Below are 144,179 nucleotides of genomic sequence, written 5' to 3' on the forward strand. Positions count from 1 at the left end.
AAAATAATAAATAGAGAATGAACATATAGAATATATATTATGAAAAATTTAGGGTGTTACAACTCTACCCCCCTTAAAAGAATTTCGTCCTCGAAATTCAGAACACAAGAAAAAATGAATATAATTATTTCTTATATATCTTAAACTATAAATTATTTCAAACACCAACTCACCATAAGCCTCACAATAATATAACAAAATATCAAAACTAGTTTTTCCCCAAAGACTCCCATCAACGAAAAGAAGAACTTCAAAATAAATCAACCATAAAGCCCCAACACCAAGCTCAAAAAAAAAATAAAATCATGACAATAGCAAACAAGTAAATGAAAATAAGAATTATCAACCCGTCATAGTTCCACTCATAACAACATAGGCTATAACCCAAATATAAATTATGAATTTCAACAAATAAAGAACCAACACCAATAACTCACTTTCTACATTGAAGTAAATCGTGACACATAGACTCCTAATACTAAATTATGGAGAGAGAACAATACATATTTACACCTTAATTAAGATAGACACTCATAAGATAAAATTGATTGATACTCACACTAATTTTTATTTTATTTTTCGAACAAATATATTTGACAAAAATAAAATGTTATTTCATTTTAACACATGTAACGTGCATTGTATGTATATTCATGGCAGCACAAGGATCAAACAAGAAAATATCACACAATAAAAACAAAATCATTATTACCTTTTGAACATGGCTAGCACAAAGTCAAGTACAGTAGTTCAAGCAGCATTTTTTTTTTTTTAATTCTAAACATTATAACCAATTTCTTCTCAAAATAGGAGGTGATCAAATACCAATTTAAGAAACTAAAATATTCAAAATAAACAAGTTTAGGAGGGGGAAAAACAATATAGATGTTCCAGTTATTCAAAAATATAGATGTTCCAGTTGGAAGGTTCTACACAAAAGGACGAAGAGTATGTTGATAATGGAAAGAGGAACCAAATATCGTTTTTTTTTTCTTTGAAGGAAAATGTCATTATTTATTTATTTTTATTTTTTTTAACACCCAACATACTCATATATATAGAGGAGATACCATTACAAAGAATTGAGTACCTACTCTTATAGAGATCACATAAGTACAATAATAATCAATTCACGGGTCACCAAGACATGAAGTTCGCACAAGCATATTTGTTGCACAATAACATTACGTTAACACATACATATCATGCCCTTACTTTAATTATCAGGTAGGTCCATCAATTAATCAAGTTCAAATCATCATCCTGAGAAATTTTATAGACTAAAAAGAAAAGAAAAAAATCTCCAAAGCAACAAGAATGGTGTAAGTTAAATTACACAGGGTCAGATAGTAACTATGACATAAAATACACTCAAGGGAGAGCTAAACTCGGTACTAATCTAGTAACAAAACAAAATACGCAAATCATAGAAAACTTAACATAGTACACACGAGAAGTACAATGGACACAGATAAGCAGAATACACACGACTGACACAAGATCCACACGATCTATTTGGACTACCTTAGATTTTTTTTTGGACATACTCGTATTAGTTTCTTAGTCTTCAATGACAACACAATGGAAGGAAAATGAAACTAAATTTTTTTTACTATTTGCTGTTCTTTACTTGCAGTTCTTTAATGATCTGAGGAGTTGACTAAAACATTAATTTACTACAACTTAAAATTAAAATGAAAAAGATAACTCTAAGGGACTAATTAATTGCAATTTTATCACAGTAGCCTCACATGAACGAGGCAAGAAGAGCTAGCACTTATCATTCAACTATGCAACAAGTCAGCAAGAAAGCAGAAACATGGATCAATACAAAAATACATTATCACAATTCACTTAGTCAGTCAAAACACAATCTTTGAGTGGAAATAAAAGCAAAAATAAAGAAACAAGACTCGCTAGTCACTGGGCTAAAGGACAAACTGAGATAATCATAAAAAAAGTAACTCAAAGAGCACATGAAGACTAAATCAATGCCAATGTAACATCTTAATAAATTGTATGTCAAGAGCAAAATGATCAAATAAAATAAAACAAATATGACAGATAAAACTGACACCTTAGTGACACTGCACCCCTCGATTGGACAGACCTGCTCTGATACCACTAATGTGACACCCTAAATCCCAAAAATGATTATTACTATTATTTAATTAAAATTAGAGTTTGATTCGCAGCGGAAAATGTCAAATAAAAACTTCTCTAATGATATAGGAATTCTTCCACAAAATTTAGGATATCACATTGACTCATAACAAACATAATTCATATTTCACTTCATTAAAAATTATAGTAATAATAACATCGAATCTTTTTCTTTTGAAAATATTTCATTTTACATCATAGACAATGGTTTTCTTGCACAAAATTAAATAAGTAAGCATATCCCTTTTCCCGTGTCACTATCAGAGCGGTGCTTTTCCCCAAAATAACCGACGACACAAGACAAGTCCTCACGAAAGGCATGCACTTGACTCCAAGACTCATAACCTATATAACTACGGTTTTGCAACCGCAGGGCCAAGCCAGCAAACACAAACAACGAAGGGGTGAGTTCCGAGAACATGTAATAGTATAAAAAAAAAAAAGAGAAGAACACGTAAGCAATTAAGTCAAAGTCGTTTCACATCACAAACATAATATTCAGAACCTTGAAGAATATATTATATCATCTCAATCTATATTAGTAGAAAATATCATTACAACTTAAGAACCAAAAAAAAAAGCTTCACAAACACATTGTCACAATTCAATTCCAACTAGTCACAACACATGTAGCCACCAATAACCATCTTCATAAGAACATCAACATTAATCACCTTCATCGTCTCACACAATTACATTAATAGACATCACAAAGTAATTCGTTAAAACATCACAACTTAACAACTTGACTCGACAACACGACTCAACTTGACAATGCACTCTTAACAACTTAACAACTTAAATCATCGTGAAACTTCTTGATATGCAAATGCATGTGGTACCATTCAGCAACGTAAATGAGCGTAATTAGGCTCTCGACATGTGAGCACTAAGGCTGCCGGGCCTAAAGCCCCCAACTTTAATGAGCACAAAGGCTGCCGGGCCTAAAGCCCCCAACTTTAATGAGCACAAAGGCTGCCGGGCCTAAAGCCCCCAACTTTAATGAGCACAAAGGCTGCCGGGCCTAAAGCCCCCAACTTTAATGAGTATGCAATGGACTCAATCTTCTTACAACTTAGACAACAACGTGAACATCTTATACAATTCCATAATCATGGACAACTTCTTAATTCTTGCAACTTAGACCGACTCATGCAACTTCAAACTTTTAAATGATCAACATCATTAAACAGCACATATTAATTCATAGCATATCAACATCATAATATAACAGTATCAAATGATAATCAATCAACATTTAAGAATATCAAAAAGACATTTAGCAAAATACATATCATTCACACATGACCATTTAGAAGCACATCATTGAATATCACATCTTTAAATCACACATAATCATATTCCAATAGTTATCATATACATGTAGTATACCAATAATTACATTCAAATACATAACATCACATCTATATCAATCATTAAATAAGTCATCAATCTAAATAGTTGCAGCAATTCAAGCATAAGCACCCACAAATTTATCCATGACTTCAAGTACCACATATTCACATAATTTAAATCAAGCAACACCTTAATAATGTTTCTAATTCTTCTTTTAACCTCCCACATCTAAATTTGCACATTAATTAATTATTCTCTCAAAGGGCTACAACCGTCGCGGTGAGCCCCGAATGAACTTTGGGAAATACGGCTTTCCCGTTCATCTCAATTAATTTACACTCATGATCTCGAACTCTTCTCTCTCACCCCATACCTGGATTGAAGCTTTCACAATACTCAAGAGAATAAATAGGACTCAACGGTGACAATGAACTCGAACAACCGGTTGATATGCGTCTCATCTTCATCAATTACAAATAAAATAAACACAAATCAATACAAAATAATTCATTTTATTTATCATTGATATTATGGTCTAAACTCTAAAGCCTATTTTATAATACGAATATTACGTACAGACTGATATAGATTTAGTCAAAGCAACTTTAATTGGTTTCATGCCTATTTCATCAATTGCATAACCTATAATTTAATCGATACATTTTTTTTTAATTAAAATACAAATAGGTCAAATATATAGGACAAGTACTTTATTTTGAAGGAAACCTAAAATCAAACATAGTCATAGCCACAAAAAGATATTGCCGTCAACTACCATTAAATCTTTAAAAAAAAAGCATTACTAGCTGAAAACATTCACCATATTTATATCTTTATAGCTTAATGGAATCTTAGGAAGAATGTGAATTACTTACCCTATGAAACATAGAAATTGCGTGATGCCTTTTTCCTCTCAGTGCTATACTAACGTTTCACTAGTATATCCCGTGATAGTTTCTCTCCTCTATGTTTACCAATTCGTCTTCTCGGTTCTCACGCGGTAACGACGCTAATTTACTTTCAATTTTCTTCTCACTGCTAGGTTAGGGTTTTTAAGTCTCTCTTAACCTAAATACATTGTATAATGACCAATCAACTCTAACACTGATTGGTTCATATCTTCTCTTCTACTAATTACGTCCACTCGACTATATACACCCATTCATTTATTCTCTTCACCCACTAATGGTATAAACTTTTATTTTACTCACTCATAACTAATATTATCCCCAAAAATACTCATAGTACACTACTATCTTTTTTTTTAAATGATTAAAATAATAAATCTATAAATAAAATATAACATTTTATATTATTTATAAATCAAATAAATACGTATAACATTATCACATCATAGCAACTACGCATATAAGGAAAAATAATCAAAATACTACTAAGACACCAAGATAATTATTTATAAAATAAATAATTAAATAAAATGATAGTTAAAAATAGTTAAAATAAAATATGCACACAATTCTTATTAATTCACACGATGTCCCAATAATAAGCATCATACATGTCAAATTAAAACCGCTTAAAATAATAAATAGAGAATGAACATATAGAATATATATTATGAAAAATTTAGGGTGTTACAACTCTACCCCCCTTAAAAGAATTTCGTCCTCGAAATTCAGAACACAAGAAAAAATGAATATAATTATTTCTTATATATCTTAAACTATAAATTATTTCAAACACCAACTCACCATAAGCCTCACAATAATATAACAAAATATCAAAACTAGTTTTTCCCCAAAGACTCCCATCAACGAAAAGAAGAACTTCAAAATAAATCAACCATAAAGCCCCAACACCAAGCTCAAAAAAAAAATAAAATCATGACAATAGCAAACAAGTAAATGAAAATAAGAATTATCAACCCGTCATAGTTCCACTCATAACAACATAGGCTATAACCCAAATATAAATTATGAATTTCAACAAATAAAGAACCAACACCAATAACTCACTTTCTACATTGAAGTAAATCGTGACACATAGACTCCTAATACTAAATTATGGAGAGAGAACAATACATATTTACACCTTAATTAAGATAGACACTCATAAGATAAAATTGATTGATACTCACACTAATTTTTATTTTATTTTTCGAACAAATATATTTGACAAAAATAAAATGTTATTTCATTTTAACACATGTAACGTGCATTGTATGTATATTCATGGCAGCACAAGGATCAAACAAGAAAATATCACACAATAAAAACAAAATCATTATTACCTTTTGAACATGGCTAGCACAAAGTCAAGTACAGTAGTTCAAGCAGCATTTTTTTTTTTTTAATTCTAAACATTATAACCAATTTCTTCTCAAAATAGGAGGTGATCAAATACCAATTTAAGAAACTAAAATATTCAAAATAAACAAGTTTAGGAGGGGGAAAAACAATATAGATGTTCCAGTTATTCAAAAATATAGATGTTCCAGTTGGAAGGTTCTACACAAAAGGACGAAGAGTATGTTGATAATGGAAAGAGGAACCAAATATCGTTTTTTTTTTCTTTGAAGGAAAATGTCATTATTTATTTATTTTTATTTTTTTTAACACCCAACATACTCATATATATAGAGGAGATACCATTACAAAGAATTGAGTACCTACTCTTATAGAGATCACATAAGTACAATAATAATCAATTCACGGGTCACCAAGACATGAAGTTCGCACAAGCATATTTGTTGCACAATAACATTACGTTAACACATACATATCATGCCCTTACTTTAATTATCAGGTAGGTCCATCAATTAATCAAGTTCAAATCATCATCCTGAGAAATTTTATAGACTAAAAAGAAAAGAAAAAAATCTCCAAAGCAACAAGAATGGTGTAAGTTAAATTACACAGGGTCAGATAGTAACTATGACATAAAATACACTCAAGGGAGAGCTAAACTCGGTACTAATCTAGTAACAAAACAAAATACGCAAATCATAGAAAACTTAACATAGTACACACGAGAAGTACAATGGACACAGATAAGCAGAATACACACGACTGACACAAGATCCACACGATCTATTTGGACTACCTTAGATTTTTTTTTGGACATACTCGTATTAGTTTCTTAGTCTTCAATGACAACACAATGGAAGGAAAATGAAACTAAATTTTTTTTACTATTTGCTGTTCTTTACTTGCAGTTCTTTAATGATCTGAGGAGTTGACTAAAACATTAATTTACTACAACTTAAAATTAAAATGAAAAAGATAACTCTAAGGGACTAATTAATTGCAATTTTATCACAGTAGCCTCACATGAACGAGGCAAGAAGAGCTAGCACTTATCATTCAACTATGCAACAAGTCAGCAAGAAAGCAGAAACATGGATCAATACAAAAATACATTATCACAATTCACTTAGTCAGTCAAAACACAATCTTTGAGTGGAAATAAAAGCAAAAATAAAGAAACAAGACTCGCTAGTCACTGGGCTAAAGGACAAACTGAGATAATCATAAAAAAAGTAACTCAAAGAGCACATGAAGACTAAATCAATGCCAATGTAACATCTTAATAAATTGTATGTCAAGAGCAAAATGATCAAATAAAATAAAACAAATATGACAGATAAAACTGACACCTTAGTGACACTGCACCCCTCGATTGGACAGACCTGCTCTGATACCACTAATGTGACACCCTAAATCCCAAAAATGATTATTACTATTATTTAATTAAAATTAGAGTTTGATTCGCAGCGGAAAATGTCAAATAAAAACTTCTCTAATGATATAGGAATTCTTCCACAAAATTTAGGATATCACATTGACTCATAACAAACATAATTCATATTTCACTTCATTAAAAATTATAGTAATAATAACATCGAATCTTTTTCTTTTGAAAATATTTCATTTTACATCATAGACAATGGTTTTCTTGCACAAAATTAAATAAGTAAGCATATCCCTTTTCTTGCACAATGGTTTTCTTAATAACATGCTAAATTAAGAAATTATTCTTTAAAAATGTCAAAGTTTTCAATTTTCAATACATTGATTACACAAACTTCTATAAAAAAAATTACCATTTGAGGTCCTTAATCAGTGCCCCGGGGCACTAGTCAACATTTCCAAAAAAAAAATCCTAACTTGCAACAACAAGTAGCAACATGGCAAAGAAAAAGGAGAAGGAAAACAATACAAAGTTGTAAAATATTTTTCTGTAATCCTTGATTGTACCCTAGATTATTATTTTTTTGACAAATGATTGTACCCTAGATGTGAGCCATCAAAAACAAATGATTATACTCCACACACATCTGATCATTTCATTTATTTCCTCTAAAATTTCCTCCTGCGTTCTCTCTCATCTCTCTCTTCCTTGTGGGTGTCAAAACCATTCACATCTCTTCAATTTTGGAAAGAAAAAAAAAACTTAGTGAACAACATGAGTGGTGATCTATCTCAAACCCATAATTCAAACCGTAGTAATCATTGGTTCAACCAAACTAGAAAACTTTTCATATGAATTTCGATCGGTTTAATTTCAATTCCATAATAACAACCATATTTATTCCTAATTCTTTTTTATGCAACAATTCACTTGTTATTCCTTTGACAATATTTCTACAAAGGTGAGAAGCTACAACAACACTTCAAAAGTTAAAATCTACAAAATCTGAAAAGGAGAAAGGAGAACCGCCCTTAACGGCGAACCACTGATGTTCCCAACCACCATGAACGACCACCCATTGGGTTTAGGGGAAAAATGAGAAAATGAGTATAACTTTCTTGCATACAACTAAATCTGAAAAAGAGAAAGGAAACCAGGAGACGAAGCAAGAGAGATGAGAGGGTTCAATGATGGAGTTGGGGTGAGATTTGATATGAGTGGATCATGGTAAGGTTTGATAGATAATCCAATCTAACGGTGGAAAATAAGTGGTCCATGATGAACCAATATTTTTACTAGTCCATTTTATACATAACCATTGTTGAAAGTATGCAAGTCTTTTATTTAGTTTTTTTTTTTTTTTTTGAGAGCAAGTCTTTTATTTAGATGCTGATGATGTGAGGGGTCAATGGTATGATAGATGTTCTAATATATAAGGAAAACACCAAGACGTTCAAAAGAGACTGCTTGAAGTAAAAGTTATCCTCTTCAAGCTAATTATTTTCACACTTCAAAAATTTAATTTTTTTTATATACTCATTATTTAAGACCTAAATTGTAGGTTCGTCCTAGACCACCAAAATTACATTTTCGTATCTCTTTGAAGAATTACACCCTCCCCCTCAAATATGTACCATACTACGTTTAATTCTTCGATTAAATATACATATACATTGTACTACATTAATTAGTCCTCATGTTATTTTTTTTATTATAGGCATATAAATTATTTATACTAAGGAAGAAATATTTATAACAAGTTGACGAAAGATTCAAGTTCACATTCTAGATGAAAGATAAATCTAACTAAAATAAGAAGAGACGAAACCAAACAAAATATATGAAAATTAATATGAGGTGCTTCCAATTTGAGGTATATATTGTGGCACATCATCACATCACATATCATAGAACAACAAGGTGGTTCTTTCTAGTAAAGATAATTTAGTATTGTAGAGATATAACATGTTTTTTGTACTTTGTATTATAGACTATAGATGAGTATGTGGTTGGTTGATGGCGAGTCCCCAAAGCTACTGCTTACTTGCGGGAGTTGCAGTGGGGGTATAGTCCCAATATATGCTCGGACATGAAGTCGTGCCTTGTCAAGATCCCCACAATTGGAGGTCTCTGCATAACAACCACAAATATTAGTAATTGTTAATTAATACTCACTCCCAACCAACAAACAAGGATAATAATAATTAATGATTGCAAAGTCAGGAAATGTATACTTAAATGTATGTATGTATGCATGGATGGATATGTTTATTCAAGATTGTAATAGTATATTGTTTCTTACTCCGGATGTCTTTGGCACCACCAACAAATGCCTGAGGCCAAGCTCACGGAAAAGAACTGCTGTTTTAGCTAGAGACATTGTTTCCACAACTGTATACGATGACTTGTTCGTAATAGGATGCATATCAACATACATTTCCATCTCTTCCTCTGATATCTCTAAATCATCCAGTCTTATCCCTTTCCCCGAACCTGGCTTTCCAAAGTCATGTGCCCTCAGCTTGTTCATAATCAAGGACCTCTCATTTGGCCTCGTCGTAAATGCCTTATGTTTAAGAATTACAAGCAAATGAGACCTCAAAACCAACCCGCATAACTCTGGAGCTTCTGAGAATGGAGGCTCGTCAATCACAGGAAACCCATTATGTCGCGTCACCTTTAAAGTGTGCACAATATTCCCCACTTTTTCAATACCAGAGAATGTAAACAATGGACCAGAAACAACATCACCCGCAACTAAATGCCTCATGTACGGTTCTGCATGCACTTCCAAATAAGGCAACCCCTTCATTTCCACTATTTGATCATAAACACCTTTGTTAAAACAATCTGCCACAGACTTTGAGATGAGGAGAACCAACATGACCAATGGTAGCATGAGAAGGTTGTTAGTAAGTTCAAGAAGTATGACACACAGAGAGACGGTCATTCTCATTGTGCCACCAAGGAAGGATGCAGCTCCCAAGAGTGCAAACAAACCCACATCCAGAACTGTAAATGGACTTAACAGACTTCCAGCAACACGCCCATATGAAGCCCCTGCTAGTATCACTGGAATAAACAACCCTGAGGGAATTGCGATGCCATAAGTGATGATTCCAAGGAAGTATATTGCCACAAAGAATATCAAGAGACTGGAGAGCTGGAATCTTTTGTGAGAGCCAGCAATAAAGAGGTTGCGGATAGCATCATCGTTGGTAGTAAAAAAGAGAGAAGCGAGGTCATTGTAGTGATTAGGAGGACACTGGAAATTCTTGTAGTGTCCAGAATGCCCTATGGTTGGGCACTGATCCCCCACATTAGGAGGACAAGGGATGCACTTTGATAGCCATGGAACCCCAAATGAACAACAAGAGGTCAAAAATGATATAATCATCACAAGTATTATTTTAAATATAGGGCCTTTCCTGCAATAAATATAAATAATCATTCACACCGGGAATGCTACAATAAAAAAAAATAATTTCGAAATGGGGCGGAGGGGGAATGGCATACTCATTAATGATGTTGTAAGTGCGAAGGACCTTATCCACAAGATAATTATAAAGGCTTCCCAAGAGACCTCCAATAACTCCAAGAAATATAACTACTAGTAGATCAGGTATGCTGTATGCAGGCTTTACTGAATTAACATCAAACATTATCAAACCTCCTTCCCCAAAAAGACCGCAGGTTCCCCCCTTGCAATATTCCATAAAACCTCTCAGCACCACAGCTACTACAGCTGTAGTAAAAAATGTTCTCCACATAAGAGCACTTCTCCACCTGCAAATCATATATGCAGTCTCAGAAACATAACAAGACATAAATTGATGCTACATGATTTTCCATGGATTGTTTGTGAAGTAGTCTAATATTATATATATGCTTAAAGGGAATGACAAACATAAACCCTTTAGACATTGTATTTTATTTATGAAATTTTTTTCCCCCCAAAAGTTAGTTTCATTGATGTAGTAAATGTTCACAATTATAATATTTTATCTAGACTGTCCAAGTAGAGGCGAAACAGTTAGTCATATAATACTAGTTATCATATGTATACAAGACATGAGTAGATACTTATTGGAATAGTCATGATGATATTGCTGTTTGTTGTCACATATGAATTGCAATCTAAGTAACAACTATGGAAGTGCAAGATAATAGAGAAAGAAAGGGGACCAAGAAGCTGCTTCTTCAAGTGCAAAGAGGACACCACCGACTGGGGCACGGAAGGCACCAGCAACACCAGCAGCCGCACCACATGTGATCAAATCCCTTCGATCTCTGTCATTTTTAAAATCTCTGAACCCTTTCCAGGTCAGTCCATATTTTTTGGAACCACCTTGTCCAAGTAGATTTCCTATGCAAGCACCGGTATGCACCATAGGTCCTTCCTTACCCACAACAAAACCAGCTGCAACCCCGAAAATTGAGCCAAAAATCTGAAAAACTCAAGCCATTTTTCCACGTTAAAAACTATAATAAATGTCATTTAAGGATATGCATTTGTAACAGGAAGTAAAAGGGATGGCACAACCCCCACATATAATATTGCACCGAGTAGTTAATTAACCAATAAACTAACCTTTACAAAGAGAGTAGGTGGAGCCAATATAGAAGGAGCATCAACGCCATTAAGATATGCCTTGACCTCGGGTATGCCAGATCCTGCTGCTGCAGGGGCGACATAGGCGCATAGGGCTGCTGCAGCGATGGCTAAAACCATGTTACAACCAGCATACAGTGCAAAGGCCTGATGATACCTGTTCTGCAGTAAAAATGACAGCGCAGTTATTCCATTAACGTAATGTTGATTTAATTATTATTATTAATAAAAAAAAAAAACGAAGGAAACAATAACACGATAGAATGGTGCATGTATGCATATATACTTGTGGTTAAGCATGAGATGGTTGGTGAGGAGAAGCTTGAAACCAGCAATATTCTCAACACCAATGTTATTGAAGAAGGCAACAAGACCTGTGCCTAAACCAATAAGAAGTGCAAAAGTCCATTTGAGGATGGCATACTGCACAATCTCGGCTTTTGCTCCAAGCCTCCAGTCTTGCTTGAATAGATCATTCTCAACAATCCTACATGAAGGTTAAGTTAATTAATGAATGAAAAATTGAAACAGAAGCGATGATCATATGTCATTATCAATACATACTCGTAGTCGAGACTTTCAATTGGACAAACATTGGCTCCAACAATGGCGACCTGGGAGGTAGTATTGAGCCTGTTATTATTCTTCACAAGGAGAGGCTCTCTCAACGTCAACCCACCAGATGAAGATCTTGATGATATTATTATTCTATCTTCCTCCTTACCCATATGTTCCACGTCCCTTCCATCGTCTTCCATTTCCATATTTTGCCTCCTATCTTATCACAATTATTATTATCAATCATCTATCAGCTAACAAAGATAATTACCTCACAAATTAATAATGATATATCGTCATTAAAAAGACAGAGAAAGAATTGTTTGGAAGATGCACATAGTAACAACCGAAGAATGCGCACATTCTCATACTTATTACTGGTATGATTAATTTAATAATAAATAAATAAAAGAGGATGGAAAATAAGGGTTAATTAGTTAACGGGGAGAGAAGCTACCTTTGTGAAAAAATGTCAACCATTTGATTCTTCTTATTAATCTGGAGTTCGGTCGTGAAGCAAGTATAACATGATCAAAAATTGTTTCATTTAGGAATTGAACTCGGTTCTCTCGAACCATTCGTCCATTTGCGAAACTCATTAACCACAATTATCTGGTTTGTTCCCTTCCTCATTTTCGTATAAGTGGATAATGTTTCTTTCATTCCACATCATTAAAGGATCTATTTTATTTATTATTATTTTTTGTGCACTCGTAGGTTGTCACTCATTTATGGGTTGTCCGTCTATCTTTAGATGAGTAGAATAAATGTGTCTACCTTTTATTTTTATTTTTGTGTTAACACTATGATTCATGAGGCAAATGGACCCTAGTGATCCAGAGTTCGGTAAAAAGATATTTAAATACTGGTCAAGACTTGTTACGCACATGAATCAATCAAGACTTGTTACACACATGAATCAAACTTAGGTTGTACCAAGCCTTAGGAGATATTAAATTGGAAGTGGTGAAAATAATATTAATTAGGGAGCATTGTCAGAGGAAAAAAAAATTAATGTTGCATTGCAAATTAAAAAGGATTGTTTATTTTTTATTTTTAGGGAAAAAGATCATTTATTTTTGAACAACATATCTTTTAGGGTTAAATAATATTTTCCCCCTGTTTGAGGGAGTTTTGATTTACCCCCTTGTAATTTTTTTTTTGGGATCCCCATCGCCATTAGAAGATTCTTTGATTTTAAATCCTAATGACATCTCAATGTGTAAATGTGATGACATGACACGCAAATTCTGTAAATTATTATTTTTTTCAATTTTTTTGTTTACACGTGTATAATGAATTTAGAGGCCATTATTAAAAAAATTAAAATCAAATTTCATTAAACTTTTTCACAAACTCATAACATTCATTTCTCTTCATCTTCTTGTTTACTTCACAGGCCAAGGCTAGGGTGGGAGAGCTTGATAAGTCTCTCACCGTGGGAGAGTAAAAATATTTATTTTCAGTTGTTGGATAGTGAAAGCTCATGATTACTATCACACTCTAACAACACTAAATACATTTTATTTCATCTCACGTTCTCTATTCTCTCTCCTCTTGGTTCTTCCTTGTCCAAATCCACCCTTGTAGAAATAATCATCTTCCATAAAGGCACTGTTGAAGATTTGTGGAAAGAATCATTATGCTATCAGCTAAGAAACAAATCCAAAAACATCTTTGTCGCCATTATCATCGTAGCCCTTTATTGCTCATTCATCAATTGAAGTTGTTTAATTGAATTTTAAACATTTCTTATTCTAACTATGGAAATTTCTTTGAACATTTCAATTGAATTTGAAACTTATTGTCAAATTACCCTACTGGTACTTTCCAGTAAAGTTCAGATTCATACTTCTCTTGAAGAAACAATTTTGCCTATTTGATAATATATATAATGGGTATCCATCTGAAGTTTAGATCCATGGTTCTCTTGAAGAACCGTTTCTTATTCCAACAGTGAAAAAGTTAAAAGATTTTTTGCTGAAACATAAGAACTAGAAAAATTCTAGAAAAATAATGCAGTAATTGATATAAAATGGTTATGTTGAGAACTCTGTTCGGAAAACATTTCCATGTGTTGCTGGAGAAAAAAACAGGGAGAGAAGTTGAAGGAGTTAGAAAGGAGAGAGAGAACAGAAATTGATAAGGTGTGGGAGGGTGTACGATGCACTTGCTGCTTTTTCACTCACTCACGGTGGGAGACCTATTAAGCTCTCCCACCCTAGAAGGCGCCTTCTTCACAAACCCAAACATTCAAACCTTCACGCCACAATTCTAAAAATTCATGAAAAAATGCAACACAATTCTTTGACAAATAATCTTCAATCATCAACAATACAATTCTTTAACAGTTAATTACAATTCAATAAAAATCGCCAAATCTAGAATCAAGTTACACTCTTTATCTTCATCTTCTCAAAAAAAAAAAACCTAAGATAAACCCATATCTTCACCGTCCCACGACCATCATCATGTTATGTTCCTTCCCCTCTACAAAATCACCTCTTAATATTCTTCAGATATGACAATTTGGGTTATATGACCACTGTCAGAAGCATTGTTATCTTCTATTGTAAATCATTGTCCATCTTATCGCTATAACAACCCCAACAATGTTTAAAAAATCATTTTCCAACAATCCCTCTTTTCCCCCCACTCTCGGACTCTCCATTTTTTTGGTCTCTCTCAATTTTGTTATGTTAATTGTGGGGTTTTCTACGAGCGATACGGTGGAGTAAATTGAAGTTTTAGTCTATGATTGAGGTTTGAGTTTTTGTGGTGAAAGTTTGGAATTTTTCGTCATGAATTTGGGGTTTTTGTGATTGAAGAGAATGAATTTGATTGTTGATGTTGGTTTTCAACTCCCTAACACCTTAATTTGAATGTGGATGTTTGTTTGAGTTTTTTTTCTATTAATTTTTCTGGGTTTAAGTTTGGAGATGAATATGATGAAGTGTAAGGAAGAGAAATTAAAAAATAAATATTGAAAGGGGGGAGGGAAGAGAGGGATCAGAGAAAAAAATGGAATAGAGAACATAAAAGATGAATAAAAGGAAGATCAGAAAACAATCGAGAGGAAGAGAGAAAAGATTGATGTTTTGGTCATGTGTTGTTGTTGTTATTATATGTGGGTGAAAGGAAGGCAATGAGATAAATAGTAAAGTGATGAATCAGATGAATTTTGATCTACATTATGAAGAGATTGATATTTTTTACTTGATTTAATATGCAATTGTTTTTTTTAAATACTCATAATTAATAAAAAAGACACATGGAAAAAAAATAAATGGAAAAGAATAAAAAAACCAACTCATTGTGCAATGTCATCAATTATACACAATCAAATCCCAGTCAGCATGTCACGTTTTCACTTTTGCACAGTCAGATGTCATCAGATGTCACGTCTTCACTTTGAGTAGTGATATTTGTACAATTCTTTGGTACAACTTTCATGACAACTTTGGTTTTCTCTCTTTTCATTGGTCAAAAATAATAGAGAGAGAAAAAGGAAGAGAGAGAGAATAAGAAGATAATGTGAGTATGAGAAAGAAGAGAAATGTTATCTACAACCGCTTTGTCAATCACGGATAAACACACGCTCCTTTATTTGAGCCACGTTGCACTTTTACTAAACTTGGTTACAGGCTAACTGGTTCTCTAAGTTAAATTTATTACATTTTTTTTTTCATTTGGAAAATTACTTGTGCACATCAAACTTTAAACCTTTCACCATCTTCCTTAAGCTTTCTCCTTTGTCCATGACCACCATATGTACCTGGAAGCATCCTTTTGAAAAAAGACCACCATGATAACTTCAATCTCCACCACTCATTAACAGGGACGAGCCTCACCGCCAACATCTTCTCTGCCTCCGTGACCAAGTTGTCTAACAACTTCATCGGCGAAAAACCTTCGGGCCTCACCATAACCATTCCAACAGTCAACACCTCTTCCACATCCTTATACCTAGCAACCAGAAATCCAGAGTGTCTCCGATTAAACTTTATAAAAATGCAAATGATCAAAATTGCTAAAATGAACATAGTATAGTAGTTGCTATGAATGATCAGTTTTATTAATTGAAATATGAAAATAATAAGGATCTAGATCCAACCAAATATGTAGATATCATGGAGTTTTGATTGATTCACAGTTTTATAAAAAATTACCAACATTCTCAAAAAACCATCAACAACACCTCATCTCTTCAGATTTATAAAAACAACCAAGAACAAAAAGAAATAGAAAAGATGAACGCATCAACTATGGGATGAAGACAGGCCTCCACCTTTCGAGATGAATCTGGGTAAACACACAGTAATTGGGAAAGTACGGAATTAAGACAAAAAAGGGGGAAAGAAGCATTTTAGGATCGATGTTTTTAAGTGGTAGACATTACCCTTTAATTCTTTAATTAAAAAATAAAAATAAAAAGGAAAATGATTCATAAACACCCCTCTCCCATACCACTTTGTACACATCCTTAGGTGACAGGGTATTTTAGTAATTTTGCAAACCCTTTTTTTCAATCCGTTCACTCTCTCCAAATCCTCCTCTGCAAAACACACCCTAACACTTTAACAAATCTCTCTCACTTCCCTCTATCTCATCACCACATCATCCACACTCCTTCACCACACCACTGCAGCCGCCGCCTCATCCTTGTCCTTAGCCCCACCCCTCCCTTTGATGGCCGGCCGTTGGTGCTCCTCTCTCTTTCTCGTCGGCCGCCACCACCACCACCTTCATCACCGGTCACCACCATAACGGTGACTGTAACGCCCTATTTCTATTAAAGCGATAAAACAAGCGAATATAACAAATATTCAAGAAATAAACGCTACGTCATCAAATAACAACAGTCAAGCATATGTATATAATGTCTCATTTGTCACAGCGGATATAATCATACATCTCCAAATCAAAAACAATACATCTGCCATGGTTAATAATCTGAAGGTGAGAAAAACACAAGAAGGGGGGTTGAATTGTGTTTTAGAAAAATTCTTCGTTTCTCCTAAAAACTGAACACACTGATCAGAAGCTAAGCGAGACAGCTTCTGAAGTGATAATCAGAATCTAAATGCAGCGGAATAAAACAGAGAGAGAGAAGAAGAACGACACAAAGCAATTATACTGGTTCCTTCCACAATCCGGAAGTAGTCCAGTCCCCCTTGCACTTCCAAGGAGATTTCACTATGAGTAATATCTGATTACAAATGCTCAAGCACACAAGCAAGAGACTTCCAATGCTCAAGCACACAAGCAAGAGACTTCCTTTGCTCAAGAACACAATCAAGAGACTTCCTGCTCAAGCACAACTGCAAGAGACTTCCTAACTAAACAAAATTACACAGAAAATTGTTTAAGGTTGAACACTTGATATACAATCAGAGGTGCTCACAATACAAATCAGATACAGACTCAATGGACTTAAGAATTTCTAAGATATGACTTTGAGACACAGAAATTCTAAGTGAATGCAGAACAATTTCAGCAGAGGTTTGGTACTTGTGAAAATCTTGTGAGTCTTTCGTTCAGCGTTCTTGCATTACCAAATCTCTAGGTCTTCACTCCTTTATATAGAGGTGTGAAAGAGACGTTGTGAAATTGCCAGCACACCAAAGAGTCGTTGTTGAAGCTTGATCTTTCACCAATGATCTTTTGCCTGATTTGGTTGTTGTCCTATGAAGAACAAATTTGAAATCCATTCCTTATCCAAAGGAACATCTATGCAGGCGAAACCGTATTCTGGAGCTGTTTTCTTGTCCTGTAGCACGGACACAAAACAGAGTAGTGGAGAACGTGGTTGTACAATTCGTACAAAGTACAATGTCAACGCTTTCGTCCAAATTGCAAACACACGCCTTCAAACACCTTTGAAATGACCGTTGCAAACTCCACTAATCCTTTGTTTGTGTTTTCGAATCCAATAGACAGCTTTTGCATTGATAATTCTTCAATTCTTGATTCTTTGCAAATCCAGTTGATATTCAGCTTCTGGTGAAATGGCTTCTGATGATGCAGCTTCTGATGATGCAGCTTCTGATGACGCAGCTTCTGATGATGTGGCTTCTGGACCTCTTGTCTTCAGAAGCACTATTCTTCAGGAGCAGCCTACTTCAGGAGCGCTATTTTTTCAGGAGCAGCTTGACTTCAGGAGCGCTTTTTCTCTTCAGTAGCAAGTTGCCTTCAGGAGCGTCCAAGCTTCAAATTTTTGTTGTTTCCATAGCTCTTTATTTGCTCATTCAGAACCAATGATGATGTAACTTTATAATTATGGTCCTGTACACTTGAACAAATATTAGCTAGTCCAATTTACAATTTTTAATACCTTGTTATCATCAAAACCCTTTAAGGTTCATTGTTAAACACATTTTGTTCCAACATAATCAACACCAACATAAAATCCTCCAAAGTCTCAACAAAGAGTACATCTCAACATAGATAAAATCCAACAAATAAGGGACACTGACTCGACATAATCAGAGCCCTAAACTAAACTCCAAAATGATAGCGGAGGCTAACTCCAGCTATCCAAGCACTCACCGCAAGTGAACTACTCCTGCACAGCGTCTGCCCATCCATACAGACAGGTAGGCGGTCAAAACCACCGGAGGTTAGCATTACATTAATCATAATCAATATAATTAACTTGACATAAATAAACGGTTCAATTTTCAATTATTCATCATGAGCATTTAACCTCCACATCCACATTCATATAACAACTTCAATCATTGCAAGTGTATAATCATTTAGCACACTCATCATCATCATTCAATGCAACAATCCAGACTCATGCAATGTGATATGCCTAAACTTGACACATACATGCATGTGGTACCAAATCTCCTCAAGGTCGTCACCCATGATGCAACAAAAACATCATTATCAACGGCTATAGTCAACGGCAATATGGATATAACATCCGACACGACATATGATGCATGAACATATGACTCAATCCACTATGCATATGTTCACAACGATTCAACGGCTATCATCAACATTTAGTATATATGCAATCAACAACAATTCACCACCACTTAACCTATATATAATCATCAACAACATTCACCATTCAATCAACATATAGTTGTCACATATATACACCATCAATCATCTCCACATAAGTTACATCAACTATCCATAAAGGATTCATAAGGCAATCGACTCTTAAAATCATTTTCAACAAAGTTCGTCTCTCAAAATCACAACATTAGAAATAATTGAGCATTTGAGCCAAAACCAAGTAGTCAAGTTCCAATGCCTCAACTAAGTATACCTCTAGGCCACATATGAGTGCAGTAGAGGATACCTTGGCGTTTCACCGGCCAAATACGACGAAATCATGAAAATCACGAAGTTCGTCTCACTTTATCGTTTTTCAAGAAATTTCCATTTTCAAATCAAAACAAGTTAGATCCATCACACCATAGTTTAAATACCATTAAACACATTAATTGAACTTAGAGAACATAAGTTTGAAGTTAAGAAACATTCCATAAAGTTTGGGTTGACTTAGAAATAGTTATGCGGAATTTTCGTAAAATTTCCCTAAGACCTCCTTGGAGTATTTTCCTCATAACTCACAAACCAAAAATCATTTTCAAGTCAAACCAAAGCCTCTGGAAAGCTAACAAAATTATCTACAACTTTTATGTTTACGTCAAAAGCTAAATCAAAACAGAAGTGTGAGAAAAAGACGCAAGAACACAAAACAGGATGTGCTGTCTGAACAGTAGCTTCTGAACAGGATCAGCTTCTGATCAGTAGCGCTCCTGAACAGTAGTGCTGTTCAGAAATTGAACCTTTGTTTTCAACCCATTTTCACCCAAAAATCCCAATTTTGATCATTCGAAACCCCAAAACTTAATCTCAAAGATGTTTATAGGTCATATAACATTCAAAACACTTAAACATACACAAGTTTTGAGATTAAAACATCAACACAACAAAATTCATCAAATCACCAACTTCCACAACTTTCAACAACAAAAATTCTCCTCACCAATTCATCAATTCATGATACCCAATGCATCAATTCATCAACAACACATGTTAAAACAACAACAACAACATTTGAACATGAATCCAGCAACAATTCAACAACCACAACTTCATTCATCATCAATTTCATACAAAAACATATCATGTTCATATCTACCCATTTTGACATACAAATTCAACAATAACAACACAATTAACATTCAATTCATGTACATAATCATGTCAACAAAATTAAGCACGAAATTCTACAACCAAAATCAAATTAAGCACTTAACCACAATTATGCAACGAATTAGGGTAGAATTAAACTAAAGGATTATGATTAAAGTCTAACCCCCTTACCTCAATTCTTCACAATCAACACTACGGCTTCACTTTAGCTCCAATCCTAGCCCCAATCCTTGAAGCTTGACCTCCCTCTAGCATTCTCTAGATCTCCTCTTCAAACCCTTGTCTTCTCTCTATCTTTATCTCTATCTCTTCTCAATTGAAAATGAAAATGTTGGCAAAAAAAAAAAACCTATTTCCTCTACCAACTAGAGCTTATATAGGTTCACCTAATTTGGCTCAACTCACAACACCTTAATGGGCCTAACCCATTTCTATTCTAACCCAAAAATGTACGACTCACTTAACGGTAAAATGTAATACTAACGGTCACCTACCGGTAATAAAATAATTACTACACTCTCTCTATCACTTAGTAAAATAACCACTCTCACTAAGTACTAAAAATGATCCTCAACAAAATTACAAAATTACCCATACTCTCAAAACGACCAAAATACCCCTAAGTCCAAAATGACTAAAATACCCTTCTAACACTGAATTCTACAATTCCCGACCAAAAATACACACAGAGGCAATTAATCACATAAGAGCACATATAACACACATAAATAAATAATAAAATAAATCTAGCGAAAAATCGGGCTGTTACAGTGACCCAGAACAAGAAAAAGAGAGAGACGCCAGCAAGAAAGGTGGGAGGAAGAGAGACGCCAGTGAATGGAGGAAGACAACGGTGGTGGTGGTCGGAGATGGAGGAGGATGATTGGTGGTCAGTGGTGGTGGTTGTCGTCGCCAGTCCGGTGGTCGGGGTTGAAGGTGGTGGTCGGAGATGGAGAGTATGTAGAGAAGGTGAGGGAAGGATTAAGTCACATAGAAGAGAGAAACTGAGACTGGACTGAAACTCAATTTTTTTATTTTTGAGTTGGCACTTTGCAGGAATATTTATATTTTGTTTTACATGTTGGAAGGTGTATGAAGATGGTTTGCCACCTAAGGTGGTCCATCTATAACTACTCAATAAAAAAGAGGTAAAAGAAACAACCGGTAGCCAAGAAAGTAACAACTACATGGCCCATTAATTGGGCAAGTGTTGGTTAGCGAGTGTTATAGCGTTTGTCGCTAGCACAACTCGAGAAAGAAAGTTGTCAAAAAGTTGTTAGAAAATGGTTGTACAAATATCATTTCTCCTTCACTTTTGGCCATATATTTAAATGAGTTGTGTTATTTGAACATCTATTTATATGACAACTTTTGAGACAACCAAAACTTTACAAAGAAAGTGAGGTATTGACACAAAAACCAATACAATAGAGAGAGTAAGAACATAATGTGAGTATAAGAGAGAAAATTGTTACAAAAGTTGTCGAAAAATGATTGTTCAAATATCATTTCTCTATTTAAATCGTGTTAACCATGTAATAAAGCGTGAATAGTAAAATATGATATCTCATTTCCGAGTCAAAAATGTGTGTCTGAATAACATTGCGGTAAAAGAGACTCGATTGTGTTATTGAAACGCATAATTTGAGACATATACTTGAAAAATGGGTAGCTTCGTCATTTCAACGCAATGATAAAGACAAATATGTAAATTTATCAGCCCTTTTGTCATCTTCCATCTCCTTCACGTTTTCTCTCCCTCTATGTGCTTCATTCTTTTTCCCTTACCTCCGTCCACATCTCCCTCTCTCTCTCTCTCTCTCTCTCTATCTCTCTCTCTCTCTCTCTCTCTCTCTCTCTCTCTCTCTCTCTCACACACACACACACACACACACACACCTCACATAAACTACAACACAACCTCGACCTAACCACACCATCTCCGTTCTCACCACACCATTGTCTTCAATCTTTTCAGATCTGACCTCCACCACACAACCTTATGCCGCCCGCGACCTCCACCTCCTCTTTTTTTCCTCATACCCTCACCACACAACCTTCAAGATCTGCGTTTTTGAAAGATGGAAAGAGACGAAACAATGTTGCAGGGAGTGAACTTTGGTGATGGAGTCCGTGACAATGCGGTGGCCAATGGCATGTTAGAGAGAGAACTAAAATGACGATGAAGAGAAGAGAGTGTTGCAGGGAAGATGAAAGAGAAAGAGAAAAATGGAAGGAAAAAAACCGTATAGATATACGGTCTTGTCCCATATGTGTCTGAAAAAATATGTGGAAATAACACTTTTAAAACTAAATAAACCTTTTTCCGCATGCTTCTGCATTTATTTATGAAAAATGCTAAGTAAGCCTACAAAAAAATTATGTTAAAAATGACACTTTTTAAACTTTTAAAGAGTTATCATCACAACTTTCAATATTATACTATATTTGATTCATTAAAAAGTGTCACATAAACACTTATTAACATGACCCTTTATTCTTTCTTTTTTTAGGGGGTGAACCTTTATTTATTTGCATTTGTATATTAAAAAATATAAAATAATAATAATAATAATCATAATAAATATGATGTGAGGTCTCATCTCTAACCAACAAATTAAATTTATCAAAAGAATGAATAAAACGAGCTACAATTAAGATATGAAGTTTTCTTCTCTCACCCTCTAAAATAAAAGTTTTCTTCTCTAAAACAAAAAGATATGAAGTGTTTTTTTAAAGGAAAAAAGATACGAAGTTTTCTCCTAAAAAACAAGTTTTTAGTTATAAAAATGAGTTTAATTCTCAAAAATAAAATTTTTAATTATTATACACTGTCGATGTAAAAAAGTTTTACTTATATATCTAATGATGTATTGACATTATTTAATGAGTTAAAAACACATTATTTGTTTGCTTCAAAAAAAAAAAACACATTATTTGTTATACCTCATTAATTAATGAGTTGACATATCATTAGATGCTTGTGTAAAAATTTGTACGTGGTGTGTATAAATTAAACTCATGATCTTGACCCTGCATGGAGACTTTATCTCCGGTGAAGAGATTTTCTGCTATGACTTTATCTCCCGTGAAAATCTAAGCCTTTGAATACTTTCTTTCTCTTGCTTTTAATATTAAATGGTTTTTCATATTTTATTTTGGATGGTTGAGATTTCGCTAGTTCACCTCATTCATCGAAGAAGATTTGTACCCGCTACAAATATACATTTTTCTTTTTTTACTTTTCAAAACCACACACTTTCATCATATTAATTTATATATTTATTTTAGAGATTATATTTAAAAATCAGGAATTACATAACATAATAAAAAAAAAAAAAAATCAATTGCCTGGTACATGAAAATGAAGTAGCAGTGTAATAGTAGTAATTACTAAAAAAATATGGTAATGTTGGTCAGTTTAGTAAAACCACTCAGAATTAACAAGGAGTGACAACAATATATATATTACATGAAATATAAGTTGCATTTTGTAATGGTAAACATGTAGACATATATTTAGATAAACAGTTTAATTTGAATCTCACAGCATAAGCGTATATTATGATAAAACACTTACGTATAAGCTGGTTCCATAACAAAAGGCAAAATAAAGTTAAATTGTTTATGTATAAGTTATAAGCTGTTTTCATAAACTATCTTGGAGAGCTTACGAAAATAAATTATGAACATGCCGTAAACTGTTTTCATAACTTTTCCAAAGTGGTCTCACAAGTGTTTATGTCGATAGATAAATTTCAATAAACCAATCCAATCAGGCTCAAATCCTACACAACAAGGATATGTCATCTATTTCAGGTCATATACCTCTTGCAAGTAAAGTCATATATAACCTGAAATAGACTTCTGGATCCAGTCTCCTCCTTCAACTTTAGAAGGTGAGCTACTTTCAAAAAACCAGCATGGGATCTAGACATAATATCGTCCTCGTACACATCAGATTTATTACTCTCATAATGTCGAGCGAGCTTTGGTTTTGATAGTGCCCACTGCATTGCCCATATGGCTAATGGGCGCATGTAACATAAAGATCTATATTCATCTTTAGCAGTCCAAGCTTCCGGAGTTTGGAAAGAATAACTGTTGATGAGATATAACAAGAAGCTTAATTAGCTATTAGTGGTATAAAGAAAGCAGATACATGGATCTGTGAAGTACTAAAGGAACAAGCTATTATTAGGAAACTTTACCCGAGACCATCACTAGACCATGCAGCTTCATATATCCCACCAGCAGTTTGAAATGCCATATCAGTCATGTTTTCCTGGATCATTGTTGCAGCTAAGGCATATGTCACTCCTGACCATATTTCTCGTGATTGCATTGATGACATGTCAACATTCCCATCAGGTAACATCCCATTTACAGCTCCTCGTTTCCCACCCTTCACTTTCATAACGTTGTTATCATAAACCACCTCAAGTGCACTTCTAATCTTCTCTTCTCCAACAATTGGCAAAAGACCACATGCTCTAGCATACCTGCAAAACAAGAAACAGGAAGTTCCAATTTTGTTTTAAATATTACCAAGATCTATGAAGCCTGGCTACATGTGCAAAAATTCGAGGTACTTATTACATACCATTGTCCAGCTAATTGATCAGCTTGTATGGATGATCTTGAACTTCCACAACTGCTATCATAATTGAAGTAAGAACCATTCCATAATTTTTCAAACACAGCCTTTGCTTTTTGAAATTTGTGCCAAAAATAAACTTCAGAACCCTTGTCTCCAACCTCATGTGCTAAGGCTGACGCGGCCTGAAGTGCTGCTACCCACAATCCACCACTATACGCACTTACACCAGATACAGACCATGTGTCATAGGTTTGATCAGGGAATCCTTCATTCTCAATCATTCCGTCACCATCCTTGTCAAATTGGTCCATATAAGCAATTGCAATATAAACAGATGGCCAGACAGCTTGAGCAAACTTCTTGTCACCAGTGGCAACCACATCCCTGTAAACCTGAAGAACAAACTTTGGATTCAAGTCTTTCCACCTATCTGTATTATAAAGATTATAGCCATTTACTTCAGACCACGGGTCACTGATTCCAATATCATGAGGAACAGCACCAAGAACCTTCCTTGATACCAATTGTCCATCACACAAGAGTTTCATCTTTCCAGGATCATGCATCAGTACTGCTGCAGCGAAGTCCCTTTGAACACTAAGTTCAAGTTTTGGAAATAGTGTGACTAATGAAAAAGATGAGTAAAAATGGACATCATAGGTATTCCACATTTGATACTCGATTCCTTCAAGATAAAGAAACTGGCCAATGTTTTCTTCCCCTTCTTGGAGAAGACTTACTCCATATGCAGACTTTGATGCAGGTGGAGTTTGTATTTGCTCAACTACTGTGGTAAATCTTTCAAGAATGTCAATAGCAATATCATTTTGATGTGATATATTATTGTTATTCTCTAAATCAGAAATGAATCCATCCAAGGAAAATTTTCTTTCTCCTATATTAACTAAACTATGCACAGGAGATGAACCATCTGCGCAGAAGAAAAAATTATGAAGAAAAATCGACAATGGTACATACCGTTTTATGTGAGGTTAGGATGAATTTAAAAGAAATATAGACTAGGGATAACTATCTGATAAATAGGATTCAAACTTTAAGAGATAAAAATACCTGTCCAAATTGACCCCCCAGAATTCAGGTAGTAAAGTTCATTCAAAAGGGTAACAGGGTACCTGCACAGAACTCTGAAAGCTTGAGATTTTGACTGTAGAAGCAGGCAGTGAATAAATAACTGATAAGTACCATTCAGGAAATCTCTTGTCCTCAAGGATTGGTCTTTGCCAATCTTCAATCTGGGACTCCCACTGACAATGTTCTACATCACCAATTCATAGAAGTTTGAGTAAGTAATTTTCTTATGGTATAAACAATCACAAATAAGCATGCATCTGCATGGTTTTGCATATATGGTGGAAACTTCATCTAAAATTGACGTCAAGAAAAACTATATCCATACAGTCTGCCTCTTAAAAGTCTATAGATGGATATAGTTATGCTTGATATCAAATTTAGATGCAATCACCATATTACAGATGCAAAAGTTGATGGAGTTCAGCAACGAAGATTACCAATAATAGCATCATGTGCAATATTTGCAGCTGCATCTCCTTTAGTACCATAAAATTTAGTGTAACGCCTGTTAATCCAGTTTCATTAGTTATGTATAGTCTTTAAACAATAAATCTTCTTATACAGGTTTCTATCGCTAACCTGTAATAAACCCTTCCTCCAGGGAACTTGACTTCAGGGCAGTCCCATGCCAACGAAAATGTCACATTACGCTGAGCATCAGATGGAATAGTCACAGTTGCTGCAATAGCTGCCCCAATGGATGATCCTGGTTTTGAAGGCACAGGTGTTTCAGTAAAATTCAGATGGTCAAATGTCCCATGCTGAAAAGAAAATGATTACCATCATTCAGTTTAGTGAAATAAACATATGGATCACATGAAGTCTGATATCCTCAAACTTGTATCATTATAAAAATATATATTCTTAGACCTATTATTTTATCCAGGGACATGGCATCACGTTTAACTAACAGGAAGAGGAATTTCTTAAAATTCATTACTACTCGTAGAATTTGAGTGTCAAGCCTAATCCAGGAAAATAGCATGCTAAGCAGAAAAGGTAATCACTGTCAGTGATGCAAAAGGGTTTTATTAGTAATTTAGTAGTATTTATTATTTAGCCAAATCTTAGTAATTTTCTAGAACTCTCTATTATTATTACGTTTTATTTTATTTTGGCCCACAGGTTTGTTATTTCTTTCACTATATAAGCAGAACTTATGTAGCCTAAGAGGCACACTTTTTCATTCATTAATAATATTCGAGATTTTCTCTCAATTTCTGGTGGATTCCGGAACCCTTATTTTGATAGGTTTGTCGCTTGCAACCCTATTTTCACAAGTTTGTCGCTTGCAAACTTGTTCTTTTCTATCTAGGTTTAGCGCTTGCTAACCCTACGCTTCCGTACTGCGTCAGTTGGTATCAGAGCAGGTTTCTCCTGTTCTTTTCCTAACGGATCAGCCATGGGAGATCAACTAATGACGAGGGAAGAGTTTGCCGGCTTAACCGCGACTCTTACCACGGACATCAAAGCTCTGTTAGATCAGATGGCGGCGTGGACAGCTAAGGTTTACAACAACGCCAACAACAACAACAGAAACAATCCGAATAGAGGAGGAGAACCAATTCCGGTTATTAGGGTTTGTAATAACATCCCTACTATTGTTACGTACCGAAAATCAAAATATGCCAATGAATCTGATTTGGAATATTATGAGCGTAGATATTACAACAAGTTGACGGATGATTACTACGAGATTGAAATCTCCTATTCGGTATATCGTTGTCCGTTTTGTTACAACAAAGATTACTCCTTGTCCGACCTTTTGAGACATGCTTTCAGAATTGCAGGTTACCCGTGTTCGCGTAAGATGGTTAAAGATATTGCTAGACACTCTGTTTTGATAACGTATATTCTAAGAATTCTTACGCAATTGAAAGAGAAGATCGACGTTGCTCAGACGACCGAATCGTTTCCAACGTCTATGAAACCGGTCGAAGAACATTCAGTCACCGAACCTGTTGTTAGTATTGTGGAGACTGATGAGCACATGGTTTCACTTTGTGATGGAAAAAATAGGAATGATGTACAACCGAAAGAAGAACTAGAAGAAAAAGAAACTGAAGAGCCTGAAGTAATTGAGGAACAATTTGAAGAAATCAAAGAGGAAGAACCTGTCGAAAAGGAACAAACAGCGGAGAAGTTTGTTTATGACGCTGTCTTGAATGAAGAGGTTACGAATGATGAGGTCTATCATGAAACAGTACCCTTAGTTCCAAATAACATACCAGCTGTCAACAACACAGAAGTCCCACTATCGGAGGAACGTGAAGAGGAAGTTCACGACATTGTCGAAGTTTCTCAACCATCTTCTGTTTCGACACCAATTCTCACTGATTCAATACTGTTTGGCAAAGACGACATTGAAAATTCACAAGGTGATTCCAAACAATCTCGGATCCCAGCGAAACAGGTAGAAGATAATGAAATTGTTGAAGATTCTGAGGAATCTTTCATTTGTAAACAACAAACGCCGAGGTCAAACTTCAGATTCACCCATCAAGAGATTGCCAACACTCTTCCAATAGGAACGACTGTCTATTCAGAACAACAATTGGGTGAGGTAAAATTTCAATCACTCTCACCTAACCACTTCAATGTGTTTGCACAATCAATTCAACTGTCTTGAATGTTTCGATCCCGGTGGATCGATGCCACTGTCGTTTCTCCCACAATTTTCTGTTTCGAATTTGTTGTTCTCATTGCCGTGTACAATGGCTCCGCCGTGGGCAGCTTTTGAATGGTTGAATTTTTATGATGCTCGTCTATACACTCAAGCACCGAAGCTACCGCCGAAACCTCCGGATCGACGTCTTTTGACCATGCCTGGGGAATTTATGGCGACAGGGAACTTCAACTCACCTTCTTGTGTGGAAATAGCTGTTTATCTCGCTGTCAAAACTTTAAGAGTCATTATTTTGGAGGACAACACAATTGTTTATCAAAATGGTATTCGTTATGAACTAATGGAAGTGCATGGTGGACAAGGAGGAGAGTTTGCTAGAATGATAAAATTGCCACAAGTCACAACTAAGAATGATGACTCCAAATATGCCAAACTTCTAATAGAAGGAATGAACTCCACCGTGTTGGGCAAGTCTATAACCTCAGGTGTTAATTTCAGCTCTGGTTCAAGCACTTCAATGTTGTATCTCTTCAGCCGGGTATTTTCTATGGGGACGCCTTCATATTCCTCCATCCCATATGACCCTGATGGTCATATTTTTGAAAGTACAATGAAAATATCAAGTTATTTAAACCCTTCACAGTGGGGATTGTTTGCATTTGAGTGGGGAAACACAATGGGGAAACACGATGAATACATTTCTAAGGATCCATCCTTTGCCTTCATTTTCTTAAGATGTGATGTTTTTAATCTCTGCAATCCTATTCTTCAACATTATCACCTTGCTGCTATGGGACACCAATTGACTACAGGACTTAAAGAGAAAACAATATCAAAATTGATGATTTTTGAGATGAAATGGTGTGGTATTAAGGAGAACATAAGTACACCCAATTCAGAAGCCAATTTGGTAAGTTCACTTGTTGGAGATATGATGTTTTTATTGGTAACTTATGGGTCTGTATTTGACTACCCTGAAGGACTTTTGCTTATATTGAGGATTTCTCATGTGATGGATTTTATATCAGTTATTGGAAGCATGTATTCAACAATAGTATTGTTGAGGAATATACTATTCTATGAATCACAAGATAGTTCCTTAATTTTTGGAGGAGGACAACTAGAACCGAATTTGAGTGTTGGAAGTAATGTCTCTGTGCAATCCTATTATGTCAGTTTCTTGAAAAACAAAGCCTCCACTCTTCATCAATATTATGCATATCTCATGAATGCATTTTTAAGCTTTATTAAAGGCTTATATAAAGTGGGACCAAGAAACGTTAGACTAAGGGTACTCTCACCATTTGATGTTCTGCATGTTATTAAACCTTTACTTGGACTTCATGAAAAAGGATATTGGTTATTCGCTCAAATAAAAAGGAATTCATTTACTGTGTTGGTTTCATTCATTCCTATACTTCAAGTACAACAGGGTCAGGCATCACTCAACAATGCTTGTATAGAATTATCAAGTGCGTCTGCAATTGTTGGTACATTGCTCGGTGGCTGCTTTGTTCATAAAAAGGGACCCTCACAGTTCACTCAATGGGATCCAGGAGGATGTTCTCTTGTTTATTGGAGGAGCCAACATGCATGGAGAGCTCTTCATCAGAATGAGAACTCGAGGTCGAGTTCTTCAGAGGTGGAGGAGACTGATGCAGGAGGGTTTTATTAGTAATTTAGTAGTATTTATTATTTAGCCAAATCTTAGTAATTTTCTAGAACTCTCTATTATTATTACGTTTTATTTTATTTTGGCCCACGGGTTTGTTATTTCTTTCACTATATAAGCAGAACTTATGTAGCCTAAGAGGCACACTTTTTCATTCATTAATAATATTCGAGATTTTCTCTCAATTTCTGGTGGATTCCGGAACCCTTATTTTGATAGGTTTGTCGCTTGCAACCCTATTTTCACAAGTTTGTCGCTTGCAAACTGGTTCTTTTCTATCTAGGTTTAGCGCTTGCTAACCCTACGCTTCCGTACTGCGTCAGTCTGCATCAGTGTCATCTTCATTTAACCAGCTTAGTCATCTCTATCTTAAAATGTTCGTCGGTGGAGATTAAACCATGAACTGACAGTAATGTTGAAACAAGTTTCTTGACAGTATTCATACTTCAGATGCACAAAATATGATGAAACATGATGAAAGAGTGACGTCCAAAGAGACCTAAGTACTGATAATTGTCATGATAAAAAGAGTTTCAGATGCACAAAACAAAAGGAAAATGACAGAAAGGAAACTCCAAGTACTTGTGTTATAAAATGCTTAATAGAGCACGATGGTAGCTTATCTGGGAGAAGACAGCATGGAGGAAGGATGAATAGCATACCATAGTAGTAATACCAAACAGAGACATTTCAAAAAAATAAATAAAATCTAAAAGCAGGTCCATAACCTGTTTAATTTCATGCCACATGTCCTTCGCTGAGATACCCTCGTGAGAACCAGATATAACAAAGACAGGGCATTCTGAGACATGAACATGTTCGGTCTCTTCAGCTGCAATTGCAAATGTGACGGGAGATTGCTCATTTGCAGTCCTGTAAATGCATATATCAATTTATAAATTCAAGGATTGAATTTCTTTTCATCCATTGCCTAAAAAGATATTAACAAGTTATAGTTACTTGTGATGTAGAAGCACACCATGCACCCCATCAGGCATCCTAGCATGAGACAATATGTATCTTGAATGTTAGAATAAAGTACAGGCAATCTGTGGGGAGGGGGAAAGCAATCAAATTGGAACATCTTCATGTAGAAGGTAAACCAACTGAAATTTTTCTTACTTTATGTTTGAATTGAAGTGATGACCAGTAAATTCTGATTGTCCTCCAACAGAATTCTGAATGCACACAGAAATTTGTTTGCACTCAATTCCTCAACAAAAAGCACAAGTATTTAAAACATATCACTTACAGTCCATGTGAAAAGCAAGGTGACATCTGCTGTTGTTTTGCCAAAATTATTCAGCTGCATATCAAATGAAATTGACTTATTATTGTTAACTTGATATGTATAAAACTGCAACCCAAATTTACATATAAGTGACCTTTGCCTACCGTAAAAGTAAAAACTGATACAGGAAAGCTACTCTCCTTGTAATTATGGGGTATAACAGGTGAAATCTGGCGACAAACTATTTTTAATGCTGGATCAGGTTCTGCATTTGAGCAATAGAGATGATCATTATAAGAGATGTGATACAGTATAAATATCATAATGGACTTGAAAGTATTCCAATTAGCCTTGCTTACCCTCATGTACTGTCCATGCCCTTGGGTATAATGCATGATATGTAGAACTCTTTCCATTCATATTCCAATCCCATGTTTCAATTCCTGATGCTGGATTTTCTCTAAATAAAGTTCATTAATAAGTTTTCTTTTTTAAAATCAAATGAGTAATGATATTTTGACATCCATTTGATGACAACTTTGTTGACAACTTGTTTTTCTCACTTCTTATTGGTCAAAAACAATGGAGAGAGAAAAAGGAAGAGAGAGGATAACAACATCATGTGAGTATGAGAGAGAAAGTTGTCCAAAAGTTGTCAAAAAGTGGTTGTCAAAATATCATTTCTCAAATCAAATTCAGAGATTCTAAAATGATGAATTAGTAACTGTAAAATTACAAGACTATCTATAATGGCCTACTTCTTTATATCTGGCTTCCCTGGGCATAGTACGCTTGAATATTTTTCACCATTTGGACGTGAAACGAAAACCTGAGACAAAAATCTTTTCATGTCAAAAAGGGTAATATTATTAGCAGTATGAAGTAAAGAGGATATAACTAATTATGAATGTCCTTTTATCTATAACAACTTCTATATATGAACCAAAATTAAGTTGCAAGACATACTGGAACTTCAAGAAACATTCATCCTGAAACAAGTATTTTTGCAATCTGGATGAGATAGATAAAACTTACAGAAAACTGATTTGCTAAAACTGGTTTCTCTTCACAAGTTAAAGGCAATAGTTGCCAACGCTGAAATTGACCTGTAAAACTTCTTCCAATGCTTCCTGAACTGAAGAAAAGAAGAAAGAAATAATGTTGTGGAATGAAGGAAATATTAGAAAAGAGAGTGAAGAGAAGACCCACCCAACACCACCTAAAGGAACACCATGAGAAGAAGTTACATGACGCTTAGCAAAAGGATCAATCATTCCAATCTGAGAAAGAAAAGCAAAAAGAATTAATAATGGTTTGATATGATAAGATAGAAATGAATTACAGCTTATTTTGTGAAAAGAAGGTCTAAGATTAAGTACCCTTCCTTTGGCAGCTTCTTCACGAACATGGCGCCATAGACGATAACCAATGGGAGCCTATATAGAAAATAAAAGAATAATTGTAAATGTATGTATGTATGTATGTATGAAAATGAATGAATGAATGAATTACGTACAAGATGAATCATCTCTTTGAAAGATAAGGTGAATTCCGATGGAACATTTGCATTTGCATGATTGTTTAATTTGCGCTGCCACGTAAGTTGTGGAGGTTTCCCTGGGTCAACAACCTTAATCCAAATAAAAAACAAAGGCAGTGACAGTGAGTGTCCGACTAAAATCATCATGATCGATCCTAGACAGACAGTCACATGTACTTACATATATACGTACCTTTATGGCAACATCAGCATCAGCAGCAGAAGAGTTGTTGTGGCCATGTTCTTGTTCATTTTCTTCTACCATCTTTCCTGCCAACATTTATGGATTGATTGATTAGATCAATATGAATGCAGCAAAGTATATATATTAATATTATTAGTGATCGATGAATGCATTAATTAATGGAATTGATTTGAAGAATAAGTCAATGCAACCACCTTCCGATCGATCCAATTTGAACCAACAAACACTACAACATCATCATCATCATCATCATCATCAATGAATTATGAATGAGTTAGTTAATTGAAGTAATAAAGAGTATATATATAACAAGTGGACGAAGAAGAGGTTTGCGTTTTGTAGTCCCTAAAATTGCGAAAGTTGGTAAGTAGGTAGATGATGAATTGGAATTGGAATGGTCCAAATCTGACTAATTTAGTAGATTAGATCCAATCCACCTATGGCTATGTAATGCATGCCACGGAAATAAATAGTAATTCTAACATGGACATATCACCAACAATTCACGTGTTTTTTATTTTTATTTTTTATTATTTCTCTAAGATGAAAAAACAAAATAGTAGTTGGTTTTGTATTATCTACTAGAGGAATGTTAGGGTCACATCCTCTAACGAAGCCTTCTAACACACTCCAATCACAAATAAACATGTCATCTATTTTTTTTATGCATTTACCTGCTGACTGGTAATTTTTGCATTTTTTTTTTATTATAATTAACTGTCATTTTCAAAGTTCAATACATAATTAAATGTTGTTTTACATATATTACCCTTAAATATTTATTGTAGAGAAAGAAATATGTGAAATGAGATATTATATGATTAAAGTTATTATAGGAAAAATATACTAGTAAAAGTATTTGTTGTCTTGGTTATAATGTTAAAAGTCAAAATGTGACAATTACAATTAAAAAGAAATAAAGGGTGTATCTTTTTAATCATTAGATCAGATAATTTAATGATGAAATAATTGATACATTTATAAATATTAATTTGTATGTAAAACATGTCTCATTTATGCAACACATAATTAATCTTATTTTAAGTATTTGCCGTCTTTTGTACAAAAAAGAAGAAGAAGAAATCGACCTTATATTTGTATTTTATTTTTTGACAAAATTGCGGATATATAGTTTTGCTAGTATGGACACCCGTGCCAATCACGGGCTGGAATTTCGTCATATTTGAGGGAGAGAATGTTGTGATGTAACAAATGTTAGTTAACAAAAATCTTATAGGCAAGCCTTAAAGTTTTGGATGAAGATGTGGTGGTATCATTTTCTCTAACCATATTTGACTATTTTTATCATATCATAGACATAGAGAGTCTCATACTTAAGAGAAATGTTTATGTGTCATGTGTGAGTTATAGCTCTTCATTGACAGCAAGATTTGATATTTACGAACATATAAGTGAGATCAGGCACGGATGCACACTGTGTCAATTGGGGTCAGCTGACCCCACTTCATTTATTTTTTTATAACAAAAAATATGATATGTTCATATGATGACCCCATTTAAATTTTTGTGTTAACCCCACATGACAAACACAAATCAATGGCATGCATTTTATAGGAAAGGATGAATGGAGTTACAATAAAAAATGGGCATGTGTCTTAGTTTTTAAAATAAAAAGAAAATGCTCTAATAAAAAAAAAATTAAAGTGGCAAGTAGATGATAAAAAGTTTAGCGTCAATATTTTAGGGAAGGAAATCATACAACAGAGAGAGAACTTATGATAGGTGTTTAATTTTTCGATTTAAAATGGTACATTTTTTCTTATCTTCAATTTTTGTTTACCGATACTAATATCAGGATGGCACTTCAGTGCTTTTCGCCACCGAAGCCAAAGGCACTGAAGTGCTACCCTTAATATCATCACTTATTTTAAGGTTAAATATGTTTTTAGTCTATAAAATTATGATTTTTTAAGTTTAGTCCCTCAAAAAAATTTATTCAGTTCGAGTCTCTATTTGCATATTATATGAACTATTTTAAGGACTAAAAATATTCATTTTTATAAAATAATTCAAAATATGAATATTTTACAAATTACAATATTATGGAGAACTAAATTTTCTCTACCAAAAAATTATCATTAAAATTGTAATAAGATTAGACTTGAAAACTCATAATTTTATAGACACTAAAAAAGTATTTAACTCAACATTTTATCAGTTTTGAATTTATATATTTTTATATAAATATTATGATAAATGATATTGACCCCACACGTTGAAATTTCTGGATTCGTCCCTGAGTGAGATGCCCAATATTTATTGTCTTTAAGTGTTTTCAATGAAGATGTTGGGTTTCTCTTAACCAAATATGATGATCCAACAAATTGTAGACTCTCTTGGAACTCCAAACGTTATGATGAAATGTTTTGTTATTTTTAGGTGTCATTTTCTTATTTGTATATATTAAATATAATTTTTTTTAATTTTTTATAGTATTTTAAATTCCTTCACTTTTGGTCTTTGGTGGAAACTAATCATAGAAAGACATGAATGTGTTATGCTCAGTTGACAAAATGTATGTTTATCAGACATTTTTATGATTGATGAATTATGAGAATAATTTCATACTGATAAGTCACATATGCATGGATAAAAAAACACAAATTTTGGTATGAAATATGTGAGATGCAAATAAAGGAACTAATGGTTAAAGTTTTAAATACTATAAAATTGTAATTTGTCAAACAATTTTTTTTGAAATCACCTTAACAACTTGGTCATCTAATGAAGTCTTATACTTCCTACCAACTTGTTTCAACTCTCATCGTCTCTCTATTTCAACATTTATTTGTTTCTTGAATTTGGTTGAGTTTTCTTAGACAAAATACTAATAAACATCTCTACAATTTGGTCCGCAAATTGCTATTAAAGTATCAACTATCATGTACATTTACTTATCTTATTATTGATAGAAAGTTTCTACCGGTTAATAATGATTAATCTTAATTTACAAATCCAAAAGCACTTAAAACAATTTTTTTTTTTTGAAACAATTTGTTTATAAGATAAAAAGAAGAAAAAAGAGAAAAGGAAATAGAATGTGGGGTGGAAGTGACAACGGTCTCTCAATATATCAAAATTCTAAAATAACATTTTTTTTTTTGTGGTGGTTGGAGTTCGAACCCCAGACATTGCATATATTATTAGGGTCTTATTAACCAGTGCCCCAGAGGCACTAGTTAAAGAACCAAAAGTAGAAAGAAAAGTTAAGTTTTGCATTGAAGAAAACACTTTTTTAACATTCAAAAAGTAGAATACACAATTTCCAAGACAAAATTCCCTTTTATAATTCCTTAACTAGTGCCCCGGGGCACCGATTAACATTTCCCGTATTATTATTATGCATTGTCCATACCAACTGAGCTAGTTATGTACACCCTCCGGTCACTATTATAAACAAAAATTCACTTTTTAGGTTCATTCAATAAATGATGTAGGTGGTCTATCCGAAAACCACGTACATAAAAACGAAAATGAGTATTTGTAAAAAAAAAATAAAAAAGGAAAGGAATATACTAGTACTAGTAAATCGCATAGCAGTGAGAGGAACTGAAACCCTAAATCACCCCGCCGCTCAAACTAACTGCCTCTGTAAGTAAAATCTCTTCGCGGATTCGCTTTCTTTTCAGTTTTCATCATCATCATCTCTCTCTCTCTCTCTCTCTCTCTCTCTCTGATTTTGATTTTGATTATTATTTGCAGCAGCAGCAGCAAGCAGGTTCAGTCCAGATCGACCCTAATATGGCTTTGGTAAGTGACTCCCTACTACTCTTTTCATTCATCCACTTCATCGATCTGATCTAATCTAACCTAACCCTAATTATCAAATCAATTAGATTCTTCATTCTGGTGAAATCAACAAAAATGCTTATAAGGCACGCATTGCAGCTGAATATGCTTCTGTCCAACTTCAATTGACCCCCAATTTTGAGATGGGTGTTTCTAACAAGACACCTCAATTTCTCGACATGAATCCTCTTGGCAAGGTTCCTGTCTTGGAAACCCCTGATGGTCCTGTCTTTGAGAGCAATGCTATTGCTCGTTATGTTGCTAGACTCAACAACAACACCTTGTATGGTTCTTCTTTGATTCAATATGTAAGTCTTGTTTTCTTCTTTTAATTCTATTCTATTTTTTTTTCTTTCTTTTTTTTATTAATTGCTGTACTCAATTATTGATTCATTCTCTGCATTCAGGCTCACATTGAACAATGGATTGATTTTTCATCCTTGGAGATTGATTCTAATATTAACAAGTGGCTCTATCCAAGATTGGGATATGGGGTTTACCTTCCTCCAGTAAGTCTTCTCTCCTCAACATTTTCCATACACTGAACTCGATTTAGAATCAATAGATGATAAGACATATCCACCCAATCCATGCCACACCGTATCCCAAACTTATTTTAAAATTAATTGGATATTACTCAGATGTGTATGTCAGACAGCGGCGAAGCTAGCTATGTTTCCACAAGGGGGCCAAATTTAAATAAATGAAATAAAATATAATTTAACTAGCTTTCTTTGTATTTGTTTAAGAGATCTGAAGTGTCAAAATAATACAAAATATATCTATTAAACAAGTGAATATATTTTGGTTTTCCTATTTCTACTGATTTTTGACAAATAAACTCTTTTGCGGTAGCTAAATATATATTATTGGGATAGCTAATATCAAAATATACTAACTTAGTCAAAGAAAAAAATATTTGTTGGGGTAGCCAAAGCTACCCTTTGGCAACAAATAGCTTCGCCCCTCATGTCAGAGAATCTTAAGAGTGTCAGATATGCACCGACACATATACTTCACCCAAGTTGGTTTATTTCTATGAAGCACGGACACTGACACATTCCTCGGACCGGGACACACCAAATCTGACACATATACTTTACACTGAATTATATGATTTTCGCACATTGTTAGCGGTGTCAATGTGTCAGTGTCTGTGGACATGTGTCCGTATCCGTGCTTCATAGGTTTATTTACATCTTCAATATTTTTGTTCTTGTTAACATCTTGTTGCTATGATATTTTATCCTGATCTTAATTATTTGTCTGGATGAAGGCTGAAGAGATTGCAATTACTGGCCTGAAGAGAGCTTTGAATGCTTTGAACACTCACCTTGCCTCCAATACTTACCTAGTTGGCCACTCTGTCACCCTGGCTGACATCATAACGACATGCAATTTGTATGTTGGTTTCACTCGTCTCTTTGTCAAGAGCTTCTCCTCAGAGTTTCCTCATGTCGAGAGATACTTTTGGACCTTGGTCAATCAGCCAAACTTCCGCAAGATATTAGGCCAAGTCAAGCAGGCTGAAGCTGTACAACCTCTTCAATCTGTAAAGAAGCCTTCCCAGCCTAAAGATTCTAAGGCCAAGGTAAACGACGAACCCAAAAAGGAGGCCAAGAAGGTGCCAGAAAAGCCCAAAGAAGAAGCAGAAGAAGAGGCACCCAAGCCCAAACCCAAGAATCCCCTTGATCTTCTTCCTCCAAGCAAGATGATACTGGATGACTGGAAAAGACTCTACTCGAACACTAAAAACAACTTCAGAGAGGTTGCTATCAAAGGTATTGTTACTGTGTCCCCCTTTGATGTTATTGTTTTCAATTTTGTGATTGTACGCAGGGGCGGATCTGGACTCAAAATATTGGTGAGGCACAATTTTTTCGCGGTTAAATAATTAAATAAAATATACACATAAGTAGCGAATGTGAGTTAATTGCCGTTTGTAGCGAGTGAATTTTGGATGTAAATGAGCAATTTTAAAAATGAGAAGAGTGATTTTAAATAACATATGCAAATATAAGGCCCAAGCCCATAACAACAAACACACATAACCCTAAATATTTGGTACTCATAGTCACATTTATCACAGCCGCTGCAATACTTTTCTTTTCTGCTTCTTTCTTCTTACAGTTCCATGGTTTCTTCATCTTTTTCCTTTCTTACCATGGTTTCTACATATGATTTCTTCTTCTTTTCTACTGGTACTCTGCTTGTGATTGATGGGTTTACATTAAGTTTATTATCTCAGTTCAATGTTTCATATATGGAGGGAAAAAAATGAAAAAAATCAGCTTGGGCTGGTGTGGCACTTGCCACACCAGGACCTGTTCAGGTCCGCCCCTGATTGTACATTGTGAAATTTGCGGTTCTGGATATTCTCTCAAAGAATGTCAAAGATTTTTATAAGACATACATAGGCAAGATCTTTTTAAATCCTTCTATCTTGCAGGATTTTGGGACATGTATGATCCTGAAGGGTACTCTCTCTGGTTCTGTGATTACAAATACAATGATGAGAACACTGTTTCCTTTGTGACATTGAACAAGGTTGGTGGATTTCTTCAGCGGATGGATTTAGCCCGCAAGTATGCTTTTGGAAAGATGCTTGTGATCGGTTCTGAGCCACCTTTTAAGGTAAAGGGGTTGTGGCTTTTCCGTGGGCAAGAAATCCCTAAATTTGTGATGGATGAATGCTATGACATGGAGCTGTATGAATGGACAAAGGTCGACATCTCAGATGAAGCTCAAAAGGAGCGTGTCAGTCAGATGATTGAAGATTTTGAACCTTTTGAGGGGGAACCTCTGTTGGATGCCAAGTGCTTCAAGTGAATTTTTTTGTCCACAAAAGTGAAATTTGCAAGGATATGTCTGTGTTCATTTTTGATATAAGTGTAGTTTCTTTCCTATCTCAGTTTCATGGAAGAACTAGCTGAAATTTCATTTGAGACATTTTTAAACATTTAAGTGCTTGACAAAGACTAGAAGTACTTCTTTTTAGTATGTATGAAAATTAAAATTCATGGATTCATGTTTTTCTCCCGCTCCCTCGTTTGATGGGTTCGAAGGTATTTTGTTAAATTAAAAGCGGCAATAAGACAAATAGATAATTCACGTTTAGCAATATCATAAGGTGGCATTTAGGGTGGGTAGGAGGAATTCTTTCCCACCATGAGAAAGTAAATTTTAACCATTAGATTAAATGAAGAGCACACTTTTATCATACTCCATCAACACTGGATTTTTGTTCACTATCTTTCACTCTACCCTTTCTTCCATGTTCCACTCACCTACAACCACCACCACCACCAACATCAAACTCACTTCTCAATTGCACTGGTACTGAAGATCCAATTCAGCAGCATGTTGATAGCTAACAAAATAAACCCTTAAATATTTTGCCAATAAACCCTTAATTAAATCCTTAAATATTTTGCCAATAAACCCTTAATTAAATATTAAAATTCAGAAGCAAAAGAAAAAGTAAGCAAAAGTATAAGATCTACAAAAGTTATACTGCTGGAATTTATTCTTCCTTTCTCTCGATAAAATGAATTTTTTTGCAAACCCAGATTTATGTATTATTCTCTTTTTTGCTGGATTTTGTTTCTCTTTTTTCTCTTTTTTCTTTTCTTTGAAAGGTGATTAGATCCTTGATTTCAATAAAGAAGTTTGAAAAATAAGAGATTAAGCCATGTTGTTATGGGAATTGAAGAAATTAAATGTGTAAGAAATTTGGAGTGATGGGTATGAAAGAATATTGAGGAATATGCTTCATATGATGATGAATGTTGTTGTTTCTTTGAGATTGCTGATGATGCTGAACAATTTAGTTGATGTTAAATCACCCACCGTTTCCCTTTTTCTTCTTTCCTTTTTCAACAAAAAAGTGTTTTATTTTTGTTTTGAAAAATAATCTAGTGTTGAGGGTCCATGATAAAATTATGCTCTCTATTTGATCTAGTGGTTGAAAAGTAACTTTCCTATGGTGGGAAAGAATTCCTTCTACCCACCCTAAATGCCACCATATCATAATAAATGATTAAGGCCATCTCCAACGCAGGTTTTACGTTGTTTTCTTAAAATACTAAACAATTTGTTTTGTTCTAAGCGTTGGAGAGAAATGACATGGAGCTGTGTCAATAAAGCCAATACTTTATCAAAGAAAGTATAATTTGTGGGATTAATTGTAGTGACCATTTAAAATAAGTTAAGAACAAAACTTTGGTTTTTGCATTAGAGTAAAATATAATTTTAGAACTCAATTTTGGTCTAGCATTTTAGATATTCTAAAATGTGATATTTACTGTACATAAAATATTTAGCAAGGGTTGTTCACGTTAAGGTGCGAGGAAGATAAATAGATAGATATTGTGGGAAAGATAAATCCATTCTACACATTATTTTGCGGAAAGATAAATCCATTCTACACATTATTTAGCAAGCAAAGTCCTATATTTAAAGACAGGGTTCACATGTAGAAATGTATTGCTACATTTTTTTAAGAAATATACTGAGGTAAAATATGATTAACCATTCATATAATATTTTTACGTAATTTTTATGTTTTTATATTGGATGTTGAGTCAACCACGGATCCATAAATTTTAAATAAGTGGAGTCAAAGTTATATCATAAAAATTTATATAGAATTGTATAATTGCGTAAGCGTGTAAAAGTTATATAAGTTATGTTTATAATTGCTCTAAAATGTTGATTTTTGAAAATATTTTTCCATTTGTAGCAAAGTATAAAAAAAATATAACCCTAATTAATTATTTTTTTTATTCACCAACGTCAATCATAGTCTTTTTCAACAAATTTTTTTCATCCACCAATGTCAATCAGAGTCTTTTTCAACAAATATAAGAATAGTTTAGAATAAATAGAAATGTTATAGTCTTGCTAACGAGATGCTATAAGAGAATTGTTTAAAGATTTCATAAAAGAAAATTTTATCTTAAAAATAAGTGTTATTTTTATCGATATAATAATTCCAACAACTTTTTATAAAAAAATTACCTCTTTTGATTTCTACACAAGTGCTCTTAGAATACTCATTAGAATCCTTCTTAGTTTTGTAATTTTTTGTAGTATTATGAATGGACTATGTGAAGACAATAATACTATATAAGCGGGGTTAAATTGCATAAACATCTAATTTTGGGTTAAAAATACAATAAGCAAGTGGAACAAGTGGGGTCGGCTGACGCTATTGCCCCCACATTGAATCTGTCCCTGTGTAGAGTAGAGTATAAAAGTCCCCGTGAGTTTAACTTCTTTGGTAATACATTGAAAAATCCATTTTTTTTAAATAAAGAGGTAACGCATGAACAAGTCAATTTTTTTCTTTTTTAAAAGAGTGATTTTTATAGGTGATAAACAAATAGAAAATAGCTTCAGATTTTTTAAAAATCTCTAAGAAAATTTATAGATTTTTTTTAACACAAAATATAATTTTTTTTCAAGTTTAACACAAACGTACCACATATGGTGCATTTGTTTTATTTTTTTTTTTTAGAAAAAAAAATCTATTTTTTTAATTAAAAAAGCACCTTTTCATTTTAAAATGTTTGTTTAGAATTAAAAAAAATCATATTTTTCATAAAAAATATTTTTTACTCTATCCTAAAATCATAACACATGAAACAAGTTAAAAACCATTTCATTTTGTTTTTAAAAAATTATTAGGAACACTAAGCAAACATAAATAGCTTCAGATTTATATTAAACTCTTTTTAAAAAAATCTATGAATTGTATAATCTCATGTCATATGAGATTTAGTTCTTACTCTAAATAATATAAATACTTTTAACACTTGCATACAATTATATTTCATTATTTTATCACAATTTAAACATGAATCAAAATTAATAACTTTTTGGACTGATAAATCATTTAATTGTTAAAACATTTTATAATCATATTAGAATGTATTTTATGTTTAAATAATATTATTCTCTCGGGTCATAAGTGTAAATATTAGAGACAACTGATTGAACAAAAGTCATATATTAAAACTAATTGGATAAAAGATTGTCTTTTATATTTAAGACCGGAGAAAGCATTACTTTAGGTGAATGTTTTTGAAGAGGATATTGAAAGAAAGGAAATTGGGTAGGGTAGTGACGTGGCTAAACTGAAGACAGGAGTTGCAACTTGAAAAGAAACAACAACATAATATTTGATTTGGTGTTTGGTTCCCATGCCATGCCATGCCATGAATGCGATGAGGGGTGTAAGTGTTGGTGTGTTTCCTTGTAATGTAATGAGAGTGAGAAGATACTGTTCAAGAATTGATGATGATCATCATCATAGTCATAGTAATGGGAGGATTAGGAAAGGTGGGGTTGTGGTGCGAAACAGCAGCAACAAAGTAGATGAAACAGAAACAGATGTAATTGTGATTGGGAGTGGTATTGGTGGACTGAGTTGTGCAGCACTGTTGGCAAGATATGAACAAGATGTTGTCGTTTTCGAAAGCCACGACCATGCTGGAGGTGCTGCTCATTCTTTTGATGTCAAAGGCTATAAGTTTGATTCCGGTCCATCATTATTCTCTGGTTTGCAGTCAAGAGGTCCACAGGCTAACCCTCTTGCTCAAGTTCTTGATGCTTTGGGAGAGTCCGTCCCCTGCGCTACTTATGATTCATGGATGGTCCATGTACCTGAAGCTGATTTCTTGTCACGCATAGGTCCTACTGAGTTTTTAAAGGACCTTCACAACTATGCAGGTCCTGAAGCTGTTCAAGAATGGCAGAAGCTTTTGGATGCTGTACTTCCCTTGTCTACAGCTGCAATGGCTCTTCCCCCTCTATCTGTTCGAGGAGATTTCGGTGTTCTTTACACCGCTGCTGCTAGATATGCACCTTCTCTTTTCAATACCTTTTTCCAAATGGGTCCTCAGGCTGCTCTTCGTTCCACACAACTTCTCTCACCTTTTTCCCAAATACTTGACTCTTTGCAACTAAAGAATCCTTTCATACGCAATTGGATTGACTTACTTTCTTTCTTGCTTGCTGGTGTCAAATCTGATAGTATATTGTCTGCAGAGATGGTACTATATTTCACATATCTCCAATTGCCATTACCACTCATCAACGTGCAATCATTTATTTATATCATTACATTATTTACGACCACAATAACTAGTTTCTATCCTCTCTCATTTTTTTGTGCAGATAGATTATTAACAGTGTGCATAACACATAAATCTCTAAAGGGACTTTTGTTAAATTTTGATTCCTGTTGTTTACTTAGAGACAGTAGTAGACTAATTGACCAATTTCATTTCTTAAAAATCACCTAAAAGCAGCAGTTAAATGGATAGAAAACTAACGAAATAGTGCTGGTTGAAACATTAGTGAAACGTCATTGCTAATATTCTATTGATGACAAAACAGTTGCTCTCCCTTCCCTCAGGTTTACATGTTTGCAGAATGGTACAAACCAGGGGGCTGTCTTGAGTACCCCCTTGATGGAGCTGCAGGTATTGTTGATGCTCTTGTACGAGGACTAGAGAAGTTTGGTGGGCGGATTTCTCTTCAAAGTCACGTGGAAAAGATTGTTGTTGAAAATGACAGAGCCATTGGAGTGAAGCTGAGAAGCGGCCAAGTAAGTATATTAATTTTGAATGAATATTGATAAGAAAATATCGACTTTATCATGTGTTATGCTTGCTGCAGTTCGTACATGCCAAGAAGGCTGTTGTGAGCAATGCATCAATGTGGGATACTTTAAAATTGCTCCCTCAAGAAGTTGTTCCAAAGTCTTACTCAAATAGGATTAACACGACTAGTCAGTGTGAATCTTTCATGCATCTCCATTTGGGATTTGATGCTGAGGTGAGGTTTTGGTGATTAATTTTATTTAGTCTTTCACTTGCCATGCATCTGTTTGAAGTATTCAACATCGAGTGAGCAGGGTATACGCAGCGATCTAGGAATTCATCATATAGTTGTAAATGATTGGGAAAGAGGAGTTGACGCAGATCAGAATGTTGTGTTGATATCAGTTCCTAGTGTACTTACTCCTAATCTGGCACCTACTGGGAAACATGTGTTACATGCTTATCTTCCAGGAACTGAACCATTTGAGTTGTGGGAAGGACTTGATCGTAAGAGTGCCGAATACAGAAATCTTAAAGCTCAAAGATCAGAGGTATATATGAAATTGAATGAATGAATAACAGCAAGCAGCGTATATGCGTTTTTAATTAATGATTATTATTTCAAACAACAAATAGATAATGTGGAGAGCAGTGGAGAGAGCAGTGGGACCAGGATTCAGCAGGGAGAAATGTGAAGTGAAGTTAGTTGGAAGTCCACTCACACATCAAAGGTTTCTTCGGAGGAACAGAGGAACATATGGACCAGCTATACAAGCTGGTACAGATACCTTTCCTGGACATTCAACTCCAATTCCACACCTTTATTGTTGTGGAGACTCCACTTTTCCTGGCATTGGCGTCCCTGCAGTTGCTGCCAGTGGTGCAATTGTAGCTAATTCTCTAGTTTCAGTGTCTCAGCATTCCCAGCTGCTTGATGCAATTGGAATTTGAAAATCCCGCATGATGCAATTCTCACACATAAAATAGTACATAAACTTTGTATGGATCATTCTACAGATTTTATCTTGAGCAAGAATTTATGCCTTTGCCCATCTACCAAGTATTAGAAACTCTTTTATTTAATACTTATAAATTCAGAATTGCGTCCTAACATTTATTTTTGATGAACTTTTCTAAAACATCATATTTTGTATATATACATGGTTCTCTTATTGTCTAACCGTAAAGGCGAGCATGAAAATGATTGAATGAATAACTAATTCCCCATGCACTACTGTTTATTAGGATAATATCGTAACAAAACCTTCCAGCTAGGCAATCACATTTTTTGTACGTTCTCTTTCTTTTTCTTTCTTACATATGCTCTCCATTGTTTAGGCCTTGCATCATTCCATCCCACTAACACATCACCTTCTTCTAAGTGGGGATCAACCCTCTGCCTAACATCACCTCCACCTTCACAATTAGCGCTCAAGGCTCATATCAGGGACGATAAGGTCCAGATTTTGGTTATTTTACCTATTTATTCAAAGCATTTATTAACTTGTTTGGCAAGTAATTTCAGGAAAGACCCCAATTTCATATGTTTTTTTTTATACTGTATGATATTATGAATTTAATTGGTATGCACCATTAGTATAAAGTTGTTTACACCTGCATCCAACCACATCTTACCAAATAAGATATTTACGAGTACAAAGATATTTTCATGAACAAAACACCCTACACAAATTATAGGTTTGGCATCAAGGTTAATATTGTGCAAAGAATCACTTTGTCTATGCTTGAATAAAATCTCTACTCTGCCTACCTAGAAAATTAATATGCTATCCCTTTACCACGTTTAAAGTGCAGACATGATTATTGTTGAGGTCCAGTTCATACTCAATGGTCCAAAAAAGGGCTCTTGTTTGTTTTCAGGGATGAGAAGGCTCAGCTCCCTTTACTCCTAAGAATGACCGAATCTCTGAAGTGCATAGCAGATACAGCTTTCTTCCATGTAACTCTGACACTCAATCATTTAGGCACACTGCCTTCTTCTAAAAGAAGATTGATGATAGACTTGATGATCTCATCATTTAGAACGATCACATTCTGAAAACAAACAAACAAAAAATAACCGTGTCGTTACTACAACAAAATAAAACAAATAGCATTAAGTTACCATACCATACAAATAACAGAAGAATATAAGCTTTAAGTTAATATAACTGAAACAATAATACGATTAAGGTAGATTTTGATGCATTAAAACAAACGAAGAGGATAAGAGAAACATGACGGGCAACGGGAAAGCTTCAAGACATTCAAAATATCATTAGAAATGGAATATATCTATAAAGTGGTACCTCTGGTTTTCTAATAAGTTCCTTCAAAATGGAATGTAGAGTCAACCGTAGCTCCTTGAACAAGACAGCTATTTGGGCAGGTGCATTCAATTTTAACCATCCATCGATGATGACCAGTCCAGTCTATCATGTAAAGGAAAGAAAGTTCAAAACAAACAAGAATTTCACACTTGAAAGAGCAGCATTAAACAATCTAGAGAGAGAGAGAGAGAGAGAGAGAGAGAGAGAGAGAGAGAGAGAGAGAGAGAGAGAGAGAGAGCTAACACATGGTTCTGTTTCCTCCGATTAATAATTAGCCACAAAGATCTCTTTTGGTTCCATGTCAGAGATAGTAAATATTTTTCAATTAGGCGTTTTGTTGCAAGTTATTATTTTCCTATTTAGTTGAATTAGTAAATAGGTGAAAATTAGAAAGCAAGGTTCTAAACCCATCAAAAAAATATGATTCAAATGTGGGGATTACCTTAGAATTATAAAGAATTTTTTAGAATAAGATTTGAATGTCAACAAAGTCCCCCATGACTAATTCAACTACGAATACTTACATAAATAGATAGTTTAGAGGAAAAAGCATCAAAACAAGTCTAAACTAGAGAACAGGCACCCAAAAACGAGCATTAAGAACAATTATTACCCCAAAATTTTGAAGGCAAGTTGGCAAATAAAATAAATGGTATCAAGAATTTCAATAATCATGGTATTTTTCTCAATAATTCAGTTTTATTGACTGGTTTGTGGACATGAGGACCGACAAACCGTGGCATAAAACACCATAAAACGATAAAAGGTGCAAAAGAGTATTTTTTCCGCAATAAAAACTTATATAAAATGGTGTATTGTTTCTGAATTTCATTGTGAAATTTCGGAAAAATAGTAAACAACTTTGAATGGACAAGATCACAGTCAAGGCTTAAAAAATATCAAATCTAGTATTTTAGGAATGATTTTATAAATCTAGAAAACTAAAGAATTTCAAAATATTAACGAAACTGCTATAATTACCTAGTTCATGGTGGACCACCAATTGAGGTATAGGTAGTCTATCTTAGCCATTGCCATAAGTATAATTTATTTGGGAATAGAGTAATAGAATATGTACCTGATGCTGAACATTGATTGACCCTCCAAAGAGCAAAATTGAGTATGGAGAAATGACTGAAGTATCTCGTAGAAATATTTTGTTCGTTTCAACCTGACAATTTTAAAATTTACGTCATTGACATGTAAACAGACTGATTACAAATGTACAAGTTTGATGTATATATTTTATATATTATTTGAAGGGGTGTTTTAGAATTAGTGTAAACAGGATAATGATGCAATTACATTAATTAGGAAAAATATAAATCCTTATATTTACGTCTCTTTATATATTCTCCTGTATGTAACTGATGTATGCAATTGAGACAAAAATTCACTTTCTCAAAATATTAAACTGAGGAAGAAAATTTAGCCATGCACATAATTTCTCTAGAAAGAACAACCAAAATAGTTACGGGGTTATTAAATTATTTTAGAATTGTAAACACATACTGCTATCTGTTTTAGACAAAAGGAGCAGGGAAAAAAAATTAGAACTTCGAATATTATTACTAGTAACTTGATAGCTTGATACTAAAGACTGAACGCTAATTCCTATTTATAGCGATACATAGTCTCAATCTAAAATAAACAGGGAAATCAGGAAATAAACGGACTCGTAATATCAAACCAAGCTGGAAATACCATGTTGAAATTATGCGTTTTAGACAAAAGGAGGAGAGAAAAAAAATAAGAAGTTTGAATATTATTGTCAATAACTTGATAAATACTTTTTTTCTATAATATACTTGATACAAATGGTGAACGCTAATCCAAATTTATAGTTAATAACATTGAATATTATTGCTAATAACTTGATAGGAAAGACTGAACACTAATCCCCGTTGTAAGGATACATAGACTTAATCCTAAATAAATAGAGAAATTAAGAAACAAATCATAATATGTAATATAAAAAACTAATCCAAAGAGATAATCTACGATACTCTAAGATTATAAACAAATTGTAAGAACTAAACTAAGATTCTCTAATATATTATCAAATATATTCTAAGATATTTTATAATATTGATATACATATTATTACATTACATTGATTTCAAAGCAACAAACTTAAAGAGATAATACATTTCCAAATTATGTTCAAGCAACATTTTAAGCAAAAAAGGAATCTTAACAAAGTTCTGCAAAAACTTTACAAACCTTTTCAAGGAAGACAAGAAAGGGGTACTTGAATGCTTTTGTGCTACTGTTGATAGAAGATGGGTGGACGTGAACTTCTCTTCTTCCATCAAACCAGACTGTATGACTAGAATTCGCAGTGCTAGGAGACTGCTTAAGGCTGGTGAGAGCTGCTGAAACAATACCTTGTTCACCAGCTGCTACATTGGGGTATAAACCTGCACATAGTATAGCCTGCAAGGGTACACTCAGAGATCTTTGCTTGAAATAACATCTGATCGTGATATTTGGTCATTATTTTTTCAACATCACTTCTATACCACTTCTAATTTCTGTATAGGATAGATAGGTCATGAAATAGGAGGGTTTAGAGAATGAGTAATCTTGTACAAGGACTGACTCTTGGCCCAATTTTCCCAAGAAATACAAATGGATTACTCTTTCAAATGATATGTAATAAGACTATTATTTGTATTCTAGACATGGAAGACACAGATTGCATAAAAAATAAAAAAAAGAAGTCCGATAACAATTAGAAAATGTAAGATGCTTTAGTTTTGCAGAATCTTGGGTCAAGCCTTTCACTTAGGTGGTAAAATGATTACTCATATTTGTTAATCAGGAATCAATCTTAGTCTTTATTGTAAATAATTTACTTTCCTAGAATAGGTTAGATAAATTAGACAATATATTTGCCATTATGAATTGTAATTACTTATAATCAATGATACTATTGTATATAGTATAGAATGCAATAGAGAAAGGCATCAATCCAGAATTTCTGACAATATTAATCACTACATTTAGTCGTTATTTTCCATTCAGTACATGCGGCAAAGTAATAACAGTTAAAGCTCAGATTTATATTGGGGATATTTGGAATGGTAAAAAAGGAAATATACTTCCGATCTCAAGGTATCAAGTGACAATTCAAACAACCTCTTGGATGAGTATAAAGATTTTAAAGTGATAACAAAACGAAAAACATAAAATGACACTACATCAGGACACTACAAAAGAGATAGAAAAAGTCAAGGCATAAACTCAACTAGGACACTGCAAAATGAAGGAAATGACATCATATTTTAAACATAACTTGGAGAACAGATACAAATGGCTAAGTGAGAGAATCACAGAACATCCCCTTAAAGATTTGGTGAAAAAGATGCAAGCATTGTCTAAAAGTTATAACTAAATATACTCAAACCTTACCTTTAGAATTGACGGGTGATGTGCATACATATTAAATGGTTGTGATGAATCAGAAAGCCACCTGTCAAGACTTCCTATCTTTCTTCCATCCATCTGAAGTGGTTGTCCAGATTATACATCAGAGAAAACAACAAATAAAGCATTCTCACTTGCAGTTTTATCAAATTTTTGACATACTGCTTACACAAATATAATGCTATCCTATGTGCAGTGCACTATAAGCTAGGTATATCCTTAATAGCACTTAACATAGAAAACATATGTAGGAATATTTGTAATAATGTAAATAGTCTAAGAAAAATGGTATTTTGACATCAATATTTTGATGTCAAATATGGTGTACTTTGTTTTTGTCTATTTCTGAAATGCGTGCAAGTTGTATATAAATATGTGTATATCCTTTTGCCATCAAACGAGCTTTGAAATGATCAATATGATCATTAGGTCCAACCTTCATTATATAAACCCCACGACAATCAATGATAGTCATTTCAGAATGCAAGGGAACATGTTCGTAAGTGCCATTGGACAGTAACGCTGCCATTTAATCTGTTTCTTTTTAATTGTCACTTTTTGACTTTTTACACAAACCAAGACAACAAATAGTACATTTTACTACTTTTGATACAACAATTTATCTTTTTCCTATAATAGCCCTAATCATTTAATATCTCATTTCATATATTTTTCTCTCTCTGCAATAAATAAATAAGGGTAATATAAGAAAAACAACATTTAATGTTGTATTAAACTTTGAAAGTGACAGTTAATTAGAAACAAAAAATTTCTGCAAAAGTGAAAATTAAAAGGGAACAGAGGGAATGCTTAATAAGAAAAGGCCGCAAACCTGATTTAATTTTGGAAGAATGATGAGACCAATATCTGCTAGCAATGTTCCAAACTGTATCCTCATCTCCCTGGCATACATATAAATCGTGTACTTGAGAAGTGCGGATATAGAAAATACAATTCAGAAAAATAAGCTTTGAGCTATGAAGCACGGACACTCCTCTGATTAGGCATGTCCTGGTGTCGGACACGTGTCATGTCCGACACCGACACGACACCGACACTTATAATTTCACTGAATTATGTGATTTTTTCAAATTATTAGCGGTGTCGAAGTGTCAGTGTCCGTGTCCGTATCCGTGCTTCATAGGCTTTGAGTAACATGCCTTTTGGCATGTCCTTAACATATATTAATGCCTGCCAATATATATCCTACATATATGCATTCATATAAGTAGGATAAAATCGAAGTAAAAGGCTGATGAAGCCTTGGGGAAGACATTAGAAGACATTCACATTGAATACTAAATTACCCTGACAAGACTCTTATGTGGCTTCTCTACCCACGTAAACCCGGAGTTAGCTGGATCCAATTGAGATACAGTTGATGATTAACGTGCTTATTGTATTGCCATGCATACATGATAACATATTAAATGAATGTTTACTTATTTATGATCATTGCATCGTTAAATAATTTTTTCATTGCATTTGAAATATCATACTCCGCTCATTTTATGCTTGAGTATGATGACTCAGCTTCGCTTGTTTCCCCTGTGACTGCTTGCACATTAATCGTGCGAGTAAATGATGATCTGGCACGATAAGATGAAATCAATGATGATTCTGATGAGTGATCATCAGGATGTGATCACATTAGTTTCCTCTGTGTTGGCTGGCTTTTGGTTAATTTTGAGATTTATTTAGAATCGACTCTTATTATAGTGATAATTAGGAGTTTAGATTCTTAATTCGTATGATTTGTTATTTCTGCGGTTATGGTTTTGTTACTTATTTATTTTAAATGTTTTTATTATACCTAATTGTCTGGTATTTTTACTTATTTAATTACGATAATTATTTTTGTGACAAAGGATGTCACATATAAAAAACTTGGGGACAACAAGGAAGGAACCCAGGAGATAGGAGGTCTACATCAGTTTATTGCACCTTTGTTTGGGGTAACTTAGTTACATGTGCAGCAAAAGGCAATAACACCTATTGTATCTCCATTCTAATTTCATTGAGAAAAATACATTTTCTCTAATCCTAGAATATATAAATATGCTAACGAAACAAGGATCACAAACTGTATTGTAGTATTCACTATTCATTATGTCCATTCTATGTAAATTCAACCTATGGTGTGTTGAAACTTAACATTTCAGCATATTTTTCTTTTTACTTGGACCAAGAGACATGTCACAAGGAACATTACTACTTAAAGGATATAATGAAAGGGAAGATAAAAAAAAAAAGAATTGTTAAGTAATGAGAGACGAAAGAATACTTAGAGGTACCTGAGAGATGTCTTAAATGAAAAATAGTAAAAGGGATAGATGCAGGAGAAAACATATAATAAAAAAAAAGACCCCTTTAGAGTTTAGTCCCTATTTTAAGAAGCCAAACTATCCCACCGAAATTTCCCCTCTGGAGTTTAGTCCCTTGAATAAGATGAAGTAAAAAATAGAATACCTTATCATAAACATTACAGAGCTGCTCAGAAAATATGAATTGCAGAATTGCTGTGCAGCTTTTGGTCCTTTCTGCAGATGTAAATGTAATCAATATTATTTTGAGAGAAGGCAATACTATGACGAAATATGTCTTGCAAAATATGATAGTTCTCTTATAATCTGGGTTGGGCCTAACTCAACTCTTACAAAACCAGATGGTAAGATGAGGACCGCCCGCATTTATAAACACATTTTTTACAGCTAATAGTTAAGTATACCCACAGCTAAAGTTTCATGATGATTATGATAAGCAAGGGCAGTTTCTCTATTCATTTATTTACTCATTTTCCCTTGCAAGCAGATACATGGTAGCCATTTCTACTTGTAAGGTTACTTCATGTGCAATCCCATTTTCTGAGAGCATTAGTAATACTTAGAAGGCAGCATACCATAAGATATTGCATCCCTCAACCAGGGTAATCTTAAAACTAATTACACAGGGCGTGCCTAAAAAACAAATCAGAATCACATACTGACCTCGTTCAAAATAGTCTCCCATTTTTTGTAAGCTATAATCATAAGTAAATGATCAGATTGTCTATCAATATCATTTCCGTCACCAGGCCCATCTTGCTTATCATTCAACAATGTTAGTTTCGCTCTTTCAACATTCTGCCTCTGAAGATAGACACACAGCATTTAATTCAAAGTCAAATTAGCTAACCAGAATAAATATATATATATATATATATATATATATATATATATATATATCAAAGAATTTATAGTATAGAAGACCTCGTCCTTGGGATACACAAATGGAGACTTGTAACTTAAAAATGCAGAAACTGAAAGAATCGGTGACAAGCAACCGAAAATTGCACCATACAACATCATCTGCAGTCACAGAAACACCATTAGTGGCTGGCCCAGCAACCTTATATCACATGAAAAGAAAAATAGTAGAAAAAAGGTCTAAATTTTTTTCTTTCCATTTTTCGGTATTTAAGGTGTAAATAAAATATAAACCGTATCAAATCTACCCTAAATAAGGAAAGGGCATTTACTAAAATAAAATTAAATCAAATCTATTCTAATTACAGGAAACTAAGAGCATGTTTGATGGTTATGATAGGATAGAGACAAGATACGATATAGAGTTCAATAAGGATATGATAGGATAGGGGCAGGGTAAACAATTATCCTATCATGATAACAAACATGATAAGAGTATTTTATCATATCATTTTTTTGGTACACACCTAATAAGGACATGATATTATATACTATATCATATTTAAATGACAAAATTACCCTTGTGAAACAATTACATATATTCTTTTGAAATTAAATTTTAATATTTTTAAACTTATAAAACTAAAAAAATTGAATAAGTAATTTAACAATTCATATAATTTTTTAAAAAAATCCATTGACAATACTAAAAAAAAGTAAAAAAATTAATTTTTATTAGAAAACAAAATGAGTAAATAAATAATTACACTATATATGTTTAATATGCTAAATAAAGATACAATATATATATATATATATATATATATATATATATATATATATATAATGTATGTATGTATGTATGTATGTATTATACGTAAATAACAGAATTACCCTTGCAAGAAAATTATATTTAATGCGTCAAAAAAAATAAATTTATAATCATGTTTTTGTAATTTTTAATAATAATTTTATTTTAAAAGATTATAATTTCAATAAATTAATTATTAATATTTTTATTTATTAATTTCATATCAATTTTTTTGTTTATCTTTTATTTATATCTATATTTTATCAGATGACAATTTTCACATAGTTATATATTATAGGAATAAATCAATAATTTATATTTTTATCCTATCTTGTTAATTTCTAACCCAACTCATATTCAAGATAAGAATTTAATCAGACAGACAAGATAGGATAAGTTTCAAGATTAATTTACCATATCTCGTTGCCTCAACAAACACTGGATTGAGACAAGATATGATACAATAATCATATCTTGTCTCTTATTTTGGGCATCAAACAGGCCCTAAGGAGACGAATCTATCAAATAATAACAAGAATTAAATCTGCTTATTATGGTCAGAATGAGTTATGCTTAATATGAAAACCTAATAGAACCTATCGATTTGAGCCATCCAACATATAATTTATGACCATGGAAGTTACAGTGATAGTAAATGAACAATGCCATTTACATGGAGTAGTTAAGCTAACCCCTAAGATACATTGCTTCCTATACGATGAACCTTAGCTACATGGAAATGGGAGTGTGTGTCGATGTTTTAATTTGAAACAGTTTTAGTTTAGGTGAAGAACATTGAATAGATAAACAAAAAGACAAACATCATATATAAAAATAAATGAATTCTGGAGAAATAAAGCTGCATTGAAATGAAAATAAGAGGAAATAATAATTTGTGTACACCTTCCCAATTAATACATCAACAGGTAGTTTTGCCAGATGATGCCCAAGAGGTGTCAACTCTTCATCCCCTTCAAGAGCACCGACCTGCAACATTTTGGTTTCATTATAACAAAGCAGATACATAAATCAGGAAACATTTGATCTATCATATTACATAGTTCTACAAACATGTTATGACTATATAAAAACATATTTCCACACACAAAGCTAATAGGGAAGGGAATATTTGTTGTTGGAGAAAAAAACTAGAAGGATGAGAAAACATAGTAGGAAAATGTCAGAGTACCTCGTACAATAAAGACATTGCTGAATCAATTGCTTCGATTTTCGGAGGTTCTAAAGCCTGTTATTGGAAATATACTGTAAAGAGCAGTCCATATAACTGATCACATAATTCTTATAAATCCGAAAATATTATTGCTTACAGTAGACAAAAACGGCTTGATATACCCAAGAGATAGTAATTTAATCTGCAGACACAATTCAACTAATGGCATCCGAAGCATCTCCGGCACCTGGATAAGAAGAATATAACATAGATGCATAAGGAAAAGAAAGGATATTAGAATGATGGAAAAGACAAAACAAACAACATTTGCTTTTGGCATTTCATTCTTAAAATCTTATTTTCTCTGAAGCAATTAAAATAATCTCATTCAATAGATTAAAACACTATAGGGGTAACCTTGGCGCAACTGGTAAAGTTGTTGTCATGTGACAGGAAGGTCACGGGTTCAAGTCCTGGAAACAGCCTCTTGTGTAAAAAACAAGGTAAGGTTGTGTACAATACACCAAATGGTGGGACCCCTTCCTGGATCCTGCGTATGCGGGAGCTTTAGTGCACCGGGTTGCCCTTTTTTTTTTAATAGATTAAAACAGTAATTCGTTTAAATAAATAGACTATTCTAAATTTAATGGACTTGACTAATGGACTAAATACAATTATTACAAATAATTACAAAAATCCGATATTTACAACAAAAATATATCAATCGTAAATGAAAACATAAAACAAACTAAATGCACATTAAAGAATCTTTAATTTTAGAATTCATGGTAGAAAGAAACAGAGAGTAATTCAGAGAAACTGAAATATCTAATCCAAATAATGTTCATCCTAATGAGAGAGGCTACATGAGTGAGTATATATATTGTAGGTTAGTCTTAGAACATTTGTAACTATCAGAAGCAGTTAAAGCTGTCAGTAAAAGAATTCTGTAGGTAAGAGTATTCTTGTAAGCATTTCCTTTCAAAATGTATACCTGATAAGGACGCATGAGCTTTTCAAATCTATAACGAGTGTACAAGCGAAAGCAAATTCCAGGTTTTACACGTCCAGCTCTACCCTGACGCTGCCTTGCATTTGCTTGAGAAATCCAATCTTCAACCATGCTAGACAATTTCTAATTTCAATCAAACCAGTTAGCGAGGTGTTCTATCATCTCATTCCACACATGTTAACAGTTTAATAGTAATATTTTAGTTGTAATTCTAGATCTACAAAAGAAAGTGAAATCCCCTTCAAAAAGAAAAAGTGAAATCAGTGAACAATAAGAGTGGTTGGTTGGTGTGGTTGAGCATCATACATATGTAATATATTCATGTATGATACTTCCCTGATACTTCGGGTACTTTTGGTTGTATTTCACATTTTTTTACTTCCATTCCGTTAACTTTTATACCAATACAAATGGGGGTACCATAAAAATAAATACATGAGAAAAACTTATCATCTCAACAATGACTTTTGCCAACTTAAAAAATATTAATTCTCTCTGTTGATTTAATATTTGTGTTTCTACATTAATTTTATGTGTTGCACTTTGAAAATTTTCTGTATACTTGTGTCTATATTACATTATTGGTATCCTATGACGTGCTTATGCTTGTTTTCAACTTAATATTAGTTTTACACATTATGTGTTGCACTATACTCATATCATGACATATAAATTTTTAATTTTTCCCAATACTTTGTGTCTGTATTGTACAATGTCGGTATCATATTATGTGTTTGTGGCTCTGCTTTCTAAATAATTTATTCATGTATGGGTCATATGATTTTGATCCAGAGAATGTAGAGATTCATAAAAATACGATAATACAACAAGAAAAAAAATTATTAAAAGGACACCACAAGAGCTTCAAGTGTCTTGCTTCATCCCACACCAAAACCACACATACTTTTTCCTTTGAATGACTCATATCCATCTCCACGACAAAACTATTGTTCTTAGCATTATTAACAAGGTGAAAACAAAATACATTTAGCAGACCAAAAATGCAGCTAATGGTGAAAGTTCAAGAGCAGTCTGTCTATAATCAAAACTTCTATGAATAAAATTAGATTTGCGCAATTGACTTGTCCAAGTAAAATAGAAACTCATCAAAACCAGAATAAAAGAACATACCTTCTGCGGATTGTATCGATTCTCCTTATGTTTTCCACAGTCAATTACATATATCACATCATCTATTGTTATGCTGGTCTCTGCTATATTTGTTGCTATAACAACCTATAAGTACGACAAAACATATTTTAAGATATATAAGGATAAACAAAAATCATTTAAGTTTATGGAATATAAGAAAATATCATATATCTTTTTTTTTTTTTGAAAGAGAAAATATCACATGTCTGGTACATAAGATCAAATATATTATAGTTTCTTATGCTCTAAAAATAGTAAACAATCTGCAAAATTGACAGTCAAGTTTGATGGTGTTCTAGACTGTTGCTTCATGAGCATTGAGAACTTGAACACTACTATTGACTGACAGGGTGAAGACATTATATCCTTCCAAAAGATCATCAAGAACAACATCAAGATGATCCTTGGTCGAAACTGGATTGCCTATGGACCTTAATGTGACTTCAAGCAAATCACGGGAAGCCATATCTTGACCCAGGCCGAAACAGGAAATTAGTAAAAAAAAAAAAAATTGAATTATCTCACTATGAGCAGACCAAATATCTCGTTTGCTGTCAGTATTGTGAATCAATTTCTGAATTCACTTTGTAATAGCCATTGGAATACAGTGGATTAGATCCTGAGGTATATCAAGAGATCACCTAGGAAAGGGTTTATTTATACAGATTGAGGTCATGCCAATATTGTTGGATATTTAGATGCAGATTGGGCAGTGCATATCGGTGATAGGAGGTCTACTTCAGACTATTGTGTCATGCCCCACACTACTTTCATAATATAACTAAACACATGAAATTATTTGCCACTTCATCAATGAGAAGATCCTTTCAGACATCATTAAACCTCTTCAATTAACTCCAATAATCAGTAGGCCGATATGTTCATCAAATCTCTACAAGGACCTCACATTGATTTTATCTGTAACAAATTGAATTGGATGCATACGATATATATGCTCCAAGGTATCAAGACCGTCGAGCAAGGTATCATCAAAGTTCTCCTTCATGAGTTTTAATAGACTATATATTAGTATTTTATAGTACCAGTAAATATAACATATGGATCAAACTCACCTTTCGTATATTTCCTGGAGGGCGTAAAAACACCTTTTTCTGTTCAGTTGATGCAACTGACGAATGCAAAGGAATAACCCAATCAGAAGATGGCCCACCAAACTGGTACGACGCTGTTAACTTATCATGTAAGTGGTTTATCTCAAACACTCCCTGACAAGTCAAATTACAATGAAAAGATATTAATATACAAGAAAATACAGATAAGCATACCAGCTCAAATGAAAACCGAATAGTCTTACCGGTAAGAAGACAAGGATGGCACCCTCACCACAACTTTCATCAATGTAACATATTAGATCTTCAATAAGATCGTAATCAATGACATCCTCGTTGACTCTTTTCTGCATAATTTTTTCTGAATGGTCAAATCAGAGTTACAATTATAGGTAGTACGAAGATTCACGTTTTAAAAGAAACTCACCAGATTTTTTTGGGCTTGTTCACTGTATGACTGATAATAACTAGGAACAAAATATGGATTAACATGCTCTTCAGAAAGCACGGACTCATCACCCCATGCAGATAAGACTAGATTCTTCTTCCCCCTGCTGTTTGTCACGGGAGCTCTCTGCAAGTTCTAAATTGCAACATTACATTAATTAGAGCAAGGCTGATCAGTATAACATCTAGTTCGATTCTTCAATGTAAAACTTGTGCATTTTTTAGGAAATATCTTTAGTTCTAAAATTGGGCCAGACAACTGAATTGTAGGAGATTGAGGATGACCAATCAGTGTTATGTGCGGCTTTACAGCTGTACTATGAGCAACAGGAACGACACAGCTGTGAAATGATTGAACATTGCTTTAAGTAGAAGGAAATAACATTAAATCACACCAAATTATATATATTATTATCAAAGGAATAGTTAGACTAGAGCTTGCAAGAGCTAGTATAGTCTCCAGCACTGTGCATAACGGCTTAAACCACCCAAACACAAAGGTAAAACGCGAAAGAACAGTGTGCAGCAAATTAAGCAAGCGGGCTAACAGCACTTAAAACAAACGCCCAAAATATCAATCCCCTCAGAAAACCCAGCTGCGAGCGAAAACCGCAAACCCCCAGACTAACAAAAACAGCACGCAAAAGACATACCTAAACCCAAAGGTTTATTGTGCCAAACAATTACACTTGTATGACTCTAGACCTTGGCTTCGCTGTTAATGTTGGAAATTCCACCTTTATTGCAGTCCGCCCCTAGTTGCCTAAATTGCGGCCTTTGGTTTGCCTTCATTGCAGCCTCCAACACCTTCATTGTGTTGGCTTTGAGGGGGTGGATTTAGTCCCACATCAGATAGATAGGACTCTTGAGAAGAGTTTATAAAGCGGAGGCACTCCTCACCTTACAAGCCGGTTTTGTACGGATGAGTTAGGCCCCAAATTTCAATAGTTATCTTAGTCAATGAAGCTTGTATAACTCTAGTTACTAATGTGACTTCAACTAACTAAGGTTAGTTGAGTTTATTCCAGTTCTATCCTTTAATACTTACCTAGTGCACTCTCCACCAGTGGTTCCAAAACACAGTCCGAAGGGATTGATACTGTTCAAATCCTCCCCTCCCTGTCAGTTGCATCTGTTTTCTCTGTCTGGGTGTCCATTTAGTTTATCACTCGATTGACTCGTTCTAATGATCGTGGTGTCACCTTTACTAATGGCATTGTTCCTCTGGAAGATCGGATTTCGGAATGGCAGATTGGTCTTGAATGGGAGTCTGCCTTTATTATCCCGTACCACAAATTCCCGTCTTTCTATACATGCTCAGTTGTGTCACCCAAGTCTTATCAAACATCAAATGTTTGTCCCTAGTCTTTCCAAGTTATCAGGTTTACATTGTGAGTCGTGTCGGTTAGGGAAACACACTGTGTCGGTTAGGGAAACACACTCGTAGTGATTTTACCGATTCAGTCAATGAATGAGCTTCGTCCCCTTTTGATTTAGTTCGCTCAGATGTTCGGGGGTCTTCCCATACTTTCTCGACTTCTGAGTCCAAATATTTGTTACTTTTATTGATGACTATTCTTGTTGCACAAAATTATTTTAATGAAAAATACATCAGAAGTATTCTCTATTTTTGAGCAATTTTATCATTAAGTTGAAACTCAGTTAGGCGTGTCAATTTGGTTTTTGCGTAGTGATAATGCCTAAGAATATGTATCCCATCAATTTCAAAATTTTATGGCCTCTAATGGCATTCTTATCGGAACTTCTTGTGCCATACACCTTAACTAAATGAGGGAGCCGAACACAAAAACCAGCATCTCATTGAAACTACTTGGACTCTTTTCTTTCACGGTAATGTTCCATCTCGTTTTTGGGGAGATGTTGTCCTAACGACATGCTATATTATAAATCGCATGCCCTCTTCCGTCCTAGGTGACATGGTCCCTTGCTGTCATTTTTCCTAATACCCCTTTACACTCGCTTCCCTACTCTTACTCTTTGACGGTGCCTCATTTTGGAATTTGGCTTATGTTATATTTTTGAGTCTGTTCCATACTTTGTGTAGACCTACGTACCTCCTGATCCTCTTCCGGTTGATGTACCTACCACGCCTCCTATCATCCCTCTTCATCCTATGGTGTCAATCCCACCAGAACCCACTATAAGTGTCCCTCTGGCAGACCCTCCCGCGGATCCTTCTTCAAACCCTCCCGAGTACCTTCCCACTCCATAACTTATTCAGACATACCACTGTCGTCAACCGCCCTCTGTTGTGCATGTCCCGACACCTGTTTATGATAATGAAGTCATTCCATACTCCTCTGCCATCTTTACCGGATCCGACCGTGGATCTTCCCATTGCTATTTGTTAAGGTATATGTCTTACTCGAAACCCATTTCCTCATCACATTGACTTGTGCTATCAGTCTTTCCCCTTTGCATTATATTTGTTTGTCTTCTTTGTCTTTTGTTTTTATTCCTAAATCTCCAGGTGACGCATCACCCCACCATGAGTGGAGGCAAGCAGTGATTGACGAGATGTGTGCTCTCCAAAACGGAGGTACCTTGGAACTGGTTCCTATACCCATTGGGACGACTTTACTTTAGTACGTTGTTGTTAGCTTTGTATGGTGAAAGTTTGTCTTGATAGTAGGACTGGTCGATTTAAGGCTCGCTTAATGGCCAAGGGATATACACGGATTTAACCGGTAGCCAAAATGGCATATGTTAGACTCCTCTCAATTGCAGCTGGTCTCGCCATCAACTTGACATTGAAAATGTCTTTGCATGGTGATCTTGAAAAGGAATGTGTATCTGGAGCAATCACCTGGGTTTGTTTCTCGGGGGTAATCAATCGATTACTTGATTTATAATGTTGATGAAATTTTTATCTGTCAAATTAGGTTTGAACTCAGGAGGAGGAGGAGGAGGAGAAGGAAGAGGAGTGTGTAAGTAATCATGTTATTAGGCAACAACCAACAATTATTATGCTTTAGGCAGCAATTAGGTTCTTAAACAAGTTTTGAATAATAGGAAAACCTAAGGAAAAATGAGCAGGTGTTTATTTTGGGACCAAAACTCTAATTTTTTGGATATGAATTGTCTTGTAACAGCAGACTATTTCTTTCCCTAGTTTGTGTTAATTCCTAATTTGTTGTATTGTAAGAGAACTCATTTTCCGTTGAGTTAACAGTCCAGAGATTGTTATAAATAAATTGTCGTTTCTACTTTTTTTTATCACTATAGGCACCAGTTTCTATCATATTCCTATAAAATGATACCGTTTATATCTAATTCCCTTATATTACCTGGTCTACTTTTATTAGCCTGAAGGAATGGTTAAACAACTATAAACCAGTTAAATTATAACTAAATTCAGCAAAAGTAATCTATAGATTACCTGTCCTTTGGGAAATGTTTCATTTGTTAAAGAAGCCGGTGAATCTGAAGCAAGACGATATTTAATCTGATCATATATATCCTCAAGAAAGTATGTTGTCACTGGATGAGTCCTGCCTTCTGCAGTAACTACAGGACAATGACCGAAGTAGCTAGAAAATGAACCTGAATCCACAGTTGCTGACCTGATATTTATAGTTGTAAGATAAAAAAGGAAATCGAGCTAAAAGGAGATGAAAAAAAAAAAAAAAACTAAAGTAGACAACTAACTCAGGGAACAAATTTAAATACTTAAGATCATACATTAGAATGACCTTGACTTTTGAAGAGCTTTCACTGGACTGCTTCTCAATTAGATTCTTTAGCACAATTAGAATAAAATCGCCCTGTAACAAATTGAAAATAAAACATACAAGATTAACATATTTCTAAGAAAAATAATAGATTATTAGCATCAGATGGAAAAGATAAAAAAGCATTGAGTCCCCTAAAAACCATAAAATATATTGCTGAACCAAGGGATCTCTAAAATTTTATGATAAGAGAAAAAGTTGTAAATCTTTTAATTTCACTTAACTTGTACCTAGTAATAGTACACTATTTTTGACATAAATATTAGTATAAATACAGCTTTTGGATGATTATATTGTATTACACATACACAAAATAACATTAAAAGCCTGCTTTCTTTCTCACTTTCCCTGCCAAAAATTATTTCAAGTTTTCTCACTTATCAACAATAGCATCTTTAGGTTGATATATGACATAAATACTTATGTGTGGGATTCAAGGATATCTTACAAAGAACCACACATCAAGTCAGACAAGGCATAAATAATCAGAACCATGTCATGTAAGATTCATGCAAATGTTTTTGTATACTATCCTAATTGGTTTAACTGACCAATAAAGACCTCTCATGAACTTCATCAACTATGATATGAGTAATGCCCGTCAAGCTTCGATTCCCCTGCAAAATGAATAAGGTAAATCACAACTTTAACAAAATGAGCAAGGTAAATACTAATAACTTAAAATTCAATAAATAAAAAGCAAATATATGGAACCAGAAAGGTAAGCATAAACAAATCCGAGAAGCAGAGTGAATGACAAAGATTCACCAAGAAACAACCAGACAGATCCAGGACACACTGAAAGAGCGGAAATAGGCATAGAAGGGCCAAAAAACAATGGCGAAGGCAATTAAGGGAGAGAAAACAAACGCCGAAAAGTGCTGTATATGCGAAATGGAAAGCAGCCGACCTTCGATATAGTAGTGTCTAAACAGATGTGTGACAAAGTGTCGGTGATCAGATCGGACAGGACAACAGCTTGACACGTGGCATGCGCAGAGACTGGTGGAGCCTTCACAAAAATGCAGTGGAAGGAGAGGACCAATGAGAGCTTGTATCAACTATCAAGGCCGTTGGAGCTGAAACTTAGGAAGAACATTGTTCGGTTGGAGGCACTCCAGATGGCAGGGGTTTTGCTCGGGAACTTTTTGAAAAAATATTTCTTGTGGCAGTGGATTGTGGCTGGCGGCTGTGTCGTAGCCGTAGATGGAAGAGGTCACTCGCGAAAAGAGGAAACCAATGAATGACAGAAAAATGGCAACACTACTCTTTTTGTATGGCTGACAATATCAGAATCCTTTCATACATAGTGTAAAATCGCAGTGGTATAGAAGCGGAACAGGTGACTGATGAGAAAACCATGCTCTAGATACCATGTTGAAGTTATGAGTTTTGAAAAAATAAGGAGCAGAGAAATAATAAAGACTTTATACAATAAGAGTGTAACATTACTGATAATGATTTGATACTAACTTAATACTCCCTTTGCTCAGCCACCTTGAGCTTGTGAAGGGATGTGACAGAGTATTTTAGTCCTATTATTTGTGTACCTTTTAGTTGTAATTAGCATTTTATTTACCATTAAAGTAATTTAGTAAGTTGAGGTTAATTATTCTCCCATAACTAAATCTCGGTTAATCTTCCATTGTGTCAGATTATAAGTCTTCGTGAGCTTAGCTCAGTTGGTAAGGGCAAATGCATAATATATGCAAGGTCCGGGGTTCAAACCCCGACCACCACCAAAAAAGATTATAAATAAGAATTATCAGTTGAAATTCAAATTGAGTCTTTCTGTAATACATTCTATTAATTATAACAGAAATTAAGGTCTCATATCTTTCTCTTTGTTTTCTATGCTTTTCTTGAATCACTGAATGTTCTCTAAGTTTCTTATCATGGAATACTGTTTGTATAAAAATAAACCGATTAAATTTTTCAAACAGAATAATGTACCATCAATTTTCTCAGAAGGATGCCTGTTGTACAGAACAGAAGCCTTGTTTTCTCATTCCTGGCAATGAAAATAAGCAGTCAATAAACTCATACATATATATAACATAGCAAAAAGATAAAATATCATGCATTTGCACATATGGAGAGGAAAAAACACAATCCAATTAGCACTCCATTACATAATACTTTCTTTATGTCACTAATTAAGAATTAATAATTTTCTTTACAAAAGGATCAAGGTACTACATGTGCATTGTTAAACAACCTTAAACGATAAAAATATTTGGTTGCATAAACATATTTGATTAATGACAATTGAAAGTTGATAAGAGTAGGATTTATACTCTTCCTCTCGTCTCTTCTATCTCACACAGTATTGCATGTACTCATTGTGTTGGCATTTTCGGAAACACAGTTATGCTATCTAGAGCTTTTTTTAGGGCTTCATGCTTGGCAGGTTTGGGTCAATAAGCAATTTTGTAATTAAATCCATCACTTCAAAATAAAATGTTGAATGGACAACTGAACACCTGGCACTATCAAGACGAACTTGATAACCAATCAAGGAGCCATCAGAACCTGGTGAAGGTTCACAGCGCTCATCAGCTACCCTTTCAGCCACAGAAATAGCCTAAAAAAAACAATAGATAATAAGCTTGGAAATGCCAACTTCATATTTTGCTTTGAATGAAATTGTAAGCAAATCCAATCTAAGATGTGGAAAAGAAAGTAAAAACATGAGAGCACAAAATTTAATTATAAGCAATGTTGAGAACGAGAAAATACATGTATTTGACAGCTAAGCTATGTTATATCTAAGGATATTGAATCCTAATAAATACGAAGAGTAATAGTTACCATATTTATAATTTTTGAAATAATAACAATCATATTTTCACTATTTCTAAAACTCCCTTTCAAGCTTGGAGCTTATAGATACAAGGACTGCTCAGAGACTTGGTAAAAACATTTTCCAATAGATCATTTGAACTAACAAAGCTGGTGGTGATATATCCAGATAAAATCTTATATCTAATAAAATGGCAATCTATCTCAATATGCTTGATTCATATGCACCAAGTCTTGGTGTCAGCCCTAGAGGCCAATAGTTTTAAGTTAAAGTTATATTTTGTATCATTACTATTATTAAATAATGAGACTTTCTTTATTATATTTGTTTTAAGATTAATGAAGTCCTTAGAATAGATGGTTAGAGTAATGGAACATTAATTGTGACTTAATAGTGAGACTTCATTAACATATAGAACATTATTCTTAAAGTATCCATAGTCAAGCTTTATTGTGAAGTAGGATAGTATTAAAACATAGAGACTATTATGTAGGTAGATTGATGATCAAATCTCACAGATAATGGATAAAAAGTTATCAAGTCTTCACATACGTATAAATATTATGAGTAATATTTATATTGGATTGACTCGCTATGAGAACACTACATAGCGTGTTATGTAAGTGTCATACATTATTCTCATAGTGGTGTATACCACCCTTCGACCCGAAACCACAAAAGACCCTAGATGTTTTGATTCAAAAACCAAGAAAATGTTTGTCACTATGAATGTCACGTTCTTTTAAAACAATTTTTTTTTATGATACCCGTCTTCAGGGGGAGAAACTTAAAGGAAGAATAGCTTCAAACTAAGGACATAAGTGTTTATAATAGTTTCCTCGTATCACAAAGTTATGAGACTTGTACTTCTGCACCAATAGAATGTGGCCATGATTCATTACCTGAACCTACTTCTGCTATGAGTAAGAACTTGGTGAATCGGTGTCTACATTTTCTCACGAAGAAAACAATGAGAATCTTGAAAATGATAATAATGATGAACTAATTGAAATGCCACAAAATGATGAGTCATAAAGAAAATGGGACATGGAAAGTTTTTGTGAAGAACCATAAAGGTGATGAGTCTACATCTCCACATTGCCACGAATCTGAACCGGTGTATGATCAACCTCCTCAAAAAAGGAAAGGTAAGTTTATTTTAGAGATTCGTATTTGGTATCCTGGTATCGATGATCACATAGCCGTTGGGAAACATGTTAGATCTTGCACTAATCACCCAATATCCAATTTTATATCATATTCAAATTTACCTTCATCTTTTTCTACTTTCACCTCACAATTGTCTAGTGTGGAGATTCCAAAGAATGTATAAGATCCTCTAGAAGTTCCAAAGTGGAGGGAAGCTCAGAGCTCTTTGAAAGAGCTAATTTGAAGTGTTATGGCACTATCAGATGGAAAGAAGAATGGGGGATGTAAGTCGATATAGTTCAGACGGGTCAGTTCAAAGGCACAAGGCTCGCTTGGTGGCTAAGGGTTTCACTCAGACCTATGGCATAGACTACTCAAAGATATTTGTTCTCGTTGCAAAATTGAACATTGTTTGAACACTGTAACGCTACCATAAGCATAGCCGTCAACCGGTCTAGCATGATAGGACCAGGCATATTGAGATTGACCGTAATTTTATAAAAAAAGAGAAATTAGATGTTGGAATCATATGTCTACCATTTGTGACCTCTAGTCAACAAACTGCGCATATCTTAACCAAAAGATTGGCAAGACCCGTCTTTGAGCATTTGATAAGCAAGTTGGCCATATGATAGATATCGATGAACCAACGTTGGGGGGGGGGGGAATCTTGTGATTCTCTCTCCTTTTATTAGAAAAGATTTTCTGATTTTATTGCTTCTTTTTCCTTAATTTTCTCCTCGGTTCAAGGATATTCTCTTCTCTCTATATAAACCAGCCTTTATCTGAGGAATAAACATAACAACATTTACCCTATTCTTTCTACAGATATGATAAGTTTATCTTCTACAGTATACATGGATCTTAATCTTATTTTCAACAAGAACAATGCCGAATCCGATATAAAGTTTAAAATTGCAGGAGTAATAATGCATGGTCAAAATATGCAAGTAAAAGATTTGTACCTACCGCTATTCTCCTTGGTTGTGTACAAATAATATTACAGTGTCCACCATGACCTGACTCAATCATCTCATCCAATATGAATTGCGGAACCTACATTAAGGTCAATCTTAAAACATTCTGCAGATTCTCTGACTCCAAGGAGGAGTTTGGCATCTATAATCAACTATACTCAAATTCCTAAAGCAATAAGAATGGAATTGAGGACTTAAAGTTTTGATATGATGTGTCAAGAAATCATAAACTTCAACTGAAATGTTACCTGGGTTGTTTTTCCAGAGCCTGTTTCCCCACAAACAACTAAAACATCATTTTCCTTTAGCATTTGCAATATATCACCCTTTAGTGTGGCAATAGGAAGTGTAGCTCTAAAATTCAACATATCCTTGAGCAGAAAATAGATCTAGGTTAGTACAAACTAATATTTTTCTCCAAAGAAAGGTCAATTAATTGTACTGAAAATTTTACGAAAATTTTGGTAATTGCACATATAACGCCAAATGAAAGAGATAAAAAACAATTTATAAGCTTCTACCTCAGCCTAGGCATTTAGAATAGTTGGCCTTAAAATTGCAACAGTACTCTATATGACAGAGGTAGGCATGGCAATGGGGCGGGGTGGGGACGGGTTTTACCTTCCCCGTCCCCCTACCCAATTCTTATATACTTACCCGTTACCCAACCCATACCCAACGGGGATGAGAAATTGAATCCCATCCCCGTACCCGACGGGTTCGGGTATCCCCGCCCCATCCCCGTCGCCGCATTGAATAATTGTTTTTAATAAAAAATAAAAGTTTTTTCATTCCCAAGAGCAACGTTGTAATACATTATCGAACAATACGCTCACTTTAATATTTGTTAGACGGAATGATTTAGTTGATACTTTAAATATCAATGGTAGTTTTTATTAACATGACAATTATCAAACAAAATAACGTGAAATATCAACATAAAGTAATTTTTTACATTTGGGACGGGTTTGGGTATGGGTTCGGGGTGGGTGCCTATATACCTGTTACCCGTCCCATACCCGTGCTTTGAAATCGGGGAAAACCCATACCCATAACCAAACCCAGTCAAAACGTGGAAAACCCGTCAGATTGGGTTTGGTTCGGGAGGGTAACCGCGGGTATGAGTTTTGTCGCCATGCCTAGACAGAGGTCAAGATTAAAGTTTCATTCTTCATATACAAGTTAAATTTCAGAACATGATAAATCGGTCCATGCAATCTCCATAATTCAAGCTCAAAGGATTATTGTGTGAAATGTGTTAGAGGGATAAAATCAGTTAAGGATATAAAACCAATCCCATGGCTGGATGAATTGAGAGGGGGTGAGAAAATGAAGGGAAAACTGCAAGTCTTTATTGTTAAAGCTGAATAGTACTCTCTGGTTTCTCTTTCTCTGATCGCGGCAGAATTAAACCTTCGTGGTTTGTGCACTCTAAATTCAAATGATGAAAATGTCTTCAAGTGTTGGTGTGCCTAAGGCTTATGGAAATGTTCAAGGTGCGGTAATGGAAGTGAAGGGCCTAGGACTAGAGTGAATTAAATTTAAAATGCTATAGGAATGAAGAGTAATGTGCCATGGAACCGTAGTATCTCAATTGATTTTAATTACAGAAAAATAAAATGTAAATGTGGTCAGAAGATTATAATGAAATGTACTTATCTTCTCTAAGTTTGGTTTTATAATTTATAGACTTTGTTAGGAACCTAATTCAACTTTTTTTCCTTTCTTATCTACACACACCCCTCCAAGAAATCCTTTATCAAAGATGTGATGACCAACTGCATAGGCCCTTGCATGGTGCAAGCTATTACTTTAACCCCAAGTTTCGTTATAGTCATAAAAGGATCATACAATTGTATAGAAAGGATGGTGGGAGACATCGACGAAATAAGTCAGATTGATTTCTAGATTGAGGAATTCAAAAGTAAATCAAATGTTTGGTAGTGCAATTGCGCACTTCAAAATAAAACTACAGCGCATAGGTGGGAATCTTACGCGATGGACATCTCAACCTAAAAATGTTTGATGTTAGAGTATGGAGTTTGAGAGAGTTCATCTGGTTGTTGTGTAATTGGAGTGCCTCTGAGATGGTAAGCTCCCCTACTGATGAAATAATCTGTATTTTGTTCTTTAAATTGCTTAGTTTATTATGACTCAATTGATTTTATAATTATTTAGATCCACATTAATAAAAAAGAATTGTTTAAAGCAAAAGACCGTGAATGATGTTGTATTTATGATCGTTAATTCAAGAATAAAGAAGGTTGAAAAGCAATTTACTGTAATATGAGAATATTTCTTCTTAGTTCTTATGCTGATTGGTTTGTGCATAATGATAAAAGTTTGGATTTAGATGCTCCAATTGTAGATGACTTGGTTGAAATTCGAGAAGTTAATAGTGGTGGTGGTGGTGGTCGTGCAAATGAATTGAGGTTCCTAATGTTGACGAAGATGAACATGGAAATGCCATTGATGAGAATGAAGATGGTATGAAGGATGATCATGAATTTCAAGAATGGGGTTGAATAATATCTTAGACTGGATATCCAGAACTGTAGTTTCCAGAGATGGATTGATTATGAACTTACATTGTGGGGTTGTATTATGAACCTGAATTGTGTGTTATGTTTTGGATCTTAATCTTATGATTATTAACTTTCAGTCAAACTTAATTTAATGTTGTGACTTAGAGGTTATTTTCTTTATGTTATTTTTAATACATACATAATTTGTCATTTTAGGTAGGATCTTATAATTTGTGTTAAGATCCTACGAGTTACAATCTTTCACCCCATCCGGATCCAGTATTAGGTTTTTATATTGAGTCTAACTCATTCTTATAAAACCGGTTTGTAATTTGAGGGGTGTCACTCTTTATAAACTTTTTCCATGCCATATATTTTTGCAATGTGGGACTTGGGTTTCTCCCTATACACTCCCGCACACCCAAAACTATTGGGTTTGGTGCGTGGATAATTTGGTGTGTGACCCGAATGGATACACTTGTATCACATTAGGTTTTCAAATTATGCCTAACTCATCCTAACATAGCCGATTTGTAAAGTGAGAGGTGCTACTCTTTATACACTGGTTTCAAGCCTTATCTCTTTTCAATGTGGGACTTGGGTTTTTCACACTACTAGGCAAGATCTCAAGTTTGACAACTGATCTAAATCTTACACATTCTATCACTTTTTCCTCTGAATTCATAAGAAATATGTGTTAATACAGCTAAAAAGAAATCATAGACATGGTATGAGAAATCAAACAAAATAAGCGCGGACCTGGTATCTTTGAGATCCCATTTTAATGTATTGCCCCTGTCTCAAGTTAGTACTCTCCAATTCCTTACTATAGGTTCCTCCTGCAAAATATAATTCTAAATTCAGTACAATCAAAAGTTGACACCCACTTAAACTTTGCCCATTTTATTTCTAATACTATTATTCAATTACTATCAAAATCAAAAGGTACCAAAGTATTGTGTCCGTAACAGATCCTCCATGTCTCATAAGTGTATGCAATATCAGATTTAATCGAAAGCAATATAAAACTTGTCTGCCAAAATAGCAATCTCAGGGAAATGGGGTTAAGTATCTTTAGAGATTCTCTATTCTTCTATTTCCTATGCTTAGTGTTCATTGTAAACATAGCATATTACTGGTTATGGGATAACTCAGTTTATGTCGTCTTTCTAATACTTCATCTAACGCCAGGATTTAGGGGATCATCCAAAGAGAGTTCATTATATTCATAAAAACACAAGTCACGTTTATTTTCTTGCTATATCTACTTTCATTCCTTTTGTTCTCCTGAATGGCTTGGTTGTGTTCTTGGATTTATCCCCAAAGCCTTTCCTTTACTTGAATTCATTGTTGATGGAAAAGTTAGGTTGGCTACGTACAAACCCACAAATATTTCTCACCGGAAAAAAATATTATTGGTAAGCAGTTATAGTTGATAAAATAGTTAAAAACTCATTTGTTACAGATTATAGAAAAAGTGATTTTGATTCAATAATTTAGAGATTTTAAAAACAACAAAAGTTGGTACCCAAAAAAAAAAAAAAAAAACAAACGTTGTAGTGTTTGTTTACCATAATGAAAATCATTTTTTTAAATAACTTCGTTATAAAAATTATTTTTTGGAGTAACTACTCAGACCAGCTTCTCATTAGAAGCAGTTTAGTAGGTAACGATTCAGCTACAACCAAAGGATCGTGGGCTCGAGTCATGACGAGGGCAGTGGAGAACACTATTGATCCCCCTTTAAAAAAAACTTCTCGTTTGAAGCAATTTCGGATTTTTTTTTCAAATTCTAATTTTTTTAAAAATCTCCAAAAATGGGTGAAAATTTCTAAAGTAGTTTTTTCACCAAAAAAACCGTAACGAACGGTCTCTGGGTTAACCAGTTACACTTGTGATATCCAAATGTTTCTTTCCAACACTAAACACGCGTCTAGATTTTAATATTTTCAACCTTCAAAGAAACATTTTGTTTAAAAAATGGCCAGACTGATTTAAAAAACATCACAGAAAATATGCAGAAAAGAAAAGGAACTAAGATTCCAAATCCAAATTGACTTAGATAAGAAATGGAATAACCTACTCTGAGCAAATGATTGATGACCATCAATGGTTGAACTTTTATTTTCATCAAGTCTACCGTTGTTTTGAGGAAACTTGTAGTCTGTAACATCAGCAGATGCAGTTTTACCAGAACCATCACCAATTAATAACGACTCCACAAAACGAGACTTGTGATCTTCCACACTGTCTTCTAGCTTGGTTAATGATTCCCCTGTAAGTTATAAAAGTCCATATCTTTTAAGAAACCTTTATACGAAGTGTTAAATATGTCTATAGTCCCTATAAAATCACCTTTTAAGTTTATTCCTTATAAAAAGTTATTCATTTCCGGTTCTCGCATTTTACAAAAACTGCATGCTTTTAGTCAGGGACTAAAACCACTCAGTTTTTCGTAAAAGGTGGAGACTAAAAATGGATAAAAAGTTTATAAGAACTAAACTTAAATGAGAGATATTTTATTAGGTCTAAAAAGATTTAACCTAACTATCAAAAGAATTATATGAATAACATGACAGTCGCGCAGTACAGAATGGTAGAAATCAGAGTTCATATAAACATATAAAAAGGAAAAGGCTTACCTTCCATCCACTTCATAACAACTGAAGCATAAGGCTCGGTTATTGGGAGATGAATTGGAACATCAGGAAATAGTTGAAACAAAGCATATGCAGCCACTTTATTCTGTGCATCCTGCAATCAAGTGAACACTGCAAATATTGTATCCACAGAAGCAATTCCCGTAAATGATAAAACTGGCATGCATGGGCTGCACCCATGTTGCACCATAGAAAAACGTTTTAAGATCTAGCACATTCCTCAAAACATTTTACATAAATATGCAACGATCAACTCCATTATTTACTTTTCTGTGTTATGTGTTAAATTTGAAGAGAGACACAGTCCACATATGCAAGTAAAATCTAGTACAACCCATTCAGTAATATAGTTGGATCTAGGGTTTGAGAGAGAGAAAACCTAGAGTTGAGCGATAGGGAAACTGAAATGGAAAAGTTGTATTATGAAATTCTAACTTGCGGAGAACTGAGCTCAGGTTTAAGTCAGTTATAAAGGTAATTGCCTCTAACAGATTCTTGACAGCAGTCACTAACAGAAGCCCAACAGAAACTTAATACACACTGTTAAGAGTCCGACATCGTATAGGAGTTGGCCTGACAATGTGTTTATAAGTGGGGGCAATCATCACCTCACAACCCGGTTTTGTGGGGTTGTGTTAGGCCCAACCACGATTTCTAAGATGGTATCAGAGCCTCTTCAAGATCCATTGGGCCACCTGCTATCAGGTTTCCGTTATCGGGCCACCCATCATTTGTGTTCACGAACCAAGCCCAATAGTGTTGGTCATGAGGGGGTGTGTTAAGAGTCCCACATCGGATAGGAGTTGGCCTGACAATGTGTTTATAAGTGGGGGAAATCCTCACCTCACAAGCCGGTTTTGTGGGGTTGTGTTAGGCCCAACCACGATTTCTAAGACACACGCAAATAAAATTCAGTAAACAGGGGTACAGATAAGTACAAAACAGAGATACTCTAATATTCAGACAAAGTCTATAACAGGAAATGAATCAATTGCGTGTGAAGGTGTGAAAAAGTGGTGAAGGTGTGAAAAAGTGTATGGAAAGAAAATATTCACCAAGCGTGACTGGATGAATTAACTCACTATACCATACAGATCAGTAAACAGGGGTACAGATAAGTACAAAACAGAGATACTCTAATATTCAGACAGAGTCTATAACAGGAAATGAATCAACTGCGTGTGAAGGTGTGAAAAAGTGGTGAAGGTGTTAAAAAGTGCATGGAAAGAAAATATTCACAAAGCGTGACTGGATGAATTAACTCACTATACCATACAGATCAGAGATACATTTCTCTATAACAGGAAATGAATCAATTGCGTGTGAAGGTGTGAAAAAATGCATGGAAAGAAAATATTCAACAAGCGCGACTGGATGAATTAACTCACTATACCATACAGATCAGAGATACATTTCTCGACAAAGAATTAAGGAGAAAAATGCTTAACTGCCTAACAGCTATAGTGACAGCTTATCTGACTAAGCACAATCAAGGTATAACTGACGTGAGCAACTGTCGTACAAGCAAGGTACGTTGGCCTAAGAGCTTTATCCCGAGGGGCCCCATGTCCCTGTAGGGAATATTTAATAATCCTTAGCCAAATGTGCCAAACTGTTGATCGTATTTATATCCTTTCAGAGACTATATCAAACCCTAAAGAACAATGCAGTCAGCAAACCGAAGCAACCAAGCCCAGTCATCAGCAATATCCTTAGAAAGGTAGTCTTACCATCAAACTAGTAGAGTGGTTAGTGAAGGATAGTTCCCTCACACAGAGAGAGAGAGAGGGGGGGGGAATCGGAACAGCCCCTGAACTGAAATTGGGTAAAAGTGCGTCACTATAGGACACTTGTATGTCCAGCAACTTTTCACTTGAGACTGATAATCCTGTCTGTATTATATCAAGATAATATACATAAGTGTACATGCGTAGATATATACATATACATACATACACATGAGCCTCCTAATCAATCCCAAGAATTAAGGAAAGATTCAACTAAGAAAGGAAAGCTCAACATAATCAAGACAAAATTAGACACAATATCCTAACTGATACTAATTTTGTTTACAATATCTCAACACTTTCCAACCAATTCTTCCTACGCTGGCATCACCTTTCTACTCTACTAGGACTTGTCCTCATTTGTTGCTGTTGTGACTCCAAGCCAAATCTTCCTATTGTTACAGCCGCAATTTGGTGCTCGTCCTCTCTTTTATTACTGATTGTGTTCTCCCATTCTTCTATGTCACTATTCCTTTCTATACTAGGAAATTGGACTGAACCATATTAGGCTTTTGACATCAAGTTAAGAATTAATGGTCAAGGCTACGAGGACCACCTCACCACTAAGACTGATCGTCAACAATGGGAGAAGATGGGTGCTCAATCGTGGAGCGCCACCAAGTCTGCTCTTCATCCTTCCATGTAACCTATTTTCCATCCTCACTTCACATGCAACTCTATTTTGGATCAGGCTGAAGTGTTTTACTAATTATGCACAATACTTCAATGGAGTTTGTCATGAGTTGATGAATGTCATTGCTCCGAAGAAATTTTATGGTCCTATTTCGAGTATATCCTATTGGTATTCATGTTCCGCTCCTACCTCAAGCCACAACACAAGCAACCTAAAAGGAATGAAAAAAAAGTAATTGAACAAGGCAGCACCTTCTTTAAGCTCCTTGGAGTTTTTCATGAGTTCATGAATATCATAGCTCCGAAGAAATTTTATGGTCCAATTATCGCATACCTTCATAATATTCATGCTCCACTCCTACCTCATGCCACTAGCGACCCAAGAGAAAAGTAAAGAAAAAAAACTTAAACAACGCAACACCTTCTATATGCCTCTTGAATATTTAACAAATTTTGGCGTCTACTAATGTCTCGACTATGTCCTCATCCTCTTCAACTCTTCCTCGGGTTCCAGCTAAACCCACCACTCAGCTCTCTATCATTTCTGCTTTTACCGATATTGTTGCCTTTGTATCTCAAAGCAACAATCAGGGTAGCTCTCGACAATGACCATCCAACTACAAGCCTCGTCACATGTGTGAGCAGTTACATCGTCTGGGACATAGCACCACCAACTGTGGTGTTAGAAACTACATGGCTTCCCTTCATGCCCTATAAATGCACCTCAAACTACTCCATTTGACACATCTCAGACCATGGATCCTCCACAAGCCTATTCGGCTAACGATGAAGATTTTATATAGAGGTTTTGACTATCGCCAATTCTTTGGGTCTACTGCTTCAGCTGAACGCATTGGTTATCTGTTTGCATATCTCAATCATTTTCTCTTGGTCCATGGGTTATTGATTCTAGCATGACTGACCATATCTCTAATAATAAGGCTCTTTTCTCCTCTTTTTCTACATCTGGTTATAACGAATTGTGACTCTAGCTAATGGTGCCCAAACCCAATCCCAAGGGATTGAAACAACCTGCCCCCTCTCTTCCCTATCAGTTGATTTTGTCATTTGTGTCCCAAGGTGTCCCTTTAATTTACCATCTATAAGTCTGTTAACCAGTTTTCATGATTGTTTAATTACCTTCACTAAAGATATTGGTATCCTGCAGAATCACGGTTCGTGACAGACGATTGGTGCAAAATGTGTCTCATCGACTCTACAACCTATTGTTAACATGTTTTCATGATCATTTAATTGCCTTCACGGAAGATATTCATATCATGGCAGGATTGCAATTTGTAACGGATGATTGGTGTTGAATGTGTCTCGTGGTTCAAAGTGAGCAGTTAGCATGGTAGGACCAGTCTAGGTTTGGAAATGTCAGACTTGGCTCTATTTGCATTAGATGAGTGTTTGGAAAAATATTATAAAAATATTGGGGACAGGGGGTTTTTACTAATTAGAGTGCCACTAATGGCCCTTTTACAACCATCCTCGACGGGATTTGAGCTATGTATTTTGAGGTTACAAGGATAAGCTCTTACCACTCAGCAGCACTTCATGGGAAGAATGCAATGTTCATTTGAATAGAAGAATGCAATGTTCGTCGTCATCCTCATAAAACTAGGGCAATTCGACCTCAAAATAAGTTGGATTACTGTACAATATCTAGGTTTGAATGGGAAACCTAGAAATTTGAATGGGTTTTAAGAACCCACATTAATTTTAATTTGGGGTTTTCTTTTTGTAATAAAAAAATATTTAAAAATTATAATTTTCGATTAAAATTATTCTGAGATTTTTCTCAAAGTCTGGTTGGACATTTCATATTAGCTTTATAACATCCACATCATCATTGTAACGACCGGTCAATCTCATTAACATTATGAAAGTTAAAGGACGAATTTGGGAAAACAAAAATATAAAGGACTAATTTGTTACAATAAAATAACTTAAAGGACCACGGGAACAATTTGCCTAAGTCATGTAACTGTTTGTACCAGCTTTGTTTTTTCTGGTAAACCATAACCTTTCTACAAAAGCTCTGTGTACACTATCAATTAGTTAGGGAACATTGAATACAGTTTCCAATCAAATCTCATACCTCTCGCGCCTTTTTCTAAACCATAGAATCATAAATGGGCATATGAATCACTCACCTCAGCAGATTCAAAGATCTCATTCTGATCTGGAAGCTTAAGTGTGACCAGCCCCCCGGCTTTCCGATTCTTGCCCCTGCCACTAGCTTTACGCAGTATGCTAACAGTATAGGAAAAACTCTTTCCTCTGCCAAGTATTTTATTGAATTTTGGAGTTTCCCATCCTGATTTCTGGCATAGCTGATGAAGAATAGCCTTTGGAACCTTTTGAGGGTCCCCCTATCCAAAAACAGGTTGTACCAAGTAAGAGATGGATATTGTCTGACCATAGCAAGATATATATTCACGTGGAAAAACATAAATAGAATACATTGTTATCCACCTAATGCTTAGAAACAAATGACATGCATAATTATTTTAAATACTATTCTTTACAAAAGAACAAACTCATTAAGATGAAGAGTAAAAAATTACATGAGGGGATAAGGAATCCTCCCAAAAAAACCACCAAACCAAAAACCATCCCGAAATAAAAAGATAAAGTTGATGGAGCAAAATGAACTGAAGCAAAAATATAATCTGATCACACAACAAGAGTTCTAAATTCAAGTACAGATTCATGTGGCCTTTTGTTTTACTATTTAGGGAATATTGGAAAATAAAATAAAAAAATTGGATAACGGGAGATGTCATATCAAAATTCATGTAAACATTCCTTTCACCTTCCTTGATATTTGTATATTAGTTTCAGCAAAGTATTTATATGTCTAAAGCCCAACCAAAATAATTAAGGTGTTTCTTCGAACTCCAATGAGAGTAATTGGAAGACACGTGAATTGCATTAAACTCCATCAAGATAGTCATGAAATGTAGCCAATAAACTTACCTTCTTCCAAATGCCATCTAATTTATCCAAGTTCTTCTCAGATAATCTTTTAATTTTTTCTATTTTTTGTGCTTTCAAAATATCAGGGTGTATTTCATTAGACGGCACATCCTCCAAGAAGAAACCACCAAGCTCAATGTCTCCAGCCACTCCTTCTGCAGAATCTTTTTCAACATGTACAGCTGGTAAGCAAGACTTAGCAAGATTTTCCTCCACACTATGATGCTCCACATCACTACCATTTATTGCTCCTTCATTAGAAGGAAAAACAATGGCAGAGTTACTTTCTTCATCAATTGGGTCTTTTTCTATCAAAGGCTCGTGGCCCATGGATGCTCCCTCAGATGCATGGTTAGTACTGATTTGCTCGTATTCTAAGGCCAAATTGTCATCTGATAATCCTGCTCAATGTGTTGTACAATCAACAAGACGGATTGAATATCATGAAAAAATATTGAAATAAATATAAAAATAAAATTCAATTTAACCTAGGGCAGACAGCTCCTGTTTCAGTTTTCGTATGATACGGCTTGCCTGCTCCTGATGTTTTTTGTCCTTTTTCTCCTTTGCCTTTGTAGCTTCCAACCTTGCAGCAAGATACTCCTTGGCAATAACATCATAAGGCCTAGGTTCGCAGAGCTAATAAGAGAGAAAAATAAATCATGAACTCTTTGGACATGGTAGTCAAAATCAAGAATCGAGTCAAGATCATAAATCATGGGACTGTAACAGATTATAAGATCCTACCAAAATCATAAAATTCATATATATTGCATAAAATAACTAGTTAGCAAACCAAAACCACAGACATATGAATACAATTCATAGAGACAATGCAAATATCGTGGAGAAAAATGCTTATTGATCTTAAAGAAAAAGAGAAATACCTTGTTTGCGGCACCACTTCCATCAAAATTGCCATCTTCCCAAGTATAATTTTCATCCTGCAAATACCACACAGTTAAGATTGGTATATTTTGAAGACAAAGGAATGTAAAGTATATATATGAGATGGTTAAATTACCTCCTCTTCTTCTTCCTGCTGCTCGACATATTGCCTGATCCAATCTGCTTGAGAAGAATGTAAAGTATCATCATCATCATCATCATCATCGTGTCTCTTGTGGATTAAAAGCGGAGATTGGTCCTTAGTTGTGACTGTGTCTGTGATGGATGGATCGGTCCTTGAATTGTTGTGTTGTTGTTGTTGTTGTTGTTGTTGATTGAATATAACACCAACAGAACCTCCTTGAGAGGGATGAGAGGAAGTTCCAGAGGAGAACTTGAGTGGAAGTTCATTACCGGGCAAATTCAAGCATAACCAATCAAGAGATGATTCGAAGGTAGCACATTCCTGGAAAGAGAAAGAGAAGATAATCGATTAATCAATTATTTCAATTGAAAGCATGCCTATACTATACTATTACTATACCTTGAGAGCCGAAAGAGCAAGCTCAATTTGATGATCACTGAATCCTTCGCAAGAGAGTTTCTCATAAACAGATTTAAGCTTCTTAGCTTTCTGATCCTTTGTTAGAGTATCGTCAAACTCCGTCGCAGCAGGGATGGTGGCCCGCCCAGAGTTCAGCAGCAGCCGCCGAAGCCGATTCTCATTTTCAGCAGAAATTTGCAGCTGAGGACCTTTTCGCCGATTCTCTTCTTTCCAATTCCTTTTCGGTTTCGGCGCCATCTCAATAGCGACTGTTTCTTATTCTCTCTTTAGATATCTATTGGTAAAATATATATACTTGACAACACGTGTTTACTTATATCCTTTCAAAATTTCCTTGTAATTTTTAATCATTTCTGATTTGGTTCTAATCATTTATGTGACAATTAGTGGATTAGATCATGGTTCGTTTGAATTTTCGTCTCTGTTCTTACTAATTAGAGTTCATTTTAATTTTTGTCCTTGTACTCAGTGATCTTTCCAAAATTTTCCTTCAATTTCTAATCATTTGAGATTTAGTTCTTATCACATCTTATTACTTACTCCCTCCGGTCATATTTATAAGAGAAAGTTTGCTCAACAAAAGTTAATGTATCTAGACTGACTTTTTAACTAGATACATCAACTTTTGTTGACCCAACTTTCTCTTATAAATAGGACCAGAGGGAGTATGTGACACATGATTAGTGACCTTACTAGAAAAGGGGTTGCACTTTGGTGCCATTAATGGCACTGTGCCATTAAATCTGGGCCATTAATGGCACCAAGATAGATGTGTTGTGTGGCCCAGATTTAATGGCACGGTGCCATTAATTGCACCAAAGTGCTAAGAAAAGGGCATGGATGACTAAGCAAATTACTTCTAAGATAATCATTTTACCCTTAATAAAATTAGACAAAAAGCGAAATGACCATTATACCCCCTTCTTTCCTCTTCCTTCCTCCACCACCACCACCGGCAACACCATTGTTCTCTTCCATCACCACCACCAACACATCTCAATGAACCCAACAACAACAACAATAGTAACCCATGTGTGAAGGAAAACAAGATGAAACTAACATGCTCTCCAATCTCAGACTGTGTTTCTCTTAAATCTATATTTCTGCTCCTTTGCTTCTCAACCGCAGCACTCCTCAAACCACCGTTGATTCCATTGTAAATAACAAAGTCGTCACAATCAACACGATTTCTCTTCCACTTCTGCTTCCTTTTCCATTTCATCAATCTCTTGCTAAACACTAAAGCATCATCCATAAACTCGTTCTAGACGAATCTCTCTGAGCATTCTTCCACACTACGAATCACACAACAATTTGATTACTAGAAAAACTTGTAGTTAGAGATTCAATAAAAAAGAAAGTAATGTTTATTCATTTCAGCAGTCGATCATCTATCGTTGATTGTTTAATTTTCTATTTAGCTTCAACGTAAATTCAAAAGGAAGAAAAGAAACATGCTTTTATTCTTTTGTTGAAATTGCGGACAAGCTCTGAATATTGCCACTTTTTAAACTTGTAAATTACAGAATGATGGTTGGAATAGATGATCGGAATTGTAGTCCATGGCCAGATTGAGAGATGAAGATACTGGGAAGTGGAAACACGTGAATGAGAATGGTTGGAGAGAGAGAGTGAATGAGAATGGTTGGAGAGAGAGGGGGAATAACATAAGAAAGGAACATGTGAGTGGTACATGACTCACTTAACTATGTTTTAATCTCAACCTTACATTTTAATTTAATGGCCATTAATAGAACATTATGTCCTTCAACATCTAGTAATCCTAATATAGACGAATTAAATCAAGATGAATATCAAAATCATGAATTAGAAATTCGAGAAATAGAAGATAAATTAGCTAATTGGTCTTTACCTGAAATAAAGCTAAAAGAGATTTATAAAATTAGTACTTTTGAGTTTAAGGCTCAAAAGATAATTCACACTGTTGAAACTGCAACTTCGGTTGTAAATAAATATGAAGTTATTAAACCTTTGAAAAAAGAATTAATTGATAAACATCAGAAAGATGGATATAAATATATTCATCTAGGATTAATCCAAATTGCTGTTAAACCTCTACACAGGCTAGGATTAAATACCCCTTTACTCTTAGTATTACGTGATACTAGAATTAAAGATTTTCATGAATCAACCATAGCTACATTAGAATCAAATTTAAATAGTGGACCAGCATACTTTAATTGTCATCCCAATTTTAGTATGAGTCTATCTAATCCTTTTACCCCTAATTCATTAGCTATTTGTGTGGTGACTCAGGGAGATACTTTCGTACCAGGAGTTGCTAATTTAGATGTAATAAGTAAAATCACTTATAAAGTCTCTAAGGTTAATTATGACTTTAAATCATTAAAAGCAACCTCAAGAAACGAAACCTGTATTATAGAAGCTAATCTTAATAAAACTATGGTAATAACTCCTAAGATATTAACTGCTTCAGAAATAATAGAAAAACTACCAGAAGAATGGGTTTTACAAAATATAATTAAAAATGACAACCCAGAATCTAGATCTATTAGTCATACTATCCAAGATAGAGAAGGATCTGTCATAATTAGAATGAATAGAAGTCAGTCTCATAGGTATTATAGGTCCAGCAGTATTAGTTCATCATCTAGTACGCAGCCTTCAGCGTCTAGACGATCTGTGGACTCAACTATAAGGGTAGGATTAGCTGGGGTTAATTTTGTTCCCACAGTTCCAGTTCCCTTATATAGAGAAGAAAGGCCTAGATCGCCATCTAGATCGCCTTCTCCTACTAGATCTCAAGTTTGTAATACATTAACAAAAGAAGAACCTTTTGAAATAGACAAAAATTGGATTAAAACTAACTTTATGGGAGTTCATAATAAAATAAAACGTGAGTGGTATTTTTCTACTTTTAGCAAAGAATTAACAAATCATTATTTAAAGGAATTTTACGATTTCTTGAACTATCACGAGATTAATATTAACTTTTTCACATGGTTTGAATTATACTGCCTAGAATATAAAATACCTAATCCTTATACTGATAAAATGTTTCTAGACACTAATACTAGAATGACTACCCAGTGGAAAACTACGAATAAAGAAATTATCATTTCTACACATCCACCGCTCGAACCTATTATGTTAAAAGTGGAGAATATGGAAATAGAAGCTGCACCTTTTAAAACGATCAAAAATCCAGATCAGCCACTAGCGAGTACCACGAGAAAAGATTTTTACCACATACATACCCAATTAAATTATACAAATCAAACATTAAATACAATAGCGGAACAATTAAGTAGAATGGAAGGAACACTTACTGTACCTAAAGAAGAAGAAATTACTAAACTTGATCCTAGTAGACCAATATATAAGTATGAAGTTCCCTCTAAAAATGCAGCTACTAAAATGAAATTAGGACCTGAAGAAAAAATAGATGAATTAATTTTAAAATTAAATAAAATGAGTTTAGCCTCTTCGTCCACCCTAAATACTCTTTCTCAAGGAGAAAGTAGTATTAATAGATTAGGACCTGGTCCTCAGCCTAGGACTAGAAATTTTTATCCTCGCCCTTCATTTGCAGATGTGCAATTTGAAGAAAGGTTTAATTTTGTCGAAAACTCGTATTCCGGACAAGCTATAACCGAGTGGAATATCGATGGTGCGTCTGAACAACATGTTTTAGATGTTATTCAACAAATGACCATGGCAGCAACCGCTTTAAAAATTAAAAATAATTCTGATAAAAACACAAAGAATATGTTAGTTATGGGATTTACTGGTCAATTAAAAGGTTGGTGGGATAACATAGTTTCCCCAGAAGATAAAACTATAATAGATACGGCCGTAAAAACAGAGAATGGAGCTAACGAAGAGAATTGTGTTACTACTCTTCTCTATTCAATTACAAAATTTTTTGTGGGAGAACCTCTTAAACTTCAACAAAGAGCTTCTGATCAATTAATGAATCTTTATTGTCCAACTATGTCTGATTATCGTTGGTATAGAGATATGTTTCTTTCAAAATTATGTCTTAGGTCAGACGGAGGTATGTCATACTGGAAAGAAAGATTTATAGGAGGATTACCTAGATTATTTGCAGATAAAGTAAAAGAAAACCTTAAGAGAGCCCATAATGGGACTATCCCTTATGATAATTTAACTTTAGGAGAAATTTCTAATTACGTTATAGAAACCGGTATGCAGGTTTGCACCGACTTTAAAATACAAAGAAAAATTAAGAGTGAAGTAGGAAGTAATAGACGCGAAATGGGATCATTTTGCGAGCAATATGGGGCCCCTCCTTTAAGAGCCCCTAGCAGTAAGAAAACTAAAGAAAACTCTAATTCTAAACGAAGGAGTTCTCATAAACACAAACATTATAAGACTATTAAAGAGAAGAATAACCAAGATTATTATAAAAATAATAAGAAAAGTTCGGGAAAAAATTACAAAAAACCTCATAAACCATCTAAAAATACTAAAGAGGTTCAATGTTATAAATGTGGAAAATTTGGGCATTATTCTAATAAATGTAGAGTTAAAGAAATTAAGCAAATTAGTAGCTTAGATATTTCCGAAGAATTAAAAGAAAGTCTGGTTAATACTTTACAAAAATTAATGTTAGAATCTGATAAAGAAGAATCGGTAGGAGAATATTCCTCAGAAAAAGATTCTAATAACTCTCTGTCTGATTTCGAAGATCTTAATCAATTAGAAACCTGGGAAGATAACATTCAAGATCGACCAGAAGAAGAATGTTCTAGTTTAGATTTTTGTAACTGTAATAATTGTATTAAAACTATTAATGTACTTACTAATAGTCAAGCTGATAAATTAATTACTATTCTAGATAAAATGGAAGATTCTGAAAACAAAAACGCTTTTATGAAACAAATTAAAGATATTATAGAAGACAATAATATTCATAAAAATGATGTGCATAAAATAGAATTTAAAGAAATTATGAAAATGTTTGAAACCCCCAAGGAAGTTACTGTTAAAGATTTGAATGAAGAAATAAAAATTCTAAAAAACGAAATTAAGCAATTAAAGGAAGCAGATAGCTATTTTAAGCAGAGAAGTGATAATTTAGAATTAAAATTCTTAGAGTTACAAGGACATTATATATTATCTCAACAACAGAAAGGAGAAACCTCCAATTCTTTTGAGGATAAAAATGAAGAAGGATACATAGCCAATATCGCTAGGATTATATCCCATAAATGGCACGTTAAAATAGAATTAATAGTCCATGATCATACATATGTATTAGATGCATTAATAGATTCCGGTGCGGACTTAAATTGTATTCAAGAAGGATTAATTCCTACCCAATATTACGAAAAAACTAAGGAAGTTCTTGCGGGAGCTAATGGGGCTAGACTGCAGGTGGCATATAAATTGTCTAATGCAAAAATTTGTAAAGACCAAATATGTTATAAAACTTCATTTTTATTAGTTAAAGATATGAAAGAAAATATAATTTTAGGAACACCCTTTTTAACTTTATTATATCCGTTTATGGTTAATGACAAAGAAATAATTACTGAAGCTTTAGGAAGAACAGTAAAATTTGAATTTATACATCAACCTAAAATAAAAGATATTAATTCAGTAAAAAGAAATAATATTTCTACATTAAATCAAATAGATTTAAAAAGAAAACAAATTAATTTTATAAATAAAGAAATCCATTATAAACGAATAGATGAACAATTAGAATCTAAAAAGATTCAAGATATAATTAAAAATATACAAGAAAAATTTATTAAACATCTGTGTTCAGATCAACCTAACGCTTTCTGGAAAAGAAAGGTACATACGGTATCTTTACCTTATGAACCTGATTTTAAGGAAAGTAATATACCTACTAAAGCTAGACCTATACATATGAGTGAACAACAATTAAATTATTGTAAAAAAGAAATACAAGAATATTTAGATAAAGGGCTAATTAGGCATAGTAAGTCCCCGTGGAGTTGCTCAGCCTTCTATGTAGTCAATGCGGCTGAATTAGAAAGAGGAAGTCCTCGCCTTGTTATTAATTATAGACCATTAAACTCCGCTTTGCAATGGATTAGATATCCAATTCCTAATAAAAGAGATTTAATTAACAGATTACAAAATAAAAGTGTCTTTTCTAAATTTGACCTTAAGTCTGGATATTATCAAATTCAATTAAAAGAGGAAGATAAATATAAAACTGGATTTGTAGTACCTTTTGGGCATTTTGAATGGAATGTTATGCCTTTAGGATTAAAAAATGCACCCTCAGAATTTCAAAATAAAATGAATGATATATTTAATAAATATTCTGATTTTGTTATAGTCTATTTGGATGACATATTAGTCTTTTCAGACTCCATTAATCAACATATAGATCACATGAATAAATTCTTTGAAATTATAAGATCCAATGGATTGGCTTTATCGGAAAAGAAATTAAAAATTTTCCAATCGAAAATTAGATTCTTAGGTTTTGATATAAGCCAAGGGATGTATTCACCTATTAGTAGGTCGTTAGAATTTGTCACAAAATTTCCTGATAAAATCATCGATAAAACTCAATTACAAAGGTTTTTAGGATGTCTCAATTATGTGTCTGATTTCATACCCAATCTTAGAATTATTTGCGGTCCCTTATTTAAAAGGCTTAAGAAAAATCCTCCAGCTTGGGATGATACCATGACTACTAGTATTATTAATCTTAAGAAAATTGTTAAAAAATTACCTTGTCTAGGAATTCCCTGTCCTAATGCTAAGCTAATAGTAGAAACTGATGCTTCAGATTTAGGATTTGGAGGTATATTAAAGCAAGTCTTACCCGGGTCAGAAAAGGAACAAGTGGTTAGATTTTATTCTGGAACTTGGACTGGACCTCAATTAAATTATAGTACTATTAAAAAAGAAATCCTAGCTATTGTTTTATGCATTATGAAATTTCAAGATGATTTATTTTCAAAACCATTTATATTAAAAACTGATTGTAAATCAGCAAAAAGTGTTTTACAAAAGGATGTTAAAAATTTAGTTTCTAAACATATTTTTGCCAGATGGCAAGCATTACTTGCATGTTTTGATTTTGAAATTATGCATATTGAAGGTATTAAAAACGCTTTACCAGATTTTTTAACAAGAGAGTTCTTGCAGGGAAAAACATGAGTTCAAAAGATAAAACCTCCAGAAAAGATTCTTATGGCCCTCCATTACCCTCCACAGACAAACAGATTGTAGTAGGATCATCTCCTACTTACATATCAAAAATTTCTTCTCCTAGTTCCTCCTCCGGAACTGGAGCCCAAACTGTGCTGGTTTCACCATCACAGTTTAATCAGAGAATTACGACTTCACAAAAGTCATCTGGGTCACCATTAGCTTATTATTCTCCTCCTCCTTTGGAGAGGACTAATTTTATTACAAAAGAAATTGCTCTGCCAATTATTCCTTTGGAATCCCATTACTGCCCTGAAGGGTCATCATTATTACAAATTACTTCGAAAATTTTTCCACCAGGCTTTTGGTTTCTACCAAAAGATTTATCAAAAACTAGAGAATATTATGAATTCATTTTAGTTGATTCAGACTCTATTATTCTGACTCATCAAAAAGAGAATTCATCTATAAAATTTTCTAAATTCAAAATTAATAAAGTCTTATCTCCATCAGATTGGGGAATGGCTCCTTACACTAAAAAATCCTTTTCTAGGGTTTTTTCTCCACAACATTACAACTACTTTGATTATATGGATGCTTGGAGTTCATTCTTACACTTGCTACCATTTGAACATACCTGGTTTATTTGGTTTAATAAGAATATCTCATTATCCTTTCCCAATTGGTTCGTACAATGGTTTGAGGTTTATGGTCCTAATAAAACCATATTACCTGATTATGCTCTATCAGCCTATGAGCGATTCTCACAAGCAACTACTTGCCCCAGACATAAAAGTCTTTTGGCTTTTTGTGCTGTTTTTGGAATTACCTGGATTACCGCGTGGTCCTTTGCCACCCAGCAAATTTGGCCCGAATGTACTGGACAAGAATTAGTAAAGAAAATTAGAATTAAATGGTGGGTTAAGTTTAATCCAGCCCTTTTAAATACCAAGGTATTAGATGATTGGTTCAAAGCTAACCCCAACAAATGTAGAGGAGTGTCTGTCCCAGAAGAATCTGCATTTCTAGCTACTAAATCAAAATTAATTGCTTCACTATCATCTACTTCTGATCCTAATAAATTCTTAGAAAAATTACATGAAGCGATGTCTACTGTTTCTGGAAGTGACAGTGAATCAGCTACAGAAGAACAATTACAAGAAAATGAAGACGATTGCTATGGAATTATTGATTAAACTGGTCATAATTATTGCTGCGAATATTACTTTTGCTTTATTAAAAGTTAGTTGTCGTTTTGTATTGATTACAGGTCATGTCGACCATGATGTTTTACTATTTAGCCAAATAACTTTGTCGGCCACATTATTTGTTTTTACTTTTGGCCAGTGTCGGCCATGTTTTTTATTTTCAAATCCGGTGTATAATTTTGAAGTCCGGACTTCACTCTAGCCTATAAATAGGCAAGTCTTTCAGTTGTTAAGGCATTCGAAGTTTGCAAGCATAATCCTCTGCAAGCATTCTTAGATCCCTGAGCTCTGAATCTCTTGTAAGTCTAAGTTTTTAAGTTCCAAGTTTTAAAGTTTTTATAACTTTTTATTATTATAAGTTTTAAGTTTATCATAAATGAAATCATGTTTATAAGTTTTAGTATTTATATCATTAATTTTGTACCTAGGAATTATTTCAGTTTCGAAATTGAAACTAACTCTTTAATTACAAGTATAACTCGCATGCATTTAACTGTATTAGTTTTCCCAGAAGAGCAAAGAGCTGTATTAAGCGTTTCCGCCTCGTAACTGGTATCAGAGCCTGGTTCCGTCTGAAATTAATTCAAAGTTATTTAAAACTTATTTTAGTTCTAAACTTTTATTTTCTCAATTATCTTTTGATCTTTTTAACCCTGACCTTTAACCTATTGCAGCTTTTAGTGTGTGGTCCAGGTAGTAAGTCCTAAGGGTAGGCTGTGAAACCGTTGGTTTAGCACACTGAAGAACTAAATAGGCACAAACTATAAGGGGGGAGAGAGAGAGAGATAATAAGAATTTAAAGTAAGAACTCTAGTTTGTTTAAAAGATTTTGAATTATGTCTCAGATAATAAGGGCTTTAAGTCAGTTAGGGTCTAGTAGTCGTAGAAGTACAAGTATAACTCGCATGCATTTAACTGTATTAGTTTTCCCAGAAGAGCAAAGAGCTGTATTAAGCGTTTCCGCCTCGTAACTGGTATCAGAGCCTGATACCGTCTGAAATTAATTCAAAGTTATTTAAAACTTATTTTAGTTCTAAACTTTTATTTTCTCAATTATCTTTTGATCTTTTTAACCCTGACCTTTAACCTATTGCAGCTTTTAGTGTGTGGTCCAGGTAGTAAGTCCTAAGGGTAGGCTGTGAAACCGTTGGTTTAGCACACTGAAGAACTAAATAGGCACAAACTATAAGGGGGGAGAGAGAGAGAGATAATAAGAATTTAAAGTAAGAACTCTAGTTTGTTTAAAAGATTTTGAATTATGTCTCAGATAATAAGGGCTTTAAGTCAGTTAGGGTCTAGTAGTCGTAGAAGTACCAGTAATAGAACATTATGTCCTTCAACATCTAGTAATCCTAATATAGACGAATTAAATCAAGATGAATATCAAAATCATGAATTAGAAATTCGAGAAATAGAAGATAAATTAGCTAATTGGTCTTTACCTGAAATAAAGCTAAAAGAGATTTATAAAATTAGTACTTTTGAGTTTAAGGCTCAAAAGATAATTCACACTGTTGAAACTGCAACTTCGGTTGTAAATAAATATGAAGTTATTAAACCTTTGAAAAAAGAATTAATTGATAAACATCAGAAAGATGGATATAAATATATTCATCTAGGATTAATCCAAATTGCTGTTAAACCTCTACACAGGCTAGGATTAAATACCCCTTTACTCTTAGTATTACGTGATACTAGAATTAAAGATTTTCATGAATCAACCATAGCTACATTAGAATCAAATTTAAATAGTGGACCAGCATACTTTAATTGTCATCCCAATTTTAGTATGAGTCTATCTAATCCTTTTACCCCTAATTCATTAGCTATTTGTGTGGTGACTCAGGGAGATACTTTCGTACCAGGAGTTGCTAATTTAGATGTAATAAGTAGAATCACTTATAAAGTCTCTAAGGTTAATTATGACTTTAAATCATTAAAAGCAACCTCAAGAAACGAAACCTGTATTATAGAAGCTAATCTTAATAAAACTATGGTAATAACTCCTAAGATATTAACTGCTTCAGAAATAATAGAAAAACTACCAGAAGAATGGGTTTTACAAAATATAATTAAAAATGACAACCCAGAATCTAGATCTATTAGTCATACTATCCAAGATAGAGAAGGATCTGTCATAATTAGAATGAATAGAAGTCAGTCTCATAGGTATTATAGGTCCAGCAGTATTAGTTCATCATCTAGTACGCAGCCTTCAGCGTCTAGACGATCTGTGGACTCAACTATAAGGGTAGGATTAGCTGGGGTTAATTTTGTTCCCACAGTTCCAGTTCCCTTATATAGAGAAGAAAGGCCTAGATCGCCATCTAGATCGCCTTCTCCTACTAGATCTCAAGTTTGTAATACATTAACAAAAGAAGAACCTTTTGAAATAGACAAAAATTGGATTAAAACTAACTTTATGGGAGTTCATAATAAAATAAAACGTGAGTGGTATTTTTCTACTTTTAGCAAAGAATTAACAAATCATTATTTAAAGGAATTTTACGATTTCTTGAACTATCACGAGATTAATATTAACTTTTTCACATGGTTTGAATTATACTGCTTAGAATATAAAATACCTAATCCTTATACTGATAAAATGTTTCTAGACACTAATACTAGAATGACTACCCAGTGGAAAACTACGAATAAAGAAATTATCATTTCTACACATCCACCGCTCGAACCTATTATGTTAAAAGTGGAGAATATGGAAATAGAAGCTGCACCTTTTAAAACGATCAAAAATCCAGATCAGCCACTAGCGAGTACCACGAGAAAAGATTTTTACCACATACATACCCAATTAAATTATACAAATCAAACATTAAATACAATAGCGGAACAATTAAGTAGAATGGAAGGAACACTTACTGTACCTAAAGAAGAAGAAATTACTAAACTTGATCCTAGTAGACCAATATATAAGTATGAAGTTCCCTCTAAAAATGCAGCTACTAAAATGAAATTAGGACCTGAAGAAAAAATAGATGAATTAATTTTAAAATTAAATAAAATGAGTTTAGCCTCTTCGTCCACCCTAAATACTCTTTCTCAAGGAGAAAGTAGTATTAATAGATTAGGACCTGGTCCTCAGCCTAGGACTAGAAATTTTTATCCTCGCCCTTCATTTGCAGATGTGCAATTTGAAGAAAGGTTTAATTTTGTCGAAAACTCGTATTCCGGACAAGCTATAACCGAGTGGAATATCGATGGTGCGTCTGAACAACATGTTTTAGATGTTATTCAACAAATGACCATGGCAGCAACCGCTTTAAAAATTAAAAATAATTCTGATAAAAACACAAAGAATATGTTAGTTATGGGATTTACTGGTCAATTAAAAGGTTGGTGGGATAACATAGTTTCCCCAGAAGATAAAACTATAATAGATACGGCCGTAAAAACAGAGAATGGTGTTACTACTCTTCTCTATTCAATTACAAAATTTTTTGTGGGAGAACCTCTTAAACTTCAACAAAGAGCTTCTGATCAATTAATGAATCTTTATTGTCCAACTATGTCTGATTATCGTTGGTATAGAGATATGTTTCTTTCAAAATTATGTCTTAGGTCAGACGGAGGTATGTCATACTGGAAAGAAAGATTTATAGGAGGATTACCTAGATTATTTGCAGATAAAGTAAAAGAAAACCTTAAGAGAGCCCATAATGGGACTATCCCTTATGATAATTTAACTTTAGGAGAAATTTCTAATTCCGTTATAGAAACCGGTATGCAGGTTTGCACCGACTTTAAAATACAAAGAAAAATTAAGAGTGAAGTAGGAAGTAATAGACGCGAAATGGGATCATTTTGCGAGCAATATGGGGCCCCTCCTTTAAGAGCCCCTAGCAGTAAGAAAACTAAAGAAAACTCTAATTCTAAACGAAGGAGTTCTCATAAACACAAACATTATAAGACTATTAAAGAGAAGAATAACCAAGATTATTATAAAAATAATAAGAAAAGTTCGGGAAAAAATTACAAAAAACCTCATAAACCATCTAAAAATACTAAAGAGGTTCAATGTTATAAATGTGGAAAATTTGGGCATTATTCTAATAAATGTAGAGTTAAAGAAATTAAGCAAATTAGTAGCTTAGATATTTCCGAAGAATTAAAAGAAAGTCTGGTTAATACTTTACAAAAATTAATGTTAGAATCTGATAAAGAAGAATCGGTAGGAGAATATTCCTCAGAAAAAGATTCTAATAACTCTCTGTCTGATTTCGAAGATCTTAATCAATTAGAAACCTGGGAAGATAACATTCAAGATCGACCAGAAGAAGAATGTTCTGGTTTAGATTTTTGTAACTGTAATAATTGTATTAAAACTATTAATGTACTTACTAATAGTCAAGCTGATAAATTAATTACTATTCTAGATAAAATGGAAGATTCTGAAAACAAAAACGCTTTTATGAAACAAATTAAAGATATTATAGAAGACAATAATATTCATAAAAATGATGTGCATAAAATAGAATTTAAAGAAATTATGAAAATGTTTGAAACCCCCAAGGAAGTTACTGTTAAAGATTTGAATGAAGAAATAAAAATTCTAAAAAACGAAATTAAGCAATTAAAGGAAGCAGATAGCTATTTTAAGCAGAGAAGTGATAATTTAGAATTAAAATTCTTAGAGTTACAAGGACATTATATATTATCTCAACAACAGAAAGGAGAAACCTCCAATTCTTTTGAGGATAAAAATGAAGAAGGATACATAGCCAATATCGCTAGGATTATATCCCATAAATGGCACGTTAAAATAGAATTAATAGTCCATGATCATACATATGTATTAGATGCATTAATAGATTCCGGTGCGGACTTAAATTGTATTCAAGAAGGATTAATTCCTACCCAATATTACGAAAAAACTAAGGAAGTTCTTGCGGGAGCTAATGGGGCTAGACTGCAGGTGGCATATAAATTGTCTAATGCAAAAATTTGTAAAGACCAAATATGTTATAAAACTTCATTTTTATTAGTTAAAGATATGAAAGAAAATATAATTTTAGGAACACCCTTTTTAACTTTATTATATCCGTTTATGGTTAATGACAAAGAAATAATTACTGAAGCTTTAGGAAGAACAGTAAAATTTGAATTTATACATCAACCTAAAATAAAAGATATTAATTCAGTAAAAAGAAATAATATTTCTACATTAAATCAAATAGATTTAAAAAGAAAACAAATTAATTTTATAAATAAAGAAATCCATTATAAACGAATAGATGAACAATTAGAATCTAAAAAGATTCAAGATATAATTAAAAATATACAAGAAAAATTTATTAAACATCTGTGTTCAGATCAACCTAACGCTTTCTGGAAAAGAAAGGTACATACGGTATCTTTACCTTATGAACCTGATTTTAAGGAAAGTAATATACCTACTAAAGCTAGACCTATACATATGAGTGAACAACAATTAAATTATTGTAAAAAAGAAATACAAGAATATTTAGATAAAGGGCTAATTAGGCATAGTAAGTCCCCGTGGAGTTGCTCAGCCTTCTATGTAGTCAATGCGGCTGAATTAGAAAGAGGAAGTCCTCGCCTTGTTATTAATTATAGACCATTAAACTCCGCTTTGCAATGGATTAGATATCCAATTCCTAATAAAAGAGATTTAATTAACAGATTACAAAATAAAAGTGTCTTTTCTAAATTTGACCTTAAGTCTGGATATTATCAAATTCAATTAAAAGAGGAAGATAAATATAAAACTGGATTTGTAGTACCTTTTGGGCATTTTGAATGGAATGTTATGCCTTTAGGATTAAAAAATGCACCCTCAGAATTTCAAAATAAAATGAATGATATATTTAATAAATATTCTGATTTTGTTATAGTCTATTTGGATGACATATTAGTCTTTTCAGACTCCATTAATCAACATATAGATCACATGAATAAATTCTTTGAAATTATAAGATCCAATGGATTGGCTTTATCGGAAAAGAAATTAAAAATTTTCCAATCGAAAATTAGATTCTTAGGTTTTGATATAAGCCAAGGGATGTATTCACCTATTAGTAGGTCGTTAGAATTTGTCACAAAATTTCCTGATAAAATCATCGATAAAACTCAATTACAAAGGTTTTTAGGATGTCTCAATTATGTGTCTGATTTCATACCCAATCTTAGAATTATTTGCGGTCCCTTATTTAAAAGGCTTAAGAAAAATCCTCCAGCTTGGGATGATACCATGACTACTAGTATTATTAATCTTAAGAAAATTGTTAAAAAATTACCTTGTCTAGGAATTCCCTGTCCTAATGCTAAGCTAATAGTAGAAACTGATGCTTCAGATTTAGGATTTGGAGGTATATTAAAGCAAGTCTTACCCGGGTCAGAAAAGGAACAAGTGGTTAGATTTTATTCTGGAACTTGGACTGGACCTCAATTAAATTATAGTACTATTAAAAAAGAAATCCTAGCTATTGTTTTATGCATTATGAAATTTCAAGATGATTTATTTTCAAAACCATTTATATTAAAAACTGATTGTAAATCAGCAAAAAGTGTTTTACAAAAGGATGTTAAAAATTTAGTTTCTAAACATATTTTTGCCAGATGGCAAGCATTACTTGCATGTTTTGATTTTGAAATTATGCATATTGAAGGTATTAAAAACGCTTTACCAGATTTTTTAACAAGAGAGTTCTTGCAGGGAAAAACATGAGTTCAAAAGATAAAACCTCCAGAAAAGATTCTTATGGCCCTCCATTACCCTCCACAGACAAACAGATTGTAGTAGGATCATCTCCTACTTACATATCAAAAATTTCTTCTCCTAGTTCCTCCTCCGGAACTGGAGCCCAAACTGTGCTGGTTTCACCATCACAGTTTAATCAGAGAATTACGACTTCACAAAAGTCATCTGGGTCACCATTAGCTTATTATTCTCCTCCTCCTTTGGAGAGGACTAATTTTATTACAAAAGAAATTGCTCTGCCAATTATTCCTTTGGAATCCCATTACTGCCCTGAAGGGTCATCATTATTACAAATTACTTCGAAAATTTTTCCACCAGGCTTTTGGTTTCTACCAAAAGATTTATCAAAAACTAGAGAATATTATGAATTCATTTTAGTTGATTCAGACTCTATTATTCTGACTCATCAAAAAGAGAATTCATCTATAAAATTTTCTAAATTCAAAAATAATAAAGTCTTATCTCCATTAGATTGGGGAATGGCTCCTTACACTAAAAAATCCTTTTCTAGGGTTTTTTCTCCACAACATTACAACTACTTTGATTATATGGATGCTTGGAGTTCATTCTTACACTTGCTACCATTTGAACATACCTGGTTTATTTGGTTTAATAAGAATATATCATTATCCTTTCCCAATTGGTTCGTACAATGGTTTGAGGTTTATGGTCCTAATAAAACCATATTACCTGATTATGCTCTATCAGCCTATGAGCGATTCTCACAAGCAACTACTTGCCCCAGACATAAAAGTCTTTTGGCTTTTTGTGCTGTTTTTGGAATTACCTGGATTACCGCGTGGTCCTTTGCCACCCAGCAAATTTGGCCCGAATGTACTGGACAAGAATTAGTAAAGAAAATTAGAATTAAATGGTGGGTTAAGTTTAATCCAGCCCTTTTAAATACCAAGGTATTAGATGATTGGTTCAAAGCTAACCCCAACAAATGTAGAGGAGTGTCTGTCCCAGAAGAATCTGCATTTCTAGCTACTAAATCAAAATTAATTGCTTCACTATCATCTACTTCTGATCCTAATAAATTCTTAGAAAAATTACATGAAGCGATGTCTACTGTTTCTGGAAGTGACAGTGAATCAGCTACAGAAGAACAATTACAAGAAAATGAAGACGATTGCTATGGAATTATTGATTAAACTGGTCATAATTATTGCTGCGAATATTACTTTTGCTTTATTAAAAGTTAGTTGTCGTTTTGTATTGATTACAGGTCATGTCGACCATGATGTTTTACTATTTAGCCAAATAACTTTGTCGGCCACATTATTTGTTTTTACTTTTGGCCAGTGTCGGCCATGTTTTTTATTTTCAAATCCGGTGTATAATTTTGAAGTCCGGACTTCACTCTAGCCTATAAATAGGCAAGTCTTTCAGTTGTTAAGGCATTCGAAGTTTGCAAGCATAATCCTCTGCAAGCATTCTTAGATCCCTGAGCTCTGAATCTCTTGTAAGTCTAAGTTTTTAAGTTCCAAGTTTTAAAGTTTTTATAACTTTTTATTATTGTAAGTTTTAAGTTTATCATAAATGAAATCATGTTTATAAGTTTTAGTATTTATATCATTAATTTTGTACCTAGGAATTATTTCAGTTTCGAAATTGAAACTAACTCTTTAATTACAAGTATAACTCGCATGCATTTAACTGTATTAGTTTTCCCAGAAGAGCAAAGAGCTGTATTAAGCGTTTCTATATATATATATATATACTGAGAGGAGTTTTATTGTAAGAGATAAGGGTTAAATCACAATCATTGGACCAATCTTAATGGTTTAAATTTTAAAGCAGTCTCTCCTTTCTATATACGCGGGATTATTCTTTATCCTTCTTCTCCCCATTCAAGTTCTGACTTTTCCCTTATATCACATCACTCAACAATTTGATTACTAGAAAAACATGTAGTTAGAGATTCAATTCAACATCATATAAAAGTTTGGCTAAATTAATCCAATGATCCCTCAACTAATTCTCAGTTTTCATTTTGGTCCCATAAGTCTTAAAATCATCAATCAGGTCCCTCAACTTCTGAAACAAATTTCAAAAACGTCCTTTCCGTCAAATAAGTAACTGTGTTGTTTTTTGATTTAATTTTAACCATTCGATTGAATGTCCATTGTATCTATAGTGAACCGTCAGCACCTAATTTTTTTATTTTTCACCATCTTCTCTCTTCTTCTTCTTCCTCAATCTATATATTAACAATTTTTTTGATAGGGGATATATACATATATATCTATACTAAAATAAAATTAATAAAAAACAAAGGTTTAGAGCTTCTTCTCTTTTAAAAAGTGGCAATATTCAGAGCTTGTCCGCAATATTTGCAACAAAACTCTTTGCTGGTTGTTTCTTTGATAGTGGGATTGTGTAAAGAGCGACGGCAAACAATCATGGTACATTATAAAAATAAAACTATTATCCCAACAAAATAGCCTTGCCAAAGAATTTGGAAAGTCAAATTTGAAACAAGAAAAGAAATTGCAGCATTTACAGGGGAGAGAAGAGCAGGAGACGGCACAAAGGGGGTAGCACTTTGGTGTCATTAATGGCACCGTGCCATTAAATCTGGGCCATTAATGGTACCAAGATAGATGTGTTGTGTGGCCCAGATGCAATGACAATGTGTTTGTGTGGCCCAGATTTAATGGCACGGTGCCATTAATAGCACCAAAGTGCTACCCGCACAAAGGGATGAAAGGCTGAAAAGATTACGTTGTGGTTATAAAAGTTAGAGATCATAGTAAAGATTGATCCAATGGTCAGCATTTGATCCTCTCATTATAACACTCCTCTCTCATTTGATACACCCTCTACATATATATAATCCGAATAAAAAGTATTTTAGGATAAAAAATAGGACGCGTGAGAAAATGATAGAGTGAAAAAAAGTAATAGCATTGAAAAAAAAAGTTTATGCTTATGACTTTTGACTAGGGCTTAATCCTGATCCAAGGTTCGGTCCTTTTAATGGCTGTAAAATATAAGAGTATTACTTTTCCCATCCTATGGCCTTCTCGTGCGCCCTATTTTTTTACCAAAATACCCTTTATCCGGAAAATATATTCCGGACAATATTCGGAGTGTATAATCCGTACCGTTTGAAAATCACCCTGTCTCGTGAGGACTTGCGAAACTTGGGGTTGGTCAGTTGAAATACAATCCGGATAACATAATCCGGACATAAGAGCTGTATTCCGGAGAAGATATTCCGCACGCCCTGTATTCAAAACGAGCGGGAAAAAGTAGATGTCATATCACATTGGACAAAATGTGAGAGCAAAGTGTAAAGTGGATTGCAAAGTGACGGATCTCAAAGGCAAGAATGGGCAACCGATTAAGCCTGGTTCGGTTGTGAAGACTGTGATGGCTGCATGGATGGTTATTGTGGACTCCGACACGGAGGAAGCATATATTGATAATTGGACCCGGTTCAAAGTTGTATGCGCAAAATTTCCCAAGTTTTTGGATTATGTTGAAAAGACAATTTTGGATCCGGTTAAGGATAAGTTTGTGAGGTTTTGGGTTGACAAACACCTTCATATGGGGAATACTACAACAAACAGAGCTGAATCTGCACACGCTCGGTTGAAAAAGTATCTGAGTAGTAGTATGGGTGATTTGAGCACAAACTGGAAATCCGTTCATGCCATGCTAGAGCTGCAACATACCGCAATACATGCTTCGTTTCAGACGAGCATTATCATGCTTGAACATCGGTTCAAAGACAAGGTGTTGTGGTCTAGGTTGATCCGGAACATTTCAAGGGAAGCTTTGCATCATCTCGTAGTGGAGTACAATAAAGCACTTGAAATTGGTACGGATAAATCAAGATGTGGTTGTTTGAGTTTGATCACATACGGGTTACCGTGTGCATGTATGCTAGATTTGTAGATCAAGAACGGCACCGCCATTCGTTTGGAAGAAATTCACACCCACTGGAAGAGGTTGGGGTTCGAGTACGAGGTTGACCCGAAGCTTAAAAAAGAAGACATCTCTCTATTGCCAGAATGAGATATTCTCCAGGTATTTTTTTCAAAACTGTCTCTGTTTATGTTCTGCCCAGGATTTCTGTTTCTGTATTATGTACTGGTGCAATCCGGATTATATAATCCGGACATAACAGTTGTATTCCGGAATATGTAATCCGGATAAGTAGCATTTACGCCCCATGCAAGTGCATTTAAGGCTCATGCAAAGGGTGTATCGGGAAGTTCCGGATTATACAATCCGGATTAGCTTGTCTATTTCGGATTGTATAATCCGGAAGTCACCAGTAGTAACAGAATGGCATGTTTCTGACTGGTTTTCCTCTGACTGTTTTGTTACACATTGTAGGCGCGGTTCAAGGACGCCGATTACAACATGAAAGTGCATTTGAAAGAACAATTCCGGCAATTTGTTTTACCGGAAACCACCTCTATGCGTCCACCGCCAAATAAGGTCACCACCAAAGGAGCTCCAAAGAAAGATAAGCAAAGCATTCGATCGACAAGGCGGTCCCCTTCCCTATGGGAGATTGTTGACTCCCAAGAGCAAGAAACACAGGGTTCACAGACACGGTCAACAGGGACAGGTAGAAAGAGAGCACGGAAAAGCAACATGTCTCCTACTCCTCCTAAGCCAATTCCAAAAAATCCCAAGAAGCCAACACCCGTTGAGGTCCACATACCAAACAAAGATCAAATCCCAATTTGGATGCATGGCTTTATTGAAAAGGTTACGGATGTACCCGGTGATGGCCATTGTGGGTTCCGAGCAGTTGCGGTCCTACGTAACTTGACTGTTGATGATCACGTAATAGTCCGGTACAACCTTTACAAAGAGCTTATCAGTGTAGAAAATGACCGCTATCGGAGGATGATTAATGATGATAGGCGGTATAAAGAGGTCTTGGACGCTCTATCCTACTCCGGTATTGGCAATGCACCACCGGATAAATGGATGACAATGCCGGATATGGGGTTCCTCATCGCGCAGAAATTCAACCAAACTGTTGTAGTGTTGTCCATTGGGAAATCAGAAACCTTTTTCCCTCTATGTGGTCCACTGCCGCCTCCAACTATCGATCCGTTGATATGTCTAGCATATGTGAATGACAACCATTTTATGGCCTTGAAATTGAAGGATGGTTGTCCGATTCCTCCCACTTCCGCTCTATGGAGACAATACCATCGAGAGGATGCAGACACATGGCCTGATAGATATGTCAGCCGGATGACAGATTATAATGAGCTAAGTCGGGCGGCGGGTGTTGAGGTCATAGAAGATGATGAAGAGTTGTACGTTGTTGAAAATCTTGATCCCGATGAGAGGGTTGGTGCTGGTCCTGCTCCTGGTGTGAAGGTTGAAGTGGATGATAGTCCCATTGATCTTTCGGCGCCATAGATTAGATATATATCATTAGTTTAGTTGAAATGTATATCATTAGGTGAAATGTGTAATGATATAAATTCAACTTTTTTTGGTATAATGATATATATATATATATATATATATATATATATAATCATTTTTTGATATAATATTTAAGTTAATTGTCTTTTATACAAACATATATAATGATTTATTGAAAAAAAAATGATAAAAACCACAATGACATGAAAATCTGTTTCAGTTCTGTTTCAGTTCTGTGCACCGCTTCATTCCGGATTATATAATCCGTAAATCCCCGAGGGTAATTTTGGAAAAAAATAGGGCGCGCTAGGAAAGGCATAGGGTGGGAAAAGTAATACTCAAAATATAATGGGTGAGAATGTAAAAATAATGGATGGGTGTAACATCTTCCCTTTGCAATTCATAAAATATTGCCATCACCTCTTGTCCTTCGTCTTTTCTAAATACAAGTACACCACACCACGACGAAACTTTGATCAAATTATTCATATAACTTTTGTTAAGAATTCAAATAAAAAAAAAATACACAAATATCAATTGCAATTGGCACAAATCGTTATAGCTTATGCTCACATCTACTGTGACTTGGGTTCTAATATGAAATTCCACAATCGGTAAGCAAAACTTAAATTCACAATTGCTGGTGAATCTCCCTACCCAGCATTGGGGTGTCCCTTTCTTAATCTAAATTTTATCATTATCAGAAGTTACACATAATTTTTAAAACTAAAATAATACTTGATTAGAAATAAGTCATTGTTTTTTCCTACACCTCAACTACTTATCCAATTACTTGGCCGAGTCTTGAAATCTGCAGACAAAACAAAAATATGCAAGCCGGTCATCGATATGAATCTGAAATAGTGAAAAATGAAAGTATAATTCATCACTTACTTGGAATTTTGCTTCAATAGTCCAGAGAGCGAAGCACAGTGAGTTGAATTATAATCGCATCTTGAGCAGCAAGAGTCCAGCAATTCAATAACTTTAAGGCACCTAGCAGTATTATAAGAAACTTCAGACAGCAACTCAGTCCAACAGTTTTGTTTCAACAATGTTTTGTAAAGATAGCTTGGTTGGTGAGTTAAGGGACACTCAAGAAGTTTTAAGCACGAGATCCCTTCCGAGTTCAATTCCAAAAATTAACATAACCATTAACTTACCAATATTTGCTTATAAAAAAATTCCAGTTTCTAATATTGGCGTTGTGTTCCGCATAGGCATAGCCATTTAGATGATACCACTGTGCACCTTCTGACATTTGCATCATTTGGTAACAGTCTTATTGAATTAGATTCACAGTAGTTGTGCTATATAGTAATTGACATAAATTAGTACTTCTATGATAAAAGTATCTTCCGTAGTGTTCAAGTATTCTTTATCTCTCTGATCTCACCAGTCACCAGGAAGAGAGTTTTTCAGCGCAACTGTGATGTCCGTGGTTGTTTTAATTAAAAACCTACCAAACACCTTTCATGAGGCGCCGCAGAAGAAAGTTTTCTAACTTTTCTAAGAAGGAGTGCGAAAACAGTCTCGGAGGTTGGTTATGCCGGAATAGAGTTTAATGGTGGATATGCAGAAGCCATTGGGACAGAGGGCGTTACATTTCAGTAAGAGATTGATTAGTTCCAACTTATAATTAACTATGTCAGTTATTTAATTAACAGTCTGACAGGAATGAAGAGGTAATTGATCTTCTAACCCAATTATATTAACACTAACATAGGAGAAATTAAATCAAAACAAATCAAATGAAATAGGTAATCAACATCTTCAATCCAATTATATTATTAGGGATTTTTCAATATATCACAATCAAAATCAGTGGAGCGATTTCTCAATCAAATCACTATATGCAAACAGAAATTAAATAAATAAAATCGAAACAAACAAAAACATACTTTTGCGGGAGAAAGTTGTTCTTGGAGAGGCAAGCTTGAATGTTACAAGCCTCTTTCTTGCAAGGCTCTTTGCTTTCCTGCCCCATTTTCTCAAACCTTCTTCAATATCTTTTTATCGATATTGTTTTCTAAACATCAATATATAGTTTTTTTTTTTTTTTGTCTTTTATCTTCTCAACATTGCTAACGTGGCAAGTCTGAATAACAACTCCTCCATCTGTCCTTTTTACATTAGTAGTTTACAAAAAAATACGGTATTATCCAGAAAATATGATTGAGTAATAAAATTAAAATAGTAATCAATGTATTTAGAAAAGAACACTGTTATCCCTGTGAGTTTAGCTCAGATGGTAGGGATATCACATATTATATGCAACGTCATCTCACTTCTCCACGATTAAATTGCGTGAGCTCTAGCCACTAGGCTACTTGACCAAAAAAAAATACCCATGAGTAAAATCTGTCACGTGCACGGGATGAGTACTTGACCACCGGTTATTTTATGGATACGGACACGGATTTGATGATACTCATGCCCGTAGGTACCCATACCCGATATTAAATTAAGTAAATTATTAAAATATTTATGCGTGTGTGTGTTATATGAGTTTTAGGTCTCAAAAAACTCTAGTTTAGTTTACTCACTCTAGGGCTATACATCAACTTTTCTCTTATGTCAACTTTCTCTTGCGCATAAGAAATTTGGATGTTTTTATGTTTTTTTTTTTTACTTCAAGAATTTATATGAATAATGTAAGAATCATGAATTTTGTATGATTTATGAAATTTGAATGGATTATGTATGGATGTTTAAAAGTTGAAGTTTTTTTTATAATTACAAAAAAGTTATTATTTGTACCAAAAAACAAATAAATTCAAAAATTCATGGGTACCCATGGATACATCAATACCCTCGGATTACCCGTATAGTAGGTACCCATGCGGGTACGGGGCAGACACAAGTATCATATTTATCCAACGGAGCCGAGATGGATATCATACACCATCCGTACCCCATGGATGCCAATTGTCATCCCTAGAAAGTACATTGTTAATATTTCTTTTTTATAAGAAAATGTTAGTATTTTGTCATAATTTCTTCATTTGTACCAAAAAACAAATAAATTCAAAAATTCATGGGTACCCATGGATACATCAATACCCTCGGATTACCCGTATAGTAGGTACCCATGCGGGTACGGGGCAGACACAAGTATCATATTTATCCAACGAAGCCGAGATGGATATCATACACTATCCGTACCCCATGGATGCCAATTGTCATCCCTAGAAAGTACATTGTTAATATTTCTTTTTTATAAGAAAATGTTAGTATTTTGTCATAATTTCTTCATTTGTACCAAAAAAAAAAAAAATTAAAAATTCATGGGTACCCATGGATACATCAATACCCTCGGATTACCCGTATAGTAGGTACCCATGCGGGTATGGGGCAGACACAAGTATCATATTTATCCAACGGAGCCGAGATGGATATCATACACTATCCGTACCCCATGGATGCCAATTGTCATTCCTAGAAAGTACATTGTTAATATTTCTTTTTTATAAGAAAATGTTAGTATTTTGTCATAATTTCTTCAAATAACTGTTATATTATTTAGGTCATTTTTTTTTGTGGTGGCCGAGGTTCGAACCCCGGACCTTGCATATATTATACATTGTTCATACCAACTGAGTTAAGCTCACGAGAACATGTCATTTTTCTTTTACAAAGTGCACAAGGTAATCCTTTTTCTATTTTTTTTATTAAAAATGCTGACATGGCAATGACAGATCAATAATTTCATTATTTTATTATTTATTTATTTAAAATACAATTATTTTTAAAATAAAATTTTCTTCATTCTTCTTCTCTCCTTCAACCAAAAACCTAGATTTCTTCCTCTTGTCACCTCCTTCTTCAACAAAAAATCTAGATTTGTTCTTCTCACTTTCTTTAACAACAAAAAATCCATATTAATTTATGTCTCTCTCCCCGTCTTCTTTCCATTTACATTAACAATGACAAATTTTATTCTTCTCTTTTTCTTTATCTTCTACCATTTTATTTTCTCTATTTTGTCCTCTTCTCTCTTTATCATAAAAACCCCCAAATTAATTGAGGCTTTTTTTGGTAAAAACAGTGGATAGCTAATAAGTTAGCCGATAGCTTCTAGCTTATAAGCTAATTGAAATGTTTGGTAAAATTAGCGGTTCAACTAGGTGATAAATGTAAATTTACATAAAAGGGCATTTTTAATTCATAATAAAATTTATATCAATTAATATTTAAATATTTATAATTTGGTAATTAAATTTTTTTAATCAATTATAACTTTGATATTAAACTATCAAATCAAATTCTATTCAGTAACATTTATTTTATAGTTATTTATTATGTTTTTTTTGTCAAGATTTTATATGTATTATTAACACTGGATTATATTTACGTTGAATACTCACTTCACTGAATTACATTTACGTGTTTCAAAAACAAAGAATTATTTTACATAACAATAAGAGCATACATGACCCTTTCTAAAAAAAATAACAGTATATACATGGAACCAAAATAAAAATAGTACGTGACTTTTCGTAACAAAAACAATATGTATATTTTTTTTTTAAAAGAAAAGAAATGTGCATGTTCAACACCTAACGTTTATTAAAAAAAAAAATTGTCCAGCAACTAACAATAAGGGTAAAATTGGAAGAAAAATTGATAAGCTATAAGCTATAAACTCAAACGCTACTTGGAATAGCGTCTGGAAAATAGCTTATAAGCTCGTAAAATAAGCTATAAGCTCGTGGTGAAAAAACATTACCAAACAAAGCTTTTTTGGTCAAACGAGTTTATAAGCTATTCGCTATTCGATATAAACTCGTTTTCCGGTCTTACCAAATAGACCCTTAATGAAATGGGTCACTATAGTTTCTCTTTCTCTCTCATATTCTCCTTCCCTTTGGAAAATATCATTCTCTCTCGCATTCTCCTTCCCCTTTTTATAAAATAGGTCGCTGTAAATTGAAATTTTGTGAGTAATTTTTGAAGCTCTGGTTTTGTCATTTTTTTTTTAATCTTTTAGTTTGATGGCGATATTGAATTCAGGTTTTCACTTATTAAGGAATCTGAGTTTTTTTTTTTTTGGTTTCTTGAAGATGATGATGGACACATGAGATGAACATTGCTTTCGTTGGGTTTCTTATTTTTTTAGTAAAATAATTGTTTAAATATAAAATCATGGGTTAAATATGTTTTTGGTCCCTATAAATATGTCAACTTTTCGTTTTAGTCCCTATAAAATTTTCTTTCAACTTTTAGTCCCTATAAAATTTTCAATCTTCACTTTTGGTCCCTCTTTTAAAGTAAACTCATATGTAGAATTTATATTTTTTAACAAAATTTTTCAGAAAAATTCAAAATATTATAAGAATCACTCCAAAAAAAAATTAGAATTTTTTAACAAAACATGAATTTAATATGAATTTTTATATTTTTTACGGTTAAAAATTCATATTTAATTTGTGTTTTGTTAAAAAATTCTAATTTTTTTTTCAGGAAATTGTTTTAGAATATTTTACACATTTCTGCAAAATTTTATTAAAAAATACATAAATTAAGTTGAAAATAGGGACCAAAAGTAGTGATTGAAAATTTTATAGGGACCAAAAGTTGAAGGAAAATTTTAGAGGGACTAAAACGAAAAATTGACATATTTATAGGGACCAAAAACATATTTAACCCTAAAATCATTATCAATAATTTTATGTGGCAAGCCATCTCAACATTTAAAAAAAAATTAAAAAATGATTCATTCTATGTGAATATCCTTTAAAAATATCATTGAAGATATTTTTCTCAGTTTTGCTACTTCAAAGGCATATTCAAACTTATATTATGATCAAATAGATCTTATTGACTTCAATCATGGTCTAAAAGTTTAATTCTTCAAGACCTCCACAAATCTCTATCAACAATGACCATGGTAAATCATAATTTTTGCAATCCATCAAGGATTCTTGATACTATTTGACTTGATTGATGCATTAACTAAATAATCACATGTATGTTTGTTGTCAAATCATTAGTTCCCTCACAACTTGAAAACATATTTGAGGTGATATTTATGAATAAGTACACAAATCACGTAGACCATTTAGATGTTTTATGACGTAATTTTTATATCTAATCCTAGCTGACATCCAAACCCTAATTCCAACCCTAAACCTAAATTTTTTGGCTCCAATCAATTTCAGCCGTTAGATCATTTTAAAATCTGACGGCACCAAATTCAAATTTGAATTTTAAATTTCTCTCTCATGCCTCCTATTTACCTGCATCGAAAAAGCAATACATTTATTGTAATTTGTTTTAAAAAAATGTGTTGCATTGATTAATGAAAAAAATAAGTTAAAAACATTGCAGAACAAGGTTCAATGTGCAAGGGATATTTTTAACGAAGCCTCCTTTTCCTTTTGTGCTTTTCTCAGATCACTCTTCTACTCCATCGCTCATTCCTTCTTCTTTTATTGCAAGAGTTTTATGAATGAAATTAAGATCTCATCTCTGCTCACTCACAACATTGACCCAATTTTTTCATTTGCCTCTTTCATTTCCAGACCGTCTTCTTCCTCATATATTTTCGGCAACGCCGTACTGTTCTATGGCTACGAGAACAGCGAGACTGAGAGCGAAAGTGATCAGATCGAGAAGAGAATCCCACATGAGCTCCCACTATCGAATCTCCTACATATTCATGAGTGGTAATTTCTCTGTTTTATTTTTAATTTTATGCTAATTTTGTTTAATTTTGCAATAAAAATCTGGGTGGTTCTGTTTCATTTAAGTTACAGTTAATATACTATTTTTTTATGGGTAGAAGATGAGGCTGTCGAAAAAATTGGGTTTTGTTCTAGATTTTAACAAATCCGGGTTCTGTACTATTTCATTTACGTTAACGTTAATTTTGATTTTGATTTTTTATAGGCAGAAACCCTTCACTCTTGAGCATCCATTAGTTTTCTTTTGTTTGTGTATGTATATGCTTGATAGAGGATCCAAGGGTAGTGAGGGATATAAGAAAAGAAACCTTATTTTTATTGAAAGTTTTGGGTTACTAAAAGAATCATGGATGTTGATAAATGAAATTCCCAGATTAATAGTAATGCTATAGAAGTAGTTGACATCTAGAGGAAGTATATTAACAGCCTTGGCAAATATATTTAATATATGTTCCATTTTTTTTTTGTTTCAGCCTTGGCAAATTCTCATGAGAACAAGCAACAACCACTGAACGCGGAAGACATAAGCTACAAAAGGTAAATACAAATTCCTCTTTGTGAATAGGTTTTTCTTCTTCCTTTTGTCCACCACCTGTTTGATATATTGTCTCTATCAATTTTCACCTGTAATTGGTTTTTTATTCAAAGTTTTAAAAGCTATTTCAAATTCAAATTACTCCCTATATCATTTTTAGTTTTTAAAGTATTTAACTTTGATTTTGAATTTGTTTCCCTATATCTTCTTTTTCTTCGTTCGATTCAATCCACGACTATTTCCACTTTCGAGTATAATAACAAAGTTTGTTACACAGTTGGTTAACCTTTCTATTCTATGTTGGTTTAGTTTTTTCATTGATATTTTGTACATAGGCTATTTGTATGAAGTATAATGTTTGGAGATGACATTGAAGATTTCTTTTGCTTTTTGCTGTTACTAAAACAATTTGAACTGTTTGACATATTTTGCAAATGAGTTGTTGTTATAAAAGTCAGAATATATCTTATGAGATATTGGAGCATGACATGATGTGTATGTTCTATATTGTAAAGAATTGATAAATTTGTGTTTCATGTTTTGAACAATTTATATAGCCTTATGTATATAAGCATGTCTGTAGTATAAGCAACTGTATGTGCGTATTGCACTGAGAACTAATGAAACTTTGTGCGTTACTTCCTTACGCAGAACTAAAGTTGACATTGGGTTGTTTGGTCCTATTAGGAATTAAAGGTATGGAGATTTCATGCTTTATTTTGATGATTTTTGTTTTTACTACTTCTAATTTGATGTTTACTAAGTTGTAATTTGATGTTAAAATCATTGCACTTTGTCTATTTCCCTGTTGGAAGAAATTAGATATGTGATTTTATGCTTATACGTTGTCACTTCCTATACACAATTTCTCATTACTTTTTATCTTCTAATGAGATCTGGTGTTAAGAAAGTATTCCAATATTAGGTATGAAAGTTTTTTTTTTTTTTGTAAGGAATATTAGGTGATAGTTCTATCAATAAAGCATCTGACAAGGAGGGGATTAACTGACATGGTCTTATATGATAATGCAGCGTATTTCGACATTGAAGGATGGCGATCAAGGATTTAATTGAGTCATCAGAGGTGTGTGTTTTTATGTTTACAATATCGTCATATGTGCATACAATTATATAAGATCATTCATGTCATAATCATTTTATTTTTGATTATTTCAGCAATGTCATGGAGTTGTGATGGCCACTTTTAATTTTAAAACTTTATGCAGACATTTGCATAATTAAAATGGAGTTGATGACCGTGGTGCAAAGGAGGAGAGTCTATCTTATGATGCAATTTTTAAGGTAAAAGAACTGTCATGCCGAACAATTTATTATATGCTAATATTGTAATTAACTTGAGTTGCTGATTTAATAGAGTTAATAGTAATCCATGATAAGTTACTTTGAGAAATGTCAGAGCTTTTAGATCATTACATGTAACTCATTGATTTGATATTTAGTTGTACTGGAAGAGAATATAAGAGAGGGGATGAGTTTGCATGGTATATTGTGAGGAACAAGTAAAATCCAGCTGATGCTTACACATTCAGAATTTTCATTTTGTTTATTTCTTTGTTTCTTGAATTTTATGTAGATTGTGTGGTTCATTTGTTTTGACTGCAAAGAAAAAACAAATTCTAATATTTGATGTTTGATGAGACTCCTTCCCACATGCTGTTTTGTTATTCTGAGTTGTCTATTTACCCTCTCATATCTTAATTTGTAATGCTTATTTGAGTTTAATCATAGATCCATTTTACTACCATGCTAACAAATGTTTTTTTTTTCTTCATATATAGCTCCATTGGATCAAAATTCATTGACTGATATGGACATGTAAATGAACTAAGGGTTAACTATCGAACACATGCCGTTGGATTTCATGTTAATGATGTGCGCGTACTTTATCTTTGATCTTTCATTATGTTTTTGTTCTTTTTCATTGATGCTGACCTTTCACTATCATATAGGGTGTTGTGATGTTACCTCCCATGTTTGTTGCTGATTTCGGTAATGAAATCAATCACTATGCAACAATGATTGATTCATGTAACAATTGAATCGATGTTGTAGCTGGAAAAGTAAATGGTAGTATATACTTAACCAAATAATGGTTTGCTCTCCGTGATTTCTATGATATCCTTTTTGCACCGGTAAAAAATTGCACGTAATATGTTTCACAATGAAGATTCTTATTACATACGAGATAGGTTAGTATAACATGAGAGAAATTTTCTTGCTATGCAGATAGTGCATCTACCATTTTGTCAATTTTAATATCAGTTGCACGTCATTTCCTTTTAAGAAAGCCACTTTTCATTCCAAGTGTTTGATAGGTCTTTTTTATTCTTATTTTCTTTCACTCATTTTATCAAATTTAGGTAGACTTTTTGTAGTAATCATGTTTGATTTCTATGGAATTTAAATTTCTAATTCAATACACAACAGGAACTTTGCTGTGCTGGTTTTTGCTGTCATCTGTTTTCTGTTTTTGGGAGCTTCGGCTGGCAGGTTTTTTTACTGGTGTTTGTTTGGAGCTTGGCTGTTTTCGCAGTCTGTTTTTTGGGTACTGTTTTGCTGCTAAAACCACTTTGTAGCCTCCTTTTGGTGTAGTTTAGCGCGGCTGTGTTAGGGCGCGTAGCATGCCTAGCTTTGCTAAGTTGTTAGAGCAGCAATTTTGGTTCTCCAATTGTTAGGAGTTTTAGTGGGGTTGTGTCCCGTTTCTGTGCAGAACCTGTGTTATGAACTATTTGTAATAAGATGCAACTAAGTGTTGTTCTGATATTCATTAGATTTTAAGTTATCCTTAATGGTGCTGAACTGTAAATGACTATTTTAGTTGCTACCGTGTTTTTGCAGGGTATTTCAGTATGTACGTGTTGTTAGCAATATTTTCGTTGTTTAAAACCATTGGTGCTGCACAGAACCGATTTAATTGTTATAATTCTCATTGTGTCATGGTGTCACTGTCCCAACTACATTTTCATTGTTACAATTTTCATTCCAAGTATGTATTAATTGGCAGCTTTATAATTCAATCATGTTGACACTGGTGTAATCCTTTATATTTCAAGTATCTATTATATCTCAAATTGCAATCAAACTTACAGAGTCATATAAGCTCATTTAAAAAAAATTTACTGATAGGTAAAAGCTTATTTATACTAAACAAATTATCGTATATACGTATAACATGAGTTTTGTAGACAGACCTTATGATATTTCGCACCTATATTTTTTTATTAAAAAGTGAAGGTAATGTTTTGAAATATATATGATCCGTGCGGCAGCACGGGTGAAAAGTCTAGTTGATGTATCAACCGAATGAACACATGTATGTTTATTGTCAAAACTTCAACCTCAAAAATCCACCATCACACACTCTCTCCTCGCATCCACACCACTGCTTCCCTCCTACACACCATCACCACCATATTTGCAACCCCACAACCACCAACTATGTCTGTCATCCTCACCACAAAAATCTCTCTTCCCACAGTCATCTCTCACCCTTCGACCTCTGTCCATCATCCTAATAGTTGAGAGAGAACGTCGTATCAGTGGCCGTTCACCACCACACCACAACCGCTCAGATCTAACTTCATAATCCACCACCATCACGCCTCTGGTGAGTGTTTGTAAGAGAGAGAAAGCCACACGCCGCCGTTTAGATCCAACGACAGTGGAGAGAACACGAGCGAAAGAGAGAGCGTAGAGGATAGTGTGTGTGGTGGTTGGTGGTGCGACAATTTCATGAGATGAATAGAAGGTGCATTTATTGTTGAATTTTTTCGGATGAAGGAGGAGGAATCCGAGGTTGAAGATGATGATTGTTAGGTTTCTGGGTTCGATGGATGAACAACAAAACGAGCAGACCCAATATCGTCTTCTCTTGTTATTTTCCTTGATTTTTTTGTTAAGGTGTGAAAACCGTGGATATGGGCGCATCAAGCTTACTTCTGAAAATGTATTCTTCTTCTTCCAATTGAATTAAATGATATGGATGAAGGAATTTTATTAAAGATTCAATCTGATTTTTGTTTTCTGAAAATGTTATGAAAGAATGTTATTAAAATGATATGAATATAATCTGCCTTCTCTAATTGATTCAGTTTTTTTAATTGATATGAATTAAATGTTATGGTGATTGTGATTTTAATCGATTCTTGTTTTTATGAACGTTGATGAGGAAGTTAGGGAAAAAAGATGAAGAAATGGGGAAAAAATTAAGTGTTGTTGACTCACTGAAAAATACAGTAGACATGCATGATCTAACGATCCTCTTTTAATAAAAAAATCAAACAGTTTAAATTAAAAAAAATAATAGGATCTATGGTGAACCACTCTTAAGGTTGGTCCACCATAGAAATTTGGGGTTAAATTAACAGTCACGGATTTATCTGACTAACAAAGATTAACTAAACTTGAGGGACCCAAACATGGATTTTATTAATTATGGGACCAAAAAGAAACTGAAAATTAATTAGGGGAACAAATGACAAACTAAGCCTTTTATTTTTTTTGTCAATATCATTAAACGCAAGAATGTTGGAACAATATTTTTGTCAATATCATTAAACTCAAGGATGTTGGAACATTGACAGACATATAATTTATACCTTCGAGATATATGAATATCACACAATCATGTGAAAATTTTAGCACCACATCAAGAAAGTTGAAAATATGCTTTTCTTGAGGACTATAATTTTACACGTAAAAGAAACTTGTGGTTTTCTAACTTTGAAAAATAAATTAAACGTTTTAGGGTGCTATTTCCCTCACTCCCACCATCGGTCCAAATGTGTGTGAATATATAAAAAAATAAAGTATACTGTTCAAAAGTGTGCTTGGAATCAGTTTGTGCAACACAAATGCACACTTCCAAAAATAGAGTTTTCAGTAGTTATGTAGGAGTGACAACGTCCTACGTTTTAAAATGAAGTCTACAACCATTCTACCATTCTCCTAGAATGTGGTTAAATTACCTTTCTAACTAAACTTCAAAGAGGCAAGTAAAGCAATATGACATTTCGCATAAAGTTATAATTACAAACCAAAAAATAAGCATTACCCTCCCAATCCCCACATTAGGCACAGAAATAATGTGTACACGGGGATAAAAATTGCCTCAGTCAAGGTAGAAGAGAGTCACAATTTTCCGCAAATTTTTTGCTTCTTGACAAGTTTCCATGAGCAACCTACTGTCATGGAAAGCAAAGCAGATGACTTGCTGGACGTGTGAAATGATATCCATATTACATAGCCTGAAATTGAAACAACGGTAGAGAAAATAATGTCATAATCTTACAAGCTTCTATGACAACATAGTTTGCTCAAAAAACTAAAATACAAGCTGGTTGCAGTAGCAACTCGCAACCAATACCGAGCTTATTTATCCAATTTACATTAGACTAAACGAAACAATTTTTTTTTTCCAAACAATATATAAGTAACTAACAAACGGAATGTATTACAATGTCATACAGTGATATGTTCTATGCCATTGATTCTCTAAATTGGTATCATACCCATATTATACTGCCCCCCATTTCTTATGTGATGTTTTAACATACAAATTTTTTCATACTTGGGAAGTTTTAGGCTGTGAATAAAACATTAAATTTTTTATGCCAATTTTACCTCAAATAAATAACAATGCATTTATTAAATTACGAATTGAGGAAGAGAATCATATATAGTTAAGTGAATTGTTACACATGAAAGAAAAAAATAATAATCCATGAGAAAAAGTGTTAAATGCAGTGTTAAATGCCACTGATATGAAACAATTAAGTATTAAAATATGCCACACATATGATCTTACATATGATCTTTTCCTGATTAGAAGATCCCTTCTTTCAGTTTAATTTCTTTTTTCCATGAATAAAGCTAAATGCACAAACATTAAACTAAGAAATCCCCTACATACTCTACAGTGAGAGACTCATGGACTATTCAGAAAAGGTTACAGCAGGACAAAGCTCTTGCCCTTGCACGAGAGTCTAAGACGGGGTTTGTGAGTGTAAAGCCTGTGAAATTATAATCACTCCAAAATAAAAGACAGCAAGAAAAGGCTAGTAGTATAAACCTGCTGGCTTCTAATAGAGGTAGATGATCGTTATAGGGCTTCTCTATCACATTTTTCACCTGCACATTCAACAAAATCATTGGAATCACAACTAATGATTATAAATTCGACCATAATACGGGGAATCTTGTGCACAGCACAACCCTTAAGAAGTGTTCTTTATCCATGTGCAAGGTTATTTTTCTCCATATTTAGGGAGCTTAAGAACTTCAATCAGAATATGGATTTGAGTATTTTACACTACAATCTAGTCCAAGGTTATTTGGAAGACCGTACCCTACTTAAAGAAAAGGGAACATTAAGGGTGTGTTTGCATGTAGAGTATATTCAGGGAGAAAGGAGAGTATAAAGAAAGAGAACAAGACATCCTCACAGCAAGGCAACAAAAGAAAGCAACTGAAATTGAGATGCAACAGAACATGTGTTTCTCTGTAGGTCTAACAAAGAAATACCCATAATCACAAACAAACATGCTCTGGTCTGCATTCTTTGTTGTTCTGCACTTTCTCTACCCAGCCATGCCTATTTCCAGCCACGGCTGTCGTAAACACCAGAGAACAGCAAAGATGAAGTAATTCAACACAGACCATAGCTACTATTCACGAGTGCCAAAACCACAAAAGAGCATAGGGCATAACCAATGTCTAAAGGACCTGAAGAGTTCATGCCAAAGAAAAATCGCAGCATACCAATGCAAAAAGAGATAAATCCAGTTTTGGATCGAGAACGATACAATATATACAAACTAGGAGACAAAGCAGAATGAAACCTAAATTTTTATAGCATGCATTAGAGTTCATCTGGTTCAGTACAACAGTCCAGATAAAAAGGTAAACAAATAGACTTTTTTTTTTTTTTGACAAGAGGTAAATAAATAGACATGAAATGGGGTTTTTGATTACCAGGTGGTTTGTAAAAAAATCTATATCTACTAGGAGAATAAATCCAGACTAAAAAAAGATTTAAAACATAAAAGAGAAAGTCAAGAGTCTGAGTTCTTATATCAAAATTGGTAGAAAAATGAACAAATTCTAACAAAAGCAAAAGTCAAGAGTTAGACAAAGTAGACGAGTAAAACTGACAAATTGGAGTATTATGTAGGGTGATATAGTATCAGCAGATTATTAGCATTCAGCTTAGCTTCAAGCAACTTGCAGTAGTTCATGTTTTAGCTCAAGAACAATGGGTGATATTCTTACCACACCTCTTCCCTACCAGATTTCTTGGGCTGTGCTCCAAGCTTAGTGTGTCTGTGCGTGTGAGCCTTCTGCAGTCTCCCAAACTCGTTGACCTTGCAAAGGGTGTAATAGAGTTGTTCCGATCCCCACATTGGATGAAGTATGGTATGAAAATGTGTTTAGAAGTGTGTACCATCTCTCGCCTTAAAAGCCAGTTCTGTGTGAGTTGAATTAAGCCCAACCCAAATTTTAAGACGTATCAAAGTTATTTAAGATTTGTTGGGCCACCCACTACTGGGCTACTCATGTCACACTCCAGATGTCTAGTCCTAGGCATGAAGGGTGTGTGTTGAGACTCCCACATTGGATGAAATATGAGTATGACCTAAAATTGTGTTTATAAGTGGAAAACATCCCTCCGCTTACAAGCTGATATTGCAATGGTTGCGTTAGACCCAACCCAAATTTTAAGAAGAGTATTATATTAACTATCATTTTAGCTCCAGGTTTCGTCACTCCATTTTCATAAATCTAGGGTCTTCTATTTTAATATTTTCTATAATATCCGGAAACTACTTTACAACTTCTGGTTACCAGTTGGTTGTAACTATAGTAACTGTTACTCTACTATAAATCACATGTACCTCGTTGATTGATTATGTGTAATACAAAATGTTCAGATTGAACTCAGAATTTTTCTTTCAAAGTTTATTTCCGGTTTGTATGAAAACTAATATGGTGTTAGAGCTGGAGATCTCCGATGGCTTCACATGTTCTACCTTCGCTGGAGGTTGTGGCACCATTGCCTCTTGAATTAAGAAACACCTAAAATTTCTGCAACTTCTGTTTTACATTCTGCCCCCAACCAATTTTTTTCACATGATCATATGAGAAGCACAGTGATCATAACTTCCTTCCATGGACCAATGGTTGAATAGGTTTTTTTTTATAAGAATTGCAGAACATGTTATAAAATAAAATATTTTTGTTTTCACCACTATGAGGTGACTCCAATTTTTTGTTGATATTCTTATCAGAAGAAGACAAGATATAGAAAATATAATGAAGCCTATCTTACAAGACCAGTTTCTGCCTTGGTTACAGCTGTCACTTTATAGTGCTATTTTGACTAGTGTAATTGGATTTGTGCCCCCATAAGAACTCAGAGATGATTCATACATATTTTCATGCGCAAACTTGAGCAAAAGCTCATCAATTGCATACAAAACTATGCAATAACACTTTGGAAGGTAACTCCATTTTAGAGTTCCTTTTATAAGTCAAAGCCGTCGTTGGTTTTGATATCATCCTTAAACGTCTACTACAAGAATGAGTCTCTGAATGCTTTGCCAATAGCAAGTTTGAGCCTATCAATGTGGATGAATTGACGCCCTAATGTTGGCCCACAAAACTTGCATCGAAAGATGCAGAAAGTTTTTTCTAATGCCCCGCTATTAATCTTTCTCAATAATCAGCAATCGTCCACCACAAGCAAGTATTGCTCAGCCAGAGTTGATTCCATATTCTCGTCAAATCAGCCCAACTCCTTATCGAATTATGGCCATTCTAGTCGTGGCTGTGCAGGTCATTATAACTCTGCAATAGCAGGTCTGCTTCAAGTTCAGCCACATAGCTGGAGTTAGCTATCATCATTTTAACATGCTGTTCAACCCTCCCATACCTCAAGGGAGAGCCACCTGTCACTATAGTCCTATGGACAACCTCCACCAGCAATTTTGCCCACAGCAACCTCAAGTTTTTTCCAATAACAATGGTCTCGTGCAACAGAAACATCAAACCCTGGTTGCCAATTACAGCAACTCACAAACTCTCAAAATTGGCACCCTAACTCGAGCTTCACAGAATATTAACAGATTGCTCTTTTCGAAAAACCAAACCATAGTTTCACTGGTAATGGTCAAGTTCTATCAATTACTCTTCAGATTCATCTTATTTTCCTTCCCCTTTAAATTCTCATATCTTATTTTCCTTCCCCTTTAAATTCTCATAAGAATCTGTTGCCTTCTGATCCACTTTTGTCATGGAAATCTCAATCCAAAACAATCTTTTACATGTGTGCCACGTTGAATATGATCCATAACAAATATAACACAGTCCTTTGCCCCTTCTGTGTAATTTCATTTACTTATTATTAGGGCTGGCAATGAACCGAACCAACTCGAAAATAGTTCGAGACTCGATTCGGTAATTAATTCGTTGAATTTGGTTCATGAACCAAATGAGCCGAACTTGAGTTGAAAATTAAGTTCGTTAAACAAATGAGTTGACATGAACTATATATAGTTCGACTCGTTTGGTTCATGAACCAGCTCGTTATATATATATATACACACACACTTTGTAATTAATTTTTAGTTATATTTACCACTTAGAAATCTCACACTTAAAAACTCTCCCCGATATCATTATTGAATTGTTATTATTATTACATGTATATGTACCATCATAGAAGGTTTGATGTCGTAAATTAATTAATTAATTAAAAAAGAAGAAGATTTGGATTGTAGTTCTTTTCTGATGGAAGATTGAGATTACATTCACAAAGCTAAAATCAAGATACAATTAATTGTAGAAGGAAAGAATTATGTAAAAGAAACAGTAGAATGAGGAAAGAGCAGAAACAAGAAAATTGCACTCCTGTTTTTGTCCCACATTGCCTGAAATTAAATACTACCAATTGCACTATTGTTATAAAACAAGGTGTTATTCACCTAATGCATTATCAACTAAGAAAGTTGTGCCATGGTTTATTTCCCGATACTATGGGGTCCTAAGGTCAACAAAACACCTTGCTAATATAGTTTTTATTTTTTTTGGTTCATTTGATATTTAAGTGAACCTATCGAGCTGAACCGAGCTGCTCGTGAGCTTGAATCGAGTCGAGTTCGAGCTAAAAAAATAGTTCGTAACGAACTCGAGTCGAGTTTCGAGCCGAACTAAATTTTATCGAGTCGAGCCGAGCTGAAGCAAGTTCGACTCAGCTCGACTCATTTCCAGCCCTACTTATTATGAACTTAGTCTTTTGAGTTACTTATGAAGTTAATACTTGGGTGTTGTGAACTTAGGGAATGACGGTTATGAATTTTTTAATTAACTTAGTTTGATGATGAGATTTAGAGGTTATGTTGTTCATGTATGATAATTTTTATGCTTATGTTTTTGTGTGTGTGTGTGTGTGTGTATGTACATTATACATATAAGTGCAATTTTACCCTTAGGTAGGATCTTACAAATTGTATTACGGTCAAGTTACGATATTCTATCCCCCTCCTGATCATACTTTATCAGGATCTCGTGTTTGACTACATTGATTTAGAATGATCAACATGCATTGCACAAAAGAGATGTACAAATATATACGAAAGGGGATCTCTCAAAATAAGGAAAATTAATAATCAAAGGAAACTGTATTATGATATTAAATAGAGAGAATAATTATAATAATTATGACTATAATCAACAATTTTCTTTGATTTCTTAATTGTGCTCCGAGGGGCGAGGACACGTTAAAAAACCCAATATAAGAAGCAAAATACATAAATCATCAAGACCAAGGAAACACGTTAAAAATAGTTATTTTCATTTAATATTCCTATAAATTTAAATTTATTTCATGTATACCCCTATATTAATTACTCTTAATTCCACAAACTTGCTTTTAGTATTCTCTCTCATAATAATTAAGGGCACAAATGAAATTTAGCTTCTTTTTTTTTTGTGGTGGTCGGGGTTTGAACCTCGGACCTTTGCATATATTATGCATTGTCCTTACCAACTGAGCTAAGAGCTTGTAATACAATTGAAAACTGGTCAATGTTTCTTACAAAAAGGACCAAAAATATTGACATTTTTGTTTCTTATAAAAAGGACTGGGGTAATTAAGAATGACAATCTTCATCTTGGAAAACAATTAGGACTCATTTGATGGATATGATACGATAAGATATCATATCTTAACCCAACATCATCAAATGATAAGTTAATCATGTTTCTCTAGTTAAATTTTGTTACGTGGTGGAGGCTAGACTAGAAAAACCAAGATAAGAAAATGATTTCCAAATTCACCATTATAAAATACTCCCTCAGATCCCATATATAAGGAAAATATTGGAATTTTTTTAAGTCCCAAATATAAGAAAAAGTCACACATGTTAAGATGCATCGGTTGCTTAATTTACTTTTATGCCCTTATTTTATCTTTAAAAAAATGCATCATTGTCAAAAAAAAATATATGAATGAATTTTTTCTATATACGTGAATGATCCCTATTCCCTAAGAGCATTAAAGATAAGACAAAACTTAGGTACATTTCCTTAGGTGCTTTTTGTATGGTTCTGAACTAAAAATACACTTTCTTTGGTTATAACAAACTTTAGTTAAGAACCATACGATAAGCACTAAGGAAATGCACATCCTTAAATATAGGGCCATATTTGGTACCTATCAAATTTATAACATTAAATAATTGCATTGGTCTTCGTAATTTTTGTTTTGTTCTTCTTATCCAATAATTTCATAAACATGTTTTAAATAAAAAATTGATATTTAACATTATAAATATATTAACTTTAATTTAATATAAAAAATTATGATTAAATTTTAAAATGTATGTTTAATTTTAACCAAGAGTAATTACTTTTATATAATCTTATAAGAATATTAAAACTGATCAAAATATAGAAATAATTTAAATTTAAGAATATAAAAAAATATAGAAATAAAAAAAATACTTAAATTAAAACTATAATTAATATTAAGAATATAAAATTAACTCAAATTTAAATTATTTAATAAATTAAATGTACATTTATAACAAGGAGAATTTTGGCTATATATATCATTATTTGGTTTATCTCAAATATATAGTAGAATAATATATTTAGTTTGTTACTGCATGTGCATTAAACACCGGGTAGAATAAAACTTTATCATGTCTCTATCATATTCTAGTTTTTGTTGAACTCTCTTATCTTATCTGCCTTTATCCCAGTCGTTATAATACATATAGAACAGACTATAAAAAATATGAACATCTTTTCTTCATTAAGAATAAAATATCACAAACAGGAAGAGAAAAAGGACAGATGTTCAGCAAATGATCCTACCACAAAGTTAAAATTAAATAATCCTATGTAAAATATATTACGAGAACACTTTAAAATTCAAACCTTAATGATATTGTATAAAAACTTTCAAATGTAAACTTTACCTTGGATAACAGCTCCCGACTCTCTGGAGGCTGTTTGCTTAAACTTTGGGGTAATATAACTGTAAGCAATTCTGGTTTCTCTGCTCTTAAAGCACCCCGAATAACAGCTGCATTGGTCCCAGATGCTCCAGATGTGTATATGTGGTTTTTCTACAAAGAAAAATTTGCAACCTAAGTTGTGAAACATAGTCATAGGGATTGTCAACAAAAATCAGAGCTTGTACGGCATCACTTGTGCTCTACAAGCAAGCAGCATCTCTTACAGTTATAACCATGGCATAGCTAAGAATCTCAATTAGTTCCTGGTGCATGAATCCCATGTTTCGTGTTCCAAAAAAGCCAATAGCTCTAGGTCCTTGTTGTTGAATAGCCAATAACTCCTGCAACAAATCAATTTAATTACTGCACAACGTAATGTCCAGCAGATAACTGAGGTTGCTTTCAAGATTGTAACCATTATAGATAATGAATATTTGATGATTGTGTGAAAAGGCATTGTCAAGTCAAAAACAAGTGCAGTGTTATGTCGATGGCTGCGGTTCATAGGGGCAAGCCAAAAATCCGTCATAAAAATATGGTCAATGGTGATGTGGCAGGGGGATAGCGTCCACAATAACAAACACACACCTACAAACACACACACACACAATATAGGAGGCCGATAACTTACTCCTACCTAAACATTAAGGAGTAAGTTAGCAACCTATACCCACTTAGTATTGACTAAAAACCCATTTTCTACTATTTTAAACTAGTATTAACAAAAGGATAATTTAGTAAATAAACATAGCCCCACTATCAAGGACGTGATCTACTGATTCTCGGTTTTTTTTTTTTTTTTTTTGCTTCTGATCAAAACATTAAAGTTTTTGATTCTCTGTTTTTCTTTTCTACCGATCGAATATGAAACAAAAGTAAATCCCAAATTACAAAAAGATATGATGAATACAAGGAGGATACAAGGGTGATAAAGAAAATGAGCAAAAGGAAAATTCCCAATGCATAAATTAGGTTACAAAAAGTATTTTTGCATCGGAATATTTTGCGGTTACAAAAAAAGCATTTAAACCATATAAGTATGCAGGTGTAAAATATTTCCCCTACCAAACAGAATATGTGAAGAACAGTAATAATGAATTAAGTTAATAGAAATGAAATAATATCACAAGTGAACGCTGGTGGAGGAGTTGGATAAAAAAAAAAACAGAAAATAGAAAGAGACCTGTAGATAATCAACATCAGGAGCAGGGTTGTAGTCGGATACCCTGATGGAACCTGAACCTTCGACCATAGTTTGAACCTGGGTTGGAATTTGAGTGCCTACTAGTTGTTCTTCATCGGAATCAAATAAGCCTGGACCATTCTGGAATTCGTAATCGGGATCTTGATCTCTATTCATGTTATTATGCCCATAAAGACACTGTAATATAACAAACAATAATAGGATTGGGAAGTGTGTGGATGTTGCTAGTAATCCATTAAATTAAAATTCAAAATAAAAAAAGAGTATGAGAGAGAGAGAGAGAGGTACCGTTGTCCGTGTTGAGAGGGATGGTTTGGGTTTGGGTTTGGGCGAGAGAGAAGCAGACAAGGAGGAGGAGAAGGCATTGAAATTAGGGTTTGGCTTGTCCTTATTGAAAGAAGAATAATAATGTGGATGTGGATAGAATAGATATGAAGATGAAGCGATGATGGTATTGGTGGTGTAGTAACCCCCAAACAAGTTTGGAGTTAAAGTAGCAGTGGCACTCATTCCTTCTTCCTCGATTTTCCCCTCACTCACCTCTGCTTTGCTTTCTTTCTTCTTTTTTTTTTTTTTTTTTTGATATTTTATTCTCTCTTTACGATTATTCGAATCCTATACTCCTACTAAATGCCTCTACCTTTCTCAGATAATAAAACCGCGCCCCCCCCACCCACTCTTTTCTCTCATATTCTGTTACAAAAAAATAAAAACCATATTATATTATTTTTATTTAAAAATATAAATGTTTTTTTAGATATAAAAATAAAAATGTTTGTTTCATTTAAATAAGCAATTACTCCCTTAAATTTTTTTTTTTGAAGAAGCTAAATAGCCCACCCAAATTGACATCGGAGAGAATCGAACCTGAGACCCTGCGGAGGAGCACACTCCCAAGACCCAAGTCAATACCACCAGGTCAACCCAAGTGGGCTTATTACTCCCTTCAATTGTAAATTTCGTCAATTACCTTCTGACGTTAACAAACTTCAATTACGCCCTTGAAATTGCACAACGTTAATCAATTTACCACCTCCGTCAAATTCTTCTATTAGTCAATATCACATTTTGCAAATACTCCCTTGAAGTTTTGCAATTATGTTTAAAATGTCCCCCGAACTTGAAAATTTGTATATTTTTTCTTATATTAGACTCAAAATATATTAAAAGCAAACAATTAACAGTTAGCTTTACATAAATTGTTTAGCTATCCATAAACAACAACAATGAGACACAAGAAAAGATATAAATGCTTGAAAATATATTGCGCGAACGTTTGAAAATTGTTAACAGTGTTTTTTTATGAAATTTTGATTTTAATTAAAAGTAAAGATATAAATGCTTGTTGCTTTCAAATTATAACAAATCAAACTAACCATGATTATATATTTTAATGACAACAACAATTTAACAAAAAAATATAATCTAAATTCTTATTTTTTTCAATGACACCAACAACCATCTTTATTATAGAAAAAGTTGTTTAAAAGTCTAATTGAGATAATTTCTTATTTTTTTTCAATGACACCAATAACCATCTTTATTATAAAAAAAAATTGTTTAAGAGTGTAATTAAGATAATGAAAAAGTAAGGATCGATATACTCATTTAGTTTGTTACACTTTTTAAAAGATAAAGGAAAAAAGGTTAAACATATACATACTCATATCATGTTTGTTACATTTTTTTTAATATTTGAATTTATTCTTATATATTTGTTACATGTGTTATTTTTATTGAAAATTGAGAACATTTTTTTAAAGAGAAAAAGTCAGCCTAAAAGTGCTGAAAGAGGTTGTTTTCTTTATATATAGTATAGATACTATATATACTATTGATTGATTGATTGTATATTAAAAAAAAATGATCCAACTCTTTTGGGCAAACTTTTTCTCTTTTCAAAATTACCTAAAACTTTCAATACAAATATAACACACGTAATAAATAGATAAAAGTAAATTCGAATATTAAAAATACTTAACAAAATGTTCACGAAAACATCACGAACGGTAACTAGGAACCTCAAATAATTTATTTATTACTATATATAAAGAAAATACATGAGTTTGAGCTACCCTTTTCATTATCTATTTTATCCTTTATTTTATTTACTATTTTATCTTTTAATATTATTTTAAATTTTAATTAAAAAAAAGTAAATCTCATAAAATAAGAAATTTCCCATTATGATAGTAACAATATTGTTTATGTTATATGTATGAAAGTGATGGAGATTTGTGGTTGAATTTTTTTTAATTCCAATTATAACTTAAACAAATTTTCATATATTTATGTTATATTGTTGGTGGTATTAAAAAATATAATGATTTACTTTTTTATTTTATTTTTTACAAAAAGGATTTATATTTGTTAAGCTTTTGTTTTCATTGAAAAATATAAATATGGTTTTTTGGGTTTAGAATTTGAAAGTCATAAATATTTGTACTTATAATTTTAATCAAAATCAAAATCAAAATTTCATATAACATCGTTCATAATTTACATGCGTGAGTGCAATAAAAAGAGTTGAAAAACGGGCACGTGACTGACCGTCTTTTCACTAGTATATCATGATATATATAAAGAAAATAACTTTTTTCAGCTCCTTTAGACTGGTTTTTTCTCTTTCCAAAAATGTTATCAATTTTCAATACAAACAACACATGCAACAAATATATAAAAATAAATTTAAATATTAAAAAATGTAACAAACACGATATGAATATATATATATATATATATATATATATATGTCTGTTTTTTTTCCTTTATCATTTAAAAAGTGTAACAAACTAGATGAGTATATTTATACTTACTATTTCATTATCCCAATTATATCCTTAAACAACAGTTTCTATAATAAAAATTGTTGTTGGTGTCATTAAAAAAAAAGAATTTATATTATATTTTTTTGTTATATTGTTGGTGTCATAGTAGCTCATAGCCCTACAAACCAAAGTGAACACATTGTTGATGAAGAATGACCTGTAATGGGTATATATAATAATGACCACATGTTCATCTCTCCAAATGAAAGATGAAAACTGCTGGTGTCCCGTGCCACCTATCTACGATGCAAAAACAAGCCCTTTACTTATCATCTCATAGATACCTGTCAACAATGGTAACCAATCCACTAATCGTCAAACCTTTGGATGCTAAATGACAATTTGTCTCCAAATCTTCCTATCGACGAAGACCTTTAACTCCCCATGACACTGAAATAAATGAAAAAACATATCTTAAAAATTGTATCCAAAACAAACACAGTAACAAAGACTATATTAATATATCACTACTCCGTCTCACATGTATCAAAAGGGCAAGGTTCACATATCTCCTAAAGACGCAGGTATCAAAAGGACCACCTCGAAATGCCTTTGCATTTATGTCATCGTATCAAGTATCCTCCATAACCTCGTGACGAGGCCCGACACCCTATTGATTTGGCTGCTAGTGGTCCTCCACATATGTTGCTCCAAAGAACTGACATGATTCTGCCATGTCGACATGCACACGCTAATGTGGTCGACCTAACATGCCATCATATTGAGTAGTAAATGTTCTTACAATGACTACAGGAAACACAATGAAAAAAAATAGGGATAATACCTCAAATTCGGCTTACCATTCAATTGATATGGGTGGGTTAAATTCGAGTTATTTGAAAGGAAAGAAATATGCGCATCTTTCAACTTAATGATACTTCAATGTACCATTTATTCGACAAAGTGAAGCTTTTAGTTTCTTCATGATTGAAAATGAATAATGATATTTTAACTTTCAATCTACATTTTATGTGGCAAAATCCCCTTCAATGTATGGGTTTGCCACATAGTTATTTATAGCTTATAACTGGCTTTTTTTTATTTTTTGTATTGATTCAATATTTCGTATGTGGCTACTTTTAGACTCTTATCACAACACTCCTTACGGTGGTTAGGATTCTTTGCGGTTATTTATATATGGAGAATGTTAAGTAGTCTCACAGAGGTATTGATCAAGCAATAAAAAAAAGTAAGTTTTTTTTATTTTTTATAAAAAGTGATGTAGTTATTACTTGATAAAAAATAACAACTTACTCTATCCATTTCAAAATGCATATCATTTTAACAAAAAAAAATTGTTTCAAAGTGAATGTAATTTTCGGTTACCAATGCAATACTAATTTTTTCTTTCTAATTATACATTTCAATTAATATCACTCACACTACTCACAAAATATTAATCCCACTTTAGTCGAAAACAAACCAACAGTTAATAAAGATATTTTGATAAAATAACAATTCCCTTTCTTTTAATAATTGCATTTCTTAACAAGTTTATAAAAAATTTAAACAACATTTATTTTGAAATAGATGAAATATATTTTTAAGACAAATTTTTTATTTATAGATTCTTTAATCGATGTTCCAAGGGCTCCGGTTAGCACATCTCATGCATATTTCATTTTGGCTTTAAAAAAATGAAGAGTTAAATATGTTTTTCATCGCTATTTTTCGTCCATACTTTTTAGTCAACTTATTTCTAACTTTTATATTTTTTAATGAAATTTTACAGAAATAGGTAGAATATTATGAAAATTTATCACAGATTTTTTTTTTTTTAACAAAGCATGCATTAAATATGAATTTTAACGTTTTTGGTGCTTAAAAAGTCAATTTTTTTATTAATGTTTCGTAAAAAATTCTAATTTTATTTAGATAAATTGTCATAATATTCTATGTATTTATGAAAAATTTCATTACAGAATATGAAGTCACAAGCAGTGGTGGAGCTTGGTATGGGCTGAGGTGGGCCATGGCCCACCCTCCCAAAAACAAAACAATTTTTTTATATAAGGAAAATACTAATACACCTCTTGTATAAAAGAAAAATCCAAAATGGCCCACCCTCTCCATTAGTCAAGCATGGTCATTCCTTCCCTGCTCTTCTAACATGGTGTTTATGCAATTTTCAATTTCAACTTCATCTCTCTTTACTGTCCTTTCCTGTTCCGCTTCCAATTCACCAATCAGCATAGCCATAACCGAGGTGAAAGCCCTCATCACAGTCTCTCTCACTCTCACACTCCTTATCTCAGTTTTTTCACTTCGAATTTGAAAGTTTATTTACCGTAACTTGTTGATTTTTGAATTGATAGGTGTTTTGTTGTTTTATGTGTATGTCTTTATAAAAATTTTAAGGTATGTAATTTAATTTTTTTATCAACTTTGTGCTTTTGTTTTTTTATTTACGACGTAAATTTTGTGTTTATATATTAAAGTTTGTACTTTATATTTTATTTTAGCGGCCCACCCCAAACTTTTTTCCTGACTCCGCTACTGGTCACAAGTTAACTAAAAAGTAGAGACAAAAAATAGTGATCGAAAATTTTTGAGGTATTAAAAGTTTAAGAAAAACTTCAGAAAAATAAAACGAAAAATTAGTATGTTTATAAGTATGAAATATATATATATATATATATATATATATATATATATATATATATATATATATATATATAGAGGATGTATACTATGAGAATAGCTATCTTATATGAGAATGGTGAGAATACTTGTGAACCTTTAGATCAAACATAAATGGTTCAGATTAAAAAACATCACTTTAAACAACCCATATGACTCATATCAATTCACGTTCATCTTCTCCAACCCACTAGTTTTTCCACTGCCATTTATTTCACTTCCGCCATTAACCTGTGCAGCGAGATTCAATGGGCTATGGCTTCAATTGACAACAAACAGGAAACAAAATTAGGGAGTAGTTGGTTGTGGGTTCCTTTTTCAAATTCATCTGCAATTTCAATTTTATAAAATACATACAATTAAGAATTTATGGTCACAAAGCGATAACATCAATGGAGGAATTTTCTCAATAATGTCTTGAATTGCCGTTAATTTCCCAAAGATCTAGATCAAAAGAATAAACAAAGTAGAGATTTGAGATATGATTTCAAATACAGATCAAGTGCGTGAAATTAGATTAGGAGATGAAATGGTAATATTTCTCAAAAAAATCAATTTTATGGCAGTGGAATAGACATGTTGAACAGATTGAAATGGAGATAAAAAAAATCCATACCCAGAGAACATACAAATTGAGGATGGCGGATTGGAGAAGATGGAGAGTGGAAAGGGTTCATGAGAAATGATAGAATGTGATGAGCCACATGTGAGACTTTTTAATCTCAACCATTTATTTTTGATCTAATGGTTGAGGATCATTCTCACCATTCTCATATAAGTTAGTCATTCTCATAGTATACATCCTCTATATATATATATATATATATATATATATATATATTTTTTTTTTTTTTTTTTTTTTTTTGGTTGAACGATGAAAAATATATTTAAAAACGACTTTATCATGTTTTATCGAATAAAATCCGAAACGTCAAAAAAAAAAAAAAAAAAAGAATAAAATCCGCGGTGCGGTGGGCCACAAGGGGATTTGTTTCAATTTTAGTTAGTGTTGCAGAGTAGAGTGAGATAAGTGACTAGTGGGTGGTGGAGATGGATTCAGCAACCGGAAACCCTAATAATTACACGCTCCATAAAATCCAATCCTCACCGGCGGTAGTTGATCCTCTGCCGCCGCCGCCGCCGTCAACAAACCATATCTTGTCATTTCCGAGTAGGCCTGCCCTCAGAATTACCACCGAGTTCGACAGCGAAAGCGCAAACTTCTTCCACAAAGTTTCCTGTAAATTTTTGGACAGCCTCGCCAAATTGAAATTATCTTTTCAGAACAACAGTAAAGGCGATATCTCCGAGCCTCAGATCAGCTTCATATCGAAGCACCTTAGCCTCCACTACGACCTTGAAGACCACAGTGCTCTAGTTAAGAGTTCCATTGACGTTGGTCCCAGATTCAAACTCACTGGTGCTCATGATGTCAAGGCTCAACAAGGAGAGGTTACAATGGTTGCTAATATCGCTGACCCCGGCTATGCACTTCAACTATCAACGCCACTTCCATCCGCTGGATTGGTATGTTCTTTTCTTGAGTTGATTTGACTGCCTCTACTATCATTCATTTATTTCTATTTTGCAGCCAAAAGCAACTTTCAGATTTCCTCTAGGTGAAGTTTCGTTACAAGAGAAAGAGGAGGAGCAGCAGGAGGAGGAACAAGTCAAGATAAAAAATTCCTTGTCTGTCAGTGGGATTCTTAAAGGTCAATTTTTGAATGGTGTCTGCACTGCCCACTACAAGGATGATGAATTGAAGTTAAGATACCGCTACAAGGTATATTACTGCTTATCTTCCCAATTTTTATCATTTTATCTATAATTTCTACCATCTCTTCAGTTTATTACCTTAGCTGCTTGAGTAGTTATTTGGCACTCATATAAGATTGGTGTTAAATTTTTCAAATAAATGCAGGACGACGAGATGTCATTTCTTCCCATACTTTCTCTCCCGTCAAATGATTTGTCATTTGCCTTCAAGCGTAGGTTTGGTCTTTCTGACAAGTTAAGGTTAGAACTTACAACACCCTCTTAAGAATTTTTTTCCTATTACTTGCAATAATATGTGATCCATCTAGAAATGTTATGTTAAAATTGTTTTATCAAGTGGTGGTGACATTTGAGTTCAAATCTGATAAGAACTGATTTTACTGATAACAAAAGTGAAGATCACTCAGACTAGCTGCTTATCAGAATAGAATTCTGAATTTCTTGAAATACAATCTGGTTAGAAAAGAAAGAAAATACAGCCTCAGGAAGTAGGTAGGAACAAAACAGTCAATCCCATCCAAAGCTACTCTACACAAATTTGCTTGTCACACCTTGCTACATTTCTTTGTTTTGTTTTGTTTTTAACCCTATGAGATAAATAAGAAAGAAAATGAAGAGAACGGAAAATTGAGGCCCCATTTACTTTGTGAAATCATTTTGTATTTTCCTTTTCTAAAAATACGTGCTCAGTTTAACTTGATAATACGGGGATGTGGGGCTCTTCTTGAATTGAACCCATTGTGATGAAGAGAAGATGAGACGTTAGTTAGAGATGATTCATTTCTTGAATTAATGAAAACAACATTTTGTCATTTTCATAGTTTCCAAAAAATGCAGACAATTGTTCATTGCAAGAGTCTATTAACTCCTTGTTAGCAAGTAAAATTAACATAAATCTTAGAAAATGAAAATGGGAAATGTTTTTGCAAATTAGACGAGTTTAGAGTAACTTCAACTAATAGACACAAGAGAATACAAATCAAATGTTTCCTTCACCATTTTCTTTTATGATATTTGAAAACAAATTTTCAGAAACTTTTAGTGGCACAACACTGTTTTCATTGTTCCTAAACTTACATTCTTCATAACCTTTCTTCCATATTCTCTCTATTACAATTGTTACTACACGAGTCTTCCATCTCCTTGTAATTTAAAATAAACAAATTTTAGAAAGTGAAGATTAAAAATGTTTTTAAAAAGCTATTAGTCCCTAATTTTTTTATTTGTTGTGAGTAAGAACTAAGAACTATTACCCTCAATATAATCTCATTAGAATTACCGACTCCTTTTACATGAAACATTAATTTATTGATTACAACTTTCATCAACTACTTTACATTTGGACCAACACATAGTAATCAACTACAATGCAAGCACCAACTGGTTACTGCATAATCTAAAACAAGAACACTACTGCAACACGATACAGCTTACCCCAATTAAATGCTCCTTTGATAGCATACACTTACTGAATCCAACCTAAAAGTAATTGATTGTTAGCATTTTCTTTTTTGGCTATGGTTTGTGGGTTATTTCCTTTGTTTGTCTCTTCATTGGAGAGTGAAGACACATATTGATGGGTTAGGGCACCGACAAGAGAACAAGGTATTTTGGCATAAGACACTCATTTGAGCCCTTATTTTGGTGTTTCCACTTACCTTTTTGGCCAAAGATGCTCTATAGGTATTTGTTAACAAGACCCTTAGAATAATAAGCTCGTCTCCTTACTAATATGGCTTTTAAAATGCTTTATGGATAGTTACTGGTACAATTGCGATTCGAACTATTGGAGTGCTGTCTACAAGCATACCTATGGTGAAGATTTCAAATTTAAAGCTGGTTATGATTCGGAGGTTCGCCTTGGCTGGGCATCCCTTTGGGTACGTGTCTCATTTTGCAATTTTTTTTTTCCATAACCGATTTCATTAATGCCATCTGTGAATACTCCTGTTGATTTTGCATTTCTAATTGTGGCCATACACTACTAACTATCTGTTGCTTTGGGTGGTGCACATATTTCAAATTACAACTGATGTTACTATTAGAGATATGTTGCACTTACATTGGGATTTTACAGTTTTAGACATAACATGATACTGCTTCCTTCCTGCATATAAAGGATTTTTTGAACTATAACAAATGATCTAGTTAAAATAGCTTAACACTTTAGCCGTTTGTTCAGTATAACATTATTGTCAATACTTTGCTTTAATCTCCTTTTTACTTGAATTTTTTTTGTTGTAATTTCAAAATTCTACTAATTTTATCTCTCAAAACTATTAAATTAAAATTTAGTTTTCAGAAATTAGTCTCTCATCATTATACTGAGAAATTCGGAATGATAGCATGAAAAGTATAAGCTTAGTGTCTGTAATTCATTAGTGACACATTAGCTTCCTTCAGGTTGGTGATGAAGGTGGGAAAGCAAAAACAGCTCCAATGAAGATGAAAGTTCAATTCATGCTTCAAGTGCCACAAGATGACATAAAATCTTCAGTTTTGATGTTTCGGATTAAGAAGAGATGGGACATTTGATGGTCTCCTACCGAAATTTCCTGCAATTTATATGTCAATTATTAAAAAAAAATATGGGTATTCTGCAAAGGTGACATTTGGCTAGTTGATACTTCTCCAAGTCCATCTAGTTCCTTGGCGGTGTGGCTGGCTAGATTGCACGAAGTTATTGTAAGATAATAACAATATTCAATCCTACAAAATCTGTAAAGATTGTTTTCATTTGTATGCTGCTGCCGAATTATAGTTATCAGAAGAAGATAACGCTGAAGTTAGTTACTCTCCGTCTTGCAAATATATTTTTAGAGATTTTAAAAAAAATCTGAAGTTATTTTTGTTTGTCTACTACCCATAAAAATCCATTTTTTCTAAAAAATGAGTTTTAACTTGTACATGTGTTACCTTCTTGTTGTTGAAAAAAATAGATTTTGAGAAAAGCTAATCCTAATAGCTTTTCATTTTAGGATCAAAATAGATTTTTTTGATAAAATGATTTTTCTAAAAATCCAAAACAAACACTTAAAAATGAAAAAAGTGATTTTTTTAAAGGAAAAAATAGATTTTTTTTTAGAAAAAATCCAAAACAAACGCACCCTAAATCTTTTGAACAATTAGGTTTTATATTTGTGTGTACATAGGTCATTTTTTTTTTAAGAAACAAAATTGTTTATCTTATTTATTGTTTCTAGATTATATAACTTTTGGGTCTTGTAAATTTGGAAAATGTTAACAAGCCCTCGAAGAGCATTTGTTTAGAAGCCAAAAGAAGAATTTTGTTTTTGAAAATTGTGTATTCAACACATTGAAACTTCAAAAAGGAACTTTATTTACATAAAATTTATAAATTATTTTCTCTTTTGAATTTTTAACAAGTGCTTTTAAGACGCTTGTTAGCATAATCTTGTAAATATGGTGAACTCTACAAACACTTGTTAGCATAGTCTTATAAATATGGTGAATTTTGTTTGTAGTCCTGATAAGAAGAAATGACATGTTTGCATCCCTACAAAATTTTCTAGCACGTAGTTTTATTCTCTCTTAAACTTTAAAAGAATAATTTTGCTCAAAACATTATAAAAGCTTTCATATAAAAATTATATTTTTTTAATATGAAATGAATTAAATATGATTTTTTATATGTCAAAAGTTTAAGATAAAAATAATGATAATATAGTCGTGGAAATAAAATTTTGAGCTCTTTTTTTTTTCCTTTCACAAAACAGTTTTTAATGTTATAAACTTTTTTGAAAGATATATATACTACTAATAAATTAATTTTTTTTCCGGCAAGAATATATTAAAGTTAATAGCCACCAAAATCCCTTAATTAATCTCAATAAAACTTAATCTTCCTAATTTTGTAGGATTAATGGTCGATTACAACTAAATCATTATTAACCAGTCATCAAGACGGACACTAACGTGTCTGTCTTTCCGTGTTTATTGGCAATGAATGATAAAATGGTAAAAAATAATTGATTGAAGGGTAATATTGGAAGAAAAAATGTCATACCAAAATACAATATTTCTTTTTGTCTTGCTAACAAGTGCCCTTATGACACTTGTTAAAGATTAAAAAATGTAAATAATTTATAAATTTTATGCATAAAAAGTTACTCCCTCAGGTCTCAAATGTAAGAAACTTTTCACTTTTTAGATTCATTCAATAAATGATGTATGTGGTCTTTATTATAGACCATATACATCATTTATTGAATGAACCAAAAAAGTGAAAAGTTTCTTACATTTGAGACCGGATGGAGTACTTTTTAAACTTTCAATGTGTTGAATAACTCATTTTCAAACTAAAATTTATTCTTTAGACTTCTTAATAAGTGCCTTTAAACATTTGTTATCATTTTTATTTTTCTTTATATAAGATCAAAATACAGTTTTTTGTAATGTCCATTATTATTATTTTTTTCTCTGAAAGATACTATCGCGGATTTTTTTTTTGAGAGAAGATACTATAATGGGTTGTTAATCATGTTGTTATGGATATGTCATATTTTAATAAGATTTAACTATTTTTAACTATTTTTTTAATTGATAATTTAAATGATTTTATAAAAATGGTAAAATATTTTTTTTTTACAAAATAAAAATAATAAAATAGTTTAAATGAAAAATAAAATATTTCTTTTATCAAATAATCTAGTGTTGAGACTCACACATATTTTTTTGTCAAGTAACCTAGTGGTTAGAGCTCACACATTTTAATGTGTAGAAGTGGGGTGTCCGAATTCGAAATCTGACCCCAACGGGTGTGGTTATCATGCATAAGCCATAACTTATGCACCATGCATAAGCCTGCATTAGTCCAGCCCATTATGCACCTAGCCCAACAGAATTACTTCCTACACCTCAAAGAAAGACAGGTGAAGAAAGCAAACAAACCAAAACAGAGCATCACGGCGTTTTCTCTCCATTTCCAACTTCAACCACCACCGATAACAAACTTTCACCAACGGAAACCGTCTTCGTGACCGTCGTTCAACTCGTCACCGTCGTTCAACTCAACAACACCGTCGTTCACCACCGCATTCACGTTGGAAACCGCATTCACCACCGGAAGCAAATCACGTCGGAAACGGTAACAATCACGTCGGAAACTTCCACCACTGCAAATCACGTCGGAAACAAACTTCCATCACCGAAAATCGCATTCACCATAACCGCATTCATCAACTTCATCATCATCGCCGCAAGCATCTTCATCATCTTCAACAAAACAGCAAAATGATGAAAACAAAACAGGTTTGAACTTAACTTGTTCTTTTAATTTCGAATTGGGGAAAATCAAGTAATTACAATGAGTTTTGAAAGTGTTTATGTTAGTTAGAAATGGTTTTTGTTTAATTTGAAAAGTAATTGCATTTGTGTAACCCTAAATTGACATTTTAATTTCGAATTGGGGAAAATCAAGTCAAATAAATGGTTTCTGAGTGTTTAAATGTGCTTATTATACTATGTTTTGTTTAAAATTTATGCCAAAACCAATATGTTGTGTAAATGGTTTTTGCAAGTGTTACTCTGAAACCATTTTGCTGTGTAAATGGTTTTACTTTGGTTCTTTTCCAAAACATTTGTAGATCTGTTTTATATGCAAATGATAATTGTTATAGTTGAGAATACATAACAAAATTAAGGAATCTGATACACAATGCATTTATATTCACCAAAATGGTAGCATGATAAATCTTTGGTAAAAATTGTAGCATATTTATATGTTCTGTTGCAGATAGATACGTATGTCTCAACTTCTTTGCTGCTCTGTGCTTGAAACTCTGCCATACTTAGCTTTCAATTTTGTGTTTAAACTCTTGTTATCAAGTCTAAGATTGGTAGAATTTTAGTGTTTATGATATGACGCTTACTATATACCACTTTAAATGCATTCTAACCATTGACCGGTTAAATTTATCGCTCTTTTTACTTCTGTCACTCACAAATACAATATTTGAAAGGATCTAGCTACAAGTTTCTGATCATGTGCTTGTGATTTTGTTTTGGTCAGCACATGAATTTACTGTCTTAGATTTATTGAAAATCCAATGGCACATGATCCAACTCAACAGTTGGATATCATATAAACTGAGATCAAATGTTTTTCTTTCAGTGCTTTTGTCGATGCACTGGGATCATATAAACAGAGATCAAATGGTCGATGCACTAGTTTTCTTTCAATGCTTTTGCCGCATTTCAATTACTTGCTCCATCCTTATGAAGCCTGACACTAATATGTTTGGTTTTATTGTATGTGCGTATGAATTATTTGAATATAACAAAAAATTCATTATTGTTATTTTTGTTAGGAAAAAATACACAAGAGCCAGAAATATAAGTGAAAATAAGATGTAATATGGACATAGAGATTTAGAAGCTATACACCACAATGTACTTTGTTAGAACTTTGTTAAACTCTAAAAACTATGCTAAAACCATTGTGCTGTGGAAATGATTTTGGTGAGTTGTACTCCAAAACCATTAGATGTATTTAATGGTTTTCTTTGATCATGCAGGTGAAAAAAACTAAAAAGCTAGAGCCATTGCCATCATTCAGTTTTGAGCTAACACAAATGGATGAGGAGGAAAGGAATGACACAGCTTCATCATCTGATGGTGGTAAAAAGAAGGAGCAGAAAACAAGAAAGTCCAAGGGTAAAGAAAAGAAGCATCAAATAAAGAAACAACAACATGTTGCACAAGATTCTGATGAAGGAAGTTCAGATGATGAAGAATTGATTCAAAAGCTAGCACGTTAATGTTTTTTTTTATTGAATTTCTGGATTTCTAGATTAGTGTTAAGTTTCTTGTTAATGTTTGTATCAAGTTTATGAATTTATGGATTTGTATAAAGTTTATGGTAAAACAAACTTAGGGGTATGGAATACTGAAACCATAAGTATGGTTTAATGGTTTTGATAGTTAGGTGTGTCTTTTTATAGTATCTATCATATTATATTATTCATCTTATTTAATTTTTGGCCCAATAATGTTCAATTTAATTTAATTTTACTAAAATTAGGGGCATGGAATACTGAAACCATAAGTACGGTTAAATGGTTTTGATAGTGTTCTATGTGAAACCAAAATAACTGCCTAATGGTTTTAAATGAAATTATTAATTTGTTTTAAACAATTTATCTTCTAGAAAAAGAAAACATACTTTTGCTTTATTTTATGTTTGTTTTTCGTGTTAAACCTCTCGAGTTTCTACGAAAAATGACATAATCAGTTGGTTGTGTCTTTTTATAGTATCTATCATAGTATACCGTTCATTTTATTTAATTTTTGGCCCAGGAATGTTCAATTTTATTAAAATTAGTTTTCAATGTAACCACTTAATAGTACACATTTTGATAATTTTCAATGTGAAACCTAAATAATTGTCTAATGGTTTTGTAATAAAAAAAATGTGATAAACATTAAAATCATTATTAAGCAACCACTTAATAGTACACACTCATAACCTATTAAATAATTGTCAAATGGTAAATAAAATAAAAGAATAGTGAAAATTATTATTGATAAATGGTTTTAAATAAAAACAATTACTGAAACCATAAGTATGGTTCAATGGTTTTGCTAGTGTTCTATGCGAAACCAAACTAACTGTCCAATGGTTTTGTAACAACCTATAATCATGATTACGTAACAACAAAGAATGTGATTGTTATAATTTCCAATAACAAGTGCTCCACAACAAGTGCTCCTAAAAGATGCTAGCTATGTCTTCCGCAGCATCAACTTGGATGTCATAGTAAAAAATGGTTTTGAGAGAGCTTCATTTCTAAAGAATTCTTGAATTACAGTTGCTTCACCAACCATCATCTCCTTTTGACGAATTGTCATTAGATAGTTCTTTAAGTCTGAAAATCGAAAAGGAAGATTCTCCGTGCCTCCAACTCCTTGACCCATAACTTCATAAGACGTTCTCATCGACATTCCAGCTTTAGAATTTATTAGAGCTAGTTGTCCTTGAACTTCATTTACTTCTCGAAATGCTCTCAGGTAACACAAATGCTCTGGTTTATGTAATGGATGACAGTGGCCACATCCCATCTATATATCTTATACCCATTCAAAACTTCATCCAGCTTCAAAGATATTCCAGCTTTACAACCAACCCTTTCCTCAGGTTTTTCTTTCACTTTCACAAACTCAATAACCAGTGGACTGTCTGATGTTGGCCTGTTGTTAGGATTAAGCAAACTTCCCTTCTTGAAACCTTGTTTGTTACAAACATAACGCACATAATGTACCTTATCCGATTTCTTATTTTGTGAATTGTTCTTCGACTTCAACATAGTCCTAATAGAAAATCCAGTGTTATATGCATAATTACCATAAAAATCTTCAATCTATTTAATAGATTGAAAGACTAAGGACTTCCATGATTCGTTATTGCTAGGGGAGTAACATTGAGAACTATCAGCATGAATCAGTGATGAAGTTTCAACAATCAGTTGTCCACTCTCAAATGAAGTTGATATCAAATCCATCCTGCATTTTCGTCAAATAGTTATTCATATTCACATTCTCAAATACACATCAATCTTTATTCTTTATTCATATTCACCTATTTTAATACTTATATCATCAAGATGAAGAAAGCTAAGAAAAAGCTGCTGAAGAGGAACTTAATTGTTAGGAGTACATTGTAAAGAGCTCCTGTAGTGAGATGTAATGAACAATAGTTGTATTATTAAATGTAAAAAACTTTTGTAACATCTATCAAAAAAAAAAAAAACTCTTGTAACATTTTTCTGGAAAGGACATGAATGCATTCACAATTAACTTTGTGTGAATTGAATTTTGAAACATCAAGCTAAATTTTACAGTGTCATGAATAAATGGAAAAATATACTTTTCCAAATGGATCTTTGTTTAACTTTTGTTGTGATATACATGATACAAATGTATAAAAACCAATTATTGCTATGGGCGAGGCACAATTAAGAACACTATTTAGGTTTGTTCGACTTGGAATGGTCTCTAAGGAGCTTCCAAGCGAATGCAACCACTTATCAAACTCATTATCAATGCAGTCTTATTAACAATTTCCCACTGAAGTGTAGACACACAAGGGTATATGACATGATAACAAAGGAAAGACACTTAAAAAACAAAGGAAGCTTCCTTTGGAGAGTGACTCACACAAAAATCAATGGCAAAACATATATATTTTCTTGTACATTCTAATGAAATATCCATCCATTCTAGTATTATCTCCCACATTTTGTTTTGTGGCTCATTAATGTCTTTCACAGGTAATTTTTTTCTCACTCTCTCAACAACCATAGTTAAATTTCTAACTGGATTTTTCTCACTCATTATTTCATCCTGTTCTTAAATTTGAACCAAATTGTAATTTTGCAAACCATGTTGTTTTGAATGATGACTAAATCTTTGTTGAATTGTTATAGCTTGAAACTATGTCTTCTTATGCACATCAAATGGAGCAGCAGTACGCTGCAGCTAGTCTTTCAGATGATTCTGGTATGTCTCAAATTTGAGAATACATGTCTCTAAATTGATAACAAACATGTTCAACTATGTTTTTCTGCTCAATTATGTAATGTAGCAAACTAGTAAGTAGACACCACATGGTATGACACAAAAGAATATTAACAAGTTCAGTAATAGAGGATCTTTTCTTCCCACTCTCACAACGAGACAAGACCAGAGAGGAAACAAACTGAGAGAGGATACACATTTTTCATTCAATATACAAAACGATTAACACATCAATGCATGTCAATTTGCAGATTAAGCATTCAAGATCATAAAAGTAGACAAGGACTGAAACAACTACAAACAATAACTCCTTCAATTGAAGCTAAATTGTTCCTTTCATATCATAAATTGATCCTAAGAACAAAAAACAATTAACAAATCCGAATTTTGAATCAAAACCTAAATACAATTTACTGATTACCTCAAAATGCAAGGGTGAAATTCGTGCAAGCTAACCGGAGCGGCGAGCAAGGGTGAATGCCGGTGAAATCAAGCCGGAAAACCACGTCGGAGCAAGCGTAAACGCGAGCAAGAGAGCAACGTCAGAGCAATTGAGTCGGAGCAACGTCGGAGCAGTTGAATCACGCCGTGACCTAGCCGGAAAACCACGTCGGAGCAAGTTCCATCGCGAGCAAGAGAGCAACGTTGGAGGAATTGAGTCGGAGCAGTTGAGTAGCCGTGACCTAGCCAGACAACCACGTCGGAGCAAGGGTCAACGCGAGCAAGAGAGCAAGGTAACGTCGGAGCAGTTGATTCGGAAAACGCGTGTAACACCCCGTTCTCCCAACAACGTAATATTAATTAATATAATCAGAGTAAACCATACAACGGAGTGTCACACTGCTAATCAAAATTTCATAAATAGAAAATAGCTATTTATTTAAATCAACATTTAAAATATCTCCAAAACTGCAGCAGAATAATTCTTTAGAAAATACTATTTCAACCAAATCCAACATAAAGGGAAAATCTTGGCACAAGGCCTCAACGTAATCAACATTATTTTCGACAACGATAAACTCCATTATTAAGTCTTTTACCAAAAATATGATACATAAAAGAAATGAAGAAAACGAAAACAGTCACGACGAATCCCCATCCTAATATGTATCAGAGCCCTAGGCACTTGAGCCGACCAAACCTACAAGCCATCATTACCTGCAAGTTACCCATACGAAGGGCAACATTTTCAAACAGAAGGGGTGAGAAATTTATCCAATAATAATAATATATAATTCATCAAATTAATGAAAATACAACATATCACAATAGGCATCATTGAAATGTATATAAAAAAAATACATATAGCATCAACATAATCATCTTCAGCAACAAGAACAGCAACAACAACAATTTCATTATCAACCACGACACCGACAACTCGACCATACAACAACGACGACAACAACTCAACAATGCGACTACAACTTCAACAACAACTTAGACAAACTCAACAACAACTTAGACAACTTCATTATGCATGTGGCACCACCAGGACATTAAGCCCCCTTCGCTAAGGTCATAATTGGACCTGTCGGGCATTAAACCCCCATCACTAAGGTCATAAAGGACCTGTTAGGCATTAAGCCCACATCGCTAAGGTCATAAAGGACCTGTCAGGAATTAAGCCCCCATCGCTAACTATGCAACAACACAACTCTAAATGCAATGGACTCAACTAGTGTATATCAACATACAACTACAACAGCACCTACAACAACAACATATGTGCCTAAAACAATTATGACACACTCCTCAACTTCGACATTAGACGATACAACAACGTCAACAACGGAAATCAACAACATAGCATATATATAAAATCAATTACATTCCTCTCAAAGTTCAAAACATCCTTCAATAGCAATTAAGTTTTGATCAATAGAACATAAGCCAAATACCCATAAAACACCTCAATTAAATCACTAACACTTAAGTTTGAAGTTGGGAAACCAACCATAAGTTTTTGGACTAACTAGAGATTAGTCATGCTAAGTTTTCTTAAAATTTTCTGAAGACTCACTTGGACTATTTTCATCATAACTCAAAATCTACAAATAATTTTCTAGTCATTCCAAAGCCATTAGAAAACTAACTCAATTATCTACAACTTTTATGTTTACACCGAAGGCTAATTCAAAACAGAAACGGGTGAAAAATGTGAGTATTTCCTAGATTGGCCTGTCAGAAAATCGGTGGCCGATTTTGACAAATCGGTGGCCGATTTTTCCAGAACTAAAACAGGAAATTTAGATCAGAAAATGGTGGCCGATTTAGACAATTCGGTAGCCGATTTTGGGCTTCTCAGCAGTTCAATAACCAGTTTATCAATGCGTTTTTCGCTTAAGAATCACTATTAAAAACCAATTTTCAATCACCCAAACCCCCAAAATGATTTAGAACAATGTTTACAGATTCTATTTACAACATAGCAAGTAAAACAACATATAACCATGCATTCAACAACATAATTCATCGTAATTCATCAATTATCATAACTTCTCTAACCCTAACCTCAAGAACAACAATTCACCAATTTTCAGAATTACATATCAAGATTATTGAAAGGAATCCCACCCTTACCTTAGATTAGTTTTCTGAATTCCAACAGCCGCGTTCTTCGTCCAATTAGGGTCCTCTCTGACTTCTCTGCTTTCTCTCCTCTTTTCTCAGTTATACGCGTTATGTTTTTCTTTCCCACTTACTGATTTTATTCTTTCCCTAATTGCTCTTCTCACCACAGTCCTACTCTTTCCCTTAATAATTAATTATTTCTACTAATAATAATATTTCTCCCCCACTTAGAAAAATACCTATTTAATAACTATTAACATATATTTCACATAATATTCTAATAAATCAATTCAAATAACAATTATGAAAAAGTGGGCGTTGCAACGCGTGCGAGCAAGAATGAGTTTTATGCGATCAAAGTGTGGGGTGTGGGGTGTGAGTTATGAACCGTAGGATTATGCATGATCTGATGGTTGACAAGTCCTTATGTATGGTGCATAAGTTATGGCTTATGCACCATAACTTTTGCCGACCCCAACATATAATTCGTATTGTCTTTGGCTCTTTGCAACCGAGCAATGTTTACATGGCAATAAAATAGAAGTATTTGCTTTTTATTTTTTTGTTGACAAATAATATAGGGTATTGCATTTTTTTTTTTTTTTGTTTTGAGAAAATAGGGTTAAATATGTTTTTGGTCCCTATAAAATTGCGACCTTCTAAGTTTAATCATTACTTAATTTTAATAGCTTTTTTAATCCCTACAAAAAAAATTTACTTATAATTTTAGTCCCTGCTAAAATAAATTTTGTTTAATTATCCTTAAACTCTTAAATTTTTTAACGATTCTTTTTATACAAGTTTAGAACACTATGAAAGGTTCATTTACTAAAATCTATAATTTTTTAACATGAAATAAATTAAATATGAATTTTTTAAAACGACAAAAGTTTAAGATATAAGTAACAAAAATATGGACGTAGAAATCCAATTTTTGCGATATTTTTTTCGGAGGACCTTTTAATAACGTTTTTAACACGCCCATAAAAAATTGTTGAAAAACTTAAGAGTTTAAGCATAAATTAAACAAATTTGGATTGAGTAAGGACTAATATTGAGTGCAGAAATTTTTTGTAGGGATTAAAAAAGCTATTAAAATTAAGTAAAGACTAAACTTACAAGGTCACAATTTTGTAGGGACCAAAAACATAATTAACCAGAGAAAATATAAGGGTATTGCCATCATTTATATTTGGCGTCTGAAATGAAATGAAATGGAACTCGCATAAACAATCATAATTCTTCAAAAAGAAAAAAAAAAAAAAATCACAATTCATAGGTCAGGCAGAGTGGGTTTTCGTCTTTCTCTATCTCGTAACGCAATCAGGTTTTCTGCCAATTCATTCATTCATTCTTGCTTTTCGATTATTTATTATTAATTACGATTGATTCTTTTGTGGCATTTTTCAAATTCCCCGTCGCAACGCAATTATTACCTTTCGAAATGAATTCGTGTTGTATGCAATGTTAATTTCTAATTAATAATCGTTATTTACTGTGGCTGGGTTGGGTTGATCGGACAATTTAGATTCGTTAATTTAATTTAAGCATATCATCACCATCTATCCATGTATGTATTCTCAATTGGTTGTTACAATATTAACTAACTCAATTGTGTTTGTTTAGGTTTGAAATTTCATATGCTAGTTTTTGGATTGTCTCTTGAAGAACGAGTTTAAGCTTTTGATAAAAAGAGGACATCATGATATCTGTATAAGGGAGAGTAATAATTTCTTTGTGACCATTGATTGAAACACCACCATTGTGTTTAATTAAATGGAAAGCAAATCACAAGATAACAAAGTTGAATTCCAAGTAAATGAAAACCAAGCTTATGCATCAGAGAAAGGAGAAAATAGCAGTGTAGTTTTCTCAAGGGAAACACCGCTGATGAGGAAAGACTCAACAATGTCCAGTACTCTTCATTGTTGTAATACCAAGAAGCTCAAATCCAGGGCCGCTACAACGGATCATGAGCTTGGGAGTAGTGACAATATTCTGTTGGAGAAGAAACTATGTAGACAAGACAGGATTGAATTGGGCCGGTCATTGCAAGGTGCAGTCAGTTCCCATAACTGGGAACTTGCAGAAAGTTTGATTCTTGTTGCTGATCCACAAACACTTAATGATGCCTTGTGTATTACCCTCGATTCCATCTGGTTCTTGACCACTGAGTTTGAACTTAATGGAATAACTCTATTTATCAAGAAGATCATTGCGAACGGTGCTTATGACTTCACTAGAGCTACTCTAAGGACTTCATTCCTTGCTTCATGTGTTTCTGCATGCCAGAGCAGAACAATGAGTCTTGTTGATACTATTACTGTAATGGCTCAGAGGTATGTACAAGTTTCCATTTCTACTCTAGTCATCAACAAAGTAGTTGATTTTATAGATTTTATTTTCGGGAGGGGAAAGAGGGTAGGATGGTAAGAGAACTTGTTTCTTGTCTGAACGAGAGCAAACATTAGCAGTTTTATTGGATGTATTGTTAGGATTAAAACATTCTTAAAATGTTATATGATTTATATTTTATTTAATCTCGGTTATTCATGCAATGCATGGCTTACTAGTAAAGTTTGATGCTAGTTTCTCTATGACTCTATCAGCTGGTGTGTTACTAGGTAATCTCAAATGATGCTTTTTCCAGTCATATGGCAGAGGGGTTTGAATAATATGGAAACAATAAATTCATTGTTTAGCGTGTTTCTGTTTAAATTTCTGCAGCGATTGTAATTGCAGTAAAGTGAACTCCACTTTTTGCTAGGTTGCATGAGCGTCTCCAGGAATGCAATGGAGACGAAGTCTTGAAGGCAGAAGCTGGTGCTAAGGTGCAAAAGTTTACTGAATGGGCTCTGAAATGTATTGGCATCCATTCCAATCTTCAGAATGATAGTGATAATGTGATACACATCTCAGCTGTTGAGACCCAGCTCCGATTATCTGCCTTTAAGACCTTCATTGATCTTGCTGGCAACCGCCTTACGGGGAAGGACTTCAGTGAGGCCTTTGATGCAGCTTGCTTTCCTCTTACTCTTTTCTCAAGCTCATTTGATCCAGGTTGGGCATTTGGCATGTCGGCTGCTGTGATCCAAGGGTTGCTGGGCATGTTAGTAGAGGGGG

The 144,179-nt window shown here is 33.5% G+C and overlaps 10 protein-coding genes, 3 long non-coding RNA genes and 1 pseudogene across 32 annotated transcripts in view; 7 read left to right on the forward strand and 7 right to left on the reverse strand.

Moving 5' to 3' along the window:
* Positions 1 to 2,262: 2,262 nt before the first annotated feature.
* Positions 2,263 to 4,013, reverse strand: LOC146903623 (uncharacterized). Its single transcript, XR_015021933.1, has 2 exons — positions 3,893 to 4,013; positions 2,263 to 2,516 (listed from the first exon to the last, which is right to left on the reverse strand). It is a non-coding gene; the product is annotated as an uncharacterized LOC146903623 (long non-coding RNA).
* A 4,981-nt stretch (positions 4,014 to 8,994) lies between these two features.
* LOC146903624 (chloride channel protein CLC-c-like) lies at positions 8,995 to 12,643 on the reverse strand. Of its 2 annotated transcripts, XM_085738384.1 has the most exons (7): positions 12,347 to 12,643; positions 12,069 to 12,269; positions 11,762 to 11,939; positions 11,356 to 11,618; positions 10,687 to 10,956; positions 9,473 to 10,598; positions 8,995 to 9,300 (listed from the first exon to the last, which is right to left on the reverse strand). In XM_085738384.1, exons 1-7 carry the CDS (start codon positions 12,544 to 12,546, stop codon positions 9,211 to 9,213), a joined length of 2,328 nt encoding a protein of 775 aa, XP_085594510.1. In that variant the 5' UTR covers positions 12,547 to 12,643; the 3' UTR covers positions 8,995 to 9,210. The 2 variants fall into 2 exon arrangements, with proteins under 2 accessions (XP_085594510.1, XP_085594511.1); XM_085738385.1 differs by lacking the exon at positions 12,347 to 12,643 and having other exon boundaries at positions 11,762 to 11,944; positions 12,069 to 12,184.
* Positions 12,644 to 24,042: 11,399 nt separating this feature from the next.
* Positions 24,043 to 33,931, reverse strand: LOC146903625 (Beta-glucosidase, GBA2 type family protein). 7 transcript variants are annotated; one of them, XM_085738714.1, is made up of 20 exons: positions 33,685 to 33,931; positions 33,479 to 33,550; positions 33,262 to 33,375; positions 33,125 to 33,181; positions 32,955 to 33,025; positions 32,781 to 32,880; positions 32,504 to 32,574; positions 32,105 to 32,205; positions 31,910 to 32,010; positions 31,767 to 31,820; positions 31,637 to 31,692; positions 31,475 to 31,513; positions 31,243 to 31,387; positions 26,796 to 26,977; positions 26,654 to 26,721; positions 26,328 to 26,400; positions 26,196 to 26,257; positions 25,128 to 25,911; positions 24,736 to 25,026; positions 24,043 to 24,625 (listed from the first exon to the last, which is right to left on the reverse strand). In XM_085738714.1, exons 2-20 carry the CDS (start codon positions 33,548 to 33,550, stop codon positions 24,340 to 24,342), a joined length of 2,727 nt encoding a protein of 908 aa, XP_085594840.1. In that variant the 5' UTR covers positions 33,685 to 33,931; the 3' UTR covers positions 24,043 to 24,339. The 7 variants fall into 7 exon arrangements, with proteins under 7 accessions (XP_085594840.1, XP_085594837.1, XP_085594839.1 ...); XM_085738711.1 differs by having other exon boundaries at positions 25,128 to 26,055; XM_085738713.1 differs by having other exon boundaries at positions 33,479 to 33,555.
* Positions 33,932 to 37,037: 3,106 nt separating this feature from the next.
* On the forward strand, positions 37,038 to 40,326 carry LOC146903626 (elongation factor 1-gamma-like). 4 transcript variants are annotated; one of them, XM_085738716.1, is made up of 6 exons: positions 37,038 to 37,102; positions 37,211 to 37,261; positions 37,348 to 37,608; positions 37,708 to 37,809; positions 38,577 to 39,081; positions 39,750 to 40,326. In XM_085738716.1, the coding sequence occupies exons 2-6, from the start codon at positions 37,253 to 37,255 to the stop codon at positions 40,127 to 40,129; spliced, it is 1,257 nt and encodes a 418-aa protein (XP_085594842.1). In that variant the 5' UTR covers positions 37,038 to 37,102; positions 37,211 to 37,252; the 3' UTR covers positions 40,130 to 40,326. The 4 variants fall into 4 exon arrangements, with proteins under 4 accessions (XP_085594842.1, XP_085594844.1, XP_085594843.1 ...); XM_085738718.1 differs by having other exon boundaries at positions 37,214 to 37,261; XM_085738717.1 differs by having other exon boundaries at positions 37,217 to 37,261.
* A 3,163-nt stretch (positions 40,327 to 43,489) lies between these two features.
* LOC146903627 (FAD/NAD(P)-binding oxidoreductase family protein) lies at positions 43,490 to 46,018 on the forward strand. The gene is made up of 5 exons (XM_085738725.1): positions 43,490 to 44,355; positions 44,721 to 44,912; positions 44,984 to 45,142; positions 45,222 to 45,458; positions 45,544 to 46,018. Exons 1-5 carry the CDS (start codon positions 43,504 to 43,506, stop codon positions 45,856 to 45,858), a joined length of 1,755 nt encoding a protein of 584 aa, XP_085594851.1. The 5' UTR covers positions 43,490 to 43,503; the 3' UTR covers positions 45,859 to 46,018.
* A 435-nt stretch (positions 46,019 to 46,453) lies between these two features.
* LOC146903628 (RNA helicase family protein) lies at positions 46,454 to 80,495 on the reverse strand. 7 transcript variants are annotated; one of them, XR_015023957.1, is made up of 34 exons: positions 80,218 to 80,495; positions 79,810 to 80,139; positions 79,673 to 79,729; positions 79,274 to 79,424; positions 78,786 to 79,186; positions 77,960 to 78,178; positions 73,363 to 73,474; positions 72,804 to 72,995; positions 71,480 to 71,559; positions 68,444 to 68,566; positions 68,188 to 68,274; positions 65,750 to 65,850; positions 65,220 to 65,277; positions 63,818 to 63,883; positions 63,217 to 63,299; positions 62,915 to 63,098; positions 59,495 to 59,650; positions 59,313 to 59,414; positions 59,071 to 59,223; positions 57,977 to 58,081; positions 56,828 to 56,968; positions 56,251 to 56,319; positions 55,991 to 56,080; positions 55,852 to 55,908; positions 55,566 to 55,649; positions 53,915 to 54,013; positions 53,654 to 53,794; positions 53,136 to 53,206; positions 51,499 to 51,568; positions 50,652 to 50,744; positions 49,461 to 49,657; positions 48,316 to 48,408; positions 47,217 to 47,339; positions 46,454 to 46,962 (listed from the first exon to the last, which is right to left on the reverse strand). XR_015023957.1 is itself a non-coding variant. In XM_085738722.1 (34 exons), the coding sequence occupies exons 1-34, from the start codon at positions 80,473 to 80,475 to the stop codon at positions 46,885 to 46,887; spliced, it is 4,431 nt and encodes a 1,476-aa protein (XP_085594848.1). In that variant the 5' UTR covers positions 80,476 to 80,495; the 3' UTR covers positions 46,454 to 46,884. The 7 variants fall into 7 exon arrangements, 4 of the variants coding, with proteins under 4 accessions (XP_085594848.1, XP_085594846.1, XP_085594850.1 ...); XM_085738722.1 differs by having other exon boundaries at positions 49,461 to 49,673; positions 59,495 to 59,641; XM_085738720.1 differs by having other exon boundaries at positions 49,461 to 49,673.
* An 18,097-nt stretch (positions 80,496 to 98,592) lies between these two features.
* On the forward strand, positions 98,593 to 100,731 carry LOC146903629 (uncharacterized). The gene is made up of 2 exons (XM_085737259.1): positions 98,593 to 99,075; positions 99,682 to 100,731. The coding sequence occupies exons 1-2, from the start codon at positions 98,593 to 98,595 to the stop codon at positions 100,729 to 100,731; spliced, it is 1,533 nt and encodes a 510-aa protein (XP_085593385.1).
* An 899-nt stretch (positions 100,732 to 101,630) lies between these two features.
* LOC146903630 (Cox19 family protein (CHCH motif)) lies at positions 101,631 to 102,834 on the reverse strand. Its single transcript, XM_085735810.1, has 2 exons — positions 102,642 to 102,834; positions 101,631 to 101,736 (listed from the first exon to the last, which is right to left on the reverse strand). The coding sequence occupies exons 1-2, from the start codon at positions 102,725 to 102,727 to the stop codon at positions 101,631 to 101,633; spliced, it is 192 nt and encodes a 63-aa protein (XP_085591936.1). The 5' UTR covers positions 102,728 to 102,834.
* A 4,075-nt stretch (positions 102,835 to 106,909) lies between these two features.
* Positions 106,910 to 110,832, forward strand: LOC146903631 (uncharacterized). 4 transcript variants are annotated; one of them, XR_015023961.1, is made up of 7 exons: positions 106,912 to 107,408; positions 107,900 to 107,963; positions 108,613 to 108,657; positions 108,994 to 109,045; positions 109,138 to 109,263; positions 109,761 to 109,854; positions 109,932 to 110,832. It is a non-coding gene; the product is annotated as an uncharacterized LOC146903631 (long non-coding RNA). The 4 variants fall into 4 exon arrangements; XR_015023963.1 differs by having other exon boundaries at positions 106,918 to 107,408; positions 109,761 to 110,171; positions 110,410 to 110,832; XR_015023962.1 differs by having other exon boundaries at positions 106,910 to 107,408; positions 109,188 to 109,263; positions 109,761 to 110,832.
* Positions 110,833 to 112,843: 2,011 nt separating this feature from the next.
* LOC146903632 (uncharacterized) lies at positions 112,844 to 122,304 on the reverse strand. The gene is made up of 6 exons (XM_085738726.1): positions 121,993 to 122,304; positions 121,684 to 121,881; positions 120,725 to 120,841; positions 120,462 to 120,611; positions 114,053 to 114,111; positions 112,844 to 113,228 (listed from the first exon to the last, which is right to left on the reverse strand). The coding sequence occupies exons 1-6, from the start codon at positions 122,212 to 122,214 to the stop codon at positions 113,093 to 113,095; spliced, it is 882 nt and encodes a 293-aa protein (XP_085594852.1). The 5' UTR covers positions 122,215 to 122,304; the 3' UTR covers positions 112,844 to 113,092.
* A 5,896-nt stretch (positions 122,305 to 128,200) lies between these two features.
* On the forward strand, positions 128,201 to 131,741 carry OEP37 (chloroplast outer envelope protein 37). The gene is made up of 5 exons (XM_085738727.1): positions 128,201 to 128,699; positions 128,764 to 128,955; positions 129,094 to 129,188; positions 130,708 to 130,828; positions 131,352 to 131,741. Exons 1-5 carry the CDS (start codon positions 128,223 to 128,225, stop codon positions 131,481 to 131,483), a joined length of 1,017 nt encoding a protein of 338 aa, XP_085594853.1. The 5' UTR covers positions 128,201 to 128,222; the 3' UTR covers positions 131,484 to 131,741.
* Positions 131,742 to 133,723: 1,982 nt separating this feature from the next.
* LOC146903634 (uncharacterized) lies at positions 133,724 to 135,893 on the forward strand. The gene is made up of 2 exons (XR_015023964.1): positions 133,724 to 134,219; positions 135,485 to 135,893. It is a non-coding gene; the product is annotated as an uncharacterized LOC146903634 (long non-coding RNA).
* A 573-nt stretch (positions 135,894 to 136,466) lies between these two features.
* LOC146903635 (uncharacterized) lies at positions 136,467 to 138,139 on the reverse strand (annotated as a pseudogene).
* Positions 138,140 to 142,290: 4,151 nt separating this feature from the next.
* LOC146903636 (ankyrin repeat protein SKIP35-like) overlaps positions 142,291 to 144,179 on the forward strand; it is a 9,179-nt gene continuing 7,290 nt past the window's right edge. Inside the window, exons 1-3 of the mRNA XM_085738728.1 lie at positions 142,291 to 142,383; positions 142,683 to 143,395; positions 143,824 to 144,179. The exon at positions 143,824 to 144,179 is cut by the window's right edge and continues 77 nt beyond it. Coding sequence (XP_085594854.1) covers positions 142,833 to 143,395; positions 143,824 to 144,179 — 919 coding nt within the window. The 5' untranslated portion in view covers positions 142,291 to 142,383; positions 142,683 to 142,832. The remainder of the gene's footprint in view (positions 142,384 to 142,682; positions 143,396 to 143,823) is intronic.

This window comes from Medicago sativa, chromosome 8 (assembly GCF_051527215.1).
Source record: "Medicago sativa cultivar Bolivia chromosome 8, Bolivia_mono, whole genome shotgun sequence".
Taxonomy (NCBI): domain Eukaryota; kingdom Viridiplantae; phylum Streptophyta; class Magnoliopsida; order Fabales; family Fabaceae; genus Medicago; species Medicago sativa.

Coding starts and splice junctions, on each gene's coding strand:
- LOC146903624 (XM_085738384.1), bottom strand. CDS start 12,546: ATGGAAATGGAAGACGATGGAAGGGACGTGGAACATATGGGTAAGGAG. Junction 12,270..12,346: donor ATTGAAAGTCTCGACTACGA/GTATGTATTGAT, acceptor ACCTTCATGTAG/GATTGTTGAGAATGATCTAT. Junction 10,599..10,686: donor ACTTACAACATCATTAATGA/GTATGCCATTCC, acceptor TATTTATTGCAG/GAAAGGCCCTATATTTAAAA.
- LOC146903625 (XM_085738709.1), bottom strand. CDS start 33,565: ATGTTGGCAGGAAAGATGGTAGAAGAAAATGAACAAGAACATGGCCAC. Junction 31,514..31,636: donor CACTTCAATTCAAACATAAA/GTAAGAAAAATT, acceptor GTCTCATGCTAG/GATGCCTGATGGGGTGCATG. Junction 26,258..26,327: donor GACAAGAGATTTCCTGAATG/GTACTTATCAGT, acceptor AGTTCTGTGCAG/GTACCCTGTTACCCTTTTGA.
- LOC146903626 (XM_085738716.1), top strand. Junction 37,609..37,707: donor GTTCTTCTTTGATTCAATAT/GTAAGTCTTGTT, acceptor CTCTGCATTCAG/GCTCACATTGAACAATGGAT. Junction 39,082..39,749: donor CAGAGAGGTTGCTATCAAAG/GTATTGTTACTG, acceptor TCTATCTTGCAG/GATTTTGGGACATGTATGAT.
- LOC146903627 (XM_085738725.1), top strand. CDS start 43,504: ATGCCATGCCATGCCATGAATGCGATGAGGGGTGTAAGTGTTGGTGTG. Junction 44,913..44,983: donor TGAAGCTGAGAAGCGGCCAA/GTAAGTATATTA, acceptor TGCTTGCTGCAG/TTCGTACATGCCAAGAAGGC. Junction 45,143..45,221: donor ATTTGGGATTTGATGCTGAG/GTGAGGTTTTGG, acceptor TCGAGTGAGCAG/GGTATACGCAGCGATCTAGG.
- LOC146903628 (XM_085738720.1), bottom strand. CDS start 80,475: ATGGCGCCGAAACCGAAAAGGAATTGGAAAGAAGAGAATCGGCGAAAA. Junction 79,730..79,809: donor AGCAGGAAGAAGAAGAGGAG/GTAATTTAACCA, acceptor TGGTATTTGCAG/GATGAAAATTATACTTGGGA. Junction 72,996..73,362: donor TGTTATGAAGTGGATGGAAG/GTAAGCCTTTTC, acceptor TATAACTTACAG/GGGAATCATTAACCAAGCTA.
- LOC146903629 (XM_085737259.1), top strand. CDS start 98,593: ATGTCATATCACATTGGACAAAATGTGAGAGCAAAGTGTAAAGTGGAT. Junction 99,076..99,681: donor AACATCGGTTCAAAGACAAG/GTGTTGTGGTCT, acceptor TACACATTGTAG/GCGCGGTTCAAGGACGCCGA.
- LOC146903630 (XM_085735810.1), bottom strand. CDS start 102,727: ATGGGGCAGGAAAGCAAAGAGCCTTGCAAGAAAGAGGCTTGTAACATT. Junction 101,737..102,641: donor AACAACTTTCTCCCGCAAAA/GTATGTTTTTGT, acceptor TAATACTGCTAG/GTGCCTTAAAGTTATTGAAT.
- LOC146903632 (XM_085738726.1), bottom strand. CDS start 122,214: ATGAGTGCCACTGCTACTTTAACTCCAAACTTGTTTGGGGGTTACTAC. Junction 120,612..120,724: donor GCTATGCCATGGTTATAACT/GTAAGAGATGCT, acceptor TTTTCTTTGTAG/AAAAACCACATATACACATC. Junction 114,112..120,461: donor GTCGGGAGCTGTTATCCAAG/GTAAAGTTTACA, acceptor TTGAATGTGCAG/GTGAAAAATGTGATAGAGAA.
- OEP37 (XM_085738727.1), top strand. CDS start 128,223: ATGGATTCAGCAACCGGAAACCCTAATAATTACACGCTCCATAAAATC. Junction 128,700..128,763: donor CACTTCCATCCGCTGGATTG/GTATGTTCTTTT, acceptor TCTATTTTGCAG/CCAAAAGCAACTTTCAGATT. Junction 129,189..130,707: donor GGTCTTTCTGACAAGTTAAG/GTTAGAACTTAC, acceptor CTTTATGGATAG/TTACTGGTACAATTGCGATT.